This window comes from Lissotriton helveticus (genome assembly GCF_964261635.1).
Source record: "Lissotriton helveticus chromosome 1_1 unlocalized genomic scaffold, aLisHel1.1 SUPER_1_unloc_24, whole genome shotgun sequence".
Taxonomy (NCBI): domain Eukaryota; kingdom Metazoa; phylum Chordata; class Amphibia; order Caudata; family Salamandridae; genus Lissotriton; species Lissotriton helveticus.
Window position 1 is genome coordinate 1526227 of NW_027611664.1, and position 144179 is coordinate 1670405.

General features: G+C 47.7%; 1 long non-coding RNA gene across 1 annotated transcript; it reads right to left on the reverse strand.

The window, feature by feature from the left end:
• Nucleotides 1-21057: 21057 nt before the first annotated feature.
• Nucleotides 21058-114913, reverse strand: LOC144805782 (uncharacterized). The gene is made up of 4 exons (XR_013605597.1): nucleotides 114778-114913; nucleotides 112106-112224; nucleotides 90899-90968; nucleotides 21058-22268 (listed from the first exon to the last, which is right to left on the reverse strand). It is a non-coding gene; the product is annotated as an uncharacterized LOC144805782 (long non-coding RNA).
• Between the last annotated feature and the right edge of the window lie 29266 nt (nucleotides 114914-144179).

Here is a 144179-nt window from a genome sequence, read left to right on the forward strand (position 1 = left end):
CCGACCTGAAAACAGCCCCTGCGCCCGGCCGCCCTAGTGCCGCTGAGGGTGCATCTTTGGTCCCCAACTTGCCCTGAGCTAAACCCTAGGAGCTTTGCTCTCACAATCCTGTGGCCTGCTTGCCAGCCGCCACCAAACGAAGCCCCCCTATCCTCCATAGGATAACATTGGGCTTCAACACTCTGCACCCGGCCGTCCTAGTGCTGCAGAGGGTGCAACAACAGTGCATCACTGACCCTGGGAGGCCCCCTGAGTCTAACCCCAGAACCTTAACTCCCACAGTCAATTACTTACCTTAGATCCGTTAACCTGTTTTCCCTCCATAGGATGACATGGACACTTTTTCTCTAAAATGTTTCGAAGTGTGGAGTTTTGAAATCTAAAAATATTTTTTTAAATTGCACAAATAACCAAAACTTGTTTACTTACCTGTTTCAAGGGAATGTCCCAGTGCTGAATCTAGGTATCCAAAGCGATACAAAAGGGGATGATGGACGGAGCGGTTGAGCAAATCAAACACTCACCCCCAGTCAACTGATCTGGGTTTAATCCATCACCATTCTTTAGCTCACTCCGCCACCCCAGTTCAGACATGGCCATATGCAAATCAGTCTGACCCTGTGCCTCATGGGAACAGTCCAGCCCGAACTGCCAAGCCATGTCTACCCTGGACCGGAAACAAGCATCCTGGGACGGGTTTCGGGTTCATAACCCTCATCAGCCAGGCTATCTTGCATCCAGTGGCAAAGTGAGCATACCCTGCCAACTTAGGGTGAACAACGCGATACAAAAGGGGATGATGGATGGAGCGTTTGAGCAAACCAAACACTAACCCCCGGTCAACTGATCTGGGTGTAATCCATCACCATTCTTTAGCTCACTCCGCCACCCCAGTTCAGACATGGCCATATGCAAATCTGTCTGACCCTGTGCCTCATGGGAACAGTCCAGACCGAACTGCCAAGCCATGTGTTCCCTGGACCGGAAACAAGCATCCTGGGACCGCTTTCGGGTTCATAACCCTCATCAGCCAGGCTATCTTGAATTCAGTGGCAAAGTGAGCAAGGGATTCACGTCTGAGCATACCCTGCCAACTTAGGGTGAACAACGCGATACAAAAGGGGATGATGGACGGAGCACTTGAGCAAACCAAACACTCACCCCCAGACAACTGATCTGGGTGTAATCCATCACCATTCTTTAGCTCACTCCGCTACCCCAGTTCAGACATGGCCATTTGCAAATCAGTCTGACCCTGTGCCTCATGGGAACAGTCCAGCCCGATCTTGAATCAAGTGGCAAAGTGAGCAAGGGACTCACGTCTGAGCATACCCTGCCAACTTAGGGCGAAGAAAGTGGTACAAAAGGGGACGATGGACGGAATCTAGGTATCCAGCACTGAGTTAGAAAAGTAACACGAAAAGTAACTTACCTGCAATTTATTGTAGAAGCCCATTCATTTCAATGTACTGCTCCAAAAAGTTTACAAGTGTGGAGTTTTGAAAACTGAAAATATTCTTTAGAAATCATGCGAATAACCAAAACGTAATTACTTAGTTGTTTCTAGGAAATGTACCAGTGCTGAATCTAGGTATCCAGCCCTGAGATAGAAAAGTAAAGCAAAAAGTAACTTACCTGCAATTTAGTGAAAAAGCCAATTCATATCAATGTACTGTATTTGCTAAGTGTTGCATACTACTTATCCCCTGTAAATCAAACAATTTCTACTGAATAATTGAACTGTGTTCATACAAGTAAATGATTACCGGAAAGTATTTTTATGCTTACCTGTGCCAGGTTTGCTTGGTTCTAGAAATAAAACAACAGTATATTTTTTTTATACAAAAAAAATTGGCCTAGAGTTCAGTTCTTGAGTGTGTGAATTCATTTGCTGACTGAGTGTGTACATCAAATGCTTAACACTGTCCTCTGATACTGCCTCACTGCTCGACCAAGCTACCACTTTAGAGAGTAAGGTTCTATCTAACTTTAACCTCTGCCGACCTCTGGAGGCCCTTGGACTCTATACACACTGTACCTCACTTTGGTGCAGTATATAGAGCCAGTTTCTTACAATACCTCACTCTATGTCTCTCTCAATTTACATGCGATGTTGTTGCCCAGTGGAAGGAGCAAGCTGCTCTGGTAACTTTTTCAACGCTGGAGTTACACACCCGGATGAGAGAAATATAACTCTGCTGGGGTCTGTACTTCAGGGTAGCATCTTGAAAGGTCAGAGTTATCACTACATTTTTTTTTAACAGGGGATTTTAACACATGTGTAGGGACATCATGTAAGGAGTGGAAGCTATGGGCTGTGCACGACAAGCAGTCTTACACATGGAACATACTCCCCAGGCTGTTGAGCTTAACTCCATTTTGCTTGAATTTGATCTAACATCTGCAATAAATAAGCTGCCTCCGGGGAATAACAGACATTACTCCCACCTTTATTGGGAGAGGGTGTGGGACCTTTATTCATTTCACCTTTGTATCTACCCCCTTTTACTCTCAGGTTACCGATTTTTCTGTGCAGGCGAGTGAATGCAGTGACCACAACCCCATTTATGTCTCAACTGGCTGGACCCGAACACTCGGACACACCAAGGTGGGCGGGGGGCTGGTGTCCCCCTTAAAGAGGTGAAAGCGGGAAGGAGCATAAAGTGGGGGTGTATTGTCCCAGAGCTACTCCACGAGTCCCTTTTAACTCAGTGTCGCAGCAAGTTTGGCACCTGTCTCGACGATGAGGCAAGTGCTCCGGACATCTTAGGTGCCTTTGGATCCATGTCTACTGTCATAAGGAACTTTCTTCGGGGCCTGTTAACAACCAGGTCCACGATGGTTTGACTCGGCGTGCTCCCAGGCTTCCAGGAACCTGAGACAGGCCTTGGGTGTTAAGCCCCGAGACCGGGTGGTGGTCAACAGACTACGAAGAGCATGTAAGGCTGCTCTGGCAACTCAAGAATCTGTCCTGAAGGAGGAGGCCTGGATCAATTTAGTGGAGGCTAGTACACTGCGTAATAGCTCAAAGTTCTGGGGCATTATTAACAGCCCTTGTCTATCGGGAAATAATGCTAATTTACTGGATGCCCAAATCACAGAGGACGATTGGGTACATCATTTCGAGGGTATCTTCCAGTCGGATACCCCTCCAATTGAGGGGCAGGAAAGGGTGGAAGGCAAGTCGGAACTTACTTTCAACACGCAAGAGGTGAGTGCCGGTATTCTGGGTCTATCTAAAAACAAGGCCCCGCGCCAGATGGGATCCCGCCATATCTCTACATCGCCCACTTAAAAACCTGGGTGCCTGTCCTCACAGCTGTCATCAATACTGCAGTCCAGATTGGCCGCACAAATTCTTGGGCTTTATCGATTATAGTCCCGGCATTTAAAAAGGGATAACGGGACAGTACCTATTGTTATAGGCCCATTTCTCTGCTGGACTCTGTGGTGAAGGTGGGGGGCCACATGGTACTTGACACACTTGTATCATGGGTTGAGGAAAACAACTTTTTATCCGATATCCAAAACAGCATTCGCCCAGGTCATTCCACTGTGGAACAGTGTTTAAACCTGTACATGGTTCGGAACAAATACAATGTGGCTCGTTCCAGCCCCATATACCTAGCCTTCATGGACCTGTCCTCAGCATTCAACTGTGTTAATAGGTCCAAGCTGTGGCAGTTGATGTCCTCCATTAGCATTGACAGTAACATCATTTTATTCACCGTGATTAAACTGCGGTTGTCCGCTATTCAAAGGACCTTAACGTGTCCTGTCAGCTTGACATCAAGAGAGGGGTGCATCAGGGGTCCTCTTGGCGAGGACAGCTAGGGGCCTACAACTTCTTCTGAATTCTTTTTCCCTTTTAATGGAGGACTTGGACCTGCTGTTTCATCATGCCAAGTCGTTCATTATGCAGGTGGGACCTCGTAAAGCTAAGCAGTTCACTTTTAAACTCTGACTTTCATCAATACCGAAGACCAATGTTTTCTCCTATTTGGGAGTTGTGTTTGACGATTCCTTGAGTTGGTGCCCTTTGCTTACTTGGAAGAAAGGGGATCTAGTGAAAGCTTTTGCAGCTGTTTTTAATTTTGCCAGCAGAGGGGGAGGGAAGCCAATAGGGGCTCTTTTAAAGACATATGAAGACAAATATATCTCAAAGGTTAGTTATGGGAGTGAGATTTTGGGCCACATTGGGGTAGGAGCAGTGCAAAGTACTAAACACTCTTTCCTCCGAAGGGCCCTTTCTGTCCCACAAAGCAATTTGTTTTATGTCGTGCACAAGAGTTGGGAATACCTTTCCTCTAAAATGTACTGGATTTCCGCCCCCTGGCTTTGAGGCTTAATATTTGGGGTAAGCAAGAAAATACACTTAGCAAAGACATCCTACGGGAATGCCTTTCACTTGACTGTGTCTCACGCATTCGATGGCTCCAGTGTATAAGAGTTGGCCTCTCCATGGTAGGTAGGAACTATTCGCTAACCCTGAAGGCAGATGTAAGAGTGACTTTTTTCTGGTCAAAGAGTGTTTTTTTAGGAATGAGCCACTGTGATAGAGAGGGAACAGCGAACCTTATCTTCTAGGGCTTAAAAACATCCCAAATCATTTTCAATGACCCGGTTTCGGCTCAACCTCTTCCATTACCTCATGGCACACCCTCGTGGCTTCCACAGAGGCCAGTGCCTCATGCCCTGTAGCTGCAACAGTGAGTCTCGTCAGGACATGATGCACTTTATAATGTTTTGTAGTTTTTATGCTGTCCCTAGAAAGTTATTTATTATTCCCATTCTAAAAAAACAGGTTTTAAGAGGGTGAGACCAGCTCTTATCTTTGTACAACTCCTCTCTAAAGACACTGTTTTGCATACGCTTTACTTTTTACGGTTCGCTGTTAGACTCAGGTCAAGCTGTGATTAACTTCTGTACTGTAATTTATGAATTTTTATCTTGTGTTTTGATTCAATCAATCAATCACAGGCATTTATAGAGCGCTCTACTTACCCGGAGGGTCTCAAGGCGCTAGGGGGGGGGGGTGCTGCTGCTACCCGAACAGCCAGGTCTTGAGCTTCTTCCTGAAGGCGAGGTGGTCTTGGGTCAGGCGCAGGTCGGTCGGGAGGGAGTTCCAGGTCTTGGCGGCCAGGTAGGAGAAGGACCTTCCTCCTGTTGTCATTCTTCGGATGCGGGGGACGGCGGCGAGGGCGTGACTGGCTGATCGGAGGTGTCGTTTGGGAGCGTAGAAGTTGATGCGGTTGTTGAGGTAGCTCGGGCCTTGGTCGTGAAGAGCTTTGTGTGCGTGGGTAAGGAGACGGAAGGTGATTCTCTTGTTGACCGGGAGCCAGTGCAGGTCTTTAAGGTGTCCGGAGATGTGGCTGTGTCGTGGGATGTCGAGGATGAGTCTGGCTGAGGCGTTCTGGATCCGTTGGAGTCTCTTCTGGAGCTTGGCGGTGGTTCCGGCGTAGAGGGCGTTGCCGTAGTCCAGACGGCTGGTGACGAGTGCCTGGGTGACAGTCTTCCTGGTCTCGGTGGGGATCCACCGGAAGATCTTCCGTAGCATGCGCAGGGTGTTGAAGCATGACGAGGAGACGGCGTTGACTTGCTTGGTCATGGAGAGGGAGGAGTCCAGGATGAAGCCCAGGTTGCGTGCGTGGTCTGTTGGTTTGGGTGCGGTGCCCCGGGCGGGGGGCCACCAGGAGTCGTCCCAGGCGGAGGGCGAGGATCCCAGGATGAGGACTTCCGTCTTGTCAGAGTTCAGCTTCAGGCGGCTGGTCGACATCCACTCGGCTACCTCTTTCATCCCTTCGTGCAGGTTGGCTCTGGCGGCGGCGGGGTCGTTGGTCAGGGAGAGGATCAGCTGGGTGTCGTCGGCGTAGGAGATTATGTTGAGGTTGTGTTGGTGTGCGATGGCGGTCATGTAGACGTTGAAGAGGGTTGGGCTCAGCGAGGATCCTTGAGGGACGCCGCAGATGACTTTGGTGGCTTCTGACTTGTACGGTGGTAGACGGACTCTCTGTGTTCTTCTGTCGAGGAAGGAGATGATCCATTCCAGCGCCTTCTCCTGGATTCCGACGTTGCTGAGGCGCTGCACTAGGGTGCGGTGGCAGACGGTGTCGAAGGCCGCGGAGAGGTCTAGTAGGATGAGGGCCGCTGTTTCTCCTTTGTCCATCAGGGTTCGGATGTCATCGGTGGCAGCGATGAGGGCAGTCTCGGTGCTGTGGTTGGCTCGGAAGCCAGACTGTGAGGGGTCGAGGGATCCGTTCGTCTCGAGGAAGGCGGTTGATTAACTTTTACATATTATATTTGTAAATCTGTAACTTGGAAAACGTTTTATCATTTTATGTATGACTTTTATGGTTTTATTTTATAAAACCAAATAAAGTTTGTTGCGAATAATCACTAGGGTATTCATTTACAGGGTAGCATGGTATCCCTCACAATAACTCCAGGAGTCACAGTCCACACAATGTATATGCATTGTTCCCCCTACTTCCAACTTTACATGTATCCCCAATCACCTGCCAAAACCTCTCCCTGTTGATGCCAATGTGGTCCTCCGTCAACCCGCAGACCATATTTTGGTCCCTTTGAAAGTGCCCATACAATAAAAATGCTGCAGTTGTAAATACATATCAACTACCATTTGTTGTGTTTGAAACATTTTATTGAATAATAAAACGTAATAAACATAAGCTGATTATTAAAGCAAAACAGAACATCAGTTGCCATACACATAGGAGACGAAAGTTGTACATAAAAATCAACAAACTGTAACTTAGCAAAGTTAGGAACAGCACAATTCTTAATTTTGGGAAGTCTTTAAAGTTCAACAATAGAAACATTAATAAAGAACAGGAAAGGAGAGAAAGAAGGTGGGATACAGTGATTTCATTAATGTAATGCTTCCTACATATAGAAAAACAAATACTTATTATTTTCCTTAAGCAATAAAGTCCTCACATTAAAATACTAAAGAAATATATTGAACAATGAACATTTCAAGTGTAATTAGAATTCAATTTGAATATTTTAACCTTCTCAGCATTATTTTACTCATGATTACAACCTGAATGCTTTCTGGAAAGGAACCGCCTCATGGGGTTCAAAATCACATATTTTCCAACAAAAGGATTAAAATGATAAACTTGAATTTCAATTTGATTTATTGATTTAGGCCTTTTTGGAGATCAACAATTTTAAATATTTACAAAATCCATACACTTTTGTAAAATTGTCACCTAAACTTGAATTCAATCCACCTTTTGATTAAACACTTCCCATTCCAGCAAGCATCACAGGACCACTTGTTGTTATCTTCCTGATAAGTGATAATGTTTCAGATGGCAACAACAATAAATATGTTTAGAATTTTACTTCCGAAAGCAAAAACATGCCATTTCTGAATCATGGTGCACAATAAAATGTAGGAACAGAAGGGCATCTTTAGGTATAGCATTCATTAAGGTTTGACCAGGCTTGAAACTAGAATTCCTGAACTTTTGGACATTTAAATGTCATATTTTAAAACAATTCACACAGACCCAGCATGAGCTTGGTGAAAAATTGAAGATGAGTGAATTGTACTTACACAACATGTGCTGATTAGTAATCTATTGATGTAAAATACAGTGGTCAGGCAATGCTTGTAGATCTAATCTATTCAGATTTTAACTCCATAGTTTGTTCAATAAATTGACTGAGCATAATACTTGAAGGTCCATCTCTCAGATCAGTTCTATTACAGTTTTATTTGCGATAACACTAAAAGAGATCAATGATAAATAGGTTTTAAAAGCCATGGGTGGAATTGATCCTTGGTCTAAATCTAGATTATTGTCTGCAATAGAAACCAGTACAAACAGATCAAATCTAAACGCATTGAATATTTTATTATAGAGGTTTAGAGTAAACCCAGAAGACACACATTGTTCCTGAAACTCAGAAAATGTATCGAAAGATTATGATTACAACCTATGTTATGTCCAGAGACCGGATTAGATGCTTTCCTGTTTAAGTGACAACATTTGCAAATATATTTAACAAAACATTAAAGCTGGATCTCAGAAATTCTGTCTTTAAGCATTTTGTAAGAGTTATGTGTGATGGTTTTTATTTGATCGGAAGCAACACTAACACTAAATAGGTACATGCATCGGTTATTATCCAACTAACATTATTAGCAAACCTAATTTGGAGGGAATTGAGAAAAATTGACTCATGTACCAAGGGTTTTATTGTTCAAAAATCCACTGGTTTGGTAATTCACAGAGTTTGCAAATGCTAAACCCCCTTTTGAAATGTACTAAGCCCATTTAACAATTAAGAATTTGGAAGGGGAATGTTAATAGTGTCCCTTCTAAATACGTAATACATCCTTAAGGTATGTATTAAGCTTTGAAACAATACGTGGCTGAAAAAAAGTAACAGGAGGTAGTAACCCAAGGGGACATTTGTGAATCTGAAAGTAAAATGGGGTGCATTAAAAATGCCTTTATTTAAAAGCCATCACAGACACAGTAGTGTGCTGACTCCACAATGGAATGGAATGAAAATTTGTAGAGCACGATGGCTACCCAAAGGCGTCCCAGCGCTGTAGACAGACTGGAGGGTTGAACTGTAGGGCGGGGGTGGGGGGAGCAGAGGGTGGGTTAAGTGTGAGATTTATTAAAAAGCCAAGTTTTTAGGAGTTTTCGAAATGTGAGCAGGTTGGATTCTGACCTGATTGTGAGTGGTAGAGTGTTCCAGATCCTGGCCAAGTTGTAGGAAAGCGAGCGGCCTCCGCATCTGGCTCTTTTTATACGTGGTACGGAGGTTAGGTAGGAGGTCGCGGATCTGAGGGCTCGAGGAGGATGGTATGCTTCAACCAAATGTTGATTTATGGCGGGGCCTGTTCCCCAGTAGGAGCGGTGCGCGACGCACATGCTCTTGAATTCTATTCTAGCTTTCATGGGTAGCCAGTGAAGGTCCTTCAATCTGGCTTTTACTGAGGATCGGCGAGGGAGGTTCAAGAGGATTCTTGCTGCGCAGTTTTGGACAACTTGCAGTTTGGACAGTGTGGACTGTGGGGCGCCTAGGTATAGGGCGTTACCGCAGTCGAGGCGTGACAGGATTAGTCCTTGGCCAATGATTCGTCTGGAGTGAAACGGGAGAAGGGGGGGAATCTTGCTGAGCAATCTCATCAGCCCAAAGCAGATGGCGGCTAGTTTGGTGGCTTGGTAGTTGAAGGTGAGATTGCGGTCGAGCCAGATCCCAAGGCTCTTAATTTGATCCTTAGGTTGGGGGGGGGCTACCTAAACAGAGGGGCCAGATGGTATTGATGGATTTGGAGATGTTGTTTCCAAGGAGCATTACCTCTGTCTTGTCCCCGTTAAGTTTTAGATGGGAGACCGACATCCAGGACGCAACAGCTTCCAGGCAGTTGTGTAGGCTGTGGTTGGAGTTGAGAGGGGGGTCCAGTGCTACCACCAGCTGAGTGTCGTCCGCGTAGGTGACAATTTTCACCCCAAAAGGGCGGACGACATCAGCTAGGGGACAGAGGTAAACATTAAAAAGGGTGGGACTCAGGGAGGAGCCCTGAGGCACTCCACAGTTAAGAGGTTTACTGGAGGAGGTAAACTCCTTTTCGAATACCTGGAAGGATCTGTCTGTGAGGAATTATTCCAGCCAGGTGAGCGCCATTCCTGACACTCCAATCCTACTGAGGCGATGGATTAGGATGCTGTGATTTACAGTGTCGAAGGCGGCACTCAGGTCAAGTAGGACGATGGCCGTGGAGCCGCCACCGTCCAGGATCCTTCTTGCCTCCTCCGTCACTGCAATCAGGGCAGTCTCAGTTCCGTGGCGGGGCCTGAAACCTGTCTGGGTGGGGTCCAGTATGTTGTTGGATTCTAGAAAGTCTGTCAGAATAGAATTGACATGTTTTTCCAGAATTTTGCTGAGCAAGGGTAGAAGGGAGATGGGTCGGTAGTTGGAAGGGTTTGATTGGTCAAGAGTAGGTTTCTTTAATAGTGCTTTGACCATGGCTCTCTTCCATAGGGGGGGAACGATGCCAGTGTTGAGGGAGGAATTGAGCAGAGCTTGGATGGTGGGTGAAATCTGGCTGGTTATTTGGGTGAGAACCCTGGGAGGGGCTGGGTCAGTTGGGGATCCAGATTTTACCATTCTCATATACTTTTCCAGATTGATTTTGTCAAGAGCTGGGAAGTTGTTGAGAACACTGGGTGGGGCTACCATAGGGTCAATGTTGGTAGGGTCTCTGGGCGGGGAGGTGGGATGGGGGAAGGAGGAATTGATCAATTCTATTTTTTGATGGAAGAATTCCGCTATTTCCTCGCAATGGTTCTGGGTGTTGTTGTGAACTTTAGGAGTCTCAGGAAGTCGCAGGAGGGTTTTGGCAATACGGTAAATCTCCTTGGGTTTATTCGCCGCATTGTCTATTTTTTGTTCGTAGAATGAGGCCTGAGCTTGTTGGATGTCTGCTTTATAATTTTTAATAGCTGCTCTGTAACTGATTTAATCTGCAGGGCAGTAGTGAAGGCGCCATTTTCTTTCCATCTGCTTACAGGCGCGTTTGGCCTTCCGTAGATCGTCTGTGTACCATGGAGCAGTTGGATTGCCCCGCTTGGGACGAAGACTTTTCATGGGGAGTACCCGATTTAAGGAGTTGGTGATCCACCTGTTATAGTTATCGTTCCCCTGAATAGGGTGCGATGAGTTAGGGGGTTTCGTACATTGTAAGGAGGTTTACCATTCGGGTAGGGGGATTTTTTGCCAGTTCCTTGATAGCAGAGTCGTCGGGGGTTTTGAAGGAGGGAGGTAGGGGGGGGTCCAAGTGAATGGGATGAGGAAATGATCAGACCAGGGCAGTGGGGAGGGGTTTTTGGTAAGAAGGTTGGAAGTTACTGAAAATGGGATCTAGGAGATGCCCTTTTTGATGTGTGGGCCCGAGGACAAGTTGATGTAGCTCCAAGGCTTGTAGGCTTGATGTAAGTTCTCTGGCAGAGGGGTCGGTCGGGTCATCCAGATGGATGTTGAGATCTCCCATGATTGTGTAGTTAGCAGAGCTGAGCGCCAGGTCGGCAATTGTAGGGGCGAGTTTTGAAAGGAAAGGGCCCTGGGGTCCTGGCGGACGGTATATAAGTATACCGGAGAGGGTATGAATAGGGCTGAATTTTATAGAGAAGGAGAGACATTCACTATCTGGGAGGAGCACCGGGGTGCTGGCAACTTCGTAAATAGCTTTATGGATTATTGCTAAGCCACCTCCGGTTCCCTTTTTGCGGGCGAGGCGACAAATTTGATATTCAGGTGGGAGAGCTTGTACTAGATCAGGTTCCGAATGGTCATGTAACCACGTCTCTGTGGCAAAGAGAATATCTGGGTTAATTTCCTCTAGCATAAGGTGGATTTCCGTAGAATGTCTGGGGAGTGAGCGACAGTTAAGCAGTAGCAACCACTTTTACCAAATGGATTATTAATACATGAATCTCAGCATTTCCTATACATTACTGAAATGTAGTCTCTCCTAATTTTTGTCATGTGGTGTAAATATTTGTTTCTAATATTTTATTTCCCATTTCAATATTGTCATGAAATGTACCTATTCTTTTTGTCAAACATACTGAAATATCTTTATCACAATTTTTGGGGCATTCTAAAAAGTGTTTTCACTCTCTAACTTAAAGCTTCCTAAGAAAAATACAGATGCGTAGTCCTGGTTTCTCCTAGATCATTCAGCTTTCTTACTAAACCAAGTACAATATTGATTTGAGAGAGGTGGTTATTGTAGTCATACGCACTGGGGTTAGTTTAGAAAAGACAAATATAGAACTTCCTTTATCTTTAGAAATAATACTTGCAAAAGTTTATGTCCAATAATTTTAGATAATTTACTGATAAAGTTATCAGATAAAGATCCCCTAATTTCTTATACCTTGTGGTATCAAAAATCTGCTTGAATTAACAGACTTCTCTTCTAGACAAATCCAGGTTTGAGAAGGTATTAACTGCGATTATCAACTTTCCGTTATTTTAACACATTTTCTCAGTGCACAGAGTATATTTCCTACATTGATCACAACATTTCAAGCAATGGCCTGTGCTTAAACGTACAATGAAGGGGTAAAAATGTATTTCTACCACAATCAAGAAACCCTTGGGTCTATGAGGATTACTGTTGCAAATGAAGACCTAGCTAAGATGAAATATCCCTTTAAAGGGAAGATTTCCCTCACCCACCATAGTTGGCATGCTTCCTCATTCGGAACCTCCTCCCACCGTTATACCTAGTTATAGTACAGGGTACAGCCCCCTCACTGAGAGGGAGGAGTTCAGGCATGTATGTACGAATGGTATACGAAATACCACAACAATTTGCTCAGGGTAGTGGGGGCAGCAGGGTGAAAGTTAATAAGAGGTCAACATGTTTAAGCCTATTAACCCTCCAAACAGGTTTTTGCGGCATTCTTCAGGACCTAATCAAAAGTGTTGCTGCTCATTGTACTCACTCAATAACTAGCATTGGCATAGCCGATAGGTCTCGCCTTTGGAACCTTATAAGTGTTTAGCCATGCAGATCCAGTAACAATGTGAAATAATTTCTCTTAAAACAGAAGACTATAAACTAACTAAGCTAGACGTGACTTTATTACTGGTTACTCAATTGTTTCTGGAGGTTTAGTATATATAAAGAAATCCTTTTTTCTATGGCGTGTCATATAAAATTGATGTTCTAAATTTTGGTAAGAGTACACAATGTCAAAAAATTCAATACTGCTTTTATATCAATTTACTTTTGAAAGCCTGAAGTGAAAGAGAATTTTAAATGTCATTTGCTTATGAGTAGGCGCTAATGACTATTTCCGGATGACAATGTAGTTAGCATTTTTTTGTATAAGATGTGTTAGAAGTATGGGTAGAAAAAGGCTATTTTGGCCAAAGGCTCCTCTTTCTTTATGCATGCTAGTTTTAATTTGTACACAGAATCACAATTTTTTTTATGTGGTACACTGTAATGTTAGATGAATCTGTTTTACCCTTTTGATAAGCAAGAGATGACGATGAACCGTTTTTTCGTCCCTAGTGTTAAATGGATTCAGGTTGGAACAGGTGTTGGTTGACTGCCTCAGAAAATAGTTGTTTCCCGCATGCTGCTTTCATGCGACTTAAATCTCTTCAGTCGACGAGGCGGCTGCATGCCTGCAGATATTTCCAGATCAGTACTTGGCTGGTTCAGTTCACCAGTGGGGCTAGAATAGAAGCTGTTAAGGGCAGGGGCTTAGCTTCCCATTGGTGCAGCAGGTGCAGTGGTACCAGGTCCCAGACGCCTTAAAGGCCCACTGAACCCTGATAACTGCTGTTGGTCACAGTTCAAACAAAGGCCTGAGGGGCCCACAGAACAATGATTATTGCTGTTTTCCACAGTCCAAACAGAGGGCAGGTGTCACATTTCCTTTCTTACCTTAGGGGCCAGGGCACACTGGCTAGGCCACTGGTTAAGGATGCATTGGGGAAGAGGTGGGGAGACAGGTGGATTATTTAAACAGCTCGACAATGACTTCATGCCTGGGTATTAAAGTATTCATTGCAATTAAGGACTGAAGCAGGAATAGATCTCATAATATAGGGAGGCCTACTTACAAATGCAGCTCGATAAGCGGCTGCCTTTTAACATCTCACTTATCACCTCTCCTAATTTACAGTTTTGTTTTAGATGCAGACTTAAATCGTGACCTATGAATATGTTTATCTATCTTTAGGTTCCAAATGACCCATCTTTTCCATATGCAAGTATCAGACAGGTCGGGAACACCCAATGGCGTTGAACTTCATAAAGCCACATTAATCACATCACTGGTCTTGAAATGCAAATGGCAGCATTAGGCACGCAGAGGTGTAATCTACGTAATCTCATTATGTACCTTAGTATACAAGTAGTACCACATTCTTTGTATACCTGAATTAAATAGGCACACAAAATAGTACCGTATTTAAAGGCCCAGTTCAGAATTACAGGGAAGGTGCACTGTCCCAGACTACACAACGGTGCAGTCTTCAGTGGGTGCTGTCATGTCACACAGGGGGAGTACACCAGATTATGCTGAAAAAAGCATGTGGTGCCCCAACGGAGGTACCCTTGTAAACCACCAGTCTGCTTACAAAGTAAAGTGTCTGGGAGCTATTAAACGAGCTGGCCCGTTTCCCCTGCAGGTGGTTGGGGTCTGTCACCATCCTGTCAGGTGGAGGTATACAATCAGTGCGCCTCCTAACTGCTTGTTTGCCTTTTCGCCCGTGTCAATAATACAGTGCAGTCGCAAGACAAAAGGTTTTCCCACATTTGAATGTGGCCATGCCCAATACAAAGGAAAGCATGCCCGCTGAGAATCTCTCCTATGTGATCCACACTACATAAAGGGCTATGGAAGTGCCTGCAGCCTCTTCTGTAGAACAAAAGCCAAAATGCCCATGGGACGCAGAAAGAGGGTGCACTCTGATGCTTCATCATGTACGAAGCCTTTGGCGTTCGTCTGTACTAAGCTAGTGATAGAGAGGAGTGATTATTGCCCTCTATGTCACTCTACTTCTAAGCATCTACTACAGCTTGTACAATGGTTACTGTGATCTGTTCACCTACATTATGCTTAATATAAATAGTGCACAATTTCGGCGTTTGTGTCTGCCTACAATGTGGACATGATACAAACAACAGTACCTACTGTAGTGTAGTTCCTATATTCCCAATAGGCTCTGCGCATTGGAATAACATAAACAATAGTTTAGACGTAGGACTGAAGTCGACTAGGTCACTATCGAATATGTTAGACTTAATTGTGAATGCCAGCTAGCTCAAAGGTCACTAGAAACTTTCTCGAATTCACAAGAAGGGATTAGTTTCTGACAACCGCATAAACATGACAACTTTGTTCCCCAAGAATAAGAAATATATCTCTAGAGTTGCGGAAACAATAGATTGCTATTTCACTCAGTCAATTGTGCATGCTTCGTTTCACCAGGATTTGCAGAGAAATAGAGAGACGGGTGTTTTCAATTATAAAGGTTATTTATTGAGCAGTCTTCTTTCTCATGCAAGAGAAGTGAATTGCTACAATGGCAATACTTGTTATAAAGTAAATTGCGTACAGTAAAAAGAGTATTATGAAATACAACTGTAAAAGCATGATATGGTTTCTAAGCCATAAGATACATAAAACGGATAAAATACATACAATGATAAATAACGACTAAAAGTACTTAACTGGTGCTTCTAAAATACTCCTACCCCGGTGTACCTAACCTAAGTCTAGTACGAGGGAAGAAGTAAGTGAGGTATAGCTTAAGTTCAGTATTTTTTGCAAAGAATCTATCCAAGATTTCTCTAAGGGTCTAATGAGCTCCATACCTTGGTTTTAGAATGAAGGAGGTCTTGTATCTCTCTCTCAGGACTCGATCTCCCAGAAACCCGCAAGGAGCTGGATTTCTCGGCAGGAGAAAAGACAGCGTCTTTCTCAGTGCGTCAGCTGGAGGGTCGGCTTCCGTCGGCACTCACTACAGCAGGGCATCGGGCAAGTAGTTAGTCGATCTGCTCCAAACCACCGTGCATTTGCTAGGGCAGATGTGGGTATATTTATACCTGGAAGGTGCAGAGTTTGACGTAAGATTGGACTTAATAACCTCACTAAGAACTTGCAGTTCTTTGAAAACTCCATGAGTTCTTGGACAAATCAATACTTAAGCAGGGGGAAGTCCCGGACTGCTGAAGTTTAGTTTCTCCAAGAATTCGTTGTGGATTCTAGGAACTTGTGGAAGTAGCCATGCCGTATTTGGACTGCATTGAGTATGTCTAAATATGGTTATGATTCTTATGCCTATATAAGGATATAATAGGTTATACCTATATAAGGGCATGAATCGGGAAAATTACACTAGGGTCCTAGATTTGTCTACAACACTACTAGGTGGATGTTACAATTCAACAAGAGTCTAAAATACTTCAGCACAACTGACTTTGCATCAATATTACGGGGCATCAGTCTTGATGGCAAGCCAACTTTGTATACATTATTATCAGAGACTATACTTGCCACTTGGATACAACTTTACAAGAGAATTTTATAAATTTTCATACAGTTGTATTTATATAATAAAACAACCTACCCACAATAATTGATCTATCTATTCATCTTTTTGGGTTCTGGAGTAGCATGCTACTCGCTGAAAAGCGCTTCAACACTTCATCAGGGGTAGCAAGCGCTATATACATGCAAAACCTTCCCTCTTCTATCCCTCCAGTCTCTTTTTCATCCCAACTAACAGACCAACATGTCCAGCTCTCAAATACATTTATATTTCCCTACACTAATTCACCACTAATCATTTTGGGATCCTGGAGTAGCGTGCCACTCGCCGAAAAAGCGGTTCAAATTGACCCTAACGCACTCTGCTGCTCGCCGAACTCTGCGTTGAGCGGTTGAGTTTTTTTGACACTTTGCCGTGTTCTTCATTGAGGAACACCACCTAGGCCTAATCTTAGCATGAAAATCTAGATTTCAGTCATATGTTAGCCTCATCGCTGCGGCGGTAATTTTTACGCTATGCGGCTTTTTTCCAAAAGCCGCGTTAGATGACGAGCTCAGCCCGTCATCCGCACACGCCCCCCGTGGCTGATGACGAGCTGAGCTAGTCATCAGCATCGAAGGGGTTAAGAAACAAGTGTGAGTAGAAATCTTTTGGGTGGAGAAAATTTAAGACATTAATATTGTGAATTTTTTGTTAATTAGTTGATGTTTGCAAGTACTAACACTTCTCTGTGTCAAGTAAAGACCTTGAGAGTTTTGTAACTTTCAGATACTCAAATTGTGGATTTTGTTGCAATTAAAACATTTTCAAGGCCTGAAATTTCTTTGGAGGTTGCATGCGGGCAGCCTAAGTTATCCTGCAAGAATTTCTTGATTAATCCTATTGCAACTACAATATGTGTTCTCTCATGTAAAGTCAGGTTGTTAGAAGCTTTTCTGCAACTCAAGATACGCCTTACTTTTTACCTGGTGCGGGTGCATTTCTCATGTTTCGTGAGATCTCCTTTCTGAGTATAACGTTTCTGGCTTTCCCCTCCTGTATAAGGCTTTAGTCCAGTGTGAATTCTCTCGTGTGAAGTGTAATTGTATTCGTGATTAAACCTTATCTGACATTCAGAACACACATAAGGCTTTTTTCTCCCGTGTGAGTTTGCTCATGACAAGTGAGACGTAATTTGTGACCAAAACTTTGCTTGCATTTCAAGCACTCATAAGGTTTTTCCCCAGAGTGGGATCTCTCATGAAGCATAACTCTGTCTTTCCGATTCAAGCTTTTATGGCATAAGGATTTTCTTCAGTGTGGAGTTTCTCATGGTGAGATAGCGTTTTTCTCTGCAGCTTTTCTGGCATTCAGAACACTCAAAAGGTTTTCATCAGTATGGAGTGGATTATGGTTAGTGAGGCTGTGCCTATCAAAAAATAGGAATTTCTGTCATTCACAGCATAGGTAATGTTTTTTCCCTGTGTGCGTCTGCTCATGTAGGTGAGATTGCATTTAAAATGGATGCTTTTCTGGCACTTGGAGCACTGAAGTATTTTTGACGGTGTGTTTTCTTATGGTGCATGTAACCATCACTACCTCTGAATCTTTTCTGACATTTAGAGCACTGATGTTTTTCCCCCAGTGTGGATTCCCAAATGTACAGTGAGATCAGATTTAAGGCTGAAACATTTTTGGCATTCAGAGCACTGATAAGGTTTTTCCCCAGTGTGGGTTCTTATATGGTGAGTGAGATTGATTTTTTCACTGAAACATTTCTAACATTCAGAGCATGGATAAGGTTTTTCCCCAGTGTGGGTCCTTGTATGTGTAGTGAGTATTCTTTTTTCACTGAAACATTTCTGGCATTCAGAGCACTGATAAGGTTTTTTCCCCAGTGTGGAATCTCACATTTCAGTCAGGTCAGTATAGCTCTAAGCTGGCCCTGTACGCGGATGACTTGATTTTATATACGGGTGATCCAAGTACAGCTATTCTCGGATCGAGGAACTGACAGCAGAGTTTGGGGCATTATCAGGATACAAGATGAACAGATCTAAGACTGAGGTCATGTGTTGGAACGTAGATCAATGGTATTGCACTGAGAGTCGGGAGTTTAGATATCTGGGAATATATATTGTGAGGGAATTGGATCGAATTCCTAAGTTAAATCTGGACAAACCAACTAGGGAAATGGACCGTTTGTTTAGCAGATAAAAGAACCTCCCATTGTCAATATATGGGAAAGTGAATCTAGTGAAAATGGTCATTCTCCCCAAGCTCTCCTACCTGTTTCCCACAATACCGCTAAGATTCCCTAAGAAAGACATATATAAGATACAGAGCAAAATAGGTAGTTTTTTGTGGGGGGACAAAGGGGTGCGCCTGACCTGGAAGAAACTCAGAAGAAGCTTATTAAAAGGTGGGTTAGCTCTCCCCGATATTAGTCTATATGTAGTGGCATTCCAGTTTAAGAGCCTACGCATGCTACTTACTAAGCCAGACGACTCATCCTGGGGCAGATTGCTGAAAGAGATGGTGAGAGCAGAAGGGGGAAGCAATGCCTTTATGTATAAATTTGGATCTCCTAGATTCTTCAAGCGGGTTTGTTTGAAGATACTAAAAACCGCCCTAGAGACATGGTACAGGGTAAGGGTAAGCAGTGGGATTGGGTACTATTCAGACTCAGCTCCAGTTTGGGATTCACCTGGTACCCCGGACTGCTTGAACGATGCCTTGGCAGTACCTATAAAAAGGGCTGGGATTACGAAATGGAGAGACTTAATGGATGAGGAAGGGATATACCCATGGGAGTACTTGAGGGCAAAGGTAGGGACAGATTTATCAAGATTTAAATATCTTCAATTGGTGTCTTGGCATACAGCGGAACGTGAGGAGATAAAAAGTAATGAGGAAATAGAAAGGCTAAGTCAATCCTTCACACCCATTATAAAAGAGATTTCGGTATGGTATCAACGTCTACTAAAGGGTGAAGACACTGGGATAGCTTCGGCAGAGGGGGTTTGGATCAATTTCACCATGGCACCACAGGCAGAGGGCATGCTTGAACCATCTTTGAAGACACTATACAAACATATAAAGCCTGCCTGTCTGAAAAAGAACAATTTTTTCGTGGTCAATAGGCTTTACTACACTCCTTATAAAATCGGGAAATTTGCCCCCTCACCGCCACCAAAATGCCCCAGACGTCAGGAATTGCAGGCAGATGACGTCCACATGTTTTTCGAATGTTTTTGAAACATTTCTGACATTCAAAGCATGGATAAGGTTTTTCCCCCGTGTGGGTTATTGTATGTCGAGAAAGACTTCTTTTGTCACTGAAACATTTCTGGCATTCAGAGCACTGATAAGGTTTTTCCCCAGTGTGGAATCTCACATGTGCAGTTAGAAGTGATTTACAGTTGAAATGTTTTGGGCATTCAGAGCACTCCTAGGGTTTTTCCCCAGTGTGGGTTTTTATATGCAGTGTGAGATGTCTTTTTTCACTGAAACATTTGTGGCATTCAATGCACTGATAAGGTTTTTCACCAGTGTGGATTCTTATGTGCCGTGTGAGACTACTTTTTAAACTGAAACATTTCTGGCATTCAGAGCACTGATAAGGTTTTTCCCCAGTGTGGGTTCTTATATGCACCGTCAGATGGCGTTTTTCATTGAAACATTTCTGGCATTCAGAGCACTGATAAGGTTGTTCCACAAAATGGGTCACTGCATGATTAGAAAGACTTTGTTTGTTACTAAATCTTTTCTGGCATTCAGAGCACTGATATGGTTTTTCCCCAGTGTGGATTCTTGTATGTTTAGTTAGTTTGATTTTTACACTGAAACATTTCTGGCATTCAGAGCACTGAAAAGGTTTCTCCCCAGTGTGGGTTCTTATATGATGAGTGAGATAGTTTTTGACAATAAAACATTTCTGGCATTCCGGGCACTGATAAGGTTTCTCTCCAGTGTGGGTTCTTCTATGCCGAGTGAGCTCGGTTTGGGCATTGAAACATTTCTGGCAATCCGTGCACTGATAAGGTTTTTCCCCAGTGTGGGTCCTTGTATGTATAATAAGTCCTATTTTTTGATTGAAATATTTCTGACATTCAGAGCACTGGTAAGGTTTTTCCCCAGTGTGGGTTAATACATGTAGAGAAAGACTTTGTTTTTTACAAAACCTTTTCTGGCATTCAGAGCACTGATAAGGTTTTTCCCCAGTGTGGGTCCTTGTATGTACAGTAAGGTCTCTTTTTTTACTGAAATATTTCTGGCATTCAGAGCACTGGTAAGGTCTTTCCCCAGTGTGGCCTAATACATGTAGAGAAAGAGTTTCTTTTTTATAAAACCTTTTCTGGCATTCAGAGCACTGATAAGGTTTTTCCCCAGTGTGGGTCCTTGTATGTACAGTAAGGTCTCTTTTTTCACTGAAATATTTCTGGCATTCAGAGCACTGGTAAGGTTTTTCCACAGAGTGGGTTATTACATGTCGAGAAAGACTTTGTTTGTTATAAAACTTTTCCTGGCATTCAGAGCACTGATAAGGTTTGTCCCCAGTGTGGATTCTTATATGTTCAGTGAGATACCATTTACTGCTGTAACTTTTTTGGCATTCAGGGCACTGATAAGGGTTTTCCACAGAGTGAGTTAATGCATGTCGATAAAGTTGCGATTTGAAACTAAACCTTTTCTGGCATTCAGAGCACTGGTAAGGTTTTTCCCCAGTGTGGATTCTCATATGCGTAGTGAGATTAGATTTACTGCTGAAACTTTTTTGGCATTCAGAGCACTGAGAGAGGATTTTCCCAGTGTGCATTCTCTCAAATTCAGTGAGATGAGATTTATGGCTGAATCTTTTTTGGCACAGGTAACTTTTTCCCCAACTTGGGGTATTTTGCTTTGATTGAGGCGGGTTTGAACACTGAAATTGTTCTCAAAGCCCGTGTTTTTAAAAGGTGTATTCATAGAGTTAATATCTCTACATTTAGTTTTCTCTTGCTTGTATGCCACGGTAAGAGTGAACCCGATTTTAGAGTCGGGCTTGTTTAGATAATGTTCAGCATTTATCTCTAAAAGATATTGTGTGTAATCTTCTTAACACTTGAATTGAGCAAAATATGTCTGGATGCAGCCCTGTAACACCGGTTGAAATGTTGGTAGCACATAATAGTGTTTTGGTTATAGCCTCTCCGGCAGCAACTTATTTTGTGACTGAAGTTTTTCTCAAATCTATTTGTATAGGTTCTTAGCAATGCAGTAATAAGGTGTTAGTCTGATATTTAATGATTAAACTGAGAAGTACCTTTTTGCACTGGCGTAATGGCAGTAACTGAGAACATTAGAACATGCACAGTAATATTGTGGCTCATCAGTCGCAGAACATCAGTTCCTTTTACCCGTTCTGTGTTTGGTGTAAGGTTAAGGATTGTAGTTCTGAAGACAAGGATTTATTTACATTAGCTAGCGCAACGGTGCTCATTTAATCCATTTTGATATTTAACAGTTTTAAATATCACTCCTGCACAACAGATAAGGTTGAGGCGATTTACATAGAATTACAGAACAGTACACAATAAAAAGGAAACATTCTGAGATGGTCATGAACAACACAATAAAGTGGTGAATTTTTAACGTTTTTGCCAGAGTGAGCAGAGTGGGTCGAGGTGTTATATCCCGAGGCAGATAGTCTTAAACTTGCAAAACTGGTTAAAAACGGTTGTTGAATAAAGGTGATTTTCCAATCTTTTGGTTGTTAGCGTGTCAGCTTCGGAGTCTTCTTTCAGTGTCTTTTCTTTGATGGTTTGCAGAAGAAACCTTTTGTTATATCTTTCTTTTATGCAGTTTGTGCTTCCTCTCTGGAATTACATGATGCTTTAGATCATGCGTGCTTTAGATGAACGTTATTCTGTCATGCTGAGGCAATTTATCTTTCTGATAATATTTCAGATGAGGATGTTGTGATTGGTCTTTCTGGCACTATTTCCGATGCTGTGTGGACAGATATGACTTTGCTCTGGGTTAATGAAATGCAAAATTAGAGACCTCACTTACAGGTACAGTACTTTCCTCAGCTCCTTGCCAAACCTAGATTTTGGAAATTGTTTAAACTTAGAATGCTGGATGTCCTTCAGTTTTTCAAAATAATCCTTCTTATGGCACTAACATTCAGTTGGCTGGTGCTAAATCTTGCTTTCTTCGTCCGTAATTTCAATCACCTATAGTATTAAAATTAAATAGTTAATACATGTAAATATCCCCAAAAATAATTTACAAGCCATATCAAAGCAGAATTTTGAAAGTGTTGAGCTGTTCTTCAGACAGAGCAGAGTGTAGAATGGTAGCCTGGGAGTACTTGGATCTAGGAGTGAGGATTTGTAGAATTTCCAACATTTTATTAAGCTCAGAAAGGATACATGTACCCTAAGGACTTGTAACATAGAATCCCAAAAGCAGACATTAAAGTCATATGGACTGGCACCAAAAAGATATTTAAAATAGAATACTATTAATTAATGTTTAATGTAGATTTCTAGGATGGGAATTTCCCCTCCACGGACAACAGGCGTTTCCCCCTGCCCTGAGTTACCACCTACTTGTATCTGGTAACCTGACTTTTAAGCTCTGGCCTCTGCCGCACGCAAATCTATTGTGTGTTGCGAGGACTACGCCTAGACCAATCCCTCAACTATGTCCAGAGTATGAATCAAGGGCAATGAAACTAAGGAGTACTTTCATGTGTTCATTTTATTCCACCTGATTATCAGTTGTTAGGCTTTTCTGCACCTGGATTTACCAGGTGCAGAAAAACAGGACACAATTTTTTTTTCCAGACAGAAAAATTAGACTGAAAAGACCCACAAGACTCGGTGCAGCAGAAGCAGCCAAGACTTATGCTGTTTTTTTTACCAACTGTGGGAAACACACAATTCTTCCCTCTGTTAGAAATATCTTTCCCCTTCCCTCCCCTGCTTCGCCCATCTCCCCCCAAACAACCACATGCATATATCTACCACCTGCTTAAAACAAGGGGTAAATAAAAGCAGAAAAACACTATGAAATAGTGAATGGAATGTGATTTGACAAGCAGAAGAATCGGTTTCTCGTGGCAACTCCCCAGTACATGGCGTCAAAACTGTAACTGCACGTTACTGGGATAAATCTACCGCAAAACAATTACATGAGATTTTTCTGCCACCGCAGTACTGTGCAACTTCTAACAAGGGACTATGAGAGATCTTGGACCGGTCCTGTGACCTGGAGGGTCACACCAAGTGTGCCCTCATTTAAGGCAGAGGACTGTCATGGGTTTAACAGCTAGAGCGGTGATGGCAATGCACCCTGTTGTAAGGATCAATAGCCTGATTAGATCTTTGCATCATGGTCAGTCGAGTGGCTTTCTACTGACACACCCATGTAATGCTCCATTTCTATACCTGTGCCCAGACTTTGCGATAACATCAAGTGCATGTTTAGGGTGTTGGAGTGCGTAGCATAAATGCAATGTGAGAGTGCAACAGAGTAAACACCATCTCCTGCCTGCCAGTTGTGTATACTAGTGGGACCATCTATCCCTCATTTATACCAGAGTTCAAAGTCCTCTGTTACCAAGGAATAATGTGCTCTACAAAGTACACAGGTGCCTGCTGTGGCACCAGGGATGGTGTCAGCCTGACAGTTTATCTAAGTTGAAGGGACATCACCTGTAGGCTGAATAACTTAATGGAGAAGCTGTGTAACTGTCCTGAAGAGCCTAGAAGTCTGCCTAGAAGCCTGCCTGTCTGGTAAGAAAGGGAAGGGAGTTTCACTATCCAGCAGGAGGACAAGGCTGTCCTGGAAAAAGCAAGGTCCGACACATCCTCGTTATCTATAGGGCGAGCCGGAAAGCCATCCAGCAGGACCAGCTAGTCTGAGGGATACCAAGACTCTCCCAACAGTTCAAGGCAGAAAATAAAACTCTACGACAACATAATTGTTGAGGCCCAGTAGGACGATTGTGTGCTGCCAACAGGCCCATTCAAGGTTGCATTTGCAAAATTCCTAACACAACAGAGTCTGAATCTACTGATTTCCTGGAGAGCCTGTGTTGGGCTTTTAGCTGCTGAATTTCTGACTACTCTGTGTCAGAGGTCCATGAGGGACTACAACTACTCCAGTGTCGAACACCCTGTCTGAGCTTACGCCTGTGGTCCAGCCGGCCACAATGTGGGCTCAATTTCTGATGGTCAGGCCTCCAGAGGGAGCTGCACTTACAGACAGGCCAGGTGTGACTGCTACCTTGGGACTGCTGATCTTCAGGCAACTGCAAAGAAAAGAGAGTGGGTGCCCTACTGAATGCAACACTATATCCAGGACAAAAGCGCTCCACAAAAGCCTGCTGGTGGGTCACTGCTCTCTCGAGTCTTCAGGCGTGCCATTCAAATGTCGGGAAACAGGAAACAGACCCAGTCAAGACTGACTCATCCTGTGAAAGGGTAAGACACTTACGACAGAGCATACATGCATTGGGGTGACTGGAGTGACAGAACTGACCCTATACTATATTCATGATACTCCTAAATGCCCCTAGAGTGGAAGAGGGTATCAGAACTGGACGCACCTGTCTGCAGCACATGGTAGTCTGGCATGCCTGCACTATCTTTTCATCCGGACTGTCCATAAAGATGACTTTAGGGCCGCTACACACATAGCAGGGGGAATCTAAGACCATTAGCTGGTGGAGGTGCAACTCGATGGTCCGGTTGGTATGAATTTAGGCGACTAAAAACGGTTCTGACATTTGCAGGTGGGTCACGCTCTGCAAGGTAACATCTGGGAAGGGGGGGAAGTTGCCTGATGCATCCCCACTGGAGGACCAGCTGCTAACTAATCCACTGACCTGGATGTAGCGGTGTATGTCCTCAGAAGGAGTTGGTTGTTGCAGCACAAGGGGTTTATGCCATTCCATAGGAGGGATAGCAGAAGGCACACTGACATGGGGGTGTGGGGGTAGAGGGGGAGGTGGGAGGGGGACTCGGATAGGGACGTGGGATACGGAATAATGTTGATTTTCATCCTGAACAACGGACCCACGGTGATGGTGGTCCTATTATGCTGAATGTTTGTAGGATGATTGACGAAAAGTTAATAAAAATGTTTTTTTTTTTTAAAACGAATCCCCTGACCGAAAAAGCAATCTCAACCATCTATAGGAAGTTGATCTACAATTTTCTGTATCCCTTGGGGATGTTTTAGGCGGCCATTCACCAACTTTTGTGTTTTTCAAAAACAAGCTTCCAAAGCTGGAGTTTGTTTTTAAAAACCAATAACTAATCACCCTCACACCCTTGGAACTTTCTCCCTGATTAATCTACTCCCAGGAAGTGGGATTCATTTGAAAACAAATTCTCATCACGACTGCCAGGTATTCCCTGGTGGTCATGAATAAGAGAAAAATACATCAGACTGCTTGATCTAAAAAGTAATGGTCGTCCGATGTATTTACAGGCAGACCATCCGTTTGTTGGACAGGGTACTCCACCACGCTTGTGAAGGAGTACCCTGCTCACCAAACACTAAATCAAGACCTTTATCTTGTCTGTGCTATGCATGTTTCTCTAGGTCCGCTTCATTATGTGCATCAGTCTTTCTATGATGTACCCGTTATTGAGGCGTGTGTGTTTAGTACATGTTTAATCTTACGGTGTGTGTGGGAGTTTATTTGAACCCTGTGGTTTAATCTGCACTTGTTGCTTATGCGGTGGTATGTGGTGTTGTCACACCCTTGTAATTATAACAAGCATTTGCAATGCAATAGGTCTTGCATTAGGAAAGTTTGAGCTATTGGTATTGTAAATGACACATTTTTTATTAATGTGTTGGTTTTGAAAATAGCGAAATTAATAGCTTTGTCATTTACAATGCCAAAAGTTTTAACTTTCGCAAATCTGACACCTATACCATTTGTAATGCAATATGTGTTGTATTTACGTGACTTAGATTATTGATATTACAAATAACAATGGCTTTCAATTTTTTTAAATAATTAATACTTAAGTAAAAGTTTTTGTAATTTATAATGGCAATTGCTTAAACTTTTGTAAATAACTTTTGTGAAGATTATGTTCAGTGTATTTTATTGTGACGAAAATCCAAGAACAGAAGTGAAATATTAACATCTTTTTGTGACATTTGTAATAAATCTTGAAACATTGAGAGAACATATTTGAACTAGTTGTTGTTGAATTGTTGCACAGATTGCTGCTGTGGTGGCGCTGAGTAATGTTTTGGTGGCGCTGAGTGATGCTGTGGCGTTCACTGGTGCTGTGGCGTTCAGTGATGCTGTAGTAGCGCATAGTGATGCTGTGGTAGCGCATAGTGATGCTGTGGTAGTGCATAGTGATGCTGTCGTAGCGCATAGTGATGCTGTGGTAGCGTATAGTGATGCTGTGGTAGCACATAGTGATGTTTTGGTGGCGCTGAGTGATGTTGTGGCGTTCAATGATGCTGTGGTAGCGCATAGTGATGTTGTGGTGCCCCTGAGTGATGCTGTGGTAGGGCGACAGACAGACAGAGTGAGGGCGACAGACAGACAGAGTGAGGGCGACAGACAGAGTGAGGGCGACAGTCATGTCCAAGTCATTAGATATGGTTCAAACTCCAGCCAATCAGGTGACAGCACCCTCTGGAACCTTCTCCTCAGAGACTCAGGCTCTCCAATTTTTTAGCACAAGTGTGGTCCTAAGAGAAAAGGAGAAGAGCGGAGCCTCTGAGGGGAGGTGGGTGAGTCACATGTGAATCTATGAAAGATATCAATACTGGAGAAGCACAGTTTTCAGGTAAGTAACTTATGTTCTTCTCCAGTATTGGGGTATCTTTCATAGATTCACATGCTTGAATCAGAGTATATAGCAGTAATTCGAGAACTGTGCATAGTAAGCCATAAGTACATTGTAAACAGAGTACGAGAAAATACATTTTTTTTTTTTTTTGAAAATCTTTTTATTAGCAAAGTTTCAGAGCAACAATAGAGTATAGACATGCTTATACAACATTAATGTTTAACTTCGTTGCACACGTACGCGGTTGCTCACATCAAGTATACAGGCATGATAAATCCGATTTTTCATTTTGTCGATGAATCATTTCAACTAACAAACCCCTTCCTTTCCCAACCCCACCCCCCACCCTGCGAGTTCCCACCCTTCACTCTCTAACTAGGCATATGATCTAAATATCGTTATGCGGGTCACACTTTAGTCATTTACACACAGGTAAGGCCAATATACAGCCTGGTCAGGCAGTGGAATGCGATAGACGGGTACGATCTACCCGTGTAGTCTCATAGTGCACCGCAGGTACTATTCGTGGTAGTGCATATGATGGGCGCAACCGCACCCCAAGTGGCTATTCACTAACATCCTCATCATCACTGTCAGTGCCAGCCTCGAAAACCCCTAATGTGGCAAACCATTCCAGTGATATAGGTGTCTTGCGGAGGCCCCTACTCTCTTCCCTTTGTAGTGCCTCGCCCTCAGCCTTACCCCAACGTACAACTTCCGCCCTCCACATGTCAGGGTTGGGCGGTTTCGATGACTTCCATCGCATCGTGATGGCACGCTTAGCCAACAACAGGGCCAGATCCGAGAAGCGCGCCGCCACGGTCCTGGTGCGAGTCGATGGACCTAGCCCTAGGAGCATGTGTTCAAGTGTAGGTGATCGGGTCAATGTACCTGCCTTCTCAAGTGAGCCATGTACAGTGGTCCAGAAATACCCCAGCTTGGGGCATTGCCACAACATGTGTACCAGAGACGCGTCGCCTGCATCACATCGGGGACAGCTGCTCTTGGATGCAGGGAACATCATATGTAAGCGGTGCGGTGTTAGGTAAGCTCTATGTAGCACCATCAATTGGATGAACTTGTATTTAGGATTTCTAGCCACCTTTCTGGGGAATTGCAATATGCGCTCCCATTCCTTATCCCTTAATGGCCTCCCAATATCCGCCTCCCAAGACGCTCTTAGTGGTGCCAGTGTAAGCGCCCTTCCCGATTTAATGCTAACAGTGAGCCACTTAGTTAGATGGCCGCCCGTCCCCATGAGGTAAAGCATAGTGACTAGAGGATTTGCAATGGGTTCCTGTCCGTCGGGTGACCAGGTGTGCGAGATATAATGTCGGAGACCGGCATGCAGGAGAAATGAGCCGCCGGGTATGCCCTGCATGGTTTTGAAGTCTGCGAAGGACAACAAGTGCCCCCCCTCAAACAGGTCACCCACATGTGTCACACCCGCGTCATGCCAGGGCTCCAGCAGAGTCGTTGTAAGTGTGCCCGGGCCCAGTGGTATGCCCAGGAGTGGTATTGTGGGGGCATAAGGTGTCCCCGCGGACGTGTATTTCAAAGCCCTTCGCCAGAGTGTGATCGCCAGTTTGAGTAGGGGCGCAGTGTTTCTAGGCAGATCCGAGCCAGGTAGGAGCAGGAGGTGTATTCTCCCCTTAGCAAGGTCCTCTCGGGTCAGATTAATCTCGTGTAGATTGCGGCCCGCCACCCAGTAAGCCAACCATTGTAGTTGACAGGCATAATGATAAGCCCTAAAGTCCGGCAAGCCCATGCCTCCGGAGTTGGAGGGAAGTTGCAACTTAGCCAACCCTATACGCCCGCGGCCATGGCCCCACACAAGTTCCGTGAGCAGTGAGTCGAGGGTCTTGAATGTTACCGCTGGGATCTGAAACGGCAGGTTGGTGAAGTAATAGATAAGACGGGGCAACATCACCATTTTGGAAATTGCCACTCTACCGGGTATGGAGAGCGGCAAAGTAAGCCAAAATTGAACTTGAGACTTCAGTGCTCTAATGGCCCTCCCCAGGTTGCCATCTATCATCATGTTCGCCTCTCTATATATCTGTATTCCCAGGTAACGGAAAGTGGTTTCCGCCATCTGGAATTCATGTGGGGCAAAAAACAGGGGGGTCGAATCACCCGCATCTACAAAGGCAAATCCGTAGGACTTAGACTCGCTGATGGTGAGGCCAGATATTTCACGAAACTCCTCAAAAACCCGGGAAATTGGGCCCAGTTCACCCCTCAAATCTCGGAGATATAAGATGATATCATCCGCGTATGCAGAAACAATGTGGTCCGTCCCATGCCGCCGTATACCGTAATGGGGGGCTAGCAGCCTAAGTCTGCAGAGCAATGGCTCGAGGGCAAGAACGAAGAGGAGGGGGGAAAGCGGGCAGCCCTGCCTGGTGCCTCTGGCAATGGCCATGGGGCCCGAGATTTGGTTGGAAGTGCGTACCCTCGCCGTGGGGATTGTGTATAATAATCTGACCCAAGCGAGGAATTCCGGTGGGATCCCATATTTTAATAATGTGGCAAACATATAGTCCCATCTCAGGGAATCAAAAGCCTGTCTTAAGTCCAGGGAGATGCATCCTTCGGAGGCCACGGCCGCAACGTTCCCAAGCATGAGCTGGGCCAATCGCCGAAGGTTCATGGCCGTATTACGGCCTGTGACAAAGCCGCATTGATCCTGATGGACCAAGTGTGGCACATATTGTACAAGCCTTGACGCCAGTATCTTGCTCAAAATTTTTGAGTCAGTATTAAGAAGGGACAGGGGTCTGTAATCGGCCAGCTGTAGACCTTCTTTGGCCGGTTTCAAGAGGGATGTAATCAGAGCCTGCATGGTTGATTGTGGTAGAGAGGCTGTGCGTAGAGCTTCCAGATAAACAATGTGTAGTCGCGGTGCCAGGAGGTCCATGTAGGTGGCGTAGAAGTCGGTTGGCAGGCCATCCGTTCCAGGGGCCTTACCCTTAGGGAGGGTTTTGATTGCCTGTCTGATTTCTGCCAATGTGATGGCACGCTTCAGGTCTTTATTCTGATCTGCAGTAAGCTGCGGGAGAACCAGTTCCGCCATGAAGGACACTAATGCGGGTTCGGACAGGGGTAGTGGGGGGCCATATAGCGCGGTATAGTAGTCTTTGAATGCTGTATTAATCCCTACTTGGGTGGTAGCCAGCTGGCCAGAGTGGTCCAAGACTCGCAGAATGGGTTGGCTGATCGGGGAGTCCCGCAGGATACGGGCAAGTAGGGGGCCGGCTCGGTCGGCCTGTGTGTGCTGCCTGTTCGTGTACTCCCTATAGTCAATAATTCGCAGCTCTTCTAGCAGCTCTGCATGCCTAATACGTGCCTCCTGCAGTGGTGAAAAGGGAACATTGGTACCCGCTGCCTCGTTCTCTAATGGCGCAAGCGAGCCCTCCACCTCCTTAAGCTGGCTAAGTACCTCCCGTTTCCTTCCCACCCTAGTAGTCATAGCAGCCCCCCTCAGGCATACTTTGAAAGTGTCCCACTCTACCTGTCGGGAGCTAGCCGTGCCCGCATTCGTGGAGAAGTAGGTTTCAATAGTGTCGGAGAGGGAGGACCGGAAGACCGAGTCCTCAAGGAGTTCAGGGTTTAGTCTCCAGGTCGGTATGGGGGCTAGCCTCCTACCCCATTGCCATGTGACCTCCACTGGGCTATGGTCCGAGAACGTTTTCCCCATGTGTTGTGTTTGGACAACCAATGCAGTAAGGGACCTCGAGCAGAACACATGATCGATTCTGGTGTGGAGCTGGTGGGGAGGGGAGAAAAAGGTGTATTCCCTGTCCGTGGGGTGAATGCTACGCCACACATCTGTCAAGTCCCAGCCCTCAGCCCAACTCGCAAGCGCAGCAGCTTGTTTCCTGCTCTCAGTAGCCAGTAATGGGGGGTGCGACCTATCCAGTAAGACATCAAGTACAGCATTAAAATCTCCCCCTACCACCCAGCGAAGGTCAGCCCAGTCTGCAAGCACCCCGTTGATACTGGACAGAAATCCCAACTGGTTCGTATTAGGCGAGTACATGCTTCCCACAACAATTTCCTCCCCATCCAACAGACCCCTCACAAACACATAGCGACCCTCCTTATCCACCCGTTTTTCCAACAACTGGAAAGGAAGAGACCCACGCATCCAAATTGCGGCCCCCCTTGAGAATGCGGAATATGAGGTGGCATAGAGCTGTCCTCTCCACTTCTTTCGCAGTTTCACCGCTTCAGCAGCGTTCAAATGTGTTTCCTGTAAACAGGCAATTTGTGTCCCTCTCCGGTTGAGTTGTGCAAGGATTCTATGACGTTTATGCACTGATCCCAAGCCACGAACATTCCAGGTGCACAAGTGGAAATTATTAAGAGGTCCCATTCCCATCTGTGTAGTGTGTCAATGTGCAACAACTGGGTGACCCCACACATTCTGCTGTGCTGAAATAGAAGAGTGTCTCGCAAACAACAAACCCCCAAACAAAAAGGTCCCTGAGCCAACGTACCCAGGAGCCAAACCATGGTGTCCAACTTGGGCACAACACAGTCAAGTACGTGTGCATACCGGGGGGTGGTTGACCTCCGACGGTTGGCACTGAACTGTCTGCGTGGGCGTGAAAGCCCACAATATGGTGGATCCCTGCACACTCAACCCACCCTATATGAGGGAAGGGATTTGGCATACGTTACCACTTGAAGGGAAGTAATTGTGTCGTGGCTCAGAACTCCGCCGCCATCTGTGCCGTGACCTTCGGAAAGAGTTGTAGGCTGTCAATTGAACCAGACACTTCAGTATGAGTGTCAGTGGTAACGGTGAGCCTGTCTCCGGATGCCTCCGCGTCGTGGGCGGCCAGGGCCGCCTCAGTGAGACGCCGATGCGTGGAAGATGACGTGGGGTCCGTCGCCTGTTGTCCAAGGGTATGCGCCGCTCCTGTTGCTCCATGAGATGAGAGTCGTCCAGGGCTGTGAGCGTCGTTTCGTCGTTCCGGTGAGCCCCTCCGGGCGTTGCCGTGATGGTCTGTGAACTGGTCCTGTGAAGTCGGCGGAGTCAGGGCGACCTCCATCCATTCAGACGCTTCCTCAGGCGAGTCAAAGAAGTGGGACTTGTTGTTATGCAGGATTTTTAGCCGAGCAGGGAACAAAAGGGCATATTTCATGTTCCTGTCCCGCAGCCTGCGTTTCACCCCCATGAAGGTGGACCTGGCTCGCTGTACAGTGGGTGTGAAATCAGGGTAGACCGAGATGGTCTTGTCTTCGAAGCGTATCGGCGCTTCCTCCCTCGCCGCCCGAAGGATAGTGTCACGATCTTTGAAATGGAGGAGACGAGCGATCAGTGGGCGCGGCGGCGCCCCAGCTAGTGGGGGCCGTGATGGCATCCTGTGCGCCCTCTCCACACTGTAGAGAGCAGTGAGATCCCTCTGGCCCACTAGCTTCCTTAGCCAATCCTCCACAAACTGTGTGGGGTCTCTCCCCTCGCTTCTCTCCGGAATGCCCAGGATGCGGACGTTGTTGCGGCGGGCCCGTCCTTCCGCCTCGTCCACTCTTCCCCACAGCTGCTTCAGTTGCTTCTCCACGTTTTCAAGTTTCGTGGAGTGTTCCGTTTGTTGCGGGATAATGTCGTCCAGCGCTATTTTCTGCTCCGCCACTCGATCCGCCAATTTATTGTGGTCCGCCTTGAGTAAGGATAGGCCAGTCGCCATATTGTCCATGCGCGATTCTAGTGCTTCGCGCGTCGCGCGTATTTCATTCAGTATCAGGTCTAGCTTGGCGTCTTGTGAGCCCTTACCGGTCGGCGGGATGATGTCCATATTGGAGGAGGCTAGGGGGTCCTCCGACCCCGTGGACTGCACATCCATTCGGGCGCCCTGGTCCTGAGGTTTGCCCCTCGGCCTGCCCATAGATCTTGTTAGCAGGGTGTCGCTGTAGTAGAGGCAGCCTCTCACCGTGGTCACTCTGTGTATATGGCAGTGGTTATGGCTCGACCACTATGTGCTGTGGAGAGGCAGATGTAGCGTAGATCTCAGGGCTGGCGAGGCAATGTAGCAGACCTAGACGAGGCGTCAATGCAGGGTGGGCCAGTGCGCCACTGGTGTCTTGGCGAGGTCCGCCGCGGCGGTGGGGGAGGCAATGGTGACGGGAACCAGACTGCTACAAAGCAAGGGTATCGTGGCTTCCGATAGCGCAGTCAGGTCCGGCCTATAGCGCTGTGAGAAGGCGTCAAAGCGCGAGGCACACCACCCCTGTACAGGCCCACACGCCCGTGGTCTGTTGGGTGCCAATATCTGTCGCCCCGCAGAACGGCTCTGATCCTCTGATTGGCGGAGCCGTGGTCAATGGGGGCAAGACTGCCAAGGTCCGAGGGTCTCCACTCAGCTCCCAAGCGGCGACAAGATGGCGCCAGTATTCACCTCAAATCCAGCCAGAACCGCTCCGCGGCGCTGATGTCCTATGTGGGACAATGGTAGCCTGCGGCGCCGGCTGCGCCGCGTTCTCCGCCCGGTCTTAGTATTTTAACCCGGTGGTGGTGACGCCGGAGCCCCGCTGAATACCTGGGCGGCTGGTGGACAGCGTGGAAGCGCTCCTGCGCCTCGGAGGGGCTGCGCAGCAGCGTAGGCAGTCCGTGTTGCAGCGGCTGAGGGGGGAGGGGGGGGGGGGGCAATGGAGCCTCAGCGGGGGTACCGCACCCTGTGGCACCGGCCCGTGAAGCGGCAGCAGGCCGATCCCGGGTCCCGATCGGACCACGAAGAAGGATGGGGGCAGGCCGGTCAGACCAGTCACTCGAGGCCGGGGCTTCACCTCGATCTGAAGGCCGCAACAGGGTCCGTCGGCAGAGCTTCCCACAGGAGTGAGCCTGGCGGGGTAACGAGGCACCGTTACACGCCGCTTCTCCCTGGAGACAACCTGGGCAGTAATCAGGTGGGTTGCAGGCAGGGGATCACAGGATAATCAGCTGGTGTTCAGGGCACAGGACGGAGCTGGCAAACTACACGTCCACCATCAACAGCTCCAGGCCACGCCCCCCCGAGTACGAGAAAATACATATACGTATATTACAGTATAGCAGTAAACATGGGCACATCTGCAAAAGCAGAAATATATACATATATACAATGTGTGCAGGAGGAGGTAAGAAACAGAGGCTCACCTTACTTAAAAGTAACCAAGGGGTATCGATGGGCAACCAAGGGGTATCGATGACCCCTAGGGTGGAGAACCAACGAGGTATGTATCCTCAATCAGCAATATATACTTATACTCCTTAATCATAGAAGAATCAATCATCAAGTAAGAGGTGAGCACAATATTCCATGTTACACCGGTAACGGGGTGGAGATACCTTAGTCGATTCAATAGTCTTTGATTATACCCCAAGCTCCTGTCACCAACGTTCAGGCAGCATGTAAACAGCGTGTTCAATACGTGAAAGAAGGCCGAGCCTGGGTTCCACAGGATCGCCGCTTCTCAAGTATAAGTATATATCGCTGATTGAGGATACATACCTTGTTGGTTCTCCACCCTAGGGGTCATCGATACCCCTTGGTTGCCCATCTCTATCTTGTCCTGATGAAGACTTGCATGCCCCAGGTTTAAATGACCGGTTGGCCCTAAGTCGAGTCGAAACGTCGACGCTATTATTTCTACCTTGGACCTGTTTCTTGACATTACATAGTGCACACTGAGGACATGGATGTCTCTTTACAATGTTTTGAATGTAGTGGTTACTAAAATCTTGTTTGGCCAGGTAGATTCAATACGGAAAAAACTAGAATACCGTTATTGACCAAGAAGTAATGTGAATATGTTATGATTATCACTGTGAATTTCTTTTTCCTTCTTTATTCACTAAACACTCTGATCACTCTCTTTTGCACGCTCCTTTGGGAAACCGTTTCTCAGTTTTTTACCTCTGAAATAATGCAATATTGTGCAAAATGAATTCAAAAACATGAGACAATGAATTAAATACATTGTTACTCTGTCTCTGTTGTAGTGGCTGTTGTGTTTTCTCTTAAAATTATTAATTATATTTGTGAATTGGAGCAGATTCAGTTGAAATTCTCTTAAATATTTGATTTAATGAATGAAGATTGATTAGGTCAATTATTTCAATGAATAGGTCTAGGACCACTGTTTATTTAAATCTGAGAGTGCACGGGAGGCGGAGGAGTGGCGTGGTTGCACTAGTACCATTTTGGCCACCATGGTCTGTACTCTCTGCAATCTCTCAATCAGATATTGCGGGGATTCTAGTAACAGGGCATCACAATAGTCCAGCTTACTGAGGATGGTGCTCCGGACTATCAGCGTTCTGTTCTGTTAAGAGAACATCGGAAGGATTTTCCGAAATGCTCTGATCAGAGTAAAACCACTTCCAGCTGTTTTGTTGACAGTTTTCTAATGTCAATTTGTTGTCAACCATGACTCCCAGATTATGTACCACGCTACTGGGAGCCAATGGAGTAGCAGGGGATGTTGGTCAAAACTCAAGCAGAAGTTTATAAGGGATTCTATCTACTGCACAGTGTAGAATCTCTGTCTTCTCAGAGTTAAAATGAAGAATTTGAATTTGAAGCTTCACACCAAGGATAGAACCGTTTCCACTTGAGTTTGTAAGTTTTGATAGTGGAGGGTGCTCTAGCATTAGTGAGGACCTCCCTGCAGTCCGGAGGAATAATCAAATTAGCAAACTCATAGTGCTCAGGCACCAGTTGGATTCGGATCGCAGATCAGGCCATGGTTCATAGAAAGAAGATTCGAAATTGTGAGCAGCCAAATTGGATTGCACTCCGACAGAAGGAGGAGCTCCGTAAACCAGAACTGGCGAGGCCATCTGGGGGCTATGAGAAGAATGCCGCAGGGTTCTTTCTGCATTTTCCAAAGTACCCTTGCGACTAGAGGAATCAGTGGAAAAGCGTGAGCATATATTTTTGACCAGTTCATCAAAAACGCATTTCTGCACGATTCTGAGTGGGGAAGCCAACTTGCATAGAATGGGCATTTGCGGTTCAGGTTGGTCACCAATAAATCCAGATTGGGGTGTCCGCAAAGCTGAAAGATGCGGTCCAGCGTCGGCTGATGAAGTTCCCACTAGTGGTTTGATGAGACCGACCAGCTCAGGGAGTCCGCTAGCAGGTTGGACACCCCCGGAACATGGACTGCTGTGATCTGATGTTGAATCGCCCAATCCCAAATTTGCTGAGCTTGTAGGGATAGCAAAGTGTATCTCGTGCCCCCTTGTTTGGTCACATAATGCATGCTTGTTCAATCAATCAATCAACAGATTTGTAAAGCGCGCTACTCACCCGTAAGGGTCTCAAGGCGCTGGGAGGAGGGGGGGGGGGGTCGCTACTGCTCGAAGAGCCAGGTCTTGAGTTGTTTCCTGAAGGAAAGATGGTCCTGGGTCAGCCATAGGTGGGTGGGGAGGGAGTTCCAGGTCTTGGCCGCCAGGTAGGACAAGGATCTTCCTCCGGCGGTGGCTTTGCGAATGCGTGGGACGGTGGCGAGGGCGAGGCTGGCGGATCGGAGCTGGCGGGTGGGTGTGTAGAATGTGAGGCGGCTGTTGAGGTATTTGGGGTCCATGTCGTGGAGAGCCTTGTGTGCGTGGGTGAGGAGTCTGAACGTGATCCTCTTGCTGACGGGGAGCCAGTGCAGGTCTTTCAGATGGGGAGAGATGTGGCTGTTACGGGGGATGTCCAGGATGAGTCGTGCAGAGGCGTTCTGTATGCGCTGGAGTCTTTTCTGGAGTTTGGCTGTGGTTCCAGCGTAGAGGGTGTTCCCGTAGTCCAGTCGGCTGGTGACGAGGGCCTGGGTGACCGTCTTCCTGGTTTCGGTGGGGATCCACCGGAAGATTTTTCGTAGCATGCGCAGGGTGTTGAAACAGGATGACGAGACGGCGTTGACTTGCTTTGTCATCGTGAGGGAGGAGTCCAAGAAGAAGCCCAGGTTGCGTGAATGGTCCGTTGGCTTGAGGGCGGTGCTCAAGGCAGGGGGCCACCAGGAATCGTCCCAGGCAGAGGGGGATGGTCCCAGGATGAGGACTTCCGTTTTGTCCGAGTTCAGTTTCAGATGGCTGAGCTTCATCCATTCCGCGATGTCTTTCATTCATTCCTGGAGCCTGGCTCTGGCGGTGGCGGGGTCGTTGGTGAGGGAGAGGATCAGCTGGGTGTCGTCAGCGTAGGAGATGATGTTTAGGTTGTGTTGGCGTGCGATGGCTGCGAGGGGGCTCATGTAGACGTTGAAGAGGGTGGGGCTGAGCGAGGATCCTTGCGGTACGCCGCAGATGACTTCGGTGGCCGCGGATCGGAACGGGGGGAGACGGACTCTCTGGGTTCTTCCGGCGAGGAACGAAATGATCCACTCCAAGGCCTTTCCTTGGATTCCGGTGTTGCTGAGGCGCTGTATTAAGGTGCGGTGGCACACGGTGTCGAAGGCTGCTGAGAGGTCCAGGAGCATGAGGGCAGCTGTTTCCCCGTTGTCGAGCAAGGACCTGATGTCGTCGGTAGCTGCGATGAGGGTGGTCTGGGTGCTGTGGTTTGCTCGGAAACCGGACTGCGAGGGGTCGAGGGATCCGTTTGTCTCGAGCAAGGCGGAAAGTTGTTTGTTGACGGTCTTCTCGATGACTTTCGCTGGAAATGGGAGGAGCGAGATGGGGCGGAAGTTCTTGAGGTCCGTGGGGTCCGCAGTGGGTTTCTTCAGGAGGGCGCTGAGCTCGGCATGTTTCCGGCTCACCGGGAAGGTGGCGGATGCGAAGGAGCTGCTGATGATGTCCCGGAGTTAGGGTAAGATAATGGAGTCAGCTTTGTTCAAGATGTGGTGTAGCCAGGGGTCGGTTGGGGAGCCGGAGTGGATGGTGTTCATCGTTTGGGTGGTTTCTTCGGTGCTGACCGAGGTACAGGTGCATAGGGTGGTGGTGGTAGGGTGCGTGGTCTGTGCGCCGAAGCTGTTGTGTATGTCGCCGATCTTGCGGTGAAAGAACGAGGCGAGTGAGTCGCAGAGGTCTTGCGATGGTTTGATGTCGTTGCTGCAGGTGCTGGGGTTGGAGAGCTCTTTTACGATGCTGATGTGGGTGTTGTTGTCCAGTCGTTCTTTGAATGTTGTCCTTTTGGTGGTGCGGATCAGCTGGTGGTGTTTGCGGGTGGCGTTCTTGAGGGCTGTCATGTTTTCCGTTGTCTGGTCGTGGCGCCAGGCTTTCTCAAGTGTGCGGCAGGTTTTCTTAGAGTTTTTGAGGTCGTTGGTAAACCATGAGGATTTCTTGCTGCCCGGTCTGCTGGGAGGGTTCTTCAGTGGTGCGAGGTCATCGGCGCAGTTGGTGAGCCACTGTGTGAGGTTGCGGGCTGCTTCGTTGGGGTCCGTCGTGTTGGTGGGAGGGTTCTGGCTGATGGAGGTGGTGAGCTGGTGAGTGGTGATCTTGCGCCAGCTTCTGCGGGGAACCTGTTGCGGGTGGTGGTGGGTCGTGATTCTACTGAATTTGAAGTGGACGCAGCTGTGATCTGTCCATTGTAGTCCGGTGGAGTGGCTGAAGGAGATGTGCTTGCCGGAGGAGAAGATGGGGTCAAGCGTGTGGCCGGCATAGTGGGTGGGGGTGTTCACCAGTTGCTTGAGTCCGAGGTTGGCGAGGTTGTCCAGCAGGGCGGCAGTGTTGCTGTCATTGTTGTTCTCCAGGTGGAAGTTGAGGTCCCCTAGGAGGATGTAGTCTGAAGAGGTTAGGGCGTGCGGGCTGACGAAGTCTGCGATGGCTTCGCTGAATTGTGTGCGTGGTCCCGGGGGTCTGTAGATGAGAGTGCCCCTGAGGGTGGTCTTGGGGTCGGTGTGTATCTGGAAGTGAAGGTGCTCGGCGGCGGTGAGGGTGTCGTCGGAGTTGGTCGTGATTTGGATGGTGTTTCTGTGGACGATGGCGATGCCTCCTCCGGTTTGGTTGACGCGGTCCCTCCGGGTGATCTTGTAGCCATCCGGGATGGCTATGGCGATGTCGGGGGCTGAGGAGGCGTTCATCCAGGTTTCTGTGAGGAAGGCGACGTCTGGTGACGTTGTGTCCAGGAGGTTCCAGAGTTCGACGCGTGCCTGTGGACGGAGCGGGTGTTGAGCAGGATGCATTTGAGGTGATTGTTGCTGGTAGCTGACTTGGCGGGTGCGGTGCAGGTTTGGAGGCAGGTGAATTTGCAGGCTTGGCAGGTGAAGGGTCCGTGGGTGCGTTTCGGGATGGCTCGGTAGCAGGCGGGGTTCCGGCCGGCGTTGAGTGCGTGGATGGTTGCGCCGTCGTAAGTCTGTCGGGTGGGCAGGCATCGTCGAGGGCCAGGGGTCCTGGCACTGGGTGCGGTCCAGACGCGGACGGGCGCAGACGGGCTTGCCTTTGGCGCGGCCGCCGTGCGGCCTCCATATGAGACGAAGTGGGAGGGAGGAGCAGCTGGGAGGCGGGAGCGGGGCGGCCAATGGGCAGGGGGTACAAAAGAAAAAGGGGCGGGCCGCGAGGGAGCAGCGGGGGGCACACACAGAGGACAGGGATACAACAGCAACTACGAAAAATACAGAAAAATGCAGAAGTCCAGAAATAAAAGCACAATTCACAAGTCACAAGTGTGGGCAGCAGCAGGAAGTAGGAGAAGGTAGCAGCAGGGGGACACCGAGGTCAGGGGCGAACCTGCGGCGCCGGGGGCAGAGACGCTGTCACAGCGGAGGAGCCGTGCGGCGTGGGGGGTGGCCTTGGGTCAGGTGAGGTTCACTAAATTCGACTCCATCTTACATTCATCCGCCATTTTGTGTTGCCTTTACACAGGCCGCTCGACGAACGAATTGTCTCTGCCCTTTTGATTGCAACGTGTCCCAAGACCCCCTCCGTCCTTGTCCGAAACCAAGCCCAGACAACACCCGGCCTAACTAATCCTTGTACCAACTATCTGTTAAGCCTTTAGCATTCTTCTCTTGCCGTATCTTATCTATCGGCCTTTCGCTATTCTCTCCTCTTATTTTCCTATTTTACAACCTTTCCTTTGAAGCATACAAGACATGTCTCTTCATTCCAGACTGATTAACTTGAGGGGCCGAATAACACACAAACACGTAAGCAGAGAACATTCCGGTTGCACAACACTTTGTTTTCAAACTCTTCTGACTGGCTGTAACTTTGTGCATTGGGTATATGTTTGTACAACTGCATTTTTACTATAAAAGCTTGTGAGCCACGGAGTAAAGTGGCAGTCTCCTGAGAACATACTTGGTGTACTTCTAGGACAACTGTGCCTAGCTGCAGCTAATAAATTCGGTTTCCTACGACAACAGAGTGTTCCGTGTCTCTGTGCAACAAGACAGGTGAACTCGGAGATTAAGGCGTGCCCTCCGCCGCCAGGCCCATAAGGCCCGGTTCTTCAATTGGCGCCCAACGCTGGGCGGCTTCAGAGGTAGTGGTTGAGCCCGAGGATCGAGAGGAGCCCCGCAGGAGAATTCCGGAGGAGGCGCCCCACATCAGCGACCCCTGTATGTCGAAAGTGTACCGATGGTCTTTAGCTGCGCAGCTTCTCCGTTCCAACGGCTGCTGGCAACTGCTTCCCTGACTGCCGCCCTGTCTTGGTCCCTTGGTGATAACTGGTATCTCGAGACATTAGAACGGACCTCTGTTGGCGTAAGGAGACATTTGGTTAAGTACTAGTGGGTAGCTCCCACTTCTTTTGTTTTTGGGTTTTGATTCGACTATTGCAATAACCGAAGCCAAGGGGTGAGTACGTTTGTGCTGTGTTGCTTGATTAACCCCTTGATGTTTTGGAAAGAGGCCAGTGAAATAACGATGCCTGGTTTCAGTAAGTTCAGACGTTGGTGCTGTTGTGATTGTGATAGGGATTCCCAACTGGAGGACTCTTGTCCCATTCCTCCGGCTGGAACTCCCACATATGAGCTCTATTCTAAACATGGTGTGGGCCCCATCACCTTTAATGAAGTGTGGGTCCGCTATACTAGGAAAGATGGTGTTCTGCAGTGGCCACAAAATGGTAGTTTTGAACCTGACATCCTAGATAATTTGGAAGCTACATTGTTTATAAGAAAAGCCCGGCCGGCTATGTTTGACTCTTTTCGCCTCTGGCGCAAGGAAGCCAAACAAAAAGAAATTAAACAGGCAAAGAGAGATAGAAAGGAAAAGGGCATGGCTGTCATACAGGCTGCCCAGCAGTTTACTGACAATGAGACTGATCATGTGATTGAGGTTTTAGAAAGACGACGTCGTATGGCTGTGGATAAGAGTTATCTGGTGTTGCCAACTTCCCCTCCGGACAAAGATATTGACCCCAAAAAGGATCCTTTAATGTCCCATTTGTTGAGATTACCCCGCCCTATGCACAAGGTGCTAATGCACCCTTGTTAATACCACCCGCTCCGCCACCTGTTGCTTAGCCACCTGTTGTTCCTCAACCAGTCCCTGCACCTCCACCACAGCCCCTTCAAGTTATGCCTATCATGCCACCTTCTTTGCCACTGGCGCCTTTGCCTTCGACCCCCTTTATACCGGTTACCCCTTCTTCTGCCCCCTCTTGTGCTCCGCCTAATACCTTGTCCCCTGTCCTTATGTCCAACTGCCCCTCATTTTGTAAACGGATAGTTGATACCGTTTCTGGTTTCTTGTCCCCTTTCTTTGGGTCATTGAGCACAACTCCTGTTCCTCCTTGGAGGCAGGCTCGTAGACAACTCCCGGGCCCTGACGAACAAAATGTGTTAGATGTTCTTGCTCGTAAGTGTATCATGAATGATCACGAGTATAGTGTACAAGATATCATGGACACTTTTTCACAGTGGAATGCACCAACACAAAGACATGTTTTTGATGCCATGTGCGTCATTCTTAGCCAAAAGTGGGAGAATACGGGATTGGGATTAGCTTCCCAGGATCTGCTAGACATTCAGGCTGACTTCGATAAAGGAATAATTGTGGGTCCTGAAGTTGAGAATGCTGAAAAGACACTTGTCGCCCTTAGGTCCATGCTTCTTCTCGGTCTTTACCTGAACCCGATCTTTCCGTTAGACGGAAACTGAAACACTATACTATGAGAGAGGTTCCCCCAGTTTGGAGGGACGAGGTTGCACCTGTGGGAGGAAATCCTGCTATTCCCGCTCATTTTCAACATGTATGGGTACATGTACCTTGGAAGAGATCTGAGGGGCTGGCCCTTAAACAGTCCTTACCTGACCCCCGTAAGAACCCTGCTGGTTATTACAAAGAACTGTCTCATACTGTTGATGCGTGTGTTAGGAATTTGGCCGACATAGATATGCTGATGGGAAATGTTGTTCCGCAACCATTGTGGGCTAGAATTCGGAAAGAGAACCATGTCTAGGAATTAGGAGGAGATTGGCCTGCTATAGTTGCCGCCGATAGACTCCAAGTGGGTGGTTCCAAACCTGATAATCTAATTATAGAACTTCCTGGTAGGATAATCACCTTAATGAAAACTATGATGCCCGCTCTGCGCGTTAATTGGGATAAGTTAGCTGCCTGTAAACAGAAGAAAGATGAGTATGTCTCCGACTTCTTTACTCGGTTTGAGGAAACGTTTCTTGATCACAGTGGTCAAGATATGAGCACAGAAGGTGGGCAGCGACTATTTGTGGATAAATTTGTATTTAATTTACTTCCCGAACTCTCTAATAAATTAAAGGATTCTGAAAGTTTGTGGGCCGTTTCTTCTTCAGCCCAGATATTGGCTACTGCTCAATATTACGAGAATGGGGATAAGGAGGAAAAGGATAAATTGGATAAAAGACTAAAGATTTAAAAACGAAAGTTGCAACAGGCTTATCCCCCTCGCCCCGCTCAGCGTCAGTTTCAGCCGACTCTCCAGTTTCAGAAGGTGTTTCAGAAACCTGAGCCCTTTGTTCCACGACCTCCACTGGGCCCTAATCAATGCGCCTATTGTAAAGAAGAAGGTCACTTTAAGAATAATTGCCCAGTTTTATTGCAGCGTGCTGGTGGTACGCCTGGGCCACGAGGCCGAGGTGGTTTTCAGTCGACCCCAAGGGGGAGGGGGCGAGGTACAATGTCCCAGGAGCAACGTTCCTTTCCGCCCCAAAATTCCATGAATTGTTTTGATCAGCAAAATACTCAGTCTGCACACTATTATAATGACGATTATTGTATGGAGGATGAGACTCAGTATTTTAATTCTAGCTAGGACAGCCATAGACAAAGTGAGGGAGTCATTTCAGTTCCAGTGGACCAAAATGGGCCTTATGTTGAAGTCGTTGCGCTTGGTGTGTCAGAGCCATTTCTATTGGACACTGGTGCAACGAAGAGTTCTATCATCCACTCCAAATTCCCTGGGGCACCTTTGTCTGGCTTAACAAATGTTTCTGTAGGATTTTCTGGCGCCCCAGTTTGCAACCCAGTTTCTTGTCCTTTGCCCATTTCGATAGGTCCTTATGACTTAGAGGCTCCACTTATTTTGACGACTGGTTGTGGTGAGAATCTGTTGGGTTTGGACTTGTTGAAAAGACTGTATGCAACACTGCATTGTTCCCCTTCTGGCGTGCATCTTACTTTAGGTAAGTGATTGATCTCCCCAACATATTTGTCTAGAGACCAACTCCCTTCTGAATTATGTTCCTTGCCCACTGATCTTTGGGCTACAGGTCCCAATGATGTTGGTCTCTTGCAGATCCCACCCTACATTGTCACCCTCAAGTCTAATGTTAAGCTACCTCGCATTCCCCAGTATAAGATTTCGAGTGATGGTGAGAGAGCACTGTTGGCTATTATTTATGATCTAGTTGAGAAAGGTGTAGTTGAAGAGACTAGGGGAAATGTATGCAGTCCTGTCTTGCCTGTTCTTAAACGTACTGAATCTTCCCAGCCACCTGTTTATCGTTTTGTGATCGATTTTCGGGAGGTCAATAAGATTGTTGTACCACAGTTTCCTGTCGTCCCAGATATCACTGCTTTATTGACGATGATAACTGCTTCGGCTGCCTTGTTTTCGGTAATTGACCTTAAGAACGCTTTCTTTAGCATTCCCATTGCTGAGGAAAGTAGGGATATTTTTGGTTTCTCTTTAGGAGGCCGAAGCTTTCGATTCAAGCGTGCACCTTAAGGCTATTGTGAAAGTCCATCCATTTATAGTCAGGCTTTGAAAACTCAGCTTGACGCTTTTACTTTGCCTCCAGGTACCACCCTTATTCAATACGTAGATGATCTATTGGTTGCTGCTGATTCTGAAGAAATTTGTAAACAAGTTACTATTTCTCTGTTACGTCACTTGTCTGACTTTCATCACAAGGTTTCACCCTCTAAATTACAATATTGTCGCCAAGAGGTTACCTATTTAGGTAATCTCTTGTCGAAGGAGGGACAGCGATTGACCTCAGAACGAATCCAAGCAATTGCGCAAATGTCTGTACCATGTACACAGAGAGAGGTGCGTGCCTTTTTTGGCATTACCTCTTATTGCAGACAGTGGATTCCTTATTTTTCTTTATTAGCGAAACCTTTGTTAGCACTTACCCTTAAAGATACACGCCAACCTCTCCCTTGGACTCTGGAATGCCAGACATTTTTTTCTGATTTGCGCACTTCTTTATGTTCTGCTCCTGTGTTGGGTACTCCGGATTACAGTAAACCTTTCACACTTTATGTACATGAGAGAGAAGGTTGCCCGTGGTCAGTCTTGACACAGCAATTTAGGGACAAGCGACGTCCATGTGCTTATTTTTCGGCTATGTTAGATCCCGTGGCTAAAGCATTACCTAGTTGCTGGATTGGTGCTAGACAATACACTTATTGTCATGGTACCACATGCAGTGGATACTCTCCTAAATAGGACAAAAACTCAGCACCTTACGAGCGCGCGCCTATCTGGGTATGAGCTGACGCTCCTGGCTAGTCATGTACACATCAAACGATGTAACACCCTGAATCCGGCTACACTGTTGCCGATTCCAGTAGAGAAAGGCATTCGAGAACAGCATGATTGTTTTCTTCGTACTGAGGAAGAGACGAAAGGTAGAATCGATTTGAAGGATAAGCCACTCCTGGACCCGGATGGGATCCTATGGGTGGATGGTTCTTGTTTTAAGCTTCCCAATGGTGAAACGACTGCAGCCTATGCTGTTACCACCTTGCATACAATTGTAGAAACAGCACGCATTAGGAAGAATTCAGCCCAAGCAGCTGAATTGATAGCTCTGACTAGAGCTTGTGTATTGGCTAAAGGAAAAAGAGTGAATGTGTTCACCGATAGCCAATACGCATTCGGGGTGGCCCATAGTTTTGGCCGCCTCTGGAAGGAAAGAGGATTCTTTACCTCACACGGTACTAAAATACAACATGGCCAGCTAGTAAATCACTTGCCTTGCCCACTCAGATAGCGATTGTGAAATGTAGTGCACATAAGAGGATCACTGATGACGTAGGTGAAGGAAATGATTTCGCGGATCAGATAGCAAAAGAGACAGCTAGAGATGTGACAAGTCGTATGTATGTTGCTGGACCTGCCAGATGGTTCAGTCAAGGAGGAATGTGTGAGGACACAATAGAAAGTGTGAAAATGATTCAGGAAGAGGCTACAGAGAAAGAATTAAGTAAGTGGAAAGATGGTACGGGAATGTTAGATGTGACGGGGTGTTGGATAGAATTGTCAGAACATCAGCGTTGGCTGCTACCGGACACCTATGTACTTCCAGTAGTGACTATGGCGCATGGTCCAGCCCACATCAGTGCAAAAGGAATATGCAAGCTTTTGGCTCCGGTATGGCAGAATGCGGGAATACCTAAATGTGCAGACAATCTAGTTAAGCATTGCATTGTTTGTTTAATGCATAACCCAGGAAGAGGGACACCAACTCCAGCAGGCCATTTTGCTCCCCCAACGTATCCTTTTGAGGTGTTGCAGATAGACTACATTCATATGGAGAGATGCAATAACCTAAAGTATGTCCTTGTGGTGGTGTGTGCCTTTTCTAGATGGATAGAGGCCTACCCCCTAAAGGATAATACTGCTTTGTCTATAGCCAAGGTCCTTCTGAAGGAATACTTCCCGAGGTTTGGTTTACCTCGAATTCTCTGGAGTGACAATGGAAGTAAATTCGTGGGCCAAATCATGCAGAAAGTATATACAAGTCTTGCTATTAAGCAGAAATTCCATGCGGCAAATCACCCTCAGTCAGCGGGTTTGGTAGAGTGCTATAATGGCACTCTCAAGCTTAAACTTGCAAAGATACAGGCCAACACGGGTCTTGCCTGGGCCGATGCTTTACCTTTGGCTCTCTTGTCCACCCGAACAGCTATTCATTCTCGTGTGGGACTTAGCCCATATGAAATTGTGGTCGGAAGCCCGGCTAATGTCCGGGGTGTCCCTAGGCCCAAAAAGTACTCGGATATAGAGTATCCAATGTTGGTTGATTATTTGCATGACCTCACCACTAAATTGTGAGTTCTCCATCAGCAGGTACAAGACGCTTTTGCCTCAGGTCTCTTCCGATCCCGGGCACACCATACAACCTGGGGACTGGGTGTGTCTGAAGAATTTCCAAAGAAAAAAGAATCTGGAGCCCCGCCAAGACAGGTCCTGCTGACAACACGTACAGCCGTGAAGGTTGTTGGGAAAAAGAACTGGATTCATGGGGTGCACTGCAAAAAGGTACCCTTGCCTTTGCCTTTTGACCAGTGGGTCCGCGAAGGTATAGGTGATTTTGAAGGAGAAAGGGTCCCCCGGTTTGTACCTTTTGGCGATGCACACCTAGAATGGACTCGGACTGAGAAGGAAGACGATGATGTTTTGCAAGAAGCTGTACCATCGCATCTCAGAATAGATACAACTGATCCAGAAACACTTTTTCAGGACCAGACTGTGCTGAAAACAAAAACAAATACAATCTAAGGCCTAGAAAGACAAGAGACATTTGAAAACTTTTCCTTTTTCTGAACTTACATTTAAAATTTTGAATTGCATATATATTTTTTTCTCCTTTACTGTGTGATACTGGAATCATCCAATTTAAGTTGCAGGGTCGTGGTAGGAGACTTGGTTTGTGACCTGAGTAGTGGCAATAGGCATGCAGGATCTGCAGTGTCATAGGACGGCTAATAACCACAACTAAGTGAGATAGGAAGATTGCCACGAGCAACACTTTAGAGGATAAATTCTGGTGAATCGGAAAATGATAAAAGAGCAGAAATGAAAAAGAAATATTGTAAATTATTGTTTAGTAGATGTGGCGTAGTATTATGTGTTTTGATTTTTCTATGTGTTTTATTAGCTTGTGTGGGTTGAGTTACTCACACTTTGCATCCAATACCTGTACCTACACCCACCTCTCACCCTATATCTTTTCACACTACTGTCTCCCCGCACCAGCTACATACCCTCTCTGAATATGAACAGACCAGGAGAACAGAATACTTTAACAATTCATTCATACAGTTGTTGCATCAGCATCAACTGGTCACTAACACCACGATTGTTGGGTCTGTGGGATCATGCCTCACAGCACAGATAAGGGGATGCCATATTTAGTCTTGCCGTTTTCTTATGATGGATCCTCCTGGGCGTTTCTGGCCATGTTTTCCAACGCATTTGAGCACCAACCTCGATACCCTGTTAATACTGATGTTGGTCACGATCCGTTGATGAAGGGAATAGTAGCCATGACAAGGAATACTGGTGAAGGTGGGAAGATCCCACCTGACGAGAAGCAAGCATATGATGGTTGGAACTTGACCCGATACAAAAACAGCCTTACAGATAGGGCTGGACGAAAAAGATCTCCGCCCGTTTGGACTCTACCCCGTCGAGGCCATTACTGTTTGCAAGGGAATGGTCAGAATGCCAAAGCCCAATTAGGAAAGAGCACTTGTCCCCATACTTATACTTTTTCATCTAAGACTTCACCTCTGTTAATACCAGCTCAAGGTACATATTTTGTCTGTCATGATAGAGTCTACACATGGTTGCCGACTAATTTTTCGGGATCGTGTTATGTGGCTTTCCTCCTTCCTCCAACATATACAGCCACTTCGGGACATCATAAGACTAGGTACGGGAGAGGGGTTATCGCTTCAGGAGACACGGCAGGACAAGAGGGAGGGGACTTTATCAAAGGACTCCTCCCATTTTGGGGCCCTATGGCCAATAGCAGAGACATCAGACACCTTATTCGCGTTGTCGAGGCTACAGTAAACAATACGGTGGGGGCATTGAGTAACCTCACCGCTGAGCTTCAGGTGGACCGTCTCGTAACTTTACAGAACAGAATGGTGTTGGATGTTATTCTTGCAGATAGAGGCGGAGTATGCAAATTGATTGGGTCTAGCTGTTGTATTTACATACCAGACAACGCCCCTACAGTATACCAGGCCATCTCCAGATTACACCTAATCTCTAAATCCATTCACCAGGACGAAGGGGTCTGGTCATTAACAGGATGGTTATGGGGACTGCTGTCCATGGGGATGGAAGGTATTGACTTTCATTGGAATAGTTTTGGCTATCATCTTTTCATGCTGCCTTTGTTTGCAATGTGGTCCCGCAATTTGTGGTCTTTGTGCCACAATGTGTGTTCCCAAACCTATGTCACAGAGGACAGAGAACATGAAGATGATGTTGCAACAACAGCTTGACGACCTAATGATCATCGACATCGACTCAGACTAACGTGAATCGTTGTGTATTGCCTGTGTAATGGCAAAAGGAGGGTCTGAGGTTCTCTAAATTCGACTCCATCTTACATTCATCCGCCATTTTGTGTTGCCTTTACACAGGCCGCTCGATGAACGAATTGTCTCTGCCCTTTTGACTGCAACGTGTCGCAAGACCCCCTCCGTCCTTGTCCGAAACCAAGCCCAGACAACGCCCGGCCTAACTAATCCTTGTACCAACTATCTGTTAAGCCTTTAGCATTCTTCTCTTGCCGTATCTTATCTATCGGCCTTTCGCTATTCTCTCCTCTTGTTTTCCTATTTTACAACCTTTCCTTTGAAGCATACAAGACATGTCTTTTCATTCCAGACTGATTAACTTGAGGGGCCGAATAACACACAAACACGTAAGCAGAGAACATTCCGGTTGCACAACACTTTGTTTTCAAACTCTTCTGACTGGCTGTAACTTTGTGCATTGGGTATATGTTTGTACAACTGCATTTTTACTATAAAAGCTTGTGAGCCACGGAGTAAAGTGGCAGTCTCCTGAGAACATACTTGGTGTACTTCTAGGACAACTGTGCCTAGCTGCAGCTAATAAATTCGGTTTCCTACGACAACAGAGTGTTCCGTGTCTCTGTGCAAAAAGACAGGTGAACTCGGAGATTAAGGCGTACCCTGCGCCGCCAGGCCCATAAGGCCCGGTTCTTCACAGGTCACACTCACCTGCGCCGTGCGGCCTCCATATGAGGCCAAGTGGGAAGGAGGTGCAGCTGGGAGGCGGGAGCGGGGCGGCCAATGGGCAGGGGGTACAAAAGAAAAGGGGCGGGGTCACAAGGGAGCAGCGGCGGGGAGCGGAGGGGGCACACACAGAGGGCAGGGATACAACAGCAACTACGAAAAATACCGAAAAATGCAGAAGTCCAGAAGAAAAAGCACAATTCACAAGTCACAAGTGAGGGCAGCAGCAGAAAGAAGGAGAAGGTAGCAGCAGGGGGACACCGAGGTCAGGGGCGAACCTGCGGCGCTGGGGGCAGAGACGCGGTCACAGCGGAGGAGCCGTGCGGCGTGGGGGGTGGCCTGGGGTCAGGTTGTTGTGTTGTCCATTCGGATCAACACTGAAGCTCCTTGAATGAGGGTGCAAAAGGACTTCAGAGCCGGGAATATCGCCAGTAACTCCAAAAGGTTTATGTGCCAAGTTCATAGGTGGGTGTCCCATTTCACCTTGACTGTGAGGGCTTGAAGATGACCTTCCCACCATTCGAGAGAGGCATCTGTCGTGAGGATGAAACTTGGAGTGTCCACTACAAACGAACTGCAGAGATGTTTGGTATGCGAGTCCACTATACCAATGCTGTTCATATCTGTGACGTGATGTTGATGACATCGTCGAAGGACCCTGAGACTTGTTGCAATTGGTTGTCGAGTTCTCCAGTCGGGGTCCTATTTTGAGGCGACAGTTGGGAATTAGGGGAATACCGGAAGACATCATCCCCAGAAGCGATTTGAACTGTCGAACAGAAACATACTTTTATGTGCACAGGAGTTGCCAGTTTGGAAATCTGCTGTTGTCTTTCATTGGAGACAAAAGCCCTTGTTTGCTGTGTGTCTATGATGGCTCCCAAGAAGGTCCTCACTTGAGAGCGGGTGAACTGAGACTTTTCCAGAGTGATGGGAAGACACAGAGACAGGCATGACTGAGTGTGTCTGCTTGCGACTGCAAACAACTGTGCCTTTATAAGGCAGTCGTCAAGGTAGCGAAATATTTGGACATCAGCTTGACCAAGATATGCTGCCACCGGTGCCAAGACTTTAGTGAACATTCGGGTGCAGAGCGAAGGCCAGATGGAAGGACTTGGAATGGGAAATCTCTGCCAGCCACTCTAAAGCGCAAGAAGTTTCTGTGTCTGGGTAGGATAGGGACATGAAAATAGGCATCTTGAAGGTCCAGTGTTGGCTTGTAATCCCCTTGAGGCAGTAATTGAAGCACTTCTAGGAGACACAACATCGGGAAAGTTTGCTTCTTGAGAATGTTTTTGAGGGAACGAAGGTCCAGAATGGGGTGCCACTTCCCTGATTTTTCCTTGATTTGGAAGAATCTTGACTAGAAGCCTGCACCTCTTTGAAGATTCGGTACACTTTGATCGCTCCTTTCCTTAACATGAGATGGATTTGGCATAAAAGTTCCATCAGACGGGCAGGAGGAGGACCTCTGGGGGGAGATTTTTGAGGGAATTTCACAAATTCCAGAGTGTAGTCTCTGGACACTATGTCCAAAAGCCATCGATCTGTAGGTATTACGGACCAATTGGAGAAGAAATGGGAGATCCGCCCTCCAACTTTGGTCGGATTGATGGGAAGAGCGGTTGACAGTTGAGGAGTGTGGCTCAATGGTTAGAGCGGCAGACCCTGATGCAGAGTTCTGGCCCGGGACCAGGGTTCAATTCCCGCCTCGGCGGGTCTTGGGCTCAATTTCCTCGGACCTGATCATTCTCGCCTCAGTGCCTATTCTAATCATGGATCCCTCGCTGCAACTCTGGGCAATAGCTTGCTTAACCTCCACACCGGCCCCAACAGCGCTAGGATGCCTGGCTTCACCCTGGGGGTGCCCAGGAGTGGACACTTCACAGGGAAAGCCAGGATGGGTTCCACAGCGGTATGAGTAATAGCGCCAGGAAACCGCTTGGTGACAGTGCGCTCTACAAATACCTTGACATTTACATTTACATTTACAGTTAGCAGTTGTCCGTGCTTTTTTGAGGAATCTCTGCCTCAGCAGGAAGATTTCCCTCTGTGCTGCTCGTAAGCACAGAGGGAATACTCCCCTCAGCCACGAGCACTCCAGCGATCCCCGCCCATCTGAATCCTGAATTGCCATCGAGCAACCCAACCAGGAATGAGACACGATCGGTCCGGTCTCCTATGAAGAGGCTTTCTTGCCCTGGTTTGGAAAATAATCGAGCAATATGCTCGGATAATTGAGTACCTCGCTCTACGTCCTTTGATACTGGGCACCGGCCCCCGGAAATAGACATTGTCTGGACCATAAAACTGGCCACAAACTGTCAAAAATTTTCAAGACAAGCATATTAACTCTCTGTCCTGAAGATGATGCCATTTATCTCAGAATAGGCATCGAAACGTCGTCAACATAATAGCGTCATATGTATAATGAAAAGTAGAAATTGAATACAATGATGCTTTGAAATGTATTTTTGTCTGTTCACTGAACTACTAGTACAGACTGCCCTTGTTCGCGTTAACCCTACCCCCCTGTTTTGTCTTGTCCCCTGTGGGTTACTGGATGTACCCACTTTGTAAACAAATTCCTCTTTATCTTTGCAATTCTCTTTAATTAAAAATCCTGTCCGGCTGGACAAAGGTCATACTCACTATTGAGCGTATGTCTATCATTTTTGCCAAGATCCCTGAACTACTAGGGACCACTGTTTTTTGAAATATGAAGCTTGTAAGAGGAAGCCTGCGGCTGTCGAAACGACTGCTGTTGCAGGGAGCAGGAGTAACGCGGTTGGCCCGGATAGGGATGGTACTGCTGATATTGGTTGTAACATCCCCGAAAGGAAGAGGAGGAGGCACGACCCCTCGCACCCCCAAAGGGCTGCATTTTAAACTGTACAGTAGACACTACACACTACACACGGACCCAAGAGGCCTGGAATTTAGACTTTGACATTCCAAAGGAAGATCAAGACTGGCAGCGGTCCTGTGAACTAACATGCATGGTTTCTATTAATGCCCATTTTCGAAAGATACATTATAATTTTCTGTGAAGAACCTACTTAACGCCACAAGACCTTTATCGAATGGTCGTGTCTTGCCCAGATATATGCCTGCGCTGCAACACTGTGGGGGCTGATTTCTTACATTAACGATGGCCCTGCGATGCAATACACTCCTTCTGGCAACAAGCTGTCGAAGAAATGGTACATGCGACACAACTAAGTATTGACCTGACACTGAAATGCTGATTATTAAGCCTCATTAGATGCCAGAAGGGCGCAAGATAACCTTTCAATTTGGTCAGTCGCCTATGGTACTGGCATGACGTAATAATGCAATCACATGGCTGTCCCAGCATGTCCCTACGATTGCGCTCTGGCATAGAGATGCGCTCGACTGGGCCCTAGCTGAGGAGACACATATGCGCCTTAGCAGAAAGGATGACATATTTGAGGATACACTAAACACTTGCCGTGCTCATACAGATAACTCCTAGCTCCTGCTTCCCGAGTGACAACAGACACAGACTCTGGCTCTGAAACTGAAGAGGCAAAACACTACACACTGGGGATGAGCAAGGAGGTGCCTCCACATGATCATTATATGGTACATTCCCAATTAGGGGAATGGGACACTTATTGATCACCTGGAGAGTCGGAAAGCAGATTAGTGCATGTGTAATTATTGACTGCTTATTGATTAACCTACTTATGTAGAACATATTGGTATGATATGCCTATGTATACTCTGACTGCCAGGTTGTATGTTGTTAAAATTAAAATAAAGTTCTAAAAAAAAAACCAAAGCCATTACATTGTGGGTGGTAGAGGGTAGTGAACCGGTAATTCAGGCCACATTCCTTCGACATGTGTTTCAAGTAGCCAGACATGAAGTTGGTACCTCTGTATGACACCACCTCCTTAGGGAAGCCCACCCTGGTAAAGATGCTAATGAGGGCCCTAGCCACTGCAGGGGCAGTGGTACTCCAGAGGGGAATAGCCTCGGAATACCTGGAGGCATGATCTTCTACCAGCAGAACTGTTCCCTGATACTGTAGGGGGGTCAAGGGGACCAACAATGTCAATCATTGCCTTTTCAAAGGGAACGCCAACAACTGGAAGCGGGATTAAGAGGGCCTTTGGGTGCCCAACCGTCGTGCCACTGGCTTGACAGATGGGCCAGGAGTTACAAATCTCCTTCACCTTCTGGTGCATCCCTGGCCTTTAGTTCCGGTCTGGTCAAGGTGTCCAGCTACGGGGATGCCACAACCAGGTCCTCTAGGAAAGATACAAACAAGTTTGCCCCACTGACGGGAAGATAGCTTAACAGGAGCTTCTGAGAGTTACTTACCTTCAAGACTCTCATCCAGATATGCTTCGTGGCTGCTGTCACTGATCTTAAAGCAGATGTGGCTGCACAGACGCCAAACAATACGTCATGTACAACTCTGACCCGAAGTTCTATCATGGAAAGCAGAGAAGAACAGTCCGTTCTTTGATAATCTCAAAGAGTCTGGACAGAATAAGTCGTATATGTGGCTGCTTATAATGCACAAATGGAGGCGCAGGAACTCCCCCAAACGCCAGAGGCTCTACCACTCTCCTAGTGGCACAAGATTTGGGGTCTTTGGCCTCAGTGTAAAGTATTTCCTCCTCCCAATATGCCCAGTGGGCACCCCTGCCATCACCTCCTTCCTGTGCTGCAGCTTGCAGTCACAGGTTTTCAAGAGTGGGACAGGTTTTCTGTCCCTGGCACAGATCTTCCCTAGAGGGTCGCCCCAGGGCCAAAAGCTCATCCTGGTAAAACTTCAGCTTCTGAGGCTCGGTTGTCTCTGGGGCTGACCCTTCTTCCTCCTGAGGAGAACGGTCTGGTGTCTGACTAGAAGCTGGTTCTCCAGTTTTCCTGCCTTTTCTCTTGGAGGACTGGGGCATTATTCCAGACTTCAGCACCTATTTTACACCCGAGCTCTGCTCTGTGCTATGGTTTTCACACACACACACACCCAGTGTGACGTTCCAAGCATTTCTGCATGGATCCTCAGTTCTGCCTCAGCCCAGGCTAAGGGTTCCAAATCATTGCCAAGAAAACAATCAACTAGCATGGATGAAGAGACTGCTACCTCTTCCTTGCCAGCAACTCCTCCCAAATCAAAAGACACCCTCGCCTGCGGGATGGGTTTTTGTCCCATTTTCAGCATCGATGACTGGAAAGGTCCTTCCAGGCAGATGCTGTTCCAAGGAAACTATCTGCTCAGTCGCCATGGTGATGCTGGCACCAGTGTCTCTCAAGGCCTCCACCCTAACCCCATGTGCATGTTAGTGGGCCAGGGAGCTAAGGTGGCTAAGGCCACACCCCTACTTGAGTCGGCTAAGAGAGCTCATTGGCATGGCCATTGCTCTCCTCAGATCCCATCTGGAGATTGGCAGCTGCAGGTGGATCAGAGGTATATTTCTTGTTTTTACAGCTAGAGTCTCAAGGAAAGTGCCCAAGTGATCTACAGCCATGGCACCAAGCCCATCTTAGGATCCCAGTTCTTACCCTGGTACGCATCCTTTGGCTGTCAAGAGTCTCTGGGCCCACTCTCTTGAACAGGTTTTTGGGGGCCTGAAGTAGAATCTTTCTTTTTCGGGTTACCCCATTTCCCTAGGGTCGCTTTCTGACCTCTTTCTTTTAGTCTCCCCCACCAGCAGGAGTCTTGGTCACCCTTGTTTTGACCCAGTGGTCTGCCTTCTTCCCCAACTCTTGAGGAGAAAGTGGACCAAGGTCTACCAGGAATTGATGTAGCTTCCCTTGGTAACAATTACTTAACAGATGCTCCTTCATTATCAAATGATAAAGCCCTTCAAAGTCATGCACATTCTTACTTACTAACCAACCTCCTACTGATTTCAGTGAATAGTCTACAAAATCTACCCAGGCCTGGCTATGGGTTTTTCGAGCCTCTCTGAAACTGGTGCTATACTCTGTACTGAATCCAAAGCCCTCACTTAGGGTACCCTTCATGAGGTCATAGGATTGAGCCTCTTTCTCACAGAGTGTCAGGAGTCTATCCCTGCACTTTTCTGAGAACATTTCCCACAGGATAGCACTCCACGGCTTCCTGTGGACGTGCCTGCTAAGACAGGCCTGTTCAAAAGCAATGAACCACTTGGTGATATCATCACATAAATAATCCCTTTGGGTTTTTTAGGGTCAAAGGAATCTACTTTCTCCTTATTTATGATTGTGATGCCACCAAAGATGCGTCCTCGGCCAAACTCCTATCTCTTTCTTCTGTAGCTAGAAGTTGGGCTTCTAGAGCTGCCCTCCTGGCTAGTCTTTGCAGAGCAAGCTCTTCGTCTGAAGAGGCTTCTATGTCTTGGGGTGTCACACTGCCACTTTTACGGTCAGTATTTTGATCTGTAAGATCAGAGTCATCCTCTGGATGGTCTTTGTCATATTCTGCCAAAAGATCCTGGAGCTTTGCTTTGGTAGGGTTTGACCCAGTCCTGAACCTGTAGGTTTTACCCAAGCCTCTGAGCTATTTTATATTTAAAGACATGAGGTGTGAGGTCGATTTCCTTCACCTGTATCAGCTCTTCTGAGTGACTACTTCTAGCACTCATTGTCTTTACAAAGTTGGGAACCTTTTTGGAGAGGACAAATCTCTAATACTGGTTTCCTAACTACAGCAATAGTTTGACTTTTGAAACAGCTGTACTCAAGGGGACCGAACCAGGGCCCTGACATATTTCAAAATTTGGAAAAATAGTCAATGTACAAAACTACAATTTAATGAAAGGCAATTTCTGGATTGAATCTTGTTGTCACTTATTGTCAGAGCGGACCAGCAAATGCAAAGTCGTGTACCCTACCGCTACGCCACCAGTGTAGGAAGCTGGCTCTCAATAAACTATACCAAAAAGAGGTAGAGTGTGTCGTGTACCCTCCCCCTGCGCCACCAGTGTAGGAAGCTGGCTCTCTATAAACTATACCAAAAAGAGGTAGAGTGTGTCGTGTACCCTACTGCTGCGCCACCAGTGTAGGAAGCTGGCTCTCTATATACTATACCAAAAAGAGGTAGAGTGTGTCGTGTACCCCACCGCTGCGCCACCAGTGTAGGAAGCGGGCTCTCTATATACTATACCAAAAAGAGGTAGAGTGTGTCGTGTACCCCACCGCTGCGCCACCAGTGTAGGAAGCTGGCTCTCTATATACTATACCAAAAAGAGGTAGAGTGTGTTGTGTACCCTACCGCTGCGCCACCAGAGTAGGAAGCGGGCTCTCTATATACTATACCAAAAAGAGGTAGAGTGTGTCGTGTACCCCACCGCTGCACCACCAGTGTAGGAAGCTGGCTCTCTATATACTATACCAAAAAGAGGTAGAGTGTGTCGTGTACCCTACCGCTGCGCCACCAGTGTAGGAAGCTGGCTCTCTATATACTATACCAAAAAGAGGTAGAGTGTGTCGTGTACCCTACCGCTGCGCCACCAGTGTAGGAAGCTGGCTCTCTATATACTATACCAAAAAGAGGTAGAGTGTGTCGTGTACCCTACCGCTGCGCCACCAGTGTAGGAAGCTGGCTCTCTATATACTATACCAAAAAGAGGTAGAGCGTGTCGTGTACCCCACCGCTGCGCCAACAAGTGTAGGAAGCTGGCTCTCTATATACTATACCAAAAAGAGGTAGAGTGTGTCGTGTACCCCACCGCTGCGCCACCAGTGTAGGAAGCTGGCTCTCTATATACTACACCAAAAAGAGGTAGGCTTATCCGAGGGTAGTCGTAAGCATTTGTTGTACACACAGTAGCAATAAAAGAGACACACACGCAATGATTAAATCTGAGACCAATTCATAAAAATTACACTTGGTTGGATGTATTTTGCAGAACCACAGAACGTTGTTTTAGATAAATATTTTTCACAATAGAAATACATTTTCAATATAAAAAGTGGACACACTGCAATTTTCAGACTTTGCAATGTTAAGCAATGGGAGGAAAAAACATTAAACATACTTATACGCAACATTGACTTACAAGACCAGTCTTCGGAAGTTAAGGTCAGTACAGGGCAAGCTTCAGTTCAGCACCAACAGTGCACCACAAGCGACAAAGGGGTGGCCGGGCGCACGGTGCAAGTTCAAGGTCAGTCACCGAATACAAAATAAAGGGGACTGGGGCAATCGGACAGAGGCTGCTTACAGGTAAGAAGCAGTAGCTTGGAGGAACAGTCCCCAGGGCTGAGGCTAACACTAAGCAGGGGCCAAGGCAGCACCAACACTACAACACTAGCGGCACAGGGGCTGCTGGATGCACGGTGCCAACACAGCATCGGGTGCCCAAGGAAAAGCAATGGAGGCAGGCTAAATCTGAAAAGGGCTGCAGGCTCCAGCAGGAGGCCGATCAAAAGAAACCAACAGCCATTGAGGTAAGTTATGATGCTCAGGGACGTAGGGACACCTTTTGTCCTCTTCACCAAGGCCCAGGATGGATGGGTGAAGGGGTGCCTTTTGGTGTCAGAAATGGCTAACCAGTGCACGTCGCGGTTGAGAGGTCTTCTTGCAGAAGCTGCAGGCAACTTCTAGGAGTCCAGGAGAGGTCAGCTCATGGTGGAGTTGGGTTCTTGAGAGCAGGGCAACCTTGCTGAACCGGTGGGCCACTTGGACTCGGGCTGGTGGCATCAGGTGCAGAGGTAAAACCTGGGGGCAGGCTGCGCAGTTCTTCAGGTCACAGAGTCTTTACTTTGAAGAGGGTTGCTTTGTGAATAGGTCTGCTTTTCTCTGGAGACCTTGGTCTTTATCGAAGTCAGGTAGTCCTCCCAAGGTTCTTTAGGCCGCTGGGCTGCAAGACGAGTTGACTTTTGGTTCAGGATCATCCAGGGATGCAGACAGGCCAGTAGGGCTGGGACCATGTCCGGCTTTCGAGCTGGGTACTCGACAGAATCAGCGCTGCTTCTTGCCACTGAATCCATCAGGCAATTTGTGGATGCAGGTCAAACGGCGGCCTTGATCCTGTTGGATCTAAGTGCTGCCTTTACACTGTAGCCCATCACACGTTGGTACAATGTCTGAGGAAGGGTGGGGTGTCTGGCAATGCCCTGAATGGCTAAATTCTTTCCTGTCTGGTCGCTGCTTCAAAGTGATGCAGGGCGAACACTACTCTAGGGTCATCAAGCTGAATCAGGGAGGGCTGCAGTCTGACCCTGAGTCCGACCCTGTTTAATCTCTATGTAGCTCCCGTTGCGGATATTGCTGAGGGGTTCGGGATCAGGGTCGTATCCTATGCCGATGAAACGCAGCTGGTGGTCTCCCTGACCCAGGCACCGGAGTCGGCTGCCTCCAACTTCATGGCATGCATGCAAGAATTGGCTGCATGGATGGCTAAGAACTGCCTGAAGTTGAATGGCAACAAGACAGAGGTGCTTGTGGTGGGTAAGGCCCCGACTGCGTGGTCATCGGCATGGTGGCCCCAGGACTTGGGGGGTCACTGTAATGGCAGAGTTTTTGGCTTTATTTAGCAGTGATATAGATCATTATTCTTGCTCGCATCTAGTATAGGTATTCTTAGCCTGTGTTGGCCCTTTTAAGCCCTTTTTCCAGACCTAGAAGAGGATAGCTGCTTAATATGCCTTTATTCTTGACTTTAACCTGTCTATTGCCTATTGGCTTTGACATATTAGACATATTGGTATGGTTTATGTAGGTATTCTGACAGAGCTAAGGAGCATTTCACCCCTTTCAGGCCTAAAGCTAGAGAGACTCCATCTTGATGGAAGCGGAGAGGCTTTTTAGGGCAAAGGCAATGTTTTCAGTTAAGGCTGTTGTGCTGGAGGGAAAATCCAGTTAGGACTGCTTCTTATCCGAGAAATGTGTTTTTCTCTTGGGCCCAGACGTAACAAGCAGATGGCCACTGCGGTTGCGTGGAAGCCTGGGAGCTGGCACAGGAATTCGGTAGGAGACAGCCCTCCGGTGGAAATTTCCATGAGGGGAGAGGAATCCATAATAGCGAGCTACAGGAGAGGAGGAGTGGTCAGTTCAGTTTTGGAAGTCATTGCAGCGTGGTGTGCAGTTCAGCGTGGTGCTCAGAACAACTTGGAGCACAGGACTGCTGGGAGCCCAGAACAACTTGGAGCTCCGAATAGCTTGCAGAGAGAGAGAGGATGTCTGCTGGGAGCTGCAGAATAGAGTGCAGTTCTTGAATGGAGAAAGAAGGCAGACGATTGCTGGAGATGAGGAGAGAGAGAGAAAGCAGTGCAGAGAGCATCAAAGAAGGCTGTCAGCTGGAGCAACTGAACCAGAGGCGTGGTGATGTGGTGAAGGAGGGAGAGACAGAGAGAGCCCTAATCCCACCAGAGGCAGAGAGAGTGCCCTAATCCCACCAGAGGCAGAGAGAGAAATCTTCCTTTTAATAGGTGAGGTAGTCTGAATTAGTTACATTTACACTTTATGTCCAATCTTTTCCCTTTCAGCGGAGTGTTCCTGTTATGTGTAATCCTTCTCTTTCAAGCGGTGTGTTCTACCTATAGTCTTTGTCAGATCTGTGTTGTACTAATAATAAATGACCCCATTAATTAGTGAATTAGTGTGCATGAGTTCTTTTATGATAAAGTTATCCTGGCTTCAAGCCAGTTGCTGTTGAGCCACTGATGGATAAGAGGGGGGTAGGAGCGCTTAAATCAGAGAACAACTCTAGCACATAGTGTGTATATCTTTGTCCTCATACAGTAAGAATAATCTTTCCTGGTAAGTATTGCTGTTTGAACAGATGCTACCCCTGATCAGGTAAGTAATAGTGAGGGAGAGAGGAGACTTGCAACCAAGGGACTAAGTTAGTACACCATCCCATAATATTATTGTAGTAGCAGACCCTTAGTGAAGAGACTTCCCCATATATATATATATATATGTATAGGTGTTCATAGGAATGTGGTCGTCGTTGATATGCGGCGTTAATGAGAGCACTGGGGGGTCGAACCAGTGTGGATACCCACAGGATTGTGGCTTGAGTAAATGAGAGCACTAGGTGGTTGAACTAGTGTGTAGTTTCGCAGGATCGCGAACACTTTGGAAAAGGGAGCATTGGGTTCTGCAGGCCCGTGTGTAGACGCACCAGATTGTGTGTCAGATCTGCCCTAGGGTAGAACGGTCTGGGTCAGAGTGGCCGCGAGACCAACTGATGTGAATAAGTGTGGTGTAGGGTATGGATATCCCTAGTAATCAGTGAGTATTCTTAGTATCCCTATAGATTTAGTGGTGTTCTTAATAATATGAGCTTGTATATTGCGAGTTCCCTATCCTCAGGTAGGTACCAGGTGCCTGGATATAGAGGAGTCCTGAGGACGGAAGGTGAGTACGTTTTGGCTGGGTCACAGGGGCCCCTGGGGGCTGATCCCATCTAAACAGAAAATCCAGCCATTACATTTTGGCGTAGTCGGACAGTTTACGAAGCCTGTGTGCCTGGCCATGTGTTTTTAAGAGTTGCCCATGTGTTCTGAGGGAGTGCCCTGAACGCTAGTTCCATCTGGCGTAATGTTGCAGTTTATGTAGCCTGTTAGACCTATTGGCTTGAACAGTTGCAGCGTGAGGAGATTGTATTTCATCATGACATTTGGTTTATTCAGGGTGGAAGGAATGGTTTTCATCTTGGTGTTTAAACTGTCAGAGTTGAAGGATGGCATTACATGAGAAAGCCAGTTACATCTATGTGATGGTCCAATTGTATAAATGTGTGTAAAAAATTCTTTTAAATTGCCCATTCAATTGCTTGCTGCATCTGCTTATGCTGTGCAATGTGAAATGTGTTCATTGTTCTATGATCTGTGGAGTTCTGTGAATATAGCTCCTTGTAAATATGACTTGTGAATAGCGCCATATTAATGTGACTTGTGAGGTGCAGGTTCTCATGTTGATCTGCTGTGTTCCTTGTGCATTGCGCCTTGGATACATTGTTTGTGAAAAGATTGTCTTGTAAATATGACTTGTGAATAGCGCCATATTATTGTGACTTGTGAGGTGCATGTTCTCATGTTGATCTGTTGTGTTCCTTGTGCATTGCGCCTTGGAAATGTTGTTTGTGAAAGGCTTGTCTTGTAAATATGGCTTGTGAATAGCGCCATGTGGTCATGGCTTGGACAGGGCATGTTATCATTACGTTTGGCAGGAGAGAGCTGGATCTTTCTCGGGTGCTTGGGGATAACGTTTTTGAAAATATGTACGTGTCATTTGTAAACGTGAAGAAATGTGCTAATGATTTTCCCATGTATAAATGGACGTTGGGAAATGTTTCTATTTGAGCTGCCAAAGGGTTAATATCTTGAGTTGAGATGGCAGCCTTTATTTTTTACATGCTGTCAACATGCATGGTTATCTGACCTGACTATAAAAGTCAGTGGATTTTTTGATGGTTTGATTTTGACTTTTTTTTTTTTGGTTCCTTGGTCAGCCTATGTGCTTTGTCAGTTTCTTGACGGAAAGGTAACATCTTGTGTTTTGAGAAGGGTTCTGTTCATCTCACATTCCTTTTGAAATGCGTCTACGAATTTGTGTGGGTTCACCTTGGAACTGATGTGGTTATAAATCAACGTTACGGAGAAAGCTGTGTTCTTTTAAAATGAGTGAAATGTTAAAAAGATAGCCCGTTAGAGTGCACGCTACGAGCTGTTTTCATTAATTATTTCTGTGAGGGGTTTCCATCTAGACAGGAATGTGTTGGTTTAAGAATAATAAATCTTGCCCGATAGTGCATGGTAACATGTGCTTTTAATTAGTGGAATGCAACCATGTGTCTTTGAAAGACAGGGAAAAATGTTAAAATGTGACATTATTATTTTCCAAAATGTTAAAATGAAAATGTATGTTTTTATAAATGTGAACTTAAATACAATGTTGAAATGTATCTGCATTTTATGTTGTTTTACAAATTATTTCTCTTTGACAAATGGACCCTAAATAAGTGCCCATATTTTAAATGTCTTGCCTTTAGTTGAGTTAGTTGGACAAACGTCTTTTTAAAAAAAACTGGAGCTTTTTTAATTGGCAATACACTGTAACAGAATTGTTTTTGTTAAATTCGAGCTTCTGTTAGTTACAAAATAAGGCATGTGAAATTTGTTTTTTGACCTTGGCAGACCAGCTGGTCTGTGCAGACGAGCTTTTTCATTCTGCAAGTTTCGATCACGTCCCAGTGTGTTATGATTGGCTACAGTTCAATTTTCTTCCGCGCACGGCTTGTTTATTTAAGGGCGGGGTGGCCTGGCTCTTCCCTTGGAGTTAGTTAGTTGGATGGGCCTGGGCGGGCTTCTCTGACCAGGGAAAATGGGAGGCTTGCAGTGCCCTGCTGATGCTGTCATTATTTGGCAGTATTACAATTTTTTTTCACACTGTAGCATGGCTCTTGCCCTGAAGGGTGGTACTGGCTTAGTTAGGATTAGGGTATGTTAGGCCCTGCGCTAAATGTTATTAAAAGTTAAATTTTGAATGTTTTTAATTAATTAGGATATTTTCTTTTCAATAATGAAAGGCACCCGGGGTGCTTTTTAAATGGAAAATTTTATTTTACAAGAATAATGATACTTCTTCTCTTGTTTCTAGGATTGCTGCAGTTGGGGTGCGTGCGTGCGTCTGCCCACTCCCCTCCCACTCCCTTTATTTGTTTTAGCTTTTTATTTTCATGTTATTATTTTAGTTTATTGTTTTGGATGATGGAACCAGACCAGACCAGACCAGACCGGGTGATGGATGGCCACATTGGAGGAAGTACCGAGGATGCAGGGTGGTGGCCTACACTGAAGAATTTGGACATTAAATAATCCCTTGGAGAATCAGGCCCCACTTTTAAAGCAAAAAAACGTTGTCACCTATTATGACTAAGTTATTTAATTCCCTGGCCTGCAATTTTGACATCACTACAAGCAGGCCCCACTTTTAAAAAAAAATATGTCACCTATTATAGTTTTTCCAAATGAAGGACTTTTTTCAATGATGGTACGCACATGTGTTCCACCGTGTGATTTAAAATGTTTTTTTTTTTTGTTACTGTTCTTACATTTTCACCTTGATTGATCAAAGGGTAGTTACCTTAAAATTTGAATTGTTCTGGGTGGTGTGTCTTTTAGTATGATTATGTATTAATGTTTGCCCAGACCTTGCAACTGTATTTCTTAGATTTCACTTTAAATTGACAAATGTCAGCAGGTAGGCCTCATTTAGGCCTATTGTTATTTTCATCTCACATACTAGCACCTACACCAATAGTTTCATGAGTCATCATTAGCTTAAGTTGCCTATAGTACGTAAGGCTCATTTAGGCCCTTTCTTGTTCTCTCATTAGGAGTTGAAGCACATTTAGTTTTTAAGTTGACAATAGTAGGTAGGTCTCATTTAGCCTTAAGTTGTCCGAAGTAGGCCCATTTAGGCCCCTTGCTGTTTTCATTCAACACATAAGTCCCTACATCACTAGATTTCACCAGTTATCATTAGAAGTTGAGGCACATTTAGTTCGAGGATGCTTTGGTTAGTTTCTGTGGTTATCAGATCCAATCTCAGATATGTTTCAGCATTCGAGTCAAGGGTGCTTTGATTTGTTTTTAGGTTTCTATTCCCTACAATTGAGTTTCAGGTGGAATTTTCTTGAGTTGTCATTGTTTTTAGGGAGTTTTTTAGGTTTTGATTTGTTGATAGATTGTGTTGATGTTTGTTTATTTAGATGTTATTGTTTGTCAGATGTTCGCAAGATAAGGATCTAAGGGTGGATGGCAGAGATATTTAGCAGTGATATAGATCTTAATCTTGCTCACATCTAGGATAGGTATTTTTAGCTTATGTTGGATAGATTATGTTGATGTTTGTTTAGATGGTTGTTGTTGTTTATAAGATGCTCGCAAGATAAGGATCTAGGGTGCAGTGTAATGGCAGAGTTTTTGGCTTTATTTAGCAGTGATATAGATCATTATTCTTGCTCGCATCTAGTATAGGTATTCTTAGCCTGTGTTGGCCCTTTTAAGCCCTTTTTCCAGACCTAGAAGAGGATAGCTGCTTAATATGCCTTTATTCTTGACTTTAACCTGTCTATTGCCTATTGGCTTTGACATATTAGACATATTGGTATGGTTTATGTAGGTATTCTGACAGAGCTAAGGAGCATTTCACCCCTTTCAGGCCTAAAGCTAGAGAGACTCCATCTTGATGGAAGCGGAGAGGCTTTTTAGGGCAAAGGCAATGTTTTCAGTTAAGGCTGTTGTGCTGGAGGGAAAATCCAGTTAGGACTGCTTCTTATCCGAGAAATGTGTTTTTCTCTTGGGCCCAGACGTAACAAGCAGATGGCCACTGCGGTTGCGTGGAAGCCTGGGAGCTGGCACAGGAATTCGGTAGGAGACAGCCCTCCGGTGGAAATTTCCATGAGGGGAGAGGAATCCATAATAGCGAGCTACAGGAGAGGAGGAGTGGTCAGTTCAGTTTTGGAAGTCATTGCAGCGTGGTGTGCAGTTCAGCGTGGTGCTCAGAACAACTTGGAGCACAGGACTGCTGGGAGCCCAGAACAACTTGGAGCTCCGAATAGCTTGCAGAGAGAGAGAGGATGTCTGCTGGGAGCTGCAGAATAGAGTGCAGTTCTTGAATGGAGAAAGAAGGCAGACGATTGCTGGAGATGAGGAGAGAGAGAGAAAGCAGTGCAGAGAGCATCAAAGAAGGCTGTCAGCTGGAGCAACTGAACCAGAGGCGTGGTGATGTGGTGAAGGAGGGAGAGACAGAGAGAGCCCTAATCCCACCAGAGGCAGAGAGAGAGCCCTAATCCCACCAGAGGCAGAGAGAGAAATCTTCCTTTTAATAGGTGAGGTAGTCTGAATTAGTTACATTTACACTTTATGTCCAATCTTTTCCCTTTCAGCGGAGTGTTCCTGTTATGTGTAATCCTTCTCTTTCAAGCGGTGTGTTCTACCTATAGTCTTTGTCAGATCTGTGTTGTACTAATAATAAATGACCCCATTAATTAGTGAATTAGTGTGCATGAGTTCTTTTATGATAAAGTTATCCTGGCTTCAAGCCAGTTGCTGTTGAGCCACTGATGGATAAGAGGGGGGTAGGAGCGCTTAAATCAGAGAACAACTCTAGCACATAGTGTGTATATCTTTGTCCTCATACAGTAAGAATAATCTTTCCTGGTAAGTATTGCTGTTTGAACAGATGCTACCCCTGATCAGGTAAGTAATAGTGAGGGAGAGAGGAGACTTGCAACCAAGGGACTAAGTTAGTACACCATCCCATAATATTATTGTAGTAGCAGACCCTTAGTGAAGAGACTTCCCCATATATATATATATATATGTATAGGTGTTCATAGGAATGTGGTCGTCGTTGATATGCGGCGTTAATGAGAGCACTGGGGGGTCGAACCAGTGTGGATACCCACAGGATTGTGGCTTGAGTAAATGAGAGCACTAGGTGGTTGAACTAGTGTGTAGTTTCGCAGGATCGCGAACACTTTGGAAAAGGGAGCATTGGGTTCTGCAGGCCCGTGTGTAGACGCACCAGATTGTGTGTCAGATCTGCCCTAGGGTAGAACGGTCTGGGTCAGAGTGGCCGCGAGACCAACTGATGTGAATAAGTGTGGTGTAGGGTATGGATATCCCTAGTAATCAGTGAGTATTCTTAGTATCCCTATAGATTTAGTGGTGTTCTTAATAATATGAGCTTGTATATTGCGAGTTCCCTATCCTCAGGTAGGTACCAGGTGCCTGGATATAGAGGAGTCCTGAGGACGGAAGGTGAGTACGTTTTGGCTGGGTCACAGGGGCCCCTAGGGGCTGATCCCATCTAAACAGAAAATCCAGCCATTACAGTCACCTACGCCCTGTGTGCAGGCAAAGAACTTGAGAGTTTGGTTTGATAGTCGAAGGAAAGACTGGGATCTAACCAGACGGGTGGCAGGCGCCTGTTTTGGGATCCTGAAGGTCCTGCGTAAAACCTTGGACCTACTCCCTGTGGCGGCTAGGAAGACTCTGGTTCATGCCCTGGTGACGTCGCGCCTGGACTATGGTAACATCCTTTATCTAGGCACGATAACTAAGTGTATGCTCCATCTGCAGGGAGTGCAGAATGTGGCAGCCCGCCTTATTTTGAGGCGTCCAAGAAGGGCATCGGCTAGGGAAGTCCTGGCCGCATTACACTGGCTCCCGATTAAAGAAAGAGTCACTTTCAAGGCACTTTGTGTCTGTCATCGGATCCTGCAGGGAAGGGCCCCTCCGTATCTGTCGGATCTCCTGACCCCCTATGTCCCCACACGTCAGCTGAGGTCAGGTGGGGTAGGATTGGTGTGCGTACCCAACATTAAGAAAGCCAGGATGGCAGGTCGGTCCTTCTGCCTATTGGCGGCCAAGCAATGGAATGCTCTCTCGATGGAGCTCCGGATGGAGGACCAGGAGAGATGCTTCAGGAAAAAATTAAAAACGTTTCTCTTTTCCCAAGTTTAGTAGGGTGAGGGTAGTGGGCATCTGATTACTGGCTAACTTTACCGCAGCGCGGGGACACACTGGCATAAGTGTAACCATTGCGCTTTATAAGTGGACCTATTATTATTATTATAGTTCTCTACAGAGCCTCACCAGCAGAGAAGGCTGCTGTGCCCGGCTCTTCTTAGGTCGCCAGGAACTAAAATTCAGGGTCTGAGGATGCCACCTAAAATCTTGATTTAACGGTGTTACAAGGGAGTAAAAGGTGGTGACCAATGGGCCACTTTCCCGGGGTGTCTACACCCTCTTATCATGCCCACCTCCTGTGGGAAGGGGACATAGTCCTAGCCCTTATTGAATAAGTTTCCCCATCTTCAAGATGCTGGGCACTACAAAGTGTACTTCACCTCGCCTCCAGCACCTGAGGGGTGGAGTTGGCAGAGGGGACGGGGGGCACACCTCCTATTCTATCTAAGGTTTTCCACCTGTTCTCGGCCAAAAAGGGGGTGAGGACAGGAAGATCGCTTGCTCCGTCTAACAGGAGAGGCTGGGGTCGCATTACAAAGGTGGCAAGTCCTTTGAAAATCCATGCCACAGATAGCTCTTCCTGACCAGGGGAGGAGTGAACACCTCCACCCAGGAAAGGCATTGTTCTCGACCTCAGAGTGCACAGTGAGGTTCCGTGACGATCGTAAGTGGTGTTTTTGACTCGCACGAATATGGTCGAGTCTGGTATCTATGAACCGCAAATGACGAGTTTAGTGGGTGTACGCAGTTTCGCTGTTCTAACCTAAACCGTTCGTCTGTTTCGTGGGTTTCTATATCTGTACCCACGGGTTCCATCTTAGATACGGCATCCATTTTGTCTCTTGCCCTCAAGTAGCCAGCGAACGGACGCTGTCCGCTTCGCGACCCTGGGATTCCCAAGACTCTTGCGGAAGACACGTTTCCTTTGAAAGTGTCTTTATGATGAGGGGGATGATACTGTAAGGCAGATGGCCCCGCTCGAGGCTCATCTTGCCGTGCCGGTCTATTGTCTCAGCCGTGCATCTCATTAGGCGCGTCCCTTTGATGCTTGCAACTCGTGTTTCCCGATACCACCTCTTTTACACCCTTTCCGATCTCCCCACTGTTTCTGTCTTCCTCTACACCTGTTCCTGTTCCTTCTTCGATCTGTTTATTGCTGATTGGAATGTACTAATGGTGAGAAGATGGGTTTTTACAGTTGGGAACCACCAAATGTTTCCGTACTTATGTTCCGGGCCCTGAAAGCATGAAAGCAACCTCCTTGTGGTTTATTATGGGAACCAAGTTGTAAACCTTTGTGTACCATGTTAACCTATGAGAGAAATGTGTATAAAAGGAGCGACCCACATTAACAATTCGAAGCAGTCTCCCAGAACTTACACGTGTTGTACTTCTCGTGACTTCTGTATTCCCTGCAGTAATAAACCTCGAATCTTTGACGCCGAAGGAAGTGTCCCGTGTCTCTGTCATTTGGTACGCCGGAACAGGTTACCCACGAAGGTTTCAGGTGTTGTCCCCTGGCACCGCTGGGTCTTAATAAAACCCAGTCCTTCAGTTGGCGCCCAACGTAGGGCTGCATCAGTGGTACCGGTCCAAGCCCGACGATCGTGAGGAACTTCGTGTGAAATCTCAGAGGGAAGGTGCACCCCGCTTCATCGATCCTGTTGTCGAAACAAGTGGCCCGACGACTTTTCCCGCGAAGATTCCCGCCTCCTGACGGCTGCGACGGACTGCTGCCCTGACTGTAGACCTGTTTTGGCGCCTGGCGTAGACCTTGGTACAGCGAGACGATTGACGGGCCTTCCTGGTGACGCCATCGATCTTTGAGTTAAGTATTTGTGGGTCGCTCCCAGAGTCCTTAGTTGTGGGTGCTTAGTTGTTGCATGGTTCCATTGCATTTGTGGTTCTTAGTACTTGGTTCTTTGTTGTGTTATTTGACGTCTGCAGTCGCCAAAAACCGAGGGTTTTTGCTCTTTGCTGGGACTTGGTAAATCCCGTAACCCTTGAAGTTTGTGAAACTCAGCTAGTGTGCAAGATGCCTGGCCGTAGTACTTTGTTCAGTTGTTATGGTCGTTGTGGTGCGGATTCCCGATTGGAGGACTCGTGTCCGATACCTCCGGTTGGAACTCCAACTTACGAATTGTATAGCAAGCATGGGTTGGGTCCGATTACCTTTAATGAATATTGGATTCGCTACACCAGAAAAGACGGTGTCCTTAGTTGGCCACCTCATGGTAGTTTCGAGACCCCAATCTTAGATAACCTCGAGGCTAAATTATTTAAGAAAAAGTCAAGGCCGGCCATGTTTGATGCTTTTCGGTTGTGGCGTAAAGAAGCCAAACAAAAAGAAATCAGACAGACAAAACGTAATCAGAGAGATGGTGTTGCTACTATAGTAAAGAAAGAACAGTTTCAGCGAGATAAGGAGGAAAAGGAAAAGGAAGTTTTCGATAGGCTTCAGCGTATGTCTATAGATAAATGTTACCCCGCTTTGCCAACGGAGTCGGATAAGAAGGAAGAATCAGTTGAGGACCCTCTAATGTCCTATCTTTTGAAATCGCCACCTCCGTATGTACAGGGTACCGCAGCTCCTGTGGTTCCCCCTGTACCTGCTCTTGTACCTGCTCCTCAACCTGTTCCTCAACCTGTACCCGTTCTTCCGATTGTTTCTGCTCCCTTGCCTACTGCCGTTCCTACTGCTCCACCGCTTGTACTTCCACATACTTCTGCTCCCGCTGCTGCTCCTGTTCTACTTACTCCTGTTGTTTCATCTGCTTCTAACTCTTCTCTTGTTAATCCTCTATGTTATACTTCTCCATCTACCCGACGTCGTACCCCCTCTGTTGCTGCTAACTTTTTCAATTCTCTCGGACCGATTCTTGAGTCCGCTGGTTCGGACGGTCCCCAAAGACGTAGTCAGCTTCCCGGTAATCGGGAACGTGCTGCATTGTATAATATGGCGATGGGTTGGATGAGATACCCTCTTAGAAATCCTCCACGTGTGGTGCTTGACACATTCTGTCAATTCAATATACTGACGCAAAGATACGTTTTTGAGGAAATGTGTAAGGTTTTACGTGATCAAATATCGGCTGATGCATCTGACGATGTATTGACTGCTTTGACTAATCTACAGCTTCAGTTTTCAAGCGGAATGATAGTGGATTCTAATGTTCGACGCGCTGTTGAGCAGTTGTTATCTTTTCGTCCCTCTGTAATGCCTCGAGCATTGTTTGTAGAGGACATTGAGGGACCACTAGCAGTGCCTGGTCAGTTTCCCATGCGTGAAGTTCCGCCAGTGTGGATGCCAGGCGACGCTGGTGCTGCTCTCCCGATCTTGCCGCATTTCCAGAGAGTATGGATACATCTCCCGTGGAAACGATCGGAAGTTCTCCAGGTGAAGCAATCTTTGCCTGACCCTCGCAAAAATCCTGCAGGGTATTATAAAGAGTTATCGCAGCTCGTAGACGCTACGATAATGAATCTTGCCGATATTGATATGCTGTTTGGCAATGTCGTACCGCAACCGGTATGGACAAAGATTCGTCAAGAAAACCATGCGGCAGAATTAGGTGGTGATTGGGCTGCTCTTGTAGCGGCAGACACACGACAAGTTGGTGGGGCTAAACCTGAACAGCTCATTACGGCTTTGCCTCAGAGAATTATCGCTCTGATGAAAACGCTTATGCCAGCTATGAAGGTAAATTGGGACAAGTTGTCCGCTTGCAAACAAAAGAAGGATGAGAGCGTCTCCGATTTCTTTACGAGATTTGAGGAGGCTTTCATTGACCATAGTGGTCAGGATATGGGTACCGAAGGTGGTCAGAGGTTGTTTGTGGACAAATTTGTTTCAAATTTACTGCCCGACTTAAGCAACAAATTGCGAAATTCTGAAAGTGCGTGGGCTGTTTCTACTTCTGCTCAAATATTGGCTACGGCTCAATATTATGAGAATAGGGAGAAAGAGGAGAACGATCGTGCTGACAAGAAAACGAAGGAGCTTAAAACTAAAGTGTTGTTACAGCAGGCGTATCCTCCGCGTTCGAATCAGAATGATTCACAACAACGTAATAGATCGCAGTCGCAGTCTAATAGGTCACAATCACGAAATGATTCCTCATCGCAGAGATCATTGTTAGGGTACAATCAGTGTGCCTATTGTAGACAGGAGGGTCATTTGAAATTCGATTGTCCGGTTCTCAATGAGCGTAATAGTGGTAATTCGTCTAGAGGAGGTTGTGGTGGTTCTCAACAGACATCACGTGGTAGAGGTCGCGGTGCTCAGAACGATCGTTCCACTAACACTTCTGACTCCAATAATTGTTTTGATCAGCGTGGATCGTCACACGGGCGATCTGCTCAGTATAATGTGGACGATTATTACGTCAATCAGGATGCTGACGACGGTAATTACTAGGACAGCCATAGACAAGGAGAGGGAGTAGTATCAGTTCCGGTCGATCAGAGAGGGCCTTACGTCGCAGTTGCCACCTCGGGCGTCGTTGAGCCTTTTCTGTTGGACACTGGTGCAGCGAAAAGTTCTATAAAGCATTCGAAACTCCCTGGCGCACCTTTGTCTGGCTTAACAAATGTTTCCATTGGATTCTCTGGCGCCCCTGTTAGCAATCCGGTTTCGCGCCCTTTGCCCCTTACAATTGGGCCACGTGAGCTGGAAGCTCCGTTGATTTTGACCACTGGGTGTGGTGAAAATCTTTTGGGCTTGGATTTGCTAAAACGTCTGTATGCGACTTTGTATTGTTCTCCTGCGGGAGTGAAGCTTACGTTGGGTGAGAGAGTTGCCTCTCCAATGTATTTGTCTCTCGACAAGCTTCCACCGGAATTGAGTTCTCTTCCTGCATCTTTGTGGGCAACAGGTCCCAATGATGTGGGCCTGCTTGATATCTCCCCTTATGTTGTTCATCTGAAATCTAATGTGCGATTGCCACGTATTCCCCAGTATCGTATCTCCCTTGATGGTGAGCGAGCGCTGTTAGCGATCATCTATGATTTGATCGAGAAAGACGTTATCGAGGAGACTCGGGGAAACGTGTGCAATAGTCCTGTACTGCCCATCTTAAAACGTACTGATCCTTCGAAACCGCCTGTTTATCGTTTTGTTATCGATTTACGGGAGGTAAATAAAATTGTGATTCCTCAGTTCCCTGTTGTGCCTGACATCACGGCGCTACTGACTCTGATTCCAGCCTCGGCATCCTGGTTTTCAGTGATCGATCTGAAGAATGCGTTCTTCAGCATCCCGATTGCTGAAGAAAGCAGAGACCTTTTCGGTTTCTCTCTTGGTGGTCGCAGCTTCCGGTTTAAACGTGCTCCTCAGGGCTACTGTGAAAGTCCATCTATATACAGTCAAGCCTTGAAGGGCCAACTTGATGCGTTTGTGTTGCCGGTTGGCGCAGCCTTGATCCAATATGTTAACGACTTATTGGTGGCTGCAGATACTCAGGACATTTGCAAAATTGCTACGGTATCATTGTTGCAACATCTCTGTGACTTACATCACAAGGTGTCTCCTTCTAAACTTCAATATTGTTGTCAAGAAGTAACCTATCTAGGTCACTTATTGTCAAAGGAGGGAAGAAGGTTGACCCCAGAGAGAATTGCAGCGATTGCCCGAATGACTGTGCCAACAACTCAGAGAGATGTGCGTGCCTTTTTGGGTATCACGTCATACTGCAGGCAATGGATTCCGAATTTTTCATTGCTAGCGAAACCATTGGTGGCTCTTACGTGCAAGGATGTTCCGACTCCTTTACCATGGACGGAAGAATGTCAGAAAAGTTTTTCTGAATTGCGTGACGCGTTGTGTTCGGCTCCTGTGTTAGGTACCCCTGACTACAGTAAGCCGTTTACACTGTACGTTCACGAGAGAGAAGGTTGTGAATTGAGTGTCCTGACGCAACCTTTTGGCGGTAAGCAGCGTCCATGCGCATATTTTTCCTCGACCTTGGACCCGGTAGCTAGAGCATTGCCGAGTTGTTTGAGAGCAACTGCGGCAGCTGCGGTGTCCATCCGACAATCAGCAGGATTGGTCATGGATAATATGCTTACGGTGATGGTTCCGCATGCAGTTGACACACTCTTTTGAATCGAACGAAAACTCAGCACCTGACGAGTGCGAGGTTGTCTGGGTACGAGTTGACGCTTTTGGCAAGTCATATTCAGATAAAACGTTGTAATGTCCTGAACCCGGCAACTTTGTTGCCCATTAGCATGGAGTCAGACGAAGTAACCCCTCATGACTGCTACTTGCGGACTGAGGAGGAAACAAAAGGTCGTGTGGACCTTAAAAACACTCCTTTGGAAGATCCCGATTGAGGTTCCGTGACAATTTGAACCCGTGTTTTCAATATTGTCGGAAATATATAATATTGGTATCAGTGAACCGCAAATGATCCATTTAGCATATCCTGGTGTTTTCGCTATGCTACGAGCAAGAGTACTCCTGTTACAAACACATTTCCAATCTACCCATGGCATCCATCTTAGATCATGGCAGCCATCTTGTGTTTCTTGCCCTCACATACGCAATAACCTCTGATTTCTCCATTTCAATTAAGGACACGTAGGCTTAGCCGGAGATTCACCTCTCTAGTGACACGTGCACCTTAGACCAGAACACGCTGTAGCTGCATGACTCGACAAAAGCTGCCTCTTCTGCCCGAGGCCAGTCCTGCTATACTGGTTCTCGCGTCCGTTGACTTGATCACGATTAGGCGGCCGAAACTGGTAGCCTTGCCCATTTACAACCCACAAACATCCCTTATCCTACTTTCCTATCTTCCACACCTGGCTCCGTTCCTTTCTTTCTGAATCTTTATTAGGGGGAGGTAACGAAATTTACGATGAGGCGGTCCGGCTCTTGAATGCAATATTGACAAGGGATTGTGATAAACTAGTGGGAACCCCTCTTCGTAAAGTTTGGCATCAGATATTATCAACGGTTCCTGTGTAACGCCAAATATTTATTGTTTAGGACACAAAGGTTCTGGGAATGTATTACATGCAAAGAATTTGCCTCAAGCTCAAATTTTAGTATATAAGGAGAAACCCTCTTTGTACAAATTGAACAGGCTCCTAGATACTGTCCATGTGTAGTTTCTGTGACTTCTGTGTCCCTGCAGTATTAAACCTTTGGTCTTTGACGCCACCATCGAGAAGCCCGTGTTTCTGTTTATTTGTGCACCGAGGCAGGTAGAACTCCGGGGTCTTTGGGTGTTGTCCCCTGACACCTCTGGACAGAACCAAAAAGTCCAGAACTCCAATTGGCTCCCAACGTGGGGCGACGTCATTCGGTACCGGTCCAAAAGTCTGAAGAGTTCGAGGAGCTTCGTGTGAAGATTCCTAAGGGAGGCGCCCCACTTCATCGATCCCGGCATATCGCAAAAGTGGCCCGAAGTTCTCTTCCACGAGGGTTCCCGTTCGGAAGACTGCAGTGGTCCGTTGCCTTGACCGTCGCCCTGTCTTGGACCCGAGGTGCAGTCCTTAGTACGGCGAGACGAAACGGGTTTCTCCTTGGTGACGTCTTCAGTGCCTCAGTTAAGTATTGAGTGGTTGCTAGTTGGTTACTTCGTAAGGGTTGCTCCTGTTTGGATAATCCTATTAGTTCTTGGTTTGGTTTGGTTTCGTAAGATTATCACTGGTTATTCTAGTTACGATAATCTATTGGTTTAGTTTGGGTATCGATACATCAGTTCGCTTTGGTAGGCCTAAGTTCTTGGTTCGAGTGCGCACCTGTTTGTTGTGTTTGTTTGTTCTGTGTTCCAGTTTATAAAATGGTAAGTTGGAAGAATTGTATGTTGTCATGTTTTGGTTGCAACAGGGATTCCCAGTTGGAAGAATCATGCCTGGTTCCTCCGATTGGAACTCCTCTTTATGATCTGTATTGCAAATATGGGGTAGGTCCTATATCCTATAACGAGGTGTGGGTCCGATACACCAAAAAAGATGGTGTCCTTAGTTGGCCACTGCATGGTAGTTTTGAACCCGAAATCCTCGATAATTTAGAAGCGAAATTGTTCAGGAAGAAAGCCCGGCCGGCAATGTTTGATTCTTTCCGTTTTTGGCGAAAAGAATCTAAACAGAGAGAAATTAAAAGGTTGAAGAAAGAACAGAAAGAGCAAGAGTTGACTTTAGAACAGTCTGCTAAGCAGCTGCAACTCGACGAGTCTGAGAAAGCAATAGAGGTAGCCAATAGAGAGCGTAGTTTGGCGATAGACAAATGCTATCCTGCTTTGCCATCGAGTACGGCTAAGATAGTAGAGGACCCTGAAAACGATCCTCTGTTGTCTTACTTGTTACGATCACCTCCACCGTATGCACAGGGTGCTACGGCTCCACTTGTACCGAATGTTCAATTGCCGGTTGCTGTACAACCTGGTATTCCTGCTCCTGTCCCCCAGAATCAAGCTCCTGTACCTGTGAATATTCCTTCGGCACCTCCTCTTCCTGGGGTGCCGGCTTCTTTATCTATACCTGTATCGCTTACACCTACTGTTTCACAAGCTGCCTTGCCTGATTCTCCTACTATTCCTATGCTATCTATTCCTACTGCTTCTGTGTTCTCTACATCTGCTAGTATTATGACTCCGCTTTCTGTTCGTCGAAGAATCACTGATTCCGTCTCTAATATTCTGTCTCCTTTCTATAAAACCTTAATTAAGACTCCTGCCTCTGACTCTGTACAGAGACGCAGTCAGCTTCCTAGTACTGAGGAACGGGGAATATTAGATTCCACAGCTCTTAGATGGATTTCGAAAAGTGGGAGATATAGTACGAAAGATGTATTAGATACATTTATGCAATGGAATGAACCGACACAGAGATACACATTTGATGAAATGTGCTCACTTTTACGAGAAGAATTGGAAGAGACTGACCCTGAATCAAATATAGAAGAATTACTTCAGGTCCAGAAAGAATTCGCTGCAGGTTTGATAGTTGGTCAAAACATAAAGGAAGCGATGGAACTTATTTTAAGTTTTAGGAATGATCCATCCCTTCGCTCACCGAGGGAGCTAGAGAAAGGTAGTATGAAGCAGAATCGCCAATATCCAATGAGGGAGGTTCCTCCGATATGGCGTGAAGCTGTGCAAGCTAATGTAAACCTTGGTATTGCTGCCGCTCCGGCGCAATTCCAGAGAGTATGGATACACATTCCATGGAAGCGAGCCGAAGTGTTAGCAGTGAAACAGGCCTTGCCAGATCCGCGTAAGAATCCAGCTGGATACTATAAGGAGTTAGCGCAGACAGTTGAGGCTTGTGTAATGAATCTAGCGGACATCGACATGTTATTTGGAAATGTAGTTCCGCAACCAATTTGGGCTAAGATACGTAAAGAGAATCATCCCGTTGCCCTAGGTGGTGATTGGGCAGCTATCATTGCAGCAGATGGTCAGCAAATAGGTGGTTCCAAACCCGAACCTCTGATTGCTGATTTACCGGGTAGGATCATTGACTTAATGAAGACTCTGATGCCGGCATTACGTGTTAACTGGGACAAGTTGTCCGCATGCAAGCAGAAGAAAGACGAAAGTGTCTCCGACTTCTTTACGAGGTTCGAAGAGACTTTTGTAGATCATAGTGGTCAGGATATGAGTACAGAAGGAGGACAGAGATTGTTTGTCGATAAATTTGTACACAATTTGTTACCAGAGCTCTGCAACAAATTGAAAGATTCCGAAAGTGCGTGGGCTGTCTCTACAACTGCGCAAATACTTGCAACTGCACAGTATTATGAAAATAGGGATAAGGAGGAGAAAGAGAAATCAGATAAGAAAACGAAAGATTTAAAGACTAAAGTTCTCTTGCAACAGGCGTATCCGCCTCGCTCGAATCAGACTAATACGCAGCAAGGGTCATATCAAAGGACAGATTATAGTTCACCGAGACCTCAATATCAGTGGAACCAGTGTGCGTACTGTAAGAAAGAGGGTCACCACAAAAATGAGTGTCCAGTCTTAGCGCAAAATAATGCAGCAGCAGCTCAGAGAGGTCGTGGTGGTTTTGTACAGAATTCTAGAGGTCGAGGACGAGGTGCTGTGCCTCCACAGACAAACGATCGCCCTTCCAATCACTTTGATCAACGAAATGGATAGTCTGCCCAACAGAATAGATCTCAACAGTATCATGTTGAAGACTATTGTGAAGTAGATGAGGGATTTCAGCAAAATGGGTACTAGGACAGCCATGGACAGAGAGAGGGAGTAGTATCAGTTCCAGTGGATCAGAGTGGGCCTTATGTCGCAGTAGCAACATCAGGTGTAGTCGAACCGTTTCTGTTGGATACTGGTGCAGCAAAAAGTTCTATCATGCATGCGAAACTCCCTGGCGCACCTTTGTCCGGCTTAACAAATGTTTCTGTAGGTTTTTCAGGCGCCCCTGTTTACAACCCCGTATCTGGTCCTTTGTCTATTTCTGTTGGACCATGTCAATTGAAAGCACCCTTAATTTTGATGACAGGTTGTAATGAAAATCTGCTTGGTTTAGACTTGTTAAAACGCCTATATGCGACATTGTACTGTTCTCCGGAAGGGGTACAGCTTACATTGGGTAAAAGAATCACCTCTCCGATGTACTTGTCAATGGATGCACTCCCGCCAGAGCTGCGTTCACTCCCTGATACTCTTTGGGCAACTGGTCCTAACGATGTAGGCCTTTTGGAAATACCACCATATGTAGTCACTTTGAAAACGAATGTTAAATTTCCACGAATTCCTCAATACAAAATATCTAGTGAAGGTGAACGTGCACTTTCATTGATTGTACAAGATTTGATTAAGAAAGGTGTGGTTGAAGAAACTAGAGGAAATGTCTGTAACAGTCCTGTATTACCGATTTTGAAACGTACTGATCCGACAAAGCCTCCAGTATATAGGTTTGTTATCGATTTGAGAGAGGTTAATAAGATTGTGGTTCCACAGTTCCCTGTAGTTCCAGACATTACTGCCTTGTTAACATTGATTCCTGCTACAGCCACATGGTTTTCAGTTATCGACTTGAAGAATGCCTTTTTCAGCATTCCGATAGCTGAAGAAAGCAGAGATATTTTCGGCTTCTGTCTAGGAGGTCGAAGCTTCAGGTTTAAACGTGCTCCACAAGGCTATTGTGAGAGTCCGTCCATTTACAGTCAGGCATTAAAAAGTCAGTTAGATTCTTTTGTACTTCCTCAAGGTTCTGCCCTAGTGCAGTATGTAGACGATCTTCTAGTGGCTGCCGATGACAAGGAAACTTGCAAAGCAGCTACGATTTCATTATTGCATCATTTGTCCAATTTGAATCACAAGGTATCACCTTCGAAAATGCAATACTGCTGCCAAGAAGTGACCTACCTAGGTCATCTCTTGTCAAAGGAGGGAAGGAAGTTGACCCCAGAGAGAATAAAAGCAATTATGCAAATGAGTGTTCCTAGCACGCAGAGAGAAGTACGTGCCTTTTTAGGTATTACCTCGTACTGTAGGCAGTGGATCCCAAATTTTTCTCTTTTAGCAAAACCATTGGTAGTCTTGACTGGGAAAGATGTTCCGAGTCCGGTGCCATGGTCTGATGAATGTCAGGAGAGTTTTTCTGAGTTACGAAAAGCATTGTGTTCAGCTCCTGTATTGGGTACACCTGACTACAGTAAGCCATTCACGCTCTATGTTCACGAAAGAGAAGGTTGTGCGTTGAGTGTTCTGACACAGAAATTTGGTGATAAACAACGCCCTTGTGCGTATTTTTCATCAACATTGGATCCGGTAGCCAGAGCGTTACCTAGTTGTTTGAGAGCTACAGCGGCAGCTGCGGCTTCCATTCGACAATCTGCTGGTTTGGTGATGAACAACATGCTAGTGGTTATGGTTCCTCATGCTGTGGATACACTCATGAACAGAACCAAGACACAACACCTTACCAGTGCTAGACTATCTGGCTACGAGCTGACACTGCTAGCAAGTCATATTCAGATCAAAAGATGCAATGTATTGAATCCAGCAACATTGTTGCCGACTAATCAAGAGTCGAGTGATTCCGAGCCCCATGATTGCTGTTTTAGAACTGACGAAGAGACAAAAGGACGAATTGATTTAAAAGACACTCCGTTGTCAGATCCAGATGGCACGTTGTATGTTGATGGGTCATGCTTTAAATTGGAGAATGGTGATGTAACTGCTGCTTACGCAGTAACGACTTTGAGTACGATTGTGGAGACTGCAAGAGTGAGTCAGAATTCTGCCCAAGCTGCAGAATTAATAGCTCTAACAAGAGCGTGTGTTTTAGCTAAGGGAAAGAGAGTGAATGTGTTCACAGATAGTCAGTACGCATTTGGCGTGGCTCATAGTTTTGGCCGTTTGTAGAAAGAAAGAGGTTTCATTACGTCCCATGGGACTAAGATTCAACATGGTCAGCTAGTTAACGACTTGTTGGAATCTCTAACCTTGCCGACTGAAGTTGCAATTGTGAAATGCAGTGCTCATAAAGCAATCACGGATGATGTTGGTCGTGGGAATGCTTTTGCTGATGAAACCGCTAAACAGACAGCTAGAGACATTATGAGTAGAATGTATGTTGCTACGTCTGCAAGATGGATTTCTGAGTCTGGAATGTGTGAGGATACAGTGGAAAGTGTGAAAGAGATTCAGAAAGAGGCAACTGAGGAGGAAAAACGTACATGGAGAGAAAGCACGGGTAAATTAGACTCGAGTGGGTACTGGATTGATTTGTCGGAACAACAGCGTTGGATGTTGCCTGATGCGTATGTGCTTGCAGTAGTGACAATGGCGCATGGAGTAGCGCATATAAGTTCTAAAGGAATCTGTAAGATGTTGGCTCCAGTCTGGAAGAATGATGGGATCAGTAAATGTGCAGAGAGAGTGGTGAAAAATTGTATGGTATGCCTGATGCATAATCCTGGCAAGGGAACCCCAACTCCTGCTGGTCACTTCGCTCCCCCTTCTTGCCCCTTTGAGGTGATTCAGTTAGATTTCATACACATGGATCGTTGTAATAATCTAAAATACGTCCTGGTGGTAGTCTGTGCATTTTCCAGATGGATCGAAGCATATCCACTGAAGGACAATACTGCCCTATCAACTGCCAAAATTCTTCTCAAGGAATATTTCCCTAGGTTTGGAATGCCACGGATTGTATGGTCAGATAACGGAAGTGAGTTTATAGGGAAAGTTATGCAGAGTGTGTGTGCTGGTTTGGGCATTACACAGAAATTTCACAGTGCAAACCATCCCCAGTCTGCTGGTTTGGTTGAGGGTTACAATGGCACCCTCAAACTAAAACTAGCTAAAATACAGGCATCCACGGGTTTATCCTGGCCAGACGCACTACCCTTGGCTTTGTTATCAACGAGAGCGACAGTACATTCTAGAGTAGGGCTTAGTCCATATGAAATTGTCTTTGGCCGTCCCGCTAATATTTGGGGAGTACCGAGGCCAAAGGAGTTTTGTTCTCTAGAATATCCAATGTTGATTGATTACCTTTTTGACTTGACTGCTAAATTGAGTCTTATTCACCAACAGGTTTTCGATGCATTGCCAAAGCCACCGGAGAGTCCAGGTCATCAGCTGAAACCAGGTGACCACGTTGTGGTACGAAATTTCGCGAGGACGAAGAACCTTCAGCCCAGATTTGTGGGCCCCTTCCAGGTGCTGCTTGCAACAAGAACGGCAGTTCGTGTAGCTGGTCGCAAGCACTGGATCCACGCGACGCATGTCAAACGTGTTCCTTTACCACTTCCTTACGACGATTGGATTAAGAAGGGTATTGGTGCCTCTGAATGCGAGCAAACACCCAAGTTTGTCCCTTTTAGTGATGCTGAATTGATAACTGACACTCCAAACTCTGACTCTCCTCCTGAAAAGACTCCTTTGAACTCTGAACATTTGTCCTCTGCATCGGAAGAAACTTTGCCATCTGCGAACCTGAACATTGCAACCTCTACGGAAAATACATTGTTTCCAGATCAGACAGTTCCTGCAAAACTAAGATACAACTTACGATCTCGTAATATGGACAAATAAAGCAGGAAACTGCCTATTGTGATATTTTGAATCTTGAAACTTTTGCCACCAGCCAGGAAGTTTTGCTAATATTTGATATTGTTTTATTGTTTTTAAAATTGCCTTGCCGTCTGGGTAGCCGTAGGGTCGTGGCTGTGTGCCTAGTTGAATCTGCAGGGGTCAGACACAAGGTCGACTTTTCTGTTGGTTCTGGGAACTCCCAGGGCTGATAGAGGCATTTTCATCTACGTACACATCATCAGTGGTCGCGAGCGGATTGTAGAAGATGGAGCTTCCTGCGCTGCAACGAGAAAATGTGATTTATGTTCGCAGAAATAGACTTTACAGAATTCTTCACAGCAAATGCTTTCTGATACAATGTACCATTACATTTTTGATAGTTTTGATAACGTTGGTGGGTGGAATCGTCTTTGGTATGAGTTTGATTTTTATGCCAGTAACTACAGTACCTCCCCTTGATCCTGCTACTTCTACTGTTTCTTCTATACACTCTTTTCACTCGTTTCCTGAACATGAGCAAGTTCGACGCTCAGAATTCATCAATAACACTTTTGTCCAGCTCTTGCACCAACACCAACTGGTAGTTAACACTACAGACTGCTGGGTGTGTGGCTTAATACCCCACACTATGGATAAAGGTATTCCCTATCTGGTTTTGCCTTTCAGCTATAATGGATCATTTCAGGCCCTTCAGACCATTTTTGCTTATGCCCTTGAAACCTATCCTCCGCGTCCACCACGTTCCACTAAATATAACTCTGCCAACAAAGCTCTAGTCCAGGGAATTATTGATATGATCAAAGACGTCAATAACACTCCATCTTACCCTAGAGACGAATTAAGAGTATATTTGAGTTGGAATTCTTCAGAGTATCGCCTTAGTTTGGGAGAAAGCAAGCGTAAAAGCTCAACTCCAATCTGGGTCGTACCTCACCGAGGTCAGGTCTGTTTGCAAGGTAATGGGAGAAATCCAAGAGCTCAGCTAGGGAGGAGTGAGTGCATAGAGACTTACGTGTTTCCGTCCAACTCCTCCCCTGCTTTTCTTACTGCTAGGGGTACCTACTTTATCTGTCAAGACAGAGCGTATACATGGTTGCCTGCTGACTTTTCAGGATCATGTTATATTGCTCGATTATTGCCTCCAACATACACTGCGTCATCTGATTATCACAAGACCAGAGTAGCAAGAGGTGTCTTCAGCAAGGAAGATACCACTGGTCAGGAAGCTGGGGACTTCTTCAAAGGTTTCCTTCCGTTCTGGGGGCCTATGGCCAATAGTAGAAACATACGTCAGCTAACACGGGTAGTTGAATCTACTATTACCGAAACTGCTGGTGCCCTTAGCAACTTGACAGCTGAGCTTCAGGCGGATAGACTCATGACGTTGCAGAACCGTATTGTTCTAGACGTAATTCTTGCAGATCGAGGTGGGGTATGCAGAATGATCCAATCGAGCTGCTGTGTCTTTATTCCCAATAATGCTCCAACAGTCTATGAGGCGATCTCTAAGCTACACAAGATTTCCGACTCCATTCATGTAGACAAAGGAAACTGGTCCTTCATGGAGTGGTTGTGGACTCTGATATCAGCGTGGGGATGGAAGGTTCTAATGGTCATTGGTGTCATCTTAGTATTCCTGTTCTCGTGTTGCCTGATTATCCAGTGTGGTCCAGCTCTGTGTAGTCTTTGTGCTGCAACCTGTTTTAGAAAACCACCTGCGTTTGGAGAAAAGGTACGTGAGAGGATGATGATACAACAACATGTCACTGACTTGATGAGCATAGAATTAGACTCTGACATAGACTAAGTAATTGCCTATGTAAGGGCAAAAGGAGGGTCTGAGGTTCCGTGACAATTTGAACCCGTGTTTTCAATATTGTCGGAAATATATAATATTGGTATCAGTGAACCGCAAATGATCCATTTAGCATATCCTGGTGTTTTCGCTATGCTACGAGCAAGAGTACTCCTGTTACAAACACATTTCTAATCTACCCATGGCATCCATCTTAGATCATGGCAGCCATCTTGTGTTTCTTGCCCTCACATACGCAATAACCTCTGATTTCTCCATTTCAATTAAGGACACGTAGGCTTAGCCGGAGATTCACCTCTCTAGTGACACGTGCACCTTAGACCAGAACACGCTGTAGCTGCATGACTCGACAAAAGCTGCCTCTTCTGCCCGAGGCCAGTCCTGCTATACTGGTTCTCGCGTCCGTTGACTTGATCACGATTAGGCGGCCGAAACTGGTAGCCTTGCCCATTTACAACCCACAAACATCCCTTATCCTACTTTCCTATCTTCCACACCTGGCTCCGTTCCTTTCTTTCTGAATCTTTATTAGGGGGAGGTAACGAAATTTACGATGAGGCGGTCCGGCTCTTGAATGCAATATTGACAAGGGATTGTGATAAACTAGTGGGAACCCCTCTTCGTAAAGTTTGGCATCAGATATTATCAACGGTTCCTGTGTAACGCCAAATATTTATTGTTTAGGACACAAAGGTTCTGGGAATGTATTACATGCAAAGAATTTGCCTCAAGCTCAAATTTTAGTATATAAGGAGAAACCCTCTTTGTACAAATTGAACAGGCTCCTAGATACTGCCCATGTGTAGTTTCTGTGGCGTCTTTGACGCCACCATCGAGAAGCCCGTGTTTCTGTTTATTTGTGCACCGAGGCAGGTAGAACTCCGGGGTCTTTGGGTGTTGTCCCCTGACACCTCTGGACGGAACCAAAAAGTCCAGAACTCCACGATGGGACCTTGTATGTGGATGGTTCATGTTTTAAATTACCGAATGGTGATGTGACGACCGCGTATGCTGTGGTAACGTTGAATATTGTTGTGGAAGCTGCGAGATTGAATCAGAACTCTGCCCAAGCTGCAGAGCTGATCGCTTTGACTAGAGCGTGTGTGTTGTCGAAAGGGAAACGGGTGAATGTGTTTACCGACAGCCAATATGCCTTTGGCGTCGCTCATAGCTTTGGACGATTGTGGAGAGAGAGAGGTTTTATGACATCGCATGGCACTAAGATTCAGCATGGACAACTTGTAAACGATCTTTTGGATGCACTTACGCTACCTAAGCAGGTGGCGATTGTTAAATGTAGTGCGCATCGTAAGGTGACGGATGATGTTGGTCGTGGTAATGCGTTTGCAGATGAAACTGCTAAGGAGACTGCCCGGAACCTTAGCACTAGAATGTATGTGACGAGTTCGGTTAGGTGGCCTACAGAGACTAGTATGTGCGAGGATACCATCGAGAGCGTGAGATCGATACAGAACGAGGCCACTGAGACTGAAAAGATGAAGTGGAAAGAGAGTACGGGAAAGTTGGATGCGAATGGTTGTTGGATTGATTTGTCGGAGCATAAGAGATGGATGTTGCCAGATGCGTATGTGCTAGCTGTTGTGACGATGGCACACGGGTTAGCACATATCAGCGCGAAAGGTATTTGTAAATTGTTGTCCCCTGTGTGGAAGAATGATGGTATCACTAAGTGTGCTGAGAGATTGGTGAAGAATTGCATGATATGTATGATGTACAATCCTGGTAAAGGAACCCCTACACCTCCTGGCCATTTTGCTCCCCCTTCATATCCCTTTGAAGTGATTCAGTTAGATTTCATCCATATGGAGCGATGCAATAACCTGAAATACGTTTTAGTTGTGGTTTGCGCATTCTCCCGATGGATCGAAGCCTACCCTCTCAAAGACAACACAGCTTTGTCCACTGCGAAAATACTACTGAAGGAATACTTTCCTCGGTATGGAATGCCACGGATTGTATGGTCTGATAACGGAAGTGAGTTTGTAGGGAGTGTGATGAAGAGTGTGTGTAAGGGCCTTGGAATTACTCAGAAATTCCATAGTGCCAATCATCCCCAGTCAGCAGGTTTGGTTGAAGGGTATAATGGCACCCTTAAACTCAAACTAGCTAAGATTCAGGCCACGACTGGTCTTTCGTGGCCTGACGCTTTGCCTCTAGCTTTGTTGTCAACAAGGGCGACTGTACACTCCCGAGTAGGGCTTAGTCCCTATGAAATAGTGTTCGGCCGTCCTGCGAATGTTTGGGGGGGTCCCTAGACCGAGTGTGTTTTCTGATCTTGAGTACCCAATGTTGATCGATTATCTTCATGATCTGACTGCTAAACTGAGGTTAATTCACCAACAGGTCTTTGAAGCACTGCCGACGCAGACGGAGGGTCCAGGCCACCAGCTCCAGCCCGAAGACTGGGTGGTGACGAGGAACTTCGGAAGAAAAAGAAACCTCGAGCCTCGTTTTACTGGACCCTTCCAGGTCCTCCTTGCCACGAGAACTGCTGTCCGTTTGGAAGGCCGGAAGAACTGGGTGCATGCCACCCATACCAAAAAGGTACCAATACCTTTACCGGCGGACTCGTGGGTGAGGAAAGGCATTGCTTCATCTCTAACGGAGAAATTGCAGACCTTCGTACCTTTTAGCGACGCCGAGCCTGTCGGAGAATCATCAGTGCAGCAGAACGACATTGTTGAACATTTGTCACCGCAAAGCTCAAGATCTGAAAATTTGGCTGATCAGCAGAACTCTGTTCCCTCATCGGACTCATTGTTTGACGAACAGACACGTCCTGGAAAGAGCCGATACTTTTTTGCGATCTAACACCAAGGACTAATAAAAATTGCTTTTATTCCTCGACATTCACGTTACCCCATTGCTATGATCAGCCCAAACACTCGCATAATTGTTCCTTGTAAACTTTGAGTTTTTTCCACATCTGTGTTTTTGCTTCCACAGCTGAGAGACTTTTTGTATATATTTGTGAACAAGATACCTTGCATCCAGGTGTACCGTAGGGCCGCGCGTGTACTTCCTTCTGGTTAGTAGGTCTTGACACTAGGTCAAAGGCCGTCGGTTCCTGGGAACTCCTAGGGATTGACTACTACTACACAGAACGAAGTGCGTCAAGAAACGTTGCGGGCGGTCTTAGGGGATGGCGTTTTCAAAGCTTGTGGACTTGGAAAAAGCTCAGGCGCAAAGATTCAGACTGCAACAAATTACCCGTACCAAATGCTTTATGTTTCAGGTGTTCCTACTGTTTTTAACTGTTTCTTCATTATTGGTGGGTGGGGTGTATTATCTGATATTGACGTTTTTGCCTACTGCCTCACCTACCCCTTCTCCTGAACCTAAAACTACCTCCACTGTTTCTCCTCATTCTTTTTACATCTTACCACAACACGAGCAGGCTAGACGTGCAGAATTCAGAAATAATTCCTTTATTCAGCTCCTTCATCAGCATCAGTTAGTGGTGAATACTACTAATTGCTGGGTGTGTGGGTTAATGCCACATACCACGGATAAGGGAATTCCATATCTGGTCCTTCCTTATAGTTCCCAGGGTTCAGCTCGAGCATTCCAAACTATGTTTCGAAGCGCACTAGATTCCTACCCCAATCGAGAGCCACGTCCTCCCCACTTTGGTCCTGGTCCGTACCACAAGCCTTTGGCTATACATTGCGGACTTAGATAGGGATATCTATGAGCCATTGCTTATCCCAGAGGAAGAGGTGCAAGCCTATGGGGACCTGAGTGAGGCTGAGTATAGTGCGCTCGTGGGTGAAAAACAGCTCAGAAGCTCGCCTCCGATATGGATCGTACCCTACCTTGGTAATCTCTGTCTGCTAGGTCGTGGCCGAAGATCGAGAGCTCTTCTTGGAGAGAGCGCTTGCTCCGAGACTTATATCCTACCGATGCTCTCTTCCCCTGTGTTTCTGGCTGCTAAGGGTACATACTTCGTCTGTCATGATCGTGCGTATACGTGGTTGCCCTCTGACTTTGTGGGCTCATGTTATATCGCAAATTTGTTGCCTCCGACGTTCACCGTAGATGCAGACTATCACAAGACTAGAATTGTGAGAGGCGTGATTAGCGAAGAGGACACTGCCGGTCAAGAGGCAGGAGACTTTTTCAAGGGTTTCTTTCTGTTTTGGGGGCCTATGGTCAATAGTAGGAACCTGAGACAGTTGACTCGAGTGGTGGAATCGACAGCTAATATCACTGCCAGTGCCCTTGGTAATATCACCACAGAACTTCAGGCGGATAGGCTCATGACGTTACAAAACCGTATGGTTTTAGATGTTGTTTTAGCAGATCGAGGTGGAGTATGTAAGGTGATCCATTCGAGCTGCTGTATTTTCATTCCAGACAACGCTCCGACTGTCTATCAAGCCATCTCAAAGTTGCATAAGATCTCTGAGTCCATACACGTGGACGTAGGGGATTGGACGCTACTTGGGTGGTTTTGGGGCCTAATGTCGACTTGGGGTTGGAAGATTCTGATGATTGTCGGAGTTGTTGCAGCGTTTCTGTTCACGTGTTGCCTTTGCGTGCAGTGTGGTCCTGCCTTATGTGGCCTCTGTGCTACAACGTGTATGAGACAGCCGCCTGTTACCAAGGGAGCTCAGATGGATAGAGTTATGTTGCAGCAACATCTAGATGGTCTGATGAATATTGAATATGATTCTGACTAGTGCTTGCCTACATGAGGGCAAAAGGAGCGTCTGAGGTTCCGTGACGATCGTAAGTGGTGTTTTTGACTCGCACGAATATGGTCGAGTCTGGTATCTATGAACCGCAAATGACGAGTTTAGTGGGTGTACGCAGTTTCGCTGTGCTAACCTAAACCGTTCGTCTGTTTCGTGGGTTTCTATATCTGTACCCACGGGTTTCATCTTAGATACGGCATCCATTTTGTCTCTTGCCCTCAAGTAGCCAGCGAACGGACGCTGTCCGCTTCGCGACCCTGGGATTCCCAAGACTCTTGCGGAAGACATGTTTCCTTTGAAAGTGTCTTTATGATGAGGGGGATGATACTGTAAGGCAGATGGCCCCGCTCGAGGCTCATCTTGCCGTGCCGGTCTATTGTCTCAGCCGTGCATCTCATTAGGCGCGTCCCTTTGATGCTTGCAACTCGTGTTTCCCGATACCACCTCTTTTACACCCTTTCCGATCTCCCCACTGTTTCTGTCTTCCTCTACACCTGTTCCTGTTCCTTCTTCGATCTGTTTATTGCTGATTGGAATGTACTAATGGTGGGAAGATGGGTTTTTACAGTTGGGAACCACCAAATGTTTCCGTACTTATGTTCCGGGCCCTGAAAGCATGAAAGCAACCTCCTTGTGGTTTATTATGGGAACCAAGTTGTAAACCTTTGTGTACCATGTTAACCTATGAGAGAAATGTGTATAAAAGGAGCGACCCACATTAACAATTCGAAGCAGTCTCCCAGAACTTACACGTGTTGTACTTCTCGTGACTTCTGTTTTCCCTGCAGTAATAAACCTCAAATCTTTGACGCCGAAGGAAGTGTCCCGTGTCTCTGTCATTTGGTACGCCGGAACAGGTTACCCACGAAGGTTTCAGGTGTTGTCCCCTGGCAACGCTGGGTCTTAATAAAACCCAGTCCTTCAACAGGCACTCTCCCCATGAGGACAGAACACAGTCTGGTGGTAGCAGGCTGGCTTAGGACAGTCGATGATCACACTAAGGATTGTAGATCTTAGGGGACCCCTCTAAGGGGCACTCTGTGTGCAATTTTTAATAAATCGGCCACTGCAATTGGCACAGGTTTATTATGCTGAAATGTTTGGTACCAAATATCCCATATTTCAGTGAAACCTTCATGGAGCTGTGGAACTCGTAATGACAAGTGTCCAGCCAATGTACTTACTATAGAGCTTCCCTGGTCACTTGCAATATCCCGGAATCGACAATGATATTGCTGGGGTATATCTGCTCATGCAGATATGCCCTCACAGGAGATATCCCTAAATTAGCGTGCACTATAAGGCCTGCTAGAGGGGTGTCTTACCTATATCTCAGACAGTCCCTATGGGCATCGCATATAGGGATGAGTGCCATGTCGACTCTTCAGTTTTGTCTGCACCAAGACACACAGCTGCAGTGGCAGTATGTATGTATGTATGTGCTTGGTGAGGGGTCCCTTAGCGTGGCATAATGTGTGCTGCAGCCTTTAGAGACCCTCTTTCACAACAAGGCCCTTGGTCCCAGAGGTATCTTTTACAAGGGACTTATAAGTGAGCTAATGGGGTGACAATCGAGGAAACGACAGGTACACTTTAGGGAAGGAGATCGGGCTCAGGGGACCTGGTTGGCAGGGACCTTGTGCACTTCCAGTAAATACTATATCATTTTCCAGGTAAAAAGTGAAGGCTAACCATGTCCAAAACAGGCCCTTTCCTACATTGAGACATATTTTCTAGGACTATGAAAACTCTACAGCAGGTCTTGCTCACAGGCCTTATACTGTGACTGCCACTACTGAACATTAATCTTGAAGTTTTAAAGCAGGGCCAGGATCTGTACAGGAGCCAATGAACAGTAGGGTAACTCACCAGATAATAGAAGTCTTCTGTCTTCACACTCACCTAGAGAGAACAATGCCATCCCATGTATTGCATGACAAAGAGCCCACAACCCTCAGTGAGACACTCACCTCTCAGATGTGATTCGTTAATAAAATGAACATAACGGGTCCCTGGGGACCCCACAGATACACTGTTCCTACCAGTACTATAAATGCTTGAGGTCCCGCAGGTAAACCTAACAGTGCGTCAGAGGCTTAGGGGCCCTACAGGTAAACCTTTCCTAACCCAGTGCTACAAAATGCTATGTGCTCACTGCAGCAGGACTGGGCGCTCTAGGGCAGCAATTAAGTTGCTTGGCATTTATCTACCCTTAGCTAAGCCACGTGATAAAGGCAGTAGATCAGGAAGATTCTCTTCGATCAGAGGTAGCTCTCACTATCGAAAAGGTGGAGACCCTGGTATAACTCAAACGCAGACATGAAGTTAGGCTCGACCAGGACATGCAGTAAACTATTAATTTATGTATCTGTAGGATTAGATTGTATTGCAAGTTAATTCATATGTCACTATTTTCCGCACACAACATACAACATAGATTCCTCACATGCGCACCCTGATGAAAGGAGAACCCCCAAAATGAATTGGGGCAGACTGAATTTAAATTTACTTACGGAACAGAGGATTTTGAAAGTGATTCTATGAGAATAAATGTGCTTAAACTGGAATACAAGTGGATTTGCTTCCAAGGGAAGGAAACATTGATGCACTTTTACGGGTACAAGCTGTGGAGCAGGAGACACAGACCTGATCTAGTCTGGCGCTATATAAACAACTGTAGCCAAATACATCTACCTTCTGGCTCGCGATGAGTGGATTTCATAAATACTACAATAATGAATGAAAAATACACAGCATGCATAGACAAGGTTTGCTATGTAACATCTGTACTCCTGTAAACCTAAACAAACACCAGTAATCAGACACTAGGGACATCACCTGAAGCTCGTAAGATTTTCCTTTTGTTTGGTGTCTTGTTTTTGGTAGGTGGGTTTTTAGGATAAGCTATTTTTGGGTGCGTCTGGGGGTGGGGTGTGTCAGGTAGCCCATGTGGTAGACGATGGGATACAGGATAAGGAGTGCCATGCCATCCCTTTATATATTTCTCCCCTCCTATATTCACAGTCCCCTTTTACCAGTTGTCCGCTTTGCTGTCATCAAGAAGTGGAGAGAGGGAAATCGGCAGGCGGCCCCTTTAAGCCGGAGCTAAGGATGGACATCAGAGGATACACACTTGAAGAAGGCGGTGGCGGCGAGCATGTCAGGTTGGTCAGTAGTTGGTACAGCTACACGCGGAACGGGAACGCGAGGCGTAGAAACCAGGGGGGGAGACCGGAAAGACAGAGAAGGACTAACAGCCTTACGAGAGAGAGAACCGGAGCCCAGGGGAGGTCACAGCTTGTCGGCGAGCAGAACACCCGAACCTGGCGGAGGAGGGCAAAGCCAAAGCAGATGACCAGACCTCACTGAAGGACGCAGAGTCACCACGCCATGGCCCCGGAGGGACGTGGCTCTTCCAGGTGCGTGGGAGTCTACTGGGTTTTTGGAAAGGGGCTGAGTAAGAGAGGGACGGGAGGGGAGGCTGAGGGGTGAAAGGGACCCAGGGAAAAGGAAATAAGTGAGACGGAAACAAAGACAAGAGCAGAATCATCTGCTACTCTTTTTCTTTTGGTTGCTCCAACCTCTACACCCTCCCTTCACATTTATTCATAGCTATTATTCATCCCTCACATCCTCCCTTGACTAAACCATAAAGCAAAAACACTTACCTGACTCTTTTCCTTCTGTCAGAGGGACGACGGCGGCCGAGGATCACCTAAGGGACTGAAGTGGAAGACCCTGTGGGAAAGAAGAATATAACAGAGACAATCAATCATTGTGATTTCCTATAATACTAATAAAAAGTGCATACAAAGAAATTATTCAATGCAGTATGCTCCTTCTTGACCGACTCTTCTACAACGGAGAGCTACATACTTTCCCTACAGGGAATGGGAGACAGAAACACAGAGACCAACAGACACACACACACGGGAAAGCATAGTAGGAAAATGCTATATACCGTTTTTATATGCTTGCATATGTACATTGTTTTAGAAAGATGGTGGAACTATTTATTCTGTTCAATGTGCCTATTTTGCTAACTACTTTTATCTGCTTCTATTATCATTGCAGTTCGGACTGGACTGTTCCCATGAGGCACAGGGTCAAGACTGATTTGCATATGGCCACGTCTAAACTGGGGTGGCATGGTGAGCAAAATAATGATGGATTTAACCCAGATCTCTTGACTGGGGGTGAATTTTTTGATTTATTCTGCATTCCGTCCATCAAGAATTACGATGGTTAAATTAATGATGAAAATGCTAATGATATGTTATTTTAATTTGATATCGCACACAAATTGCCACTAAACAGAAACTACTTTAAGGAGAAATTTAGGATTGGTACGTAGAACCACTCTATCGTTGTGAAGTTGAAAGAAGGGCTCTTGTATAGTTAATGCCTGAAGTTCATCAACTCTCCTTAGTGGGTTTATCGTTTTGAGGAAAGCAACTTTCCATGACAGGAATTATAACGGACATTTGTGCATTGGTTCAAAAGGCGGGCCCATTAGCCTTGGAAGAACTATGTTTAAGTTCCACTCTGGAGCAGGGGGAATATTTGGCGGTATAACCCTTTTTAATCCTTCCATGAAGACTTTAATCACTGGTACTCTGAAGAGAGATAGGTGTTGTCTATTTTGCAAGTGTGCAGCTACGACTCCCAGGTGTAAACAAATGGATGTGTAAGTGAATCCACATTGCTGTAAATGCAACAGATAACAAATTATATTCTGCACAAACGCATCAAGATGATTGATATTGTTGTTGTTAAAATAGGCAACAAAACGTTTCCATTTGCTGCATAACATGCTCTAGTAGTAGGCTTTCTAGCTTCCTTGAAAATATTCATACAGTCTGGTTTTAGTTGTAAATAACCAAACTCTATGACTTCAGGAGCCAAATCGCTAGGTTGAGTTCTCTGGGAATTGGATGTCTGATTTCTCCATGGCTCGGAGTGAGGAGACAAGATGTGAGATGTAGCTTTTGATGTGGAACCACTGAGAGTTCTAAGGATGAGAGTACCAAGGTTGCGAGCCCATATGGGGGCTATTAAGATCAGTGAGGGACATTTGTCTGAGCTTCCGAACCATAAATGGAATTAGCAGGAGAGGTGGAAAAGCGTAGGCTATAGCGTTTTCTCCATGTTAATTTCCATAGGAAATTTTGCGACAAGCTACAGCCCGAACTGCTGAACGGAATTACCCGAAATTTGGAGAAAAAAGGTAGAGCTTGGTTCAAAACGCGACCTTTTTTAAAATGGTGTAAATCCGTTCAGTAGTTTTTGAGAAAATCTAAAAATAAGAGTAAAAAAATCAATTTCCCATAGGAAAATTTGTGCAAGGCTACAGTCGAAACTACTGAACGGAATTACCCCAAATTTGGCAAAAAGGTAGTGCTTCGGTCAGAAAGCGACCTTTTTAGGTCTCACCTGAGCCAGCGCATGCCCTGCACTGGCGAGACTTTAAGTAAGTGGGCTTCAGAAAATTCTACCACTGTGGCCTAGAGCTTGCGGTTACGCGCTCGGGCGTGCGCTCACGAGCAGAGGAGCTATCTGGCTTTCCTCTCTCCTCATGGGTCATCAGCTTTCAAAATACGAGAGCTTTCTTTCACATTTCTGAAGTTGATAGCTTCCTTTTCATTTGCCTATGTATCCCTACCTCTCTACCTCTACTCTACCTCTCTACCTCTACTCTACTTCTCTTCTACCGCTCTACCTCTCTTCATTCCTCTACCTCTCTTCTATCCCTCTACCTCTCTTCTACCCCTCTACCTCTACTCTACCTCTCTTCTACCCCTCTACCTCTCTTCTATCCCTCTACCTCTCTTCTATCCCTCTACCTCTCCTCTACCCCTCTTCTACTCTACTATCGCTCTACCTCTCTTCTAGCCCTCTACCTCTCCTCTATTCCTCAACCTCTCTTCTACCTCTACTCTACCTCTCTTCTACCCCTCTAACCCTCTACTACCCCTCTAATATCCCTCTTCTACCCCTCTACACCACTTGTACCCCTCTACTACCCCTCTACCCTACTACCCCTCTATTACCCCTCTACCTCCCCTCTACCTCTCTTCTACCCCTCTACCTCTACTCTACCTCCTCTACCCCTCTACTACCTCTCTTCTACCTCTACACTACCTCTCTTCTACCCCTCAACCTCTACTCTACCTCTCTTCTACCCCTCTACCTCTCTTCTACCCCTCTACCCTTCTTCTACCCCTCTCCTACCCTCTACCCCTCTTATACCCCTCTACTATACCTCACCCCTCTACTACCCCTCTACCACCGGTCTCCTACCACTCTACCGCTCTACTACCCCTCTTCTCCTTTTCTACCCCTCTACCCCTCCTCTACCACTCTACTACCTCTCTACCCCACTACTAGCCCTCGTCTACCCCTCTACTACCCCTCTACTACTGCTCTACAACCATCTACTACCCCTCTGATACCCCTCTACCTCTCTTCTACCCCTCTACCTTCTACTATCCCTCTTCTATCCCTCTACCCCTCTTATACCCCTCTACTATACCTCAACCCCTCTATTACCCCTCTACCACTGCTCGCCTACCGCTCTACTACCTCTCCTCTACCGCTCTACCCCTTTTCTACCCCTGTACCACCTTCTACCCCTGTACCCCTCTTCTAACCCTCTACTACCCCTTTTACCCCTCTACTTCTCTTTTACCCTACTACTTCTCTTCTACCCCACTACCTCTCTTCTACCCCTCTACCTCTCTTCTACCCCTCTACCTCTCTTCTACGCCTCTACCTCTCTTCTACCCCTCTTACCTCTCTTCTACCCCTCTTACCTCTCTTCTCCCTCTCTACCCCTCTTCTACCCCCTACACCTCTATACCTCTACCCCTCTACTACCCCTCAAACCTACTACCCCTGTAACCTACTATCCCTCTAGTGCCCCTCTACCTCTCTTCTACCCCTCTACCTCTTCTACTACTCCACCTCTCTTCTACCACTCTACCTCTCTTCTATCCCTCTACCTCTCTTCTACCCCTCTACCTCTCTTCTATCCCTCTAGCTCTCTTCTATCCCTCAACATCTCTACTACCCTTCTACCTCTTTACCATCCCTCTTCTACCCCTCTAACACTCCTATACCCCATCTCTACCCCTACCCCTTTTACCCCTCTATTTCTCTTTTACCCCTATACTTCTCTTCTACCCCACTACCTCTCTTCTACCACACTACCTCTCTTCTACCCCTCTACCTCTACTCTACCTCTCTTCTACCCCTCTACCTCTCTTCTATGCCTCTACCTCTCTTCTACCCCTCTACCTCTACACTACCGCTCTTCTGTCCCTCTACCTCTCTTCTACCCCTCTTCTATACCTCTACCCCTCTTCTACACCTCTTCCACCCCATACAACCGTTCTATCCCTCTACTACCCCTCTACCCCTCTTCTAACCCTCTACATCTCTTCCCTTTCTTCTACCCCTCTACCCCTCTATTACTCCTCTACTACCCCTCTACCTCTCTACTACCCTTCAACTCCTCTTCTACTGGATTCTATTAGGGCCCAGAACCATTTTATTTAGTGATGTCCATCTGCACACTTTCCTGCATCTTGTAGTAAATTGAATATTGACGGAAAGAAGTGTTATTTCCACAAACAGTGAGTTCTGCAGCTTGTCTGTGTACTTTTATCTGCACCTCACAGACGCCTCACATTCCTCTCGAGAGAAGATCCTGCCTCCTACTCATTAGTGTTGTTTCAGTAACTGTTTCTATCATGTGTTCATGTTTCATTGACTTGTATTAGGAGAAAAGTGTGTAAAAATACATTGTGTAGCATTAGCATTATATACTCAAATTGCTTTAGGGTGGATGCTCTCGTCCATTGCAAAGTCAATTGTCACTTGTTAGTTTGCTTGGCCTTTTTCTATTTTTGCATTAAATGTATTCAATGTAATCTGCCTGTTACTAAATGACTGACTTGAATTGTATCTTGCTGATGTGAGCTGCGGAATTGCTCGGTGTATTGTGTCTGCCATGATTTTGTTCCTCAATAAAGATTTTTGAAAACTTTAAAAAAAAGAAAAAAATATTTTTTTTGCATTAAATGTATGATAGATTTGTTGGCCTCCCGGTGTGCTGTGTTTTATTTTACATATCACAAGAGATGCCGAGGAAAATGACAGTCCAGTATATACATTCTTCATATAAATCAACTCACAGTATACTGTTCTGGAGGTTCAGTCCCACGGGCATGAACTCTACTGAACGCAGGCACCCTAGGAAGCATGGGCTTTTCAAACCAGTTGCCCTCTGATGCGGCGTCCTCGCTATTGGATAAGTCAAAATGTCCTGAATTTTAGGAGGGTTACCGTATCTAGTGCACTCTGTTAGACAGCGCTCACCTGTGGTAGTAAGATGGTACTAGGCACCTTATCACCTATGTACAGTGCAGGGCTTTGAGTTACAGAGCTCCTCACGCTGTGGAGAAGATTAGGTCACATTTACCCATTTTCCCATATTTGGTCCTGATGAAATGCCAACGGATTGCTCCATGACTACACAGGGCATGAAGTTGACCTGAAGTATAGACCCCAGCTTACCAGCAGGTCCATAGGTGATCGACACTTTCACACAGTGATAGGGCCATTAGTGCCTCAATTTCTCTGCGACTGTTTTTAATCTCAGCATGGACCAGGATGATCACATTAACTATATTGCGGCAACTGGCCGATAGTTGATCTTATATTCCGACTTTCACAAATCTCACATCTTATGACACAACATCCTCTGTCCTACTATGCTCATCCCGAGTATTTAATAAAAGATCTCCGACAAAGTGTCCTCTTGTGGTGCTCGCCAGGCATTGTAGCGCCGGCCTGGTGAGGAGTATAGCCCAATGATGAAGCATGTCACCTTCAGGTGAGTGAACGCAACTTGTCTTAAAAGCACATGCTTCCAAGGGTGTCTGGGTTCAGTTACAGATAATGTCTCTGGGACTGAACCTCTGGAACAGTATACTGTGATTTGATTGCCCTTCTGACCTACCGGCCATTTCCTCCTGCCCTTTTACTGCTCTGTGCTGCCCAGGGACCTGCTTGTTGTTTGTGGCTGCCTTCTTTGACGGACTTTGCCCCATCTACATCGCGGAGCGTGGGACTGCCGGGACTCCAGTTCCCAGGAGGCAGCGCGCTCTTGCGACATTCCCATCGGGCCAACGAGGATAAATTAACATTGGGGCTCCTGCGGCGCGGGCCGAGCGCGGGCTTGCCCGGGCTAAGCCCGGGGCAAGGGCAGGCCCGTCCTTGTCCGTCAAAGGCCGGAGGAGGCCGAGCAGGGCCACCCCCCTCGAGTCTGAAAACAGGACACCTCCCATAGGGACGGATGCTAGACCCAGAGTGGCAGTAAGTGAACCGCCGGATATACTCTTTTAAAAATTTTTTTTTTTATTGAAGCCAAGGTTTGTCAACATAAACATTTGCATAAACCAGCATTATATCATAGCAAAAAGCCGAACAGCAAAAACAAATCTATTTGAACCAAAAGAATCACCATAAGTAGCTATCCCAGGTCACAAACTTGTTATACATTTCATAAAAGAGAGTTGATCAGGTATAAAAGTACAAAAATCCCGTAGAAAAAGCACCCTGTAAACATTCACACAATAAATAGATAAATAGACAATTGACGAGGTCTTAAATCTCATTCCCACCCGCCACCAAACAAACTGGCCACTACATCCTCACCCTCTGTTTTAATCAAATCTCGAACCCCATGTTTTATTAAATCTATTAAGTCCCCCATTTCTTGCTGCAAAGGTATATTCACTTTTCTTTACCCTTCTCATCTTATGCCCCCATTCCAAGGCTGACGGAATTAAGTCAGAGCGCCAATTTTGAAAGACCTGTGATCTTGCAATCGCCATAGCTATGTACAGAAATCTAGTCACTGAATCTGCAAAATGGATATCCGGGTCAAAGCCAAAAAGAATTAACCTGTCATTTACTTCCAACTGTAAATTGCATTCTTTTTCGAGATACACAAATACCTCTACGCAGTACACATTAATCTTTGGACAGCGGAGCATAATATGTGACCAATTGGCAGCAGGAAAGTTCAAACATCGGAAACATTGGGAAGACTGATTGGGGTACATTTTGGCCTGGGCTGCTGGGGTTCGATACAGCAGCCATTTATTAAAAAATAGCATCCTGCGCCAATATGCCCCTCTTAAGGAGCTGAAATTCAACCTGTTAATAGTGGTCCAAATATAGGGGGAGATTTCACAGTTTTCCTATTCTGACCATTTCCTTAAAGCTTTAGATTCAACATCCACCCCCCCTTACCGAGGTCAAATATTTCTTCCAGGCACCAGGCTTCTTGTCTAACACCTTAACTAAAAGATCCTCCACCAACCGATTCTGAGCCAAAAAGGAAATAGCGCTAGTTTCGGCAAGATATTTAAATAAAGTGCCATAGGAATTCATTAAGATAAAATCATTGGTCAATGATTGGCACATATCTACGATAGACACCCAGTTACCATCCCGTATAAAGTCAGAGATTTTAACAAACCCTGCTTCCGCCCATTTTACAGCCAGATATCTAGGTTGACTAACACCTATGAAGGGGAGAATTTCTTCTAACAAGGAAGCAGAGTTGATTGCAGGTATGGAATATTTTTTAAAGAATACCTGCCTTCTTTTAAAAAGCCACTGCAAGCTCTTGTAGCGGACCAGCTTTGGAGATCTGAACATTAACAGGGGAGAATGAATTTGGGTGTCCTGACACATAAGATTGATAAAAAAGTTGGTAAAACAATGTGTTTGTGGTGCGGGCTTAAACCTCGATAAATATTGTGCAAAATACGCATCACAGTAGCTTTTAAGATTGGGAAGTGCTAAACCACCCTGATCCAAGTCTTCATATAAAGTGCTAAGTGCAAGGCGTGGGACTTTCTTTGCCCATATAAAGGCTGTAAACATTGACTCAACCTGAGAAAAGAAGGAATTTGATAAAGTGCACGGAATTGAGGCAAACAAAAAATTAAATAGCGGTAAAACAGATATCTTAACCAGAGCCACTCGTCTCATAATAGACAGAGGAAGTAAGTTCCATCGGGAAACAGCCCTTTAACTTTCTTTATTAGGGGATCAAAGTTTAATTTATATAGATCATCAATTAGATTTGAGAAAAATATTCCCAAATATCTCTTTGGATTCGAGTTAACAGAGCCCCGGATATCAGGGTGTAGATTTATAGCGTCACTCCCACACTGAATAACTTCCGTCTTGCCCTTATTAATGCGGTATCCCCCTAAAGCTTCAAAGTCCTCAAACAACTTAAAGACCTTGGATTGCACCTCAACTGTGGGCTTAATTAAGAGCATGATGTCATCAGCATACAGCTTTATTTTGGGCATTGCTGTAATTGGAGGACAAATATCGACACAGTTACGAATAGCTGTTGCTAAGGGTTCAATAAAGAACGCGAATAGCACCGGTGATAAAGGGCAACCTTGCCTCGTGCCTCGCTTAATTTTAATAGATCCTACCACTTCCGAATTGATGATTATATTGGCCATCGCGTTCTCATATAGGGTCTGAATTAAAAGTATCAATGACCTTGGGATATTAAAAGAGTGTAAAATTAAAAAATAATGTCTCCCAGACCACAAGGTCAAAGGCCTTTTCTGCATCTAATAATAAGATGTGAGACGGAATCTTCTGACCCTCAAAGTAATCCAGGGCTTCTGCGAGAAAGTGAGTGTTAGTAGACAATTGTCTCCCAGCTAGAAACCTGTTCTGGTCAGGGTGGATCAACTGTGCTGCAAATGTATTGAACCTACAAGATAAAAGTTTTGTAACGATTTTGTAGTCCAAGTTCAGCAGCGTGATCGGACGATAAGAGCTAGGATCCATCTTATCCTAACTTTTCTTTGGGAAACTTACAATGTTCCCCTGCCTAAAAGATTCCGGAACTGGCCCTCCTTCTAATAAAGAATTAATCAGGAATAGAAAAAAATCTGAACGTGCTCCAAAAAAGACCTTTAAAAATTCTGCGGGTAGTCCATCTGGACCACAGGCCTTGCCATTCGCCAAACTTTTTACGACTTCCTCCAGTTCTGACAAAGAGAAAGGGCTCGCCATAGATTGATTATCTATTTCAGACAGGGTTGAGCATGGATTTTCTTGAAGGAATTTAGCAAGCAGTTGGCCATCAACCCTTTGTGATTCACCATAGATAGAGTCGTAGTGGGCCATCATAATGTCCCCTATTATCCCTGGGTCTTTGGGAGCTGCTGTCAGGGGGCATTTTAATGTTTAATTTGATTTGCTGTGGCCTGCTCTTTGGCCTGCCACGCCAATAGCATACCAGTGATACTACTTTTCTCATAAACCTTCTGTTGAAAGCGTTGAAAAAAGATCTCACTTTGGATGTTATAGGCAGAGCAGAGCTCACGTTTGGCCTGATCAAGACGTTTTTTATTAGAAACAGTAGGATCTTTCAAAAATATCTAGTTTAGGACATGGATCTTATCTTCATGCTGTAACTTTTCCAGCCTAGCTTTCTTGGACATGACTGCATCTTTGCCTATTAATAGCCCCCGCACAAATGCTTTAAGTGAATCCCAAACTATATGTGGTGCAGCAGACATAGTGTTCTGATTCAAAAATTGTCTAATCCCTAACTCCATGGACTTTACCCAGTCTTCATCATTTAAGTACTGCTTATTGAAAGCCCACCGTTTTGGGAGTCTCAATCCTTCCCCCAGATGGATTTCCAATGTGAGCATTGCGTGTTCTGAGAATGCATTTTAAAAAAAATTGTTGTGAAAACTCTAAACCCTGGGAGATCCTCCAGTGAATGAGTGGAAGTAATAGCTGATTACATCAGTTTTAGCAGTTAGGGAGGCAGCGCCTTGTGCTTTGTGGACTCTATTTAATTTTTAGTGCCTTTTGTACTGTATGTAACGTAAGACCTGACCATAGTTCTATAGCACATCTGCGCTGTAACCGGTGGGAGTATCAAACACCACTCAGTATGAGTAAGCAGAAGGTGATTCCTGGGGTAGGGGGCGGGGTTAAGGGGACCCATGATGCATTTCTTCATAGAGCAGAATCACTGTTAGTCCACGTAATTCAGCTCACAGAAAAAAGATTGTCGCTAGATACACTGCTATAACATAAGCGATCATCAATGGGCCCCATAGCAAGGTCTAAAACACCAAGTAAAAGTATCCTTCAAGGTCAATCAAAGCAGGATAGAGGCAGCATCACTAGTGCTATGGTTCATGTTCCCCATATGACACAGGAGGGTGGCTCACTTATGTACCCTGATGACCCACTTATAACGGATTCTGACCCTGACTGGTCTCACATTAGTATTGAAGAGGTGGAGAAGAATTCCAGCGCGTCCACTCCAGTGATTGACAGGCCAGAACAAGGGCCATCAGAGTTGGTAGCCTCTAGGGCCAACTCAGGTATGGGAACTGTTGGACAGGCCCCATGAAGGGCCGCTCTCCCCCGGCCCAACCAGGCCCGAGTCCGGACCCGCAAGTACCACACACCACCGTTGCACGTCCTCTGTCCCCTCAGGGACCTCTGCCCTCGAGCATGTCAACCTCGTGGGTCCGATCCACTGCCGGCCCTCGCGCCCATCCTGGGGCGCCATCTTGGACACTCCACCACGAGGCCGCCTGGCCCCCGATCGACCTCAACCCTGGGCCTGGCCAGGCCTCAGACATCCCGGCACCACCATCCACCCAGGAGGTGAGCGGGCTACTTGGCAAGTCAATGGGAGAAAGAGGTGTCGATGGCTCTCCCCCGCCAAGTGCCGCTCGCCCATCGCCTCCCCGGGCGCCGGCTCCACCCCCCTGCTGGGTGTCTGGACTCACTCATCCCGGACCTCCCGACCTCCAAGTGCGAGGGTCCGGACATCAAAGCACACCAGCCCTATAACTGGGGCAGCTCCAGAGCAGGAAGGCAGTTGTATCTTGGAGTCGAGAGACGTAAAGAGGAACTCATCCTTGACGGACTACTGGCGCTGCCGTAGCTCTGTCTTGTGCACCATCGTCCTGCCTGTTGGCGCTGCCACAGCCTTCGCAACCTTCATATCCTTCATCGTCGTCGGGACCTGCTGGCGTGGCCGCGGACCGTTGTAACCGTCATCTTCACCGGGACCTGCAGGCTCCGCCGCGGACCGTCGTTTTTCCTTCGCCCATCTCGGGACCTGCTGGCTCCGCCGCGGCCCGATCATCTAGAACGCCGAGCTCAAGGATTGAGAGCTATTTTCCACTCATCGGTAACAAAGACTGTCCCGCTACCCCTTTCCTAAGCCAGAGACTAGAACCGAGGGGACCCCTGAGTCCAGACCTCCTTGTATCACATCATCGTAACCGAATAATTGCATATAAAGTCTCGTTAACCTTCAACCTTGTGTGGTGTCCGTCTGTGGGGGGGAAGTTACTTGTCTGTACAGTCATTGGAGACGGCTCTCCCCGGAGACCTCTCCCCGTAGTCTCGGCCGACCCTCCCGGTCCGTCTAACATTGGTGGCCAGCGGCGCGATCCGAATCACCGCATAACGTACAGAGAGTAGCTCACCCCACGACGAAATCACAATGACAACCAAAGAAAGCGGATCAACCGAGAAGTTCCAAATGGAGAAACTGGAGGAGTACAGCCATCGTGAACTAAAACAATTCTGCATCGAACTGGGTATCGCTACCACCGGACTAAGCACCAAAGACGATTTTAAGCATGCCCTAGAATCTTGGGCAGAGACCGGGGCTGCCGGAAACCCCCGATCAAAGCACCGCAGAAAAAACCACCACGGCCCCTGAAGGGCAAAGAACGGGTCTCTCGCAAGACGAGATCCAGGAAAGAGAAAGAACCCGACTACACGAGCTAGAAATGGCCCGACTCAAGATGGACGTTGAACTCAAGTTGGCCGAACAAAAAATCAACTTAGAGCACCTGCGTCTCCGAGAGGAAAGAGAGGAGAAACAGAGACAAAGGGAGCTCGAGGAAAAGAAACTGGCGTACGAACACGAACGGAACCTAGCCGAGATCAACCTGCGCAAACAGAATAAAGAAGTAGGGGTGCCCGAGCGACCCCACACCTCAGGGACCACAGACAAAAAGGTACACATCCCCAAGGATGTTGTCCGAGAATATTTCCGAGAGGACGACATCCAGCAATGGTTTAAGGCCTATGAAATCGCTATGACTGCACACCGGATCGATAGAAGCGACTGGGGAGCCGGTCTATGGGGGAGATTCCTCAATGAGGGCCGCGATACCCTGCTACAGCTCCCGGACCACCAGATGACCTCCTATGACCATATGAAAGCGGCACTCCTCACCCGCTATGGCCTCACACCCGAGATGTACCGTCAGAGGTTCCGAGACTGCACCCGCATCCCGGGTACAACTTGGGTGGACTATGTAACGTACTTTAGCCGAGCTTTCGAGGGCTGGATCAGAGGAAGCAACGTCACGACCTACGAACAACTGTTCAATCTGATGGTATGGGAGCATCTGTCGAATAATTGCTTCATTGAGCTCCGCCAGCACCTCCTCGACAGCAAGTTAACGGATCCCCGGCAGCTCGCGGCCGAAGCTGACCGGTGGGAGATCACCAGAGTGGGCCGGAATGGGTCCTACGAACAGAACCGGAACAACAATGGTCAGCACCGACCAAGAGGAGGAGGAGGGGGCCAAGGACGAGGAAGAGACAACGCTCCGGTCGCCCCCGCTACCAGCACCACCCCCCCGGCCAACCGGGGCAGCACCCCGGTGCGACCGGGGTACAGAGCCAATGTCACGTGTCACCGATGCCAACGAGTAGGCCACTATGCAAACGACCCAAACTGCCCGCAGTACCAGAGCCCAAGACCCCGCCAAGTGGCCGCTGCGGCCCTAGGGGAGGAACAGATCTCCGAGGAGCAGGAAGAATACGAACAAGAGCATCAAGAGTGGGAGCCAGCCGCCATGGCTCTAGCATGCTTAGGGGGGAAAGACATGGTCCCGCGGGTCCCCCTACCCGCTAACACCCAGAAGTACAGCCAATGGGTGAGCATCAATGGACGCCGGGCCGAAGCCCTTCGTGACACCGGGGCCAGTGTAACAGCCGTCCGCTGTCACCTGGTGACCCCAGAACAGTATCTACCGAACATTCTCTGCCCTGTACGATCAGCCGATAACTCGGAAAGCCTGTGTCGGATGGCCTGCGTCCCTTTCGAATGGGGAGGGGTCTCCGGCATGTTGAAAGTAACGGTCCGAGACGATGCCCCCGTAGACTGCCTCCTTGGAAATGACCTTGAAAGCTCTCCGTGGGCCGCCGTGGAGCGAAAAGAACACCTAGGGATGTTAGGCGTCCCGGACTGGGCGTGCGTCACCACCCGGTCCATGGCCGCCCGTGCCAACCACCGCCCAGAAGAACCCGAATGGCCGGCGCCACCGCCTCCGGTCGCCCCAGCCGAAACCACCGACCATGACATCCCCCCCGAACCAGCTCAACCTTCCGACCTCGCTAACCTCGACCAGTGGCCTCAAGAGGGGGGGCCCACGCAAGAACAATTTCGCCAAGAACAGAAGACCTGTCCCTCCCTCGAGGGACTCCGCCAGCAAGCGCTCGCCCAGAGCGCAGGGGATACCCCCGGAACTCATTGGGTCTACTGGGACAATGATCTGCTGTACAGCGAGCAAAGAATCGCCGAGCTGGGGGCCAACCGAGTATTGGTGGTGCCCCTCCGTTTTAGAGACTTCCTGCTAAACCTGGCCCACGATGTCCCCCTAGCAGGACACCTGGGACAAGATAAAACCTACAGTCGCCTAGTGACCCACTTCTTCTGGCCCAAAATGAGGAACGATGTGCACCAGCATTGCCGATCTTGCCCCACGTGCCAAGCCAGTGGGAAGAGCGGCCGTAAACTAAAGGCCCCCCTGCAACCGTTTCCTGTGGTCACTACCCCATTTGAGAGGGTCGGAATAGACATTGTGGGGCCCCTGGACCCGCGCACAAAACAAGGCCATCGATTCATCTTGGTGCTAGTAGACCACGCCACCCGCTACCCTGAGGCTGTTCCTCTGCGGACTGTGACAGCCCCGGTAGTCGGCCGGGCTCTGATGGGGATCTTCTCCCGCGTGGGCTTCCCCCGAGAAGTCGTCAGCGACAGAGGCACGAACTTTATTTCTAAATACATGAAATCCCTCTGGCAACAGTGCGGGGTCACCTACCGATTCACGACCCCCTATCACCCTCAAGGGAACGGACTTGTTGAGCGGTTCAACCGCACGCTAAAGGGAATGATCGGGGGGTTGGAAGAGCCCCTCCGTCGCCAGTGGGATGTGCTGCTGCCGTGCCTCCTCTTCGCCTACCGAGAGGTCCCTCAGAAATCCCTGGGCTTCAGCCCATTTGAACTGCTATATGGACACCCAGTGCGGGGGCCGCTCAGCCTAGTCAAAGAAGGCTGGGAGATGCCTCCGTTAAAGAACCCTCCAGATGTCTTCCGGTACCTCCTAGCCCTCCGCAACCAGACCCGGCGGTTCAGGGAACTGGCAAAAGCCAACCTAGAGGCCAGTCAAGAGGACATGAAAAAATGGTATGACCAGAACGCCTCATCCATTGAATTCGAACCTGGCCAACAGGTATGGGTGATGTCCCCCACTGAGCCATGCGCCCTGCAGGACAAATGGACGGGGCCCTTCAAAGTAGTCGAGCGCAAGGGCCCTGCCACCTATCTCATCGACATGGAATCCTCCCGGAACCCTCTCCGGGTCCTCCACGCTAACAGACTAAAGCCCCACTTTGTGCGAACAGAGCTCAGCCTCCTGATGGCCACAGACAATGGGATTGAAGAAGACTCCGAGCCTCTCCCTGACCTCCTACGGACTCAGGAGCAAGACGGCTCCGTGGATGGGGTCCGACTCTCGGAGGCCCTCACCCGAGAACAACGCCAAGAGTGTCAAGCCCTCCTATCACAGTTCGCCAGCCTGTTCTCCCTCACCCCCGGTGTCACTCCCTGGTGTGTGCACGATGTGGACACGGGGGACAGCCCCCCTATCCGCCACCGGGCCTACCGCGTGCCAGATCGGGTACGGGCCTGCATCCAGGAAGAGGTGGCCAAGATGCTCACACTCGGGGTCATCGAGCCCTCAGACAGTCCCTGGGCCAGCCCTGTAGTGCTGGTCCCCAAAGCAGCTGCACCCGGCACCACACCAGAACTCCGGTTCTGCGTCGACTACCGGGGCTTGAATGCGGCCACCAGAACAGACGCGCATCCCATACCCCGAGCAGATGAACTAATCGACCGCATGGGAGCTGCCCGCTATCTCAGTATCTTCGATCTGACAGCGGGCTACTGGCAAATCGGCCTCACACCCCGGGCGCAGGAACGTTCTGCCTTTTCCACCCCCGATGGCCATTACCACTTCACCGTCATGCCCTTCGGCATGAAGAATGCCCCGGCAACCTTCCAACGGCTCGTCAATCAGGTCCTGGCGGGGCTCGAAGGATTCAGCGCCGCCTACCTAGACGACATCGCTGTATACAGCCACCATTGGGCCGAGCACCTCCACCACCTCCGAGCAGTGCTGCAAGCCCTTCAGCGAGCTGGCCTCACGATCAAGGCCAGCAAGTGTCAAATTGGGCAAGGATCTGTAACCTACCTCGGGCACCAGGTGGGAAGCGGCCTGGTGGCCCCTCTGCAGCTAAAAATTGCCGCCATCCAGTCTTGGCAGCCCCCCATCACTCAGACCGAGGTACGAGCCTTCCTGGGCCTCACAGGATATTATCGAAGGTTCGTGAAGGACTACGGTACCATAGTAGGGCCCCTCACAGAACTCACGTCAAAAAACCAGCCCAAGAACGTCAACTGGACCCCGGAGTGCCAAGCTGCATTTGAGCAACTAAAAGCCGCCATGTGTTCTGCCCCTGTGCTCCAGGCCCCCGACTACAGCCGGGAGTTCGTCGTCCAGACGGATGCCTCCGACCATGGCATTGGGGCAGTCCTGTCCCAAGTAAACACCGACGGCCTCGATCAACCGGTGGCCTTTATCAGCCGGCGACTCCTACCACGGGAACAACGCTGGAGCACCATAGAGAGGGAGGCCTTCGCTGTGGTATGGGCCCTCAAGAAACTTCGGCCCTACCTTTTTGGCACCCACTTTCGGGTGCAAACTGACCACCGGCCCCTGCAGTGGCTGATGCAGATGCGGGGGGAGAACCCGAAGTTACTACGCTGGTCCATCTCCCTGCAGGGTATGGACTTCACAGTTGAACACCGGCCTGGGCCAGATCACGCCAACGCGGATGGCCTGTCCCGCTTCTTCCGCCTCGACGAGGAGAGTCCCCAAGAGGATGGGTGACTCTCCCCGCCTTCAGCTGGGGGGGACGCATGTTGGACAGGCCCCATGAAGGGCCGCTCTCCCCCGGCCCAACCAGGCCCGAGTCCGGACCCGCAAGTACCACACACCACCGTTGCACGTCCTCTGTCCCCTCAGGGACCTCTGCCCTCGAGCATGTCAACCTCGTGGGTCCGATCCACTGCCGGCCCTCGCGCCCATCCTGGGGCGCCATCTTGGACACTCCACCACGAGGCCGCCTGGCCCCCGATCGACCTCAACCCTGGGCCTGGCCAGGCCTCAGACATCCCGGCACCACCATCCACCCAGGAGGTGAGCGGGCTACTTGGCAAGTCAATGGGAGAAAGAGGTGTCGATGGCTCTCCCCCGCCAAGTGCCGCTCGCCCATCGCCTCCCCGGGCGCCGGTTCCACCCCCCTGCTGGGTGTCTGGACTCACTCATCCCGGACCTCCCGACCTCCAAGTGCGAGGGTCCGGACATCAAAGCACACCAGCCCTATAACTGGGGCAGCTCCAGAGCAGGAAGGCAGTTGTATCTTGGAGTCGAGAGACGTAAAGAGGAACTCATCCTTGACGGACTACTGGCGCTGCCGTAGCTCTGTCTTGTGCACCATCGTCCTGCCTGTTGGCGCTGCCACAGCCTTCGCAACCTTCATATCCTTCATCGTCGTCGGGACCTGCTGGCGTGGCCGCGGACCGTTGTAACCGTCATCTTCACCGGGACCTGCAGGCTCCGCCGCGGACCGTCGTTTTTCCTTCGCCCATCTCGGGACCTGCTGGCTCCGCCGCGGCCCGATCATCTAGAACGCCGAGCTCAAGGATTGAGAGCTATTTTCCACTCATCGGTAACAAAGACTGTCCCGCTACCCCTTTCCTAAGCCAGAGACTAGAACCGAGGGGACCCCTGAGTCCAGACCTCCTTGTATCACATCATCGTAACCGAATAATTGCATATAAAGTCTCGTTAACCTTCAACCTTGTGTGGTGTCCGTCTGTGGGGGGGAAGTTACTTGTCTGTACAGTCGTTGGAGACGGCTCTCCCCGGAGACCTCTCCCCGTAGTCTCGGCCGACCCTCCCGGTCCGTCTAACAGGAACCATAGTAAGGGGGGCGGAGAAGTGATCACAAGATCAAAAGGTGCAATAAAAGACACATCTACTACGCAGTTGGTATCACCTCTAGCTGATGCAAGGACCCGGGACACACGATCGGGGGGAGGAGGCCGATTGTTTCAAAGCCAAAATCAAAACAGAAGGGTGCCGTAAAGATCAGCAGAGTGAACACTGCCGTGGGACCCATTTGTAGCACGCAATGTTCAAACTGTGGGAAGATGGGGAGCGGACAAGGATTGGAAGATCTATTAAGGTCAAACTTAGAGCTCCTTTTTCCACCCATTTGGGACCGGTGCTCGAGAGAATTAAGGTTATTGAGGAAAAACTATCTCGGCTATGCGATCAGGGGAATAGTGTGCCAGGTAGAATTAGGGGACCGGAGATGGGGGGAGCAGAAGCCACATCATACTCAAAGCTCACAACTAGTTATGAGGGTCAAGGAGAGGGCACCGCGAAGGCGGGCAGTTGGGCAAAGACAGTGAGGGCACCAGCAAGGGTGCCTTGGCGGGTAAAACGAACGGGACTACCCTAAGCATAAACAGAATGGGGCCACCTAATACGGTTTGTCCTGACACAGCCCAGAGGGGCTCGGAGGGAAGAAGGGCAATAGTCAGTGAAGAGGCACTAGGGGTTTACCGACATTGGATCTCCCCCCAGCCTCAAGCCCCTACACAGTGGTTCTTGTAGGGGTTCCTACTAACAGGGATGAGAGGGAGGAATCCACGCGCACTCTAATTAACAAGACAGCACATTGGCTAGTCAGAAACACAGGTTTCAATATCACACAACACAGACATATTCTGATGGCAAGGAGGGTGGCTTGGATCGGAAGTAGCAGAAACAGCTTTGCGGGTGATTGTGTGATTTTGAATTTCAGATATCCAGAGTTAGTCAATGAGCTCCTTCATAGTCAATCCAGGGGTCAATACCAAGGGGATGGAGGGTCCAGTATCAGACTGCTCCCCTTGGCTTCTTTCGATAGGGATATGGCCCATAGGAATATGCAAAGTGACCATAGGAGGAAAAGGATTGAATCAGATGGGAGGGGTCAGCTAGTGTCACTTATTAACCGATTTGCACCTCTCCACTGTGCTTCATTCCTAAATGAAATAGATTGACTGGTGGGGGGGGTTGAAAGACGAGACTAGCACGAGGGGGGAGGGGTCACCCATAATAGGAGACAATGAAGGTCCAAGGCGCACACAGTCAGATGAACTGGTCCGCTTGCCCGATTGTAGAGGGGTGGCACCTGACTCACACAAGGGAAGGAGGGGCGCTGAATAAGATCCTGGGCAGGCATGCCCTAACATATACCATGGATTTGATTGGTGGGGAGGGCAATAGCACGGTCACCCCTACTTTCAAAGGCAGGGCGAAGGGCACTATAATTAATTTTATTTTCGTTACAACCATGTTAAAGTGTTAGGTTACAAAGTTTGAGATAGAGGTTAGCATTTTCAGTGACCATAACCCGCTTCTCCTGTGCATCATAGATCCAAATGCAGTCCTTCTATCACAACGTAGGGGGGACGGAGGTTTGATTAAAGCCACTGACCAAGGTAAGAGACTAAGGTGGGTCAACACGGACAGTGAGGCATTTTACAGAATCTTACTGACACAGGCCGAGTCCAATGTTTGGAAGTGTTTGGACTTGGAGGTTGAGGGGGCAGACCTGATCAAGGCATTTGAGGGAGCGGCCAAACAAATAGATGGCTTACTTAGGGGCAGGAAGGTCAACAAGGAACACAGAGCACCAAGGTGGTTCGATCATGACTGCACCCTCGCCTTGAGGGATCTGAAATCGGCTCTGAAATGCGTACCTAGGGACAGAGGGAAGGTATCAAGCTGCAGGGCTAGATACAATAAAACACTAAGATGTTGCAGAACCGTATTGCAGAACCAGGCATGGGAAAACTTGAGAGAAGCGGCCGAGACAAAGGACTCGACTGCTTTTTGGAGAGTTGTTAATGAACCATGCTTTCTGGATTCAAATAAACCCAAGCTGGCCTGCCACATCCTCCAAGAAACCTGGCTTGAGCATTACAAGTGCCTGAATAACCATGGTAGCATTGAGAACTGGAAAGTGTGAACCCACCCCAGATTACCTTTTCCTTGGGAGAAATAAAGGCGGGGATTGAGGGGCTAACCCGTAATAAGGCACCAGTACCTGTTGGGATTCCACCAGATCTCCTCTTAAGCCACAAAGAACTCTGGGTGCCCATACTCACCAGAGTAATAAATACCACAGCGCAAACAATGATGCCAATATCCTGGTCTACGGCCACAATAGTCCCCATATTTAAAAAAGGGGACAGAAATAGCCCTCAATGCTATAGGCCTATTTCATTAATTGATGTTACTGTGAAAGTGCTAGGTAGGGCCATTCTTAACCGATTGATTGATTGGGCGGAGGAGCATGAGATCATTACGGATACCCAGTATGGGTTTAGGCACGGCCGCTCCACCACAGATCAGTGCCTTAATTTATATCTCCTGGCAGCCAAGTACACCGTAGACAGTGAGGGGACGGTGTACATGGCTTTCATGGACCTCACCACGGCATTTGATCGAGTAAATCGCAAAAAATTGTGGGGACTATTCGGGGCCTTGGGAGTTGACCCTGGTCTGGTAAATATATTACGGACACTGCATCAGAATACTTCTGCCTAGGTCAGATATGACGAGGAGGGAAATGTCACAGACCACTTCCCATGCTCAAGGGGAGTGAGGCAGGGATGTATTTTGGCCCCCTTCCTCTTTACATTATATATAAATTGTTTGACCCAGGCGCTGGTAGCTCTAGGGGTGGACTGCCCGCAGACAGGTTGACAGGGATACCGGTGTTACTGTATACAGATGACGGGGTACTCTTGGCCCGCACTGCGCGTGGACTGCAGCGCCTCATAGATGGCTTTGTCCATTTTATGGATAGCTTAGATTTGTCACCGAATCTCACCAAATCATATGTTATGGAGGTAGGGAAAGGTCCATCCAGCAAAACTAAGTATACAATAGGCACACAGGGACTGGAAAAGGTCAAGTCATTTTCATATCTGGGGATCATGTTCGACAGTAGTCTTAGTTTTAAAGCCCTTGTGGAGGAGAAATGAAATAAACTAATTGACTCAACAGGGGCAACTATGAATTTTGCAAAGAGGCGAGGCCGATGGTCTCCGGAACAAATCCTGAACCTCTACAGTTCTGTAAGCTGTGCCAAAGTTTTATATGGGAGTGAGGTCTGGAGCTTTATAGACCCGCTTAAGGTACAAATAGAAGGAAACAAATATTTGAGGCGGGTACTGAAAGTCCCACAAAGCATTTTCTCCTACAGGGTTCATGAGGAACTGGGTATAACCCCTCTGTGCGATAAGCTGCAATGGAAGCCCCTCGCATGCTGGATTAAGGTATAGACAAACCCAGAGGCGGCGTTAAGTCAACAAATAATATCAGACTGCATTGCACGAGCACAGGGTTAATATATTCCTTGGATTAGACACATCAAGGAAAACCTGTTAGACATGGGTTGTGTTGAATATTTTACCCACCCGACTAAATTGCTATCTAAGGATAAGGGCCATATTAGGTCAGAATTTCTAAACAGAGGCAAGTCAAATAGGAAAGCAAGAGAGCTGACTAAGCCATCAGTAAGAACTCATCAGTTAACAAAGTCGTGCCTGGGCGTGGAACCTTATTTGTGTCTTATTTACAATCCTCAAGACAGATTTCTCATGACCCGTTTCAAGCTAGATTTGTTGCACCATACTTTGGCGGTTCCAGCAGGGTATACAAAGCATTTGGAGAGTAAGGGCTCCTGTGGCTGCGACCAACGGTCTCCACAGAATACGCTCCATTTGTTCCTACTATGCCCATTTTACGCTTACCCTAGGTGACTATTTTTAAAAGGTATTTTAAGAAAGGCCAAGTTCAAACAAGTTAAGGTGGTCCTACTGTTTCTGAAATTGTCAGTAGAACCTTTAACGCTTTTCTGTGTAGTAAATTTTCTAAGATTAGTGATGAAACCCAGAACCAGTAGCGGGGAGGAATAATGGTCCTGTGTGTTCAATATTTGCTCTGATTTGCACTATACTATGGATGAAACATTTTAACCGGGTACCTCCTTGTCATTTCTATAAGATCATCCCCGTGCCGAATCATTTATATTTTATGTATTGTTGTTAAACAGGTTTTTAGTATGTTTTTTAAAATGTATGAGATATTGTTTTTTAACACTGTACTTTTATGGTATTGCTTTATGCCGAATAAAGTATATTTTGAATTGAATTGATTGTGTTTTATTTTAACAAATGTACATAGCAGATATTAGTGTTTGCTTGTTTCACAAAAAAGATCGGATACCTGCCTCGGAGCGCACTTCTTACAGACGAATATGGGGTTATCATGTTGCTGCTACAAGCTCCTTACCTGTGTGAGTTATCGGGAACGATGCAGGGGGCAGACCCAAACCAGCCATACATGGAGATCAATGACAAATACTGAAGAATTAACTGAGCTTCCAAGCTGGTGACCATTACTTCATTGACCTTGAAAATAAAAGACACGTTTTTAGTATCCTGGTGACTCATGACCATAAAAAACAAAGATTATAAATTCAATATTGTGTCAAATACTTAAAAAATGGAACTGGATGTGCTGAATCCGATGTTGTCCTAGGTCCTGCGTGACACCTTCCACCACTATTGCTTATGGGACTTGTAGTTTTGTTTTCCTCATTAAAAGGATGGGCTCTAAAGTCCCAGTGTTCTAAGCGATGTTGCTTAAAATCAGAGGCCTGACGGAGGGTGAAGCACGACATGACTCTGCTTAGCAGTGAGACGAATGACAGCTCCCCAGCCCTTTCATTCTTTGACAGACAGAGGCTCGTTGGCCGTTTATATTTTTTTGCAACGACAAAGAAACTTTTATTGCAGCTTCTGTCAACTGAAGAGATAAAACCCCTGGGCATGTTTCATTAACTACCGACAAACATGAACTATCAAGGACATGAGTTTCTGGAAAACTATCAAGCACCCAATCAGAATCAGCCGCCCTTCACACCCAGGAATTCTTGAGGCTTGGCTTTGGAGAGGATGAATTGTACGTGGTATAAGCAGTGGCGTTGGTGCATAGGGCCGAATGGGGCGTTGCCCCACTAGCCTCAGGAGTCGGGACGGGGAGGAAGACAAGAGAGCCACGTACCACACGCCCGCAATGCAGCAGCGTCAAATCAATGAACTGCTCACTGCCCCGTGTCACAAATTAAATTCAGTCAGTCTGACTCTTTCGTTTTTTTTCGTCAAGGGACGGACGATGACGAGGGCACAGCAGGTCAGAGACATACTGCGCATGTGCTGGCCGGGGCGAGGAATATTGGTCACCCTGGAAGCACATGCGGAAAGAGTGATGTCACCATGAAGGGAGTGGCATAATAAAGGGGAAAATGCCTGGTTTCAAATGGGTACAAAGGGGGGTGGTGATGGACAGAGCATCTGAACCGATCAAACACTCACACCCAGTCAACAGATCTGGGTTTAATCCATCATTGTTCTTTAGCTCACTCTGCCACCCCAGTTCAGATATGGCCATATGCAAATCAGTCTGACCCTGTGCCTCATGGGAACAGTCCAGCCCGAACTGCCAAGCCATGCCTTCCATGGACCGGAAACAAGCTTCCTAGGACCGGTTCCTGGCATTTCAGCTGAACAAAGCGGTCCATCACAACCCCCTTTTGTACTGCTTTGTTCGCCATAAGTTGGCAGGGTATGCTCAGACGTGAGTCCCTTGCTCACTTTGCCACTGGATTCCAGCAAGCCTGGCTGAAGACGGCTGAAATGCCAGAAACCGGTCCTAGGAAGCTTGTATCTGGAGCGGAGTCACCCGCGAGCAGCAGGTTAATAGCAGCAGCATGTGCGCACTTCTCTTCTGCTGCATTGTTTTCCTGCCCCGAGGAAAGGGATGGCTTACTTAATTTAACTACAGTAGATGAGGCTTCATTTTGCATACGTTATACCACTTGATTGGTAAAAGAAAGAAATGAAATACCGCTATTCCAAATGTTGGCAGGTGTAGCTGTGACGTTAAATGGGAGCTGTATTGATGTGTGTGACTGTTTTTGTATCAATACATCTGTCTCCCATTCCATGTTTGCATTGAGTAAAAGACAGCCTGTTTCTGTTTACCAATCTATGTACAAGCATTTGTAATGCAATAGGTCTCGCAATTACACAAGTTTAAGCTATTTGTATTGTAAATGGCAATGCCTTTTATTTATGTTTTAAAAACGAATCAAAAATAAAAGGCATTATTATTTGTAATGTCAATAGCTCAAACTTGTGTAAATGCGAGACCTATTGCATTGCAAATGATTGTTTTGTAAAAGCGCCCCATACTGCTCTTTCACTTTAATGACGACTCACCCCTTTCTTTAGAGACGGCTCGTCTAAGAAAAGGGGCCCGGCCAACATTAAAGTTAATGCGCTGCATGGGCGTATTTACAAACAGGCATTTGCAATGCAATAGGTGTCGCATTTACGAAACTCTGGTAAATGCGAGCCCTATTGCATTGCAAATGATAGTTTCAATTTACCATGAGCAATATCGACCTTTTTAAAACAAACTCTTTTCCATGTGCACCTTTTGCATTTTCGTGCTAAAGCAATACATATATTTTTGATAAAACAAAGAGGGTGGCACATATCTCAGCAGGCCACAGGTTGGTCATTTAGACTCAAATGTGCAAATGGCAGGTCAATACACATGTCCAGCGCTTACAAATCCAAGGGCGCGAACACACATCTTTCCCAGGGTTGGGGCAATGCACCAGTGAGAAAAGACCAGGTAAAATGTACTACTTTTCACAGTTCTCCCATTAGAATCTAAATAATGTTGATAACTCTGCAGTGTAAACATCTTGTAGAGATAAGCACTTAAAGGAAATAGGCCCCAGAGCTGTAAACACTGTCACAACTAATGTGCTTGCACCATTTGCTTTGTGGAAACATCGAGCTGTAATAAATAACACTACAATCAGTTCCTATTGTAAACATTTTGTTACATTGAGAAGAAAAAATGAGAAGACCGAATGCACTCCACTATACCTCAAACAAGAAGCCAGGTGCTTTGAAATTCCGTTTAACAGTATCCACTCTTCAAACACCCGCCATGGGGCCCCCTGAGCAACTAGAAACTGAGACCCCTTGTCCCAGACCCACCTGGACACCCAGTGGATCTGTCAATGGCGCCTGTGCCAAACAACCTATCAGCGCGGGTTAGAGGCTTTGAATTAATTGCGCTGAAGATTGCCTGTTGATTAACAACTGCGCATGCGCGGAAAACTGATACTACGTTTCCACTGCGCAGCACCCAAGCGAGGGTTACTGAGGGTCTGTTGGGTAAACAACTGCGCATGCGCAGTGGACAGATACTTCTCTAAGGCCTTATAGCAACAGCTGCGCATGCGCGGAGGACAGACACTGCCCCCTGAACCGGAGCACGTGAAGTCATCGAATGAAGTGCATTGGAAGAAATAAATATCAGAAATTTCTATATTTTGAACAACGAGAAGCTCTAAACATATTTTGAAAATAATGGGAAACTACTGAAATGAAAGGTCACTAACATACAACCTCTTTGTAATATAACTACATTTTTAAACTAATTGCGGCAAAGAAGACACATGAGAAGGAAGTTTGATGGAGCTGTGAGACTCTTGCTTAGCTTGACAAGACCTCACTCGTGGATCAACACTGTGCAACAGACAAAAAGGAAGTTTTAGAGGACTGTGGGTCAAGAAATATAGACGGGCCAGTTACTCTGAATCACTTTTGCAAATGTGCGCTCTGTACAATTATACAAATCTCAATCTCAGCTGCACGGAGAGTGTTATTATTGGTGCAGAAAAGAATGATGCTTCATTTCAACCGCGCTATTCTAAAACACAGACTCTTATTTCCTCTGCAAACTGCGTAATAATGAATTGCCCGTCAATTGTCAAGGTACGAAATTGTGGCTAACATGAGGCTTTACCAACAAGCATTTACAATGGAATAGGTCTCGGGTGAATTAAGTTTGAGCTATTGGCATTGCTAAATATTGCAACTGCAACAAAAGTCTATAAATTGTAGGCCAAACAAAATGTGTATTTATTTTTGTAGCAATGGTGGCATGCTGCGCTTTAGATGAATATGTTTAAAAGTAAAATGCGCCATACTATAATTTCTACAATAGTTTATTGTGGATGCGTTAACAATTGATGTGTGCACTGATGACTGGTGGTGTGTGTGCCTGTTTAAAGTGTGCACTGCCGGCTGTGTTGTGTGTGCCTGGTGGAAGTGTGCACTGACGGCTGGTGGTGTGTGTGCCTGGTAAAAGCGTGCACTGACGGCTGGTGGTGTGTGTCTGATGAATGCATTCAATGACGAATGGTGGTGTGTGTGTGTGTGTGCTTGGTGAAAGCGTGCACTGACGGCTGGTGGTGTTTGTGCCCGGTGAAAGCGTGCACTGATAACTGATGGTGTCTGTGCTTGGTGAAAGTGTGCACTGACGATGTGGTTCTGTTTGTGCTTGTGTGTGTGGTTGTATGTGTGGTTGTATTTGTGGTTGTATGTGTGGTTGTATGTGTGGTTGTGTGTGTGGTTGTGGTTGTGTGTAAGGTTGTGTGTGTGTGGTGGTATGTGGCTGTGTGTGTGTTTGTGTGTGTGTGGTTGTGTGTGTGGGGCGGGTGAGGGGGCAGATAAGCGTCATGTTGTCAGCTCTGAGGAGCAAACAGTTTATGCTCACATTCTGAAGCATGTGCTTCCAGACTCCCTGCTCCCCCTTCACGGTCGGTCCGAGTTATACCTTGCACTGCTGTTAAGCCTCAATAAATCACAGGCACACTTCCGCTTTGCATCTATCGCCACAGGGAAGAAGCAGTGTACCAGTGCATTGATTAATTGGCCGGCTGATAAGACCCTCCTGTGAAATCTAAAGCATTTAATAAATTAACCCTCATGTTAGCTCTTAAAGTGACCCTCACATTATATCCTCAAATTACCTATACGTGAGATAATAAAGTGCCACTCCGGTGAGACCCGAGAGTTAGCCTTTGAGATCCAAGGGTGATTATACCTGAGACGCCAAAAGAAGCCACTGTGACATGTCCCAGAGCCACCTACATTACCCAAATGTATTTACAACAAGCCATGTAAGGAATATCGCGAACAGATGTTTGTGACGGACCCTCGCAAAGTTTGCTTACTGTGCCTGGTGGCGGAGCACAGTTCTAGTGCTGCATCGACTGCGCTCAGTTGAATCTGAAGGTCATGCAGTTTGCTTACTGTGCCTGGCGGCGGAGCACAGTTCTAGGGCCTGCATCGACTGCGCTCAGTTGAATCTGAAGGTCATGCAGTTTCAGCACGGGGACACGCCGGGAGGCGTCACCAGCCGCTTTACAAACCCCTTTAATAATAATAATTTGCTTACTGTGCCTGGCGGCGGAGCACAATTCTAGGGCTGCATCGACTGTGCTCAGTTGAATCTGAAGGTCATGCAGTTTGCTTACTGTGCCTGGCGGCGGAGCACAGTTCTAGGGCCTGCATCGACTGCGCTCAGTTGAATCTGAAGGTCATGCAGTTTGCTTACTGTGCCTGGCGGCGGAGCACAGTTCTAGGGCCTGCATCGACTGCGCTCAGTTGAATCTGAAGGTCATGCAGTTTCAGCGCGGGGACACGCCGGGAGGCGTCACCAGGCGCTTTACAAACCCCTTTAATAATAATAATTTGCTTACTGTGCCTGGCGGCGGAGCACAATTCTAGGGCTGCATCGACTGTGCTCAGTTGAATCTGAAGGTCATGCAGTTTGCTTACTGTGCCTGGCGGCGGAGCACAGTTCTAGGGCTGCATCGACTGCGCTCAGTTGAATCTGAAGGTCATGCAGTTTGCTTACTGTGCCTGGCGGCGGAGCACAGTTCTAGGGCCTGCATCGACTGCGCTCAGTTGAATCTGAAGGTCATGCAGTTTGCCTCATGTGCCTGGCGGCGGAGCACAATTCTAGGGCCGGCATCGACTGCGCTCAGTTGAATCTGAAGGTCATACAGGACTGTGAGGTGAAGCTCCATGTCACCAAATATTGGAACCCTTCACACCATGACATGTCGGAGCTTTGTGACACCCCCTACCGTTGCGCAAGAGTCTGCATTAAAGTTTCCAGATCCAGTCACACACTTGGGGAACATTCCTTCGGTGAGTAAACTGTGGGTAGAAGTATCCATCAGAAACAGGCCACGCTGATAACAGGAGAAATGACACCCGGTAACAGTGACAAAACAGACCGAGAAGAGAGGAGGCCGGGGACAAATAGGGGACTGACAGAGGCACAGAACAGACGTATGTAACATGGGAAAGGAGATTAAGGGCACCTGGGACAGAGAGAGACTGGGCTAAGTGACAAAGAAGAGACTGTGAAACTAAGGGACACATAATCCAAAAGAACAGCTACACCAGGAGACCTACAATAGACGCAGAGAGGCAGAAGGGGTCAGAGAGAGGGAGATCATACCGTGGAGCAGAAGAGAACACAATGCGACATGGGACACACATGGAAAAAGTGACGGCAGAACACGGACCCAGGCAGATGTATGCACCTGTATGCAGCACATAAAGCACACGGGGCAATCACGTAGGCCCTGGCCCAGGGAGGGGATATGCACCTGTGCACTTCAGTGCGGCTCATAAAGGGCACTGGATGTCTCGGCGCCTATACAGGGCATGGCAGAATACGGACCCAGGCAGATCTATGCACCTGTACGCAGCACATAAAGGACACAGGGCAATCACCCAGGCCCTGGCCCAGGGAGGAGATATGCACCTGTGCACTTCAGTGCGGGTCAAATGGCAATGGAGGGCTCAGAGCTCATACAGGGCACGGCAGAACACGGACCCAGGCAGATCTATGCACCTGTACGCAGCACATAAAGGACACAGGGCAATCACCCAGCCCCTGGCCCAGGGAGGGATAAGCACCTGTGCACTTCAGTGCGGGTCAAATGGCGATGGAGGGCTCAGAGCTCATACCGGGCACTGCAGAACAGAACACTACAAAATGTAGTTTGAAAACAACACTCATGTCAGCGTCTGCTCCACGACTAACGTAGCTTCCTGCTGCTGCTGCGGTGTCTGTTCATACTTTCGTTTTAGTGTTTTCTGGCACTTACCCTCAGGAGCCTGCAGCTGATTGTCATTTCACTTTCTGCTACAACGTCATTTCCGTGTCTGCAGTGCTGATACTTTCCTCTCTGTATTTATCCAATTTCAATAAAATTGATTATAAATTCATAATTAAGTTCAATTCTGTGTATGTGGATAGCCTCCTTTCAGCATTTAATAAACTTTCATTTCATTGTTTATTCCTGTTTTTATTTCAGTGTCTGCTGACACGGGTTATTCCACTTAATACCTCAGCGTTCATTTCAGTGTGCACTGACACCTTGCCGCCAGTGTCTGCAATCACTAAATATATATATTTTTTATATGTTGGATTGCTCGGTGTGCAATTTCTTAAAAACGCTTCTTAAAACTCCGCGCAAACCCAGAGAAAAGGACTCTGGCTGCGGGTGTCCTATGTTAGCATTTAGGGGAAAGCAGTCGATTCTGTTAAGGGGCTACGCTTAATTTGTAGTTCTGTGAACAGTTATTGTATGTTTTTATTCTGATTATTATATTTCTATTCTGATTCTTCGTATGTGATTTGAGTTTGTGAAAAAAACTACTTGTATGTCACACTGCCTGTCAGATAATGGATAGGCCCGATTCTGTTGCATTCATTAAAAGTTGTTTTGCGTGCAGTACGGAGCAAAACGTGAACGGGGACGCTTAATCTGCCATTAGTTGGAGCCTGCTGAAAGGAGCATCTGAAAACCCAGCGAAGACTTGCCTAACTCTCGCGGAACCCGCTGCGCGGGTCCCGCTTCGTGTGGGGCGATCCACCAGGAACTGCTGGGAAGTACGACGGTGTCCCTGTGAAGGCGAGTGACAGGCGGGGCTGCGAGCGAGAGCAGGCGCTGGACCGGGACTACAGTTCCCAGGAACGCTTGCCAGACCCAACTCTCAACACCTGGGCCGCTCTCCTTGTCTGCTCCTCCCCTCCCCCTGCGCTTAAAGACTCTGGCGCTTGTGAAGCACTTGGGACGCTTAATCTGCCATTAGTTGGAACCTGCTGAAAGGAGCATCTGAAAACCCAGCGAAGACTTGCCTACCTCTCGCGGAACCCGCTGCGCGGGTCCCGCTTTGTGTGGGGCGATCCACCAGGAACTGCTGGGAAGTACGACGGTGTCCCTGTGAAGGCGAGTGACAGGCGGGGCTGCGAGCGAGAGCAGGCGCTGGACCGGGACTACAGTTCCCAGGAGCGCTTGCCAGACCCAACTCTCAACACCTGGGCCGCTCTCCTTGTCTGCTCCTCCCCTCCCCCTGCGCTTAAAGACTCTGGCGCTTGTGAAGCACTTGGGACGCTTAATCTGCCATTAGTTGGAGCCTGCTGAAAGGAGCATCTGAAAACCCAGCGAAGGAATAAATAGATCACTGGATTCCACTATTCAGACCCTTCCAGTATCCTTCTTTTTCCCCCCTACTCGCATGCATCATGCCGTATCGCATGATGAGAGGATAGGAGTGGAACGTAGACGTAGACACAAGGACTATGTGCAACGCCCAAATCTTCAATTGCCGGACACACCCTATTTCCATTTCAACCGTTTCAACTGCTTGAATGGCCTGGATGGGGTTGATTGACTTTCCGCTCACAAGCCAGTGACCCGGGACAGCGGCTCTTGTAGTCTTTTCAAGCCACCTACCCCGAGTGTTGGTAAAACCCCTGGTTCATTGAACGATCAAGTGTTTCTGGATAATGGTACCAGCAGACTTTTTGATCCTTCTGCCAACAATGTTGACAATGTTTCTGGAATACTGGATGAGTCATTGCGTGGGGAGAATGTTGGTAAAACCCCTGGTTCACTGAAAGTTCAAGTGTTTCTGGATAATGGTACCAGCAGACTTTTTGATCCATCGGCCCACAATGTTGACAATGTTTCTGGAATACTGGATGAGTCATTGCGTGTGGAGAATGGCTCCTGTAGACTTTCTGAGCCATCTGCCCCTACTGCCCCTACTGTTGGTAATGTGCCAGAACTTTCGATTGAAGTAGAGTCTGGAACCATCTCCTCCAACCCTTCTGGCACGGTAACTGACACCCCTGAACGTTTGAGGCTAATTTGCTGGAATGTTGCTGGACTGGCCAACAAACTGGGTGACCCTGACTGGGCAAATTATATCGAGACTGGTGACGTATGTATGTTCCAGGAAACCTGGGCCAGAGAGGACTATGGTCACCAAGGCTACATGTCATTCTACATTCTCCAGCAAGGTGGGAAGGCAAAGGCCGTCCGTCAGGGGGGCTTACGACCTGGGTCGCATCGCATCTGGGCTGCGTGGCAACACGGTTGTCGGCTAACTCCGATGATATCCTTGTGGTTTCATTATCATGGCCTAACCAAGCCAAACTTGTGTTTATCAACATCTATTCTAGGCCAGTGGGAATTGCAAGGGAATCACCAACCATAGATGAACTCTCGAACTATATATCTGAACTATCGAGTGATTCATTCTATGTAGTGGGGGGGGATTTTAATTCTCATTTCGAGCCACTCCCCGGTCTCCTGGATGGGCTATCATCGGAAGAGGAGGCCAGATGGGCAGTGCCCTCAGTGGAAGCCCCACCCCCGAAGGCTTGGACCCCACTAGCACTACAAATTACAGCCCTTACCCTAAAGTTCGGAATTAGAGCTTGCAACGGGCGAATGAAATCCGACATACCCAGTAAAACCACCTACAACAGACTGGGAAGAGAGTCCCGCTTGGATTATGTCTTGGCCCAAATAGTGAAGTGGCCGATAATCCAGGACTTTAGGGTTATGGAAAGGGCCGATAGTGACCACAATGCACTTGAGCTTGATTTTGTCCACCCGGGCCCTCAAGCTCTCGTGACTAATGTGGAAGGGAACAATCCTGCGCTTCTCCTGGACAACAGCAGGAGAAGAATTAGGTGGGAGCATTTGGCCACAAGTAAGGATAAACTCCCCATGCTCTATCATGGGATAACTCCCATCTTGGAAACTGTGGGGAGCTTGGATACCGAGGCAAACACTAATGATTCCCAGGGTAAAATGTATAAGGCTCATGTGGACCTCATAAAAACTGCGGCACCTCACTTCACCTGTACTGTACGAAAGGCAAGAGGGGGGCGGCAAGGTAAAACATTATGGTATAACCTAGAATGCAGACGGGCAAAAACAGAACTCCTTAGATTAATTAAGGAGGGTCCAGGGGGGGATAGTCTTAAACAAAGCAGGCGAGCCTACAAGAAACTCATAGCCCACGCTAAAGCCGAATGGGAGGAAAGACAGTCGGAAGAACTCACCAAGGCCCTAGCGATCCAAAACCAACGCCAGTTTTGGAGGATAGTGAACGGGGGGTCGGGGAATCTACAATCTGCATTAGAGCCTAATATTGCCCCAGGGGTGTGGCAGGCTCACTTCCAGGCCCTATACAGTACTGAGCCGGGAGAATCTCCTGCTGCCACTGAGGCGGGTTGGCCGGGCTATGAAGGGGAGCCAATAACGCTGGGCGAGGTCACTGCTGCCATCTCAGGTCTGGCTTCCGGAAAGGCGCCGGGACTGGATGGCTTACCGGGGGATATGTTTAAACAGGTGCCCACTGTTTGGTCGCCTTACCTTGCTGCCCTTTTCAATGGAGTTCTTGGCGGCATGGAAATCCCTAGTACTTGGCTGGGGGCAGAGGTGGTCCCTATCTTTAAAAAGGGCTCGCCTCTGCTCCCAGCCAACTACAGACCAATCAGTTTAATAGACGTAGCACAGAAACTGTTTGGCAGGGTTTTGTTGAATCGGCTCCAGGACTGGATGGAGGAGGTGGGTGCCCTTAGTCCCTACCAGGCGAGATTTAGGAAGGGGGTATCCACAGTGGACCAGGTTTTTAGATTGAACCTGATCTACTGGAGGACAGCAAAATTCGAGGGCGGTAGTCTGTACACAATTTTTGTGGACTTACGGGCCGCCTTCGACCTGGTGCCCAGGGGGAAACTTTGGAGCGTCCTGGCAGAGATGGGCGTTCCCCCGGACATCCTATTGATCTTACAGAGGCTGCACCACAATAATTACGCCCGAGTGAGGTGCGGGAGGTCGGGGGAACTGACCGACAGATTCCCCGTTGGCCGGGGGGTAAGACAGGGTTGTGTGTTGGCACCGAATCTGTTTTGCCTCTTTGTCAACGGGGTAATCGCCCACCTGAATGCCACTGACTATACCGACGCCCCTAAATTAAATGGCAGCAGGGTGCCCGCAATTATGTTTGCGGACGACACCCTGCTGCTATCTAAAACCCCTATGGGTATACAGAGGATTCTCGATTCCTTTGTGGCCTTCTGTACTGATAGGGGGTTAGAAATTAATGCGGCAAAAACCAAATTCATGGTTTTGAATCCGAGCCAAAAACTGCGGCCGAATCCGCAACTGGGAGCTGTACGGCTCGAGAGAGTAGCCACCTTTGAATACCTTGGTGTGACTCTTAACGAAACCATGACTTGGGGATCCCACCAGAGTAGGGCTAACCTCAAACTTATACAAACCACTGGGGGCATCGCCCGGATGATGACCGGTTCATCATACCGACCTTTGGGGGCACTTATCCAGATATACAAGGCCCAGGCTAGGGGAGCGATCATGTATGGGGCGGAACTGTGGGGCCACACACCTTGCCGGAGTCTGTCACTAACGGAAAATAAGTTTATAAGACAGATAGCCGCACTCCCGCCCAGCACCCCGCTCCTCCCCTTGAGGCTTGATTTGGGTTTACGACCGTTAGTTGATGAAATAAATCTGAGACCCATAGCCTTCTGGCGTAGGCTGTGGAGCAGCAATGAACTTGCAGAATATAGGGCGGAACTGGTCGAACTCCTGAATCATCCAAAAGCTCTCAATATCCCCTGGGTCAAAAACATCCAAGTCACTTGCATGGAATTAGGGCTCCCTGATTTATGGACTGAGCCGGCGAATACCGCACTAAACATCTCCAAAAGGTCCCTGGCCAATGTATATCACGAACACAAATTAGCTAGGGCCCAAGCTACCCAGGCAGAAGGGTCCTTATCCTCTGTGTTTCTGCAAAGTAAGGATTTTTATGGGTTCGAGAAGGTATTGGATCCCATCTCCCCCGCACTGGCTAGAAAGCTGTTTCTCCAATGGAGATACGGTACACTGCCCAACTGTTTTTGCACTAACAAAATTTCTTATCAATGTTTGGCATACGCGCTATCGTATTTTAAAGGTGTTGGGTCCCTCTTAAAAATTTCAGATGTATATTTTGTATAGCATTTTTAGCACATGCATTCCAATGGTTTTATCTATTTATGAATTGAATTATTTGTGATTTTATATGTGTTTGTGTATCTTTTATGGCCAAATGGCAGAAATAAAGATTGGAATGATGATGATGAATGATAAATATTTGCTTCTGCGCGTGAGACCACGCCTTGAAGAAGCAGGTGTTGTGTTTCGAGGCGCCCACGGCGGCCCCGAAGGGGTCGGCCGCGAGCTCCTCACAGGATGTTGTTTGGACGGACTATCCTTGGCCCTAATGAGTGTATGATCATAGTGTGGTCTGTGGGGCATGAGTGAGGCAGGGGCCCTTCACGAGAGGGTGAGTGGGCGAGCACCTCTGGTTCATGACTGTTGCACATTGCGGTGACTCTGACCAGACATTTGTGAGGGCACGTGAATGAGCAAGGACCAGATTTACTTTTCCATGCACTGGCACCTCAGTCTTGCGGTACCTGTTCCCTCCCGCAATTGGTCAGCGGTTCCATCACGGAGTATAGTCGGATATTGACTGCTCCCACAGCAGGAGAGAGCGAGACACAGGACATGTATGACACCTCAAAACCTTAAAGAGCTTCCTTTTCTAAAGCCCCTCACTTTTTTCACTATGTTTATTTTTTTCATTTTGTACGTTTTATTACAGTGAGGTGTATGCCTTTTCGGTGTAATGTAATTTGTAAAGATCGTGACTCCAGGGCACAGCGGATGAGTTTCCTTGAACTTTGAGGTGCCATCGCACCCCACGAGAATTTCGGCAGCCCCCACAGTCCCGCACAAGAACCCCTGCTACCGCCGATTCCCCCACCTCATCCCCACAAGATTATTGGCTTTCTTCTCCTACCCACCCCCCCAAGAATTCTGATAACCCCTTCCCTCCTTGCCAAATTCCTCAGGGCTCTATTGAACTATTTGTAAATGTACCGTGTGGGAGTAAAGGGAAGCCAGGAGTGCGAGCCGGGCAAGTGCTTGTAACTGGTGTAGCGCTTAGTGAGGTGTGTGTCAACCTCAGCGCTGTGTGTGTGTGGGAATGCAGCGTGTGCTCCAGTGACGTGAATCCAAGCCCAGGGTGTCGTGTGAGGATTATCCCAGCTCATTAGTTACCCTGGAGTAGGAGAGGCTGATGGGTAGGTGAGATGTCTGTATCCGCTTACACGACACTGGAGCTCTGTGAAAGACCTGCGCCCTTTTCTACATTTTTAGCCCAGGGTTGTGCATACGATGCCCTTCGAGGTTCCTTTGTATCGGACGTATACATGAAACCTTTTATTTCAGTGTATGCTTTGTGGTACAAATGAAAAATGTCATGAAACGTGCAAGATCTAGAGATGACCCACTTATTGTCACGTGCGTTTGCAAAGCCAATAAAAATATTCGAACAGTCATGTTACTGTATGTACCTTTTGACGCCTCCAAAAGAGAACCAGACGCCACTGTCAAATGTCTTTTCTGCCTCAAACCAATGGAAAGGAAAATTATCCCCAGAGTGAGGAGAGGTGAACTGGACCTGGCCCAAGATTGAAACAAATGTAGCAACGAATCCTGCCATTTAAAAGGAATTGCGCAGTAACTTGAAATAAGAAAATCAGGAGCGCAGTGGTGTCTGGTGACAGCTGTGTGAAGATAGCTAGACCACCTATGTTTTCGGAAGACCAGTCCATTAGATCGCAAATACAAGTGTCAGGAAAGTAGAAGGTTACATTATCAGAAAAGTTGTATAGGTACGCAAAGAAAAAAGAAACGACCCTCTGACGGCGGCCCCGTTATTTCCCTGCTATTTTCGAAAATAAAGACGAAGGCGAAAACAGTGGACACAACTCATGTGGCAATCCCCACCCTTGCAACACGTAACCACGAACCACTCCTAGTAGAAACGAGCAGCACAAACACTCCCCAATCTTTTATCGCCTCACCCCATTCAGACAGCACTGAAAGTCAAAATGACTGCGCACTATTTAAAATAAGCGTCACAATACTGTAGTTAGGCTGTACTGTGCTTCTGGAATAGCCGGAAGTTACCTACTGGCTAAAGAGCCAATAATAAGGCTGTTAACAAGTAAAAAGCCAAAGTTAACCAATGGCAAGCAGCAAGAAATAACAAATCAGTAGGCGGAGTTTCAGCACCCTTATAGACTACCAGATGTCTCGGAGAGACAGCACATGCGCGCTGCCAAACCGAGACCTAAAAATGACATTGCCATGGAATATATGCTATGTATGAAATTTTTGCACATAGTTCAGGTGGGCTGAGGGATTTCCTGATACTTTAAATCACAGACGGGCAAAGTTAGTTTATGCGATTATTATTTACGAGTTGGAGGCCAAGGGGGGGGAGTTGGAAGCGCCTCTGCTGTGTGACTGTGTGTAAGTATTAAAGTAGAGTAAGTGAGGAGGGAGCGTGCTGGATGCAGAGGGCCGTACAGCAACGTTTAAACAGCAATAAGGTAACTGCCTCCAGATGCTATTGTTTGTGAAATAATTTTTTCTGTTGATGATCAGACAGACTCGTGCTGCTCTGCAGCTGTACTGACACAAACGTACAATAATAAACTGACTGTGCAGTACAAAGTCAGTAACGGCTCTGCCTGGCGCGCAGCACTTTGCCCGTTGGACTGATGTAACTTAAGTAACAATAATTGAACTAGACGAATTCAGACTGCTGTCTCTTCCCGGTTCATGACCATCCTGTCAGCAGTGCACCTGCAGTAGTTATGCCACACGATGCACATGATGGACAGGCTGCCGATGATGCCCACGGCGAGGACGATCAATGAGAGCAGCATCATGGCATAAGCGCTATATGAGTTCTCGGTCATGGGGTAGAGTGGGTTCTGGACTTGCGGGCACTTCTGGTCTGTCGTGGTTGGTTCCCCTCTGCTCTCAGCCCTGTACGTCTCCGAGGCCCCGCCATGCCTGACTCTGGACGGGTCTGTGATTGACCTGAGCAGTGGCCTGGTAGGCCTCAGGTGGCCCGTGTCAATGAGACATGAGTACTCGGCTATCACCCTCGGCTCATACTGCTGCACAGCGTTGGCATCATCGTCCTCTGCACCTCTCCGCATGCGGAACAAGGTCCCAGAGGTGTCTGGAGCACCCCGCCGCTGCCACCTGTTCATTCGAAGGCGGAAGCCTGTATTGCCCTGTGGTGGTTCCACTGACTGACTCCCCGTGCCTCGGTTATCCAGAAACATCTCTTCCTCAGTCTGTGGACCCGTTCTCCACTGCCGGGACGTCAGCTTGCCTCATAAACGAAGCAACTTCGGATGCCACATCCCCCACCGAAGTCCGGGCTCACTAACGGTCACATCCAGATTATAATCCCCGATGGTGTGCCACCTGAGCCAGTAGCAGCAACCACTCACTGCTTAGAGCAGTCGGTAATTGCAAGAGCAGTGTGTCAAAGCCTCGCGGCACCGCCGCAATTAATCATGTAGCTTGGAGTCAGGAGCGACAGGGCGGGCAGATTCATTGATACATTGTAACACTTTCGGCCGCTCCAGAGCTGAGAGCAGACCATTTTTAACTATTTAGGAACTACTGAGTCCAGCAAGCAGCTGCTGGAACCATGTCTCAGAGCAGCAGAGCAGGCACAAAGGTTCACAGGCACCACAGGTGGCGCTGGCTGGCAACTGGCACTAAATGCGTGACAATGCATTTCAGTGCGGTGTTGCGGAACACCGCACTGAAATGCACGAGCGTCACACCTGATGCGTGATACTTGACAGGTATGGATGGTGACAGGTGCACTGTACCGTGCAGAGGGTGACAGGTGCGCTGCACCGTGCAGTGTGGCTGGTGCACCGTGCAGAGTGTGACTGGTGCACTGCACTGTGCAGAGCGTGAGTGGTGCACTGCACCATGTAGAGTGTGACTGGTGCACTGCACCATGCAGATGGTGACAGGTGCACTGCACCGTGCAGAGTGTCACTGGTGCACTGCACTGTGCAGAGGGTGACAGGTGCACTGCACCGTGCAGAGGGTGACAGGTGAGCTGCACCGTGCAGTGTGGCTGGTGCACCGTGCAGAGTGTGACGGGTGCACTGCACCGTGCTGAGGGTGACAGGTGCACTGCAGCGTGCAGTGTGGCTGGAGCACCATGCAGAGTGTGACAGGTGCACTGGACCATGCAGATGGTGACAGGTGCACTGGACCGTGCAGAGTGTGACTGGTGCACTGCACCGTGCTGAGGGTGACAGGTGCACTCCACCGTGCAGAGGGTGACAGGTGCACTGCACCGTGCAGAGTGTGACTGGTGCACTGCACCATGCAGATGGTGACAGGTGCACTGCACCGTGCAGAGTGTGACTGGTGCACTGCACCATGCAGATGGTGACTGGTTCACTGCACCGTGCAGAGGGAGACTGGTGCACTGCACCCTGCAGAGGGTGACAGGTGCACTGCACTGTGCAGTGTGGCTGGTGATGAGTGTGACTGGTGCACTGCACCATGCAGAGTGTGACTGGTGCACTGCACCGTGCAGAGTGTGACTGGTGCATGCACCGTGCAGAGTGTGACTGGTGCGCTGCACCATGCAGAGTGTGACTGGTGCACTGCAGTTTGCAGAGTGTGACTGGTGCACTGCACCGTGCAGAGTGTGACTGGTGCATTGCACCGAGCAGAGGGTGACAGGTGCACTGCACCGTACAGAGGGTGACAGGTGCACTGCACTGTGCAGAATTTGACTGGTGCACTGCACCGTGCAGAGTGTGATTGGTTCACTGCACCGTGAAGATGGTGACAGGTGCACTGAACTGTGCAGAGGGTGACTGGTGTACTGCACCATGCAGAGTGTGATTGGTGCACTGCACTGTGCAGAGGGTGACAGGTGCACTGCACCGTGCAGTGTGGCTGGTGCACCGTGCAGAGTGTGACTGGAGCACTGCACTGTGCAGAGTGTGACAGGTGCACTGCACCGCGCAGAGGGTGACAGGTGCACTGCAACGTGCAGAGGGTGACAGGTGCACTGCACTGTGCAGTGTGACTGGTGCACTGCACCGTGCAGAGTGTGACTGGTGCACTGCCCCGTGTAGAGGGTGACAGGTGCACTGCACTCTGCAGAGTGTGACTCGCTGCACCGTGCAGATGGTGACAGATGCACTGCACCATGCAAAGTGTAACTGGTGCACTGCACCGTTCAGAGGGTGACGGGTGCACTGCACCGTGCAGAGGGTGACAGGTGCACTGCACTGTGCAGATTGTGACTCACTGCACCGTGCAGAGTGTGACTGGTGCACTGCACCATGCAGAGTGTGACTGGTGCACTGCACCGTTCAGAGGGTGACGGGTGCACTGCAAAGTGCAGTGTGGTGGTGCACTGCACTGTGCAGAGTGTGACTGGTGCACTGCATCGTGCAGATGGTGACAGGTGCACTGCACCGTGCAGAGTGTGACTGGTGCACTGCACCATGCAGAGGGTGACAGGTGCACTGCACCGTGCAGTGTGGCTGGTGCACGGCAACGTGCAGCTGGTGACTGGTTCACTGCACCGTGCAGAATGTGACTGGTGCACTGCACCCTGCAGAGTGTGACTGGTGCGCTGCACCATGCAGAGTGTGACTGGTGCACTGCACCGTGCAGAGTGTGACTGGTGCACTGCACCGTGCAGAGTGTGACTGGTGCACTGCACCATGCAGAGGGTGACAGGTGCACTGCACTGTGCAGAGTGTGACTCACTGCACCGTGCAGATGGTGACAGATGCACTGCACCATGCAGAGTATGACTGGTGCACTGCACCGTTCAGAGGGTGATGGGTGCACTGCAACGTGCAGTGTGATTGGTGCACCATGCAGTGTGACTGGTGCACTGCACCATGCAGAGTGTGACTGGTGCACTGCACCGTGCAGATGGTGACAGGTGCACTACACCATGCAGAAGGTGACAGGTGCACTGCACGGTGCAGAGGGTGACAGGTGCACTGCACTGTGCAGAGTGTGACTGGTGCACTGCACCGTGCAGAGGGTGGCAGGTGCACAGCACCATGCAGAGTGTGACTGGTGCACTGCACTGTTCAGAGGGTGATGGGTGCACTGCACCGTGCAGTGTGGCTGGTGCACCATGCAGTGTGACTAGTGCACTGCACCGTGCAGATGGTGACAGGTGCACTGAACTGTGCAGAGTGTGACTAGTGCACTGCACCATGCAGATGGTGACAGGTGCACTGCACTGTGCAGAGTGTGACTGGTGCACTGCACCATGCAGAGGATGACAGGTGCACTGCACCGTGCAGAGTGTGATTGGTGCATTGCACTGTGCACATGGTGACAGGTGCACTGCACCGTGCAGAGTGTGACTGGTGCACTGCACCGTGCAGAGTGTGACTGGTGCACTGCAACGTGCAGATGGTAACTGGTTCACTGCACCGTGCAGAGTGTGACTGGTGCACTGCACCCTGCAGAGTGTGACTGGTGCATGCACCATGCAGAGTGGGACTGGTGCTCTGCCCCGTGCAGAGTGTGACTGGTGCGCTGCACCGTGCAGAGTGTGACTGGTGCACTGCACCGTGCAGAGTGTGACTGGTGCACTGCACCGTGCAGTGTGGCTGGTGCACCGTGTAGAGTGTGACTGGTGCACTGCACTGTGCAGATGGTGACAGGTGCACTGCACGGTGCAGAGTGTGCTGGTGCACCACGACGTGCAGAGTGTGACTGGTGCACTGCACCGTGCAGAGGGTGACAGGTGCACTGCACCGTACAGAGGGTGACAGGTGCACTGCAACATACAGAGTGTGACTCACTGCACCGTGCAGATGGTGACAGGTGCACTGCACCGTACAGAGGGTGACAGGTGCACTGCAACATGCAGAGTGTGACTCACTGCACCATGCAGATGGTGACAGATGCACTGCACCATGCAGAATGTGACTGGTGCACTGCACTGTTCAGAGGGTGACGGGTGCACTACACCGTGCAGTGTGGCTCGTGCACCGTGCAGAGTGTGACTGGTGCATTGCACCGTGCAGAATGTGACTGGTGCACTGCTCCATGCAGATGGTGACAGGTGCACTGCACCGTGCAGAGTGTGACTGGTGCACTGCACCGTGCAGATGGTGACAGGTGCACTACACCGTGCAGAGTGTGACTGGTGCACTGCCACGTGCAGCGGGTGACAGGTGCACTGCACCGTGCAGTGTGGCTGGTGCAGAGTGTGACTGGTGCACATGCTAATTTAGCAATGTCGACAATGGACCAATAAGCCTTACTACACTTCTGTTTAACCCCTTCCATGCTGATGACTGCCCCATCCATCATGCATCACGGTGGGCGTGTGCTGATGACAGCTGGTGGCCGTGATGAACTCGCCCACTGATTAAAACAGCAGCACGGGCGCAGAATCGCAGCCACGCCGGAGGGGTTATTGCTTGGAAGCCCACCTGCTCACGAATCCCTAGAAGCCTCTGGGCTGTTTTCATTTGTCTTCCGCCTGAGTTATTATCTTGTATTACTGCTTCCCATACAAATTAGTCCTCCTCCGTATCAATATCTTTAGATGTACTCCTGAACATATTTGAATTGAAGTCACCAGTAATGATCTGGCTGCTGGTATGCTCTTTCGTTATAATTTTCTCGAGCTCCTTGTTCAGTTGCTGGTTGCCTTTAGTTCGGTTACGTGAGTGTAAATAGAGATTTATGAGGATTATCTGCTCATTTTTATCCTCCCCCTGTAAGGTGATTGGGAGCACTTGCATGGCGTTTGGAGGTGCAGATCTGTGCATCATTGGCTCCATAGCATAAATGCTCTTTATAGAGCTGTATGTAGCAAGGCCTCCCTTGCTGTGGCCGAATGTGGCGCTTTTAATAGCAGGTTGGAAGAGCAGATTAAATCCGTTTAATGCTGGTGGCGATTCGCACCAAGTTTCCTGGAATGAAATAGAACACTGGTACTTTAGAGACCACCCTTTTATCAAGAAAAGCAAAACTACAAGTCCCATAAGCAATAGTGATGGAAGGTGTCTAGCATGCCCTGGGGCGACAGCCGATTCAGTATATCCTGTTTTTTTTTTCAGTATTTGACACAATATTGAATTTGTAACCTTTGTTTTTATGCTTATGATTCACCAGAATACGAAAAACATGCTGTTTCTTTTATTTTCAAGGTCGATTATGATATCCCGGCAGTTGTCTTTAAGAAGTGCGCTTTGAGGCAGGAATCCTGAAACAAAATATTTGTGTGCTCTCTCTCAAACTGCAAGAACCTAGAATCTTCCCAAGTCTGTGAGAAAATTGAGAGATTCCAAGAATAAAATCAAATTGTCATTTTTGTGAAAAGCCTGCCACTGTCTGCTATGTACATTTGTTCAAATAAAACACAACACATCCATAGCTGCCAAGGTTTCTGATTGCTATGTGTGACATTTTCAGAATTTCAGTGTAATTCTGAGTGACATTTCCACGAGTATGAGTGACACTTTCTCTCGGTCCACTAGAATACTTACTAACAAAAAGTTACCAATCAATGGAGTCAAGTGGCATTTACCTCACTTGCTCAAGGTGTTTAAAATATGTGCTAATGTAGAGGTGCTGAATTGAAACAATAAAACTGTGTGCTTTAAAAAAACATGAACTATCCAGGGTTTAGCCTGGAAAAGCAACGGGTTGTCTTTTATGTCTCATTTTATGCACTTGACGTTTTGCGGTAATATGGGCTCATTTATAACCCCAAAAAAGAGTAATTTTAATAAAAGATTGTCAAACCTCGGTCCGAGAGTGCGGCAAGTTCGTATCAGAAAGGCTTGAATGCTATTGTCACTCAGTCTAGTGACTTAAACTGCTGGTAATATGCAGCGTGTAACAGCATCACCTCAAGAAAACCAGGAGGGCTGCAGCAGAAGCGAGTGCGTGTCTGTTATGCTGGCGAAAGACTAGCGGAGTGTGAAAGCAGTTCTGGCTAAGGAATGCTTTCATTTGTCCATCCGCTCATTAAGTAGCAGATTATAAAGCTTTTTATGTTCTAAATGCCAGTCTTTTCCGAAAACGGAGAGGACCACTGGCTGGGGTGCTCATATGCTGCAAAGGTCATGCAGCTTTTCAAGAGTTATTGCTAAAAATGAACTATGGGAAGTATTTCCAGTACTGACTTACAGCTGAAACTTCGAAAAGTCATTTTAGGATACACAGTGTTTGTCACGCAATAACAATCTGCACGATAATGCCCCTCACAAGGTAACATTTTAGGGCTACTCCCCTTTGAGGCCAGAAGGATCCTAGTACAATCTCTGATCTTATCACGATTAGACTATTCCAACGCAGTCTATCTAGGGGCCCCTAAAGGGACAATCAAGATCTTACAGACCATCCAAAATTGTGCTGCCCGAATGCTACTGGACATCCCACGTAGACCCTCTGCCAAACCAGCACTGAAGCAACTGCACTGGTTACCTGTACAACAACGGTTCGAATTCAAGGCAATGACTATTGTTCATAAAGCCCTGTCTAATTCTGGACCGGACATCCTTCTACCCCTGTTCCGTTCTTATCAAACATGTAGAACCCTAAGATCCAGTAATAAGAACCTATTGGTATTCCCCAGGATTAGGAGAATCCGTACCGGGGGCAGGCGTTTTTCTTTACAGGCTGCAAACTTTGGAACAATCTTCCGGACGCTATTCGCTTGGAGGAGAACCACCTCAGGTTTAGAAAAATGTTGAAAACCTTTTTGTTCTGCTAAAATTAATGGAGATGAATGGACCACTTAAGCGCTGGGATGCCTCAGGGTAACCATGCGCTATAGAAATGCGTAATCATTCATTCATTCATAATTTAAAATTAACCTGCAGAGCCTTCGCTGGGGATGGTATCAGTGATGTTTCCGACTAAAACACAGGAGCATTACTTCAGTGCCACTCTCCCACGCCACGGCCGCTGCAACAGGGACAATACATTACGTCTCTCTCAGCAATAATTTAAATGGGCACGGCCCGGGGGTCAGAAACTTTTAACATCACTGCTGACAGCACACAGAGGCCCGGGCCAGTGTGAGCAGTAGGCAGCGCTGAAGCTCTCCTTTGCGGGCCGAGCACTATGTTTGCAGCGCCACCGCAAACCATAGCCAGCCGCCTTAATCCTCCCACAACAACTTCAGCAGAACGTGACATCCCCCGCGGCGCCAATGTGCATCACAAAACTGGACTGGTCCGACCCGGATGTCTATGTAGTACAGCCATGATTGGCAATAACTCAGCGTGATACCCCAAAACCGGCCCAAGGATGTTTGCTTCTGATCCAGGGAGGACCTGGCTTGGCAGTTCGAGATGGACTGTTCCCATGAGGAGCAGGGTCAAGACGGATTTGCATATGGCTGGGTCCAAACTGGGATGGCATGATGAGCAAAAGAACGATGGATTTAAATCAGATCTCCTGACTGTGGATGAATGTTTGATTTGTTCTGCATTCCCTCCATCATTTGCGCGTCTTCTGTAGACTCCCTGCAGACAGCACAAAGTATCTTGATAGTGTAGGGGAGCAGTCTCATTCTTTACAATCAGCAGTCAAATACTATAAATCCAAATTATTTTTTGTTTTATTACATATCCAAAAACATACCATTTTGTTACCATGTAAAATCTAGTAATTATTATGTAAATTTTATAGTGTTATGATTAGTTCCAACTATATAGTAGTATGGTGCGACCAAGCTCTTTTTTCACTTTCTCACTTTCTCCTACGCTGACGACACCCAGCTGATCCTCTCCCTCACCGAAGACCCAAACACCGCCAAAACCAACCTACACAAAGGGATGAAAGAAGTAGCCGAGTGGATGAAGAACAGCCGTTTAAAACTGAACTCGGACAAAACGGAAGTCCTTATCTTAGGATCATCCCCCTCTGCCTGGGACGACTCATGGTGGCCACCGGCCCTGGGAATCGCACCCAGACCAACGGACCACGCACGTAACCTGGGCTTCATCCTGGACTCCTCCCTCTCGATGACCAGGCAAGTCAACGCCGTCTCATCATCATGCTTCAACATCCTACATATGCTCAAAAAAATCTTCCGTTGGATCCCCACCGAAACAAGAAAGACGGTCACCCATGCACTGGTCACAAGCCGACTGGACTACAGAAACACCCTTTACGCCTGAACCACAGCCAAACTACAGAAAAAACTCCAACGCATCCAAAACGCCTCAGCCAGACTCATCCTAGACATCCCCCGCCAAGCTCACATTTCCGGTCACCTGAAAGACCTCCACTGGCTCCCCGTCAACAAGAGAATAATGTTTTGTCTCCTCACCCACGCACACAAAGCCCTCTACGACCTAGGACCCGAATACCTCAACACGCGCCTGTCCTATTACACCCCCACCCGCCAACTACGATCGTCCAATCAAGCCCTCGCCGCAATTCCACGCATCCAAAGATCCACCATGGGTGGAAGATCCTTCTCCTACTTAGCGGCCAAGACCTGGAATTCTCTCCCCACCCACCTCCGCCTTACACAGAACCACCTCTCCTTCAGAAAACAACTAAAAACTAGGATATTCGATAAGTAATGTACCCCCCCTCCCTCAAGCGCCTTGAGACCCTCTGGGTGAGTAGTGCGCTATACAAATGTTAAACTTGAACTTGAACTTGAACAACTTGGCCGATCTTGAGCAATCTTCAACTGGCACTGATTTTTGCAGACATCCATAAATTTCTGGGTAATACTTCCTCTATCAGTCGCAGGCGGGGTGATACTTCATCGTGGGCCACGCCCCTTCCTGTTTTCCACCTACATAAACCATGTGCCTTCTACGGCCGCGGAGCGGGTGCGCCAGCAGCGCGCCGTAGGCGCGCCAAAGGCAAGCCCGTCTGCGCCCGTCCGCGCCAGGACGGGCCTGAGGCCATGCCACGCCCAAGCACTCAGGGACTTTCAGCACACTGCCATTCTACCATCCCCTATGGCTCTGCATCGCATTACGTTAGCAGGCCTCACGCGCCCTAACCAACTCCTCCCCAATGGCCGCATACCCCTAGCATTGCCTCCAGTGAACACCACATCCCTCAGGGTATCTTATCTTAACACCCGTTCACTGGTGAAGCATTCTGAGGATATTTTTATCCTGCTAACTAGCTCGAACCCCGATATGCTTTTACTCACAGAAACATGGCTCACCTCAGAGTCCATGCCGGATATTCTGGCAGCCCTCCCCCCTGATTACTACATCCTTCGTGCCGACCGCCCCGGCGACCGGCCTGGGGGTGGGGTAGCGGCCATTATTTCCAAGCGCCTGAAATCCTTATCCTCTTACTCCCTTCCTTTACCTGAGGTGGAGAACCTAATTATCAGCGTGCAAACGGACGTTGACCCCCTCACTTTCCTTTTACTCTATCGGCCCCCATAGTCCATGCCATCTTTTCCCACCATTCTAAGTGAACAACTGTCTTCCCTTCTTATATCACATTCCCACCTCGCCATTTTCGGCGACCTGAATTACTGGTTTGGCAACAGCCACGCCGGCCCTCATGCTACTGAGCTCTTTGAGACACTTAAAAGTCTGAACCTTGTCCAACATGTCTCCCAACCCACTCACATCAAGGGACATGCTTTGGACCAGATCTGGACCTGCAACCTGGAGTTGTCCCCACCAGACATACGTCCGAGTGCCTGGTCTGACCATCATTTGGTAGACACCATCATCACGGTTGCCGCTCAGGCCCCTGCTCCCTTGATGGCCGGCGGCCTCGCCCGTAAATGGAGCTCATATGACTCCCAGGGATTCCTTACTGCCCTGGCTGACTCCTGCCCGGCGATCTCTGATCCCATTGACACGGACAGGCGAGAACATAACGTGGCCACCTGGCTCGAGTCGGCCAGCGATTTGTTTGTCCCCTTGGTCAAATTCCCCTGTACCAGACACAGGAACTCTCACAGGTGGTTTTCCGAGGACCTCAAAGCCCGGAAACTCAAAACACGCCAGCTGGAACGCATCTGGAGACACGATTATTCTGACCTAGCCAAACAATCTTACCTGATCGCCCGCAAAGAATTTAAGACAGCTATCCGTTCAGCAAAAACCGAACACTTCGCCAGTAGGATCTCTCTGGCAGCTAACAAATCTAAGGAGGTGTTCAGAGTTCTGAACGAGTTAACCTCAGACGATAGGACCCTACCAGCCCAGACCCCTACTCAGGAGGCCTGCGACACCTTGAACTCATTTTTCCTAGAAAAAATTTCCACTATTAAAAAATCCATTCCTTCACTCCCCCAACTGTCACTATCGGATAAATCCCTCAACAACCCCCTGTCCTTCACTTCTTTTCCGGTTCTAGATTCCTCTTCTCTGGCGGAACTAGCCACTCGTGTAAAATCTGGCTCCCCAAATGACTGCTGCCCACCGTCTGTTTTGCGGAGCATATGTCTCAATTTACCTAACAGTATCCTACATCTACTTAATAGCTCCCTCAGCAGCGGCATTTGCCCCACTTCCTTTAAGGAAGCCATTCTGGTACCCTTACTTAAAAAAAACTGGCGCCGACATGACGGAGCCATCGAACTACCGCCCCATCTCCCTTCTCCCTTATTTTTCTAAACTTATGGAGGCTCACGTCACTCGCTGCCTGTCCAGGTTTATAGAATTCTCCGGCTACCTTGTACCAACCCAGGCCGGCTTCAGACCCGCCCATTCCACAGAAGCCGTTATCCTGGCAGTCCTTGACACACTCAGAGGCAACGCGGACGCGGGAAACCCCCAAGCCCTCGTCTTACTGGATCTGTTGGCCGCGTTCGACACGGTGGATCATGACATCCTTCTCCACCTTGTCGGGCAGGCGGGCATCCAGGGCGTTGCTTTTGAGTGGGTCAGGTCCTTCCTTACGGGGAGAACACAGGCGGTCCGCCTTGGTCCCTACACTGCTAAAAAAACTCTCACATCCTGTGGTGTTCCCCAAGGTTCTTCCCTCTCCCCGCTCCTCTTTAATCTTTACCTCCGGCCACTCATTCAATCGCTTCTGCAATGGGACATCGTCACTTATAACTACGCTGACGATCTCCAAATCATCTTTCCCCTCAACTCACCAAATGCCATCAAAACTTTTCATGGAGCCATGACTCATATCCAACTCTGGATGAACCAGAACCAATTGAAGTTGAACCCCGGTAAAACTGAGCTCCTACTACCTGGACTCAGCTCTACCTACTGGGGTCCACAGTTCTGGCCTCCAGAGTTTGCCCCCCCCTGTCCCAGCAAAAACAGTAAAAAGTCTGGGTGTCATTATCGACACCGAGCTTTCTCTCAGGGCTCAGGTGGGAGCGGTGGTCTCCTCCTGTATGTTTCAACTTCGGAGGATCCGCAAAATCAGCCACTTTCTTCCCCCGGCAGCACTCACCCAAACTGTTATTTCGCTGGTACTTTCCCGTCTGGATTTTTCGAACGCCATCTATCACGGTCTACCACAATACCTGACTCAACGCCTTCAAATCGTCCAGAACCAGGCTGCCCGCCTGATCCATGGAACACCTAGATGGCAATCAGCTAAACCTTTGCTTATGAGTTTGCATTGGCTCCCGGTTGAGCGAAGGGCTGCCTTCAAGGTAGCTTGTCTTACCTTCAAGGCACTTCATTGCCCTTCCCCTGCTTTCCTGAAATCTACCATCCACCCTTACTGTCCTACACGTAATCTTCGATCCATCCACCTCAACTTGCTGATCACCCCCAGGAGCAAAACTAAGAGATTCGGCGGACGCCGGTTCTCCCATCTAGCCCCTGGGCTCTGGAACCTCCTCCCTCTCTCTATCAAGTCCTGCTCCTCTTTTCTCAATTTTAGGAAAATGCTAAAAACTTACCTCTTCCCTACCCCCACGTAGACTCTGTTACCTCTACCTTCCCCTCACTCTGTTCTGTCTACCAGCGCCAGGAAGCTTCGGTGTCAGTGCGCTTTATAAGCAACACTTAACTTAACTTAACTTAACTGTGAAGGTGGTTTTCCTTCCCAGTCTCTTTCAATACTTTGCAGCTCGACCAGCCACGCCCTCGCCGCCGTCCCCCGCATCCGCAGAGCCACCGCAGGGGGACGGTCCTTCTCCTACCTCGCCGCCAAGACATGGAACTCCCTCCCCACCCACCTCCGCCTGACCCAGGACCACCTCGCCTTCAGGAGGCAACTCAAGACCTGGCTGTTCGAGCAGTAGCACTAATCCTTCTACCTCCACATCCACTCCAGGGCACCAGAAATCATTTCTTATCCTACGCTTAGTGGCACTCATACCCAGATGGCCTACATGAGCTGTATCCAAAATCTTTTGGTGGAAACATCCTGGGGGAATTAACTTATCACCTCTTACCAACAATCCTCCTTCCAAAGATAACTCATCTGCCACCTTGCAATAAGATTGCAAAGAATTCTCCAAAGTTTTTTCCCTCTGCCCCCCAAATTTCCCAAAATTCATGACCTTGGTCAATACAGTATCCTCCCTCAACCGATCACACGATTCCATTAAATTGCAACAAATGACCAGATCTTCAACTTATGCAATGATACATGCCTCAATTCCTTCCTGTAAATCTACCGAACACAAATCTAATGGTAACCAAGACAGAAAGTCCACTCTAATGTTCTTTCCTCCTGTAATATGAAGCACACTAAAACTCCAATAATTTGATAGATACTCTAGCTGAGGATCTTAATTTGTATCCTAGACAAAATAGCAACGAGTGGTCTGTGATCGGTCCACAAGCTAAATTTTCTTTTCAAGCGATAAGGCTTAAACTTGCCGACACCCCAATCACATTCCAACATTTCACTTTCTATTACAGAATATTGTGTTTCCAAATCTTTCATGCTTCTAGAAGCAAACCCTACAGAGACTTCCGTCCCATCCATCACTTGTAGCAAAAAAACCTCAATGCCATATTGTAGGAAACTGGCTATATATATACTACACAAAAATGAGGTATAGTGTGTATAGAGACCAAGTGAACCCAAGTGAACCCAGAGGTAGGCAGAGGTTAACGTTAGATAGAACCTTACTCTCTAAATTGGTAGCTTGGTCGAGCAGTAAGGCAGTATCAGAGGACAGTGTTAAGCATTTGATGTACACACTCAGCAGATGACAAATAAACATGGCACAGGTATGCATTAAATATTTTTCAGCAATAAGTTACTGGATATAGAACAGTTTGAAAATGCAATAGAAATTGTACTTTGTTTGATTTACAGGGTATGCAGAAGGATGCAACAGTTAGCAAATACAGTACATTGAAATGAATATGCTTATTCAGTAAATTACAGGTGAGTTACTTTCTACGTTACTTTTCTTACTCAAAGCTGGATACCTAGATTCAGCATTGGGACATTTCCTGGAAACAGGTACATAAATAAGTTTTGGTTATTCACATGATTTTTAAAGAACCGTTTTAGGTTTCAAAACTCCACACTTGGAAAGTTTTTGGAGAAAACGTGTCAATGCTATCCTATGGAGAGAAAACAGGTTAACAGTCCATAGGTAAGTAATCGACTGTGGGAGTTAAGATTCTGGGGTTAGACGCAGGGGTCCCCCAGGCTTAGTGTTGCACTGTTGTTACACCCTCAGCGGCACTGGGGCGGCGGGGTGCAGAGTGTTGAGGCCCACTGTTATCCAAAGGGGGACAGGGGGTCTCCGGATGGTGGCTGCTGGCAAGCAGGTCACTGGGTTGTGAGAGCAAAGCTCCTAGGGTTAAGGTCAGGGCAAATGGGGAAACAAAGTAGCACAAAAGGTGCACTGGGGCGGCCAGGTGCAGAGTGCTGATTCGACGTTGGGCGCCCAGTTTTTTTCTATGGAGAACCTCAGGCAGGGAGACAAAGGACTTCTGGGTGCGACCACCACTGGGAGAGGTAAGTTGGGAAGTTAAGGATTGGTTAGGCACCGTCGGTTTGGGCACACAAGGCCCCGGGGCGTCGGGTGCAGGGGTGACTTCTGGGGTCGGATCTTCTTACCAGCTCCTGGTCATGTTTAAGGGGGCCTTCTGGATTTAGGCTGCATTCGTCAGCTGGAGGCTTGAGGCAGGTCAGGGGTCACCTGATCTCGGGTCAGGATCGCCACAGTGACCTCCATGTGGTATATTTCCGCTCGAGTTTGGGCCTGGTTCGGCGGGTGCAGAGTGGGCTGTATTTACGGTCCCTGACTGCTGCCAGGGGTTGCTGTTTGAACAAGTCCAGTGTTCACAGGAGATTCAGTCTTTAAAGTGAAGGCAGGCAGGTCCTCCATGGTTTTGAGGTTGCTGGTTGAAGGAAACACCGGGATTTTGCAGGAGCAGGTTCGAGGGGAGACAGGCCTGTAGGACTGGGGCAAGTTAGTGGGCGCTGTCCTCTTGTTAGCGCTGCACGGCTCTTCGGTCCTTTTTCTTATCTTCTTTTCTTGTCGTTTCTGGATCTGAGGAAGCGAGGTTTAGGGTGCCCCCTTAATACTAGATTTAGGGATATTACAGGTAGGTAAAGGGCATGGACCATTGGGTCCATTCCCTGGGGTGGGTACACCCCCTATTCTGCCACTCTCCGGTGGGAGGGCGGCCGGAGCCTGTCCCTGGTTGGCTGGGTCCCCCATCCTCAAGATGGCGGGGACTCAAGGCTGTGCTTCAACCCGCTTCCCCCACCTGAGAGGTGGAGTTGGCAACACCCCTCTTCCTCACTTGTTTTTCCCACCCAAAGTGGGGGGTAGAACCACTAGGGACCAGTTGCTGAAAGCAGCAAATTGTCTGGAGAGGCTCACAAAGGCGGTATGCCTTTGAATCTTCTCCTTCGTGAACCCTGCCCATCCTGGGGGAGGAGGCTTGGTACCTCGTCCCAGGATGTGCATTGTTTCAGGTCCCCGAGAGCAGCAAGCTCTCGACCCAGGGGTCCCAAAACATGTCAATTGGTGGCAGCCTAAGCAGCCACTCAGTCAGGTCACTAGGAGTTGGTTGAGTTTCAGGGGCATCTCTAGGATTCCCTCTTTGGTGCATTTTACATTAAATCCCACACTGGCATCAGTCTTTAGTGTAGCCATTATGGTGTTGTGGATTTCGTGATGACAAACTCCTAGCACCCTATACTCTTAATGGCAGCACTGCACTTACGGTGCCCTGGAATGGCCCTGGGTACTGTAGGGGCACAGGGCTCATGCACTTGTACCCTCACCACTGGCATAGGGCAGCCAGCTAGAGGGGTAACTGATCTATGCCAGGGCAGTGGTTTGTGGGCAGGGCATACAGAGATGTTTGCCATATCGACTCTTCACTTTGTTCTGTGCCAAGGTCTGTGTTCCACTTCGAAGTCCATTCCCTGTAGCTAGATGGACCGCCTCAACATTTTAGGATTTTCTCCTTTTATTTGCATTAGCCATCTGAGAGGTCAGTGATCAGTTTGAACTAGGAAGTGAGTACCAAAAAAAAAATGGTCTCCACCTCTTCAGGGACCAAACCACAGCAAAGGCCTCCCTCTCAAAGGCACTCCAACACTTCTCCGTGGGGAGACACCTTCTACTTATAAAAGCAACAGGTTGGTCTTGGCCTTCATCATTGGTCTGGGATAGGACCGCTCCTTTCCCTAGCTCAGAGGCATCAGTCTGCACTATGAACTGCTTGGCATAATTGGTGCTGAGCACATTGCTTCTTTCAGGGTGCCAAAAGCCTTTTGACAACTAACTGTCCAGTTTACCTTTATGGGCATTTTCTTGGAGGTGAGTTCTGTGAGGGGAGCCACAGTGGACCCATATCCCTTCACAACCCTCCTGCAGTACCCAGTCAAGCCAAGGAATGCCCTGACTTGGGCCTGGGTTGTTGGAGATGCCCAGTCCAGGATTACCTGGCTCTTGGGCTGTAAGGGTTGTACCTGGCCTCCACCAACAAGGTGGCCCTAGTACACCACAGATGCCCTAGCTGGCATTTGGATGACTTTATGGTTAGGCCTGCAGTTTGCAGGCCTTTTAAAACCGTCCCAAGGTGGATCAGGTGATCCCGCCAGGTGGAACTAAAGACAGCAATACCATCAAGATAAGCTGCACTAAAGGACTCCAACCCAGTCAGGACTTGATTCACCAACCTCTGGAAGGTGACAGGGGCATTTTTAAACCAAAGGGCATAACAGATTTCTCATAGTGCTAATAGTGCTCTAACAGTGTAGCAGAAAAGCAGTGAGGTACGCACACATTACTAATTGATTAATCAATCAATCAATCATCGTATTTATATAGCGCGCTACTTACCCAGAGGGTCTCAAGGCGCTAGGGGGGGGATCCGCTACTGCTCGAACAGCCAGGTCTTGAGTTGCCTCCTGAAGGCGAGGTGGTCCTGGGTCAGGCGGAGGTGGGTGGGGAGGGAGTTCCATGTCTTGGCAGCGAGGTAGGAGAAGGACCGTCCCCCTGCGGTGGCTCTGCGGATGCGGGGGACGGCGGCGAGGGCGTGGCTGGTCGAACGGAGCTGGCGTTTGGGAGCGTAGAAGTTGAGGCGGCCGTTGAGGTATCCTGGGCCTTGGCTGTGTAGGGCTTTGTGTGCGTAGGTGAGGAGACGGAAGGTGATTCTCTTGTTGACCGGGAGCCAATGCAGATCTCTCAGGTGTCCGGAGATGTGGCTGCGACGGGGGATATCCAGGATGAGTCGTGCTGAGGCGTTCTGGATCCGCTGGAGTCTCTTCTGGAGTTTGGCGGTGGTTCCGGCGTAGAGGGTGTTGCCATAGTCCAGACGGCTGGTGACGAGGGCCTGGGTGACCGTCTTCCTGGTCTCGGTGGGGATCCACCGGAAGATCTTACGTAGCATGTGCAGGATATTGAAGCTCGACGAGGAGACGGCGTAGACTTGTCTGGTCATGGAGAGGGAGGAGTCCAGGATGAAGCCCAGGTTGCGTGCGTGGTCTGTTGGTTTGGGTGCGCTGCCTAGGGCTGGGGGCCACCAGGAGTCGTCCCAGGCGGAGGGTGAGGATCCCAGGATGAGGACTTCCGTTTTGTCCGAGTTCAGTTTCAGGCGGCTGTTCTTCATCCATTCGGCTACCTCTTTCATCCCTTCGTGAAGGTTGGCTCTGGCGGTGGCGGGGTCGTTGGTAAGGGAGAGGATCAGCTGGGTGTCGTTGGCGTAGGAGATGATGTTGAGGTTGTGCTGGCGTGCGATGTCTGCGAGGGGGCTCATGTAGATGTTGAAGAGGGTTGGACTGAGC